General features: G+C 42.7%; 7 protein-coding genes across 14 annotated transcripts in view; 4 read left to right on the plus strand and 3 right to left on the minus strand.

The window, feature by feature from the left end:
• Positions 1-22407: 22407 nt before the first annotated feature.
• Positions 22408-32538, plus strand: LOC129826284 (early growth response protein 3-like). Of its 2 annotated transcripts, none has more exons than XM_055886836.1 (2): positions 22408-22902; positions 26463-32538. In XM_055886836.1, the coding sequence occupies exons 1-2, from the start codon at positions 22749-22751 to the stop codon at positions 27569-27571; spliced, it is 1263 nt and encodes a 420-aa protein (XP_055742811.1). In that variant the 5' UTR covers positions 22408-22748; the 3' UTR covers positions 27572-32538. The 2 variants fall into 2 exon arrangements, with proteins under 2 accessions (XP_055742811.1, XP_055742812.1); XM_055886837.1 differs by lacking the exon at positions 22408-22902 and adding an exon at positions 25928-26129.
• Positions 32539-33068: 530 nt separating this feature from the next.
• On the plus strand, positions 33069-66876 carry bin3 (bridging integrator 3). Its single transcript, XM_055886841.1, has 9 exons — positions 33069-33217; positions 37820-37868; positions 40440-40480; positions 45840-45901; positions 48480-48616; positions 52383-52423; positions 58189-58330; positions 62085-62219; positions 65368-66876. The coding sequence occupies exons 1-9, from the start codon at positions 33210-33212 to the stop codon at positions 65512-65514; spliced, it is 762 nt and encodes a 253-aa protein (XP_055742816.1). The 5' UTR covers positions 33069-33209; the 3' UTR covers positions 65515-66876.
• LOC129826285 (long-chain-fatty-acid--CoA ligase 1-like) lies at positions 66871-103173 on the minus strand. Of its 3 annotated transcripts, none has more exons than XM_055886840.1 (21): positions 103046-103173; positions 76756-77009; positions 75962-76076; positions 75793-75857; positions 75556-75657; positions 75259-75358; positions 74958-75136; positions 74738-74770; positions 74586-74637; positions 74288-74361; positions 73930-74007; positions 73694-73828; positions 73462-73596; positions 73265-73360; positions 73079-73151; positions 72878-72966; positions 69002-69118; positions 68763-68906; positions 68565-68666; positions 68378-68449; positions 66871-67838 (listed from the first exon to the last, which is right to left on the minus strand). In XM_055886840.1, exons 2-21 carry the CDS (start codon positions 77005-77007, stop codon positions 67698-67700), a joined length of 2154 nt encoding a protein of 717 aa, XP_055742815.1. In that variant the 5' UTR covers positions 77008-77009; positions 103046-103173; the 3' UTR covers positions 66871-67697. The 3 variants fall into 3 exon arrangements, with proteins under 3 accessions (XP_055742815.1, XP_055742813.1, XP_055742814.1); XM_055886838.1 differs by having other exon boundaries at positions 75962-76088; XM_055886839.1 differs by lacking the exon at positions 103046-103173 and adding an exon at positions 85073-85232 and having other exon boundaries at positions 75962-76088.
• A 568-nt stretch (positions 103174-103741) lies between these two features.
• Positions 103742-121193, minus strand: LOC129825903 (cGMP-dependent protein kinase 1-like). The gene is made up of 9 exons (XM_055886014.1): positions 121013-121193; positions 119296-119385; positions 116311-116324; positions 105872-106011; positions 105523-105612; positions 105219-105360; positions 104151-104293; positions 103954-104039; positions 103742-103806 (listed from the first exon to the last, which is right to left on the minus strand). The coding sequence occupies exons 1-9, from the start codon at positions 121191-121193 to the stop codon at positions 103742-103744; spliced, it is 951 nt and encodes a 316-aa protein (XP_055741989.1).
• A 5583-nt stretch (positions 121194-126776) lies between these two features.
• On the plus strand, positions 126777-130086 carry LOC129826290 (ubiquitin-like protein 4A-B). Of its 4 annotated transcripts, none has more exons than XR_008755011.1 (5): positions 126777-126955; positions 127427-127532; positions 127723-127916; positions 128248-128406; positions 129900-130086. XR_008755011.1 is itself a non-coding variant. In XM_055886849.1 (5 exons), exons 1-4 carry the CDS (start codon positions 126908-126910, stop codon positions 128353-128355), a joined length of 456 nt encoding a protein of 151 aa, XP_055742824.1. In that variant the 5' UTR covers positions 126777-126907; the 3' UTR covers positions 128356-128402; positions 129900-130086. The 4 variants fall into 4 exon arrangements, 3 of the variants coding, with proteins under 3 accessions (XP_055742824.1, XP_055742822.1, XP_055742825.1); XM_055886849.1 differs by having other exon boundaries at positions 128248-128402; XM_055886847.1 differs by having other exon boundaries at positions 128248-130086.
• Positions 128923-132283, minus strand: LOC129826289 (ras-related protein Rab-7a-like). Of its 2 annotated transcripts, none has more exons than XM_055886845.1 (6): positions 132091-132283; positions 131248-131305; positions 130941-131067; positions 130513-130731; positions 130136-130264; positions 128923-129985 (listed from the first exon to the last, which is right to left on the minus strand). In XM_055886845.1, exons 2-6 carry the CDS (start codon positions 131298-131300, stop codon positions 129896-129898), a joined length of 618 nt encoding a protein of 205 aa, XP_055742820.1. In that variant the 5' UTR covers positions 131301-131305; positions 132091-132283; the 3' UTR covers positions 128923-129895. The 2 variants fall into 2 exon arrangements, with proteins under 2 accessions (XP_055742820.1, XP_055742821.1); XM_055886846.1 differs by having other exon boundaries at positions 132198-132273.
• The window catches only part of si:dkey-32e23.4 (dynamin-1-like protein), an 18072-nt gene continuing 17524 nt past the window's right edge, over positions 131831-132378 (plus strand). The window contains exon 1 of the mRNA XM_055886843.1: positions 131831-131986. The gene's annotated coding sequence lies outside the window, so the exon portion shown is untranslated. The remainder of the gene's footprint in view (positions 131987-132378) is intronic.

The raw sequence follows: 132378 nt of genomic DNA on the forward strand, positions 1-132378 counted from the left end.
ATGGTGGTCACACCCTATACTGACTGGTTTTCTGATCCACACCCCTACCTTTTTTTTAAGGTATCTGTGACCAATAATTTTGTCATGTGAAATCCAAAGATTAGGGCCTAATGAATTTATTTCAATTGACTGATGTCCTTATATGAACTGTAACTCAGTAAAATCATTGAAATTGTTCCATGTTGCGTTCCAGTTTTTGTTCATTATACAAAATATTCGGATCGAAAATTAGCAAATTATCTGTATAGCAGACGCAGTAGCCATCTGACATAAAGAAATGGAAATGCATTTCGGTGTCGTATTATGCCACAGCATATCTCTATCTCTCTCGATCTCTCTGGAGATAGGCATAAGCTACAAGCTACATATACAGTTGAAGTCGGAAGTTTACATACACCTTAGCCAAATACATTTAAACTCAGTTTTTCACAATTCCTGACATTTAATCCTAGTAAAAATTCCGTCTTAGGTCAGTTTGGATCACCACTTTATTTTAAGAATGTGAAATGTCAGAATAATAGTAGAGAGAATGATTGATTTCAGCTTTTATTTCTTTCATCACATTCCCAGTGGGTCAGAAGTTTACATACACTCAATTAGTATTTGGTAGCATTGCCTTTAAATGGTTTAACTTGGGTCAAATGTTTCAGGTAGCCTTCCACAAGCTTCCCACAATAAATTGGGTGCATTTTTGGCCCATTCCTCCTGACAGAGCTGGTGTAACTGAGTCAGTTTTTCTAGGCCTCCTTGCCCGCACACACTTTTCAGTTATGCCCACACATTTTCTATGGGATTGAGGTCAGGACTTTGTGATGGCCACTCCAATACCTTGACTTTGTTGTCCTTGAGCCATTTTCCACAACTTTGGAAGTATGCTTGGGTTCATTGTCCATTTGGAAGACCCATTTGCGACCAAGCTTTAACTTCCTGACTGATGTCTTGAGATGTTGCTTCAATATATCCACATCATTTTCCTTCCAAATGATGCCATCTATTTTGTGAAGTGCACCAGTCCCTCCAGCAGCAAAGCACCCCCACAACATAATGCTGCCACCCCCGTGCTTCACGGTTGGGATGGTGTTCTTCGGCTTGCAAGCCTCCCCCTTTCTCCTCCAAACATAACGATGGTCATTATGGCCAAACAGTTCTATTTTTGTTTTATCAGACCAGAGGACATTTCTCCAAACAGTATGATCTTTGTCCCCATGTGCAGTTGCAAACCATAGTCTGGCTTTTTTATGGAGGGTTTGGAGCAGTGGCTTCTTCCTTGCTGAGCAACCTTTCAGGTTATGTCATTATAGGATTTGTTTTACTGTGGATATAGATACTTTTGTACCTGTTTCCTCCAGCATCTTCACAAGGTCCTTTGCTGTTGTTCTGGGATTGATTTGCACTTTTTGCACCAAAGTACGTTTATCTCTAGGAGACAGAACGTATCTCCTTCCTGAGCAGTATGATGGCTGCGTGGTCCCATGGTGTTTATACTTGCATACTATTGTTTGTACAGATTAACGTGGTACCTTCACGCGTTTGGAAAAGGATGAACCAGACTTGTGGAGGTCTATAATTTTTTTTCTGAGGTCTTGGCTGATTTCTTTTGATTTTCCCATGATGTCAAGCAAAGAGGCATTGAGTTTGAAGGTAGGCCTTCAAATACATCCACAGGTACACCTCAAATTGACTCAAATTATGTCAATTAACCTATCAGAAGCTTCTAAAGCCATGACATAATTTTCTGCAATTTTCCAAGCTGTTTAAAGGCACAGTCAACTTAGTGTATGTAAACTTCTGACCCACTGGAATTGTGATACAGTGAATTATAAGTGAAATAATCTGTCTGTAAACAATTGTTGGAAAAATGACTTGTGTCATGCACAAAGTAGATGTCCTAACCGACTTGCCAAAACTATAGTTTGATAACAATACATTTGTGGAGTGATTGAAAAACAAGTTTTAATGACGCCAACCTAAGTGTATGTAAACATCCGACTTCAACTGTATACAGTACCAGTCAAAGGTTTTGACACACCTACTCATTCCAGTTTTTTAAAACTCTTTTCTACATTGTAGAATAATAGTGATGACATCAAAACTATGAAATAACACATATGTCACGCCCTGGCCATAGAGAGGCTTTTATTCTCTATTTTGGTTAGGCCAGGGTGTGACTAGGGTGGGCTTTCTAGTTTCTTCATTTCTATGTTTTCTGTTTCTTGTTTTGGCCGGGTATGGTTCTCAATCAGGGACAGCTGTCTATCGTTGTCTCTGATTGGGAATCATACTTAGGCAGCCTGTTTTTCCACCTTAGTTGTGGGTAGTTGTCCGTCTTAGTGTCCTGTATAGCCCTAGTCAGCTTCACGGTCGTTTTTGGTTGTTTTTTTGTGACTTTCATAATAAAAAGAAAGGTACGCTTACCACGCTGCACCTTGGTCCAGTCATTTCCACCCTGAAAGTGGCTACTTTGAAGAATCTAAAATCTAAAATATATTTTGATTTGTTTAACACTTATTTGGTTACTACGTGATTCCATATGTATTATTTCATAGTTTTGATGTCTTCACTATTATTCTACTGTCACGGCTGTCGTAAGAACGGGACCAAGGCGCAGCGGATGTTTATTTACACATATTTCATTCAAAGAGAAACTTAAACAAAACAAAATATATCAATAAACAAACAACTAAACGTGACTACGTGGTGCACATGCACAAACACAAAACAATATCCCACAAATGCAGGTGGGGAAAAAGCCTAACTAAATATGATCCCCAATTAGAGGCAACGATTAGCAGCTGCCTCTAATTGGGAACCACACAAACCACCAACCTAGAAATATATAAACTAGATAACCCCCCCAGTCACGCTCTGACCTAAACACCATAGAGAACCGAGGGCTCTCTATGATCAGGGCATGACATCTACAATGTAGAAAATAGTCTAAATAAATAAAAACCCTTGAATGAGTAGGTGTCCAAACTTTTGACTGGTACTGTATATATACACTACCGTTCAAAAGTTTTGGTGGTCACTTAGAATGTCCTTGTTTTTGAAAGAAAAGCAATTTTTTTGTCCATTAAAATAACATCAAATTGATCAGAAATACAGTGTAGACATTGATAATGTTGTAAATGACTATTGTAGCTTGAAACGGCTGATTTCTAAGGGTATGTCTACAAAGGCGTACAGAGGCCCGTTATCAGCAACCATCACTCCTGTGTTCCAATGGCACATTGTGTTGATCATTAGAAAACCCTTTTTTAATTATGTTAGCACAGCTGAAAACTGTTGTTCTGATTAAAGAATCAATAAAACTGGCCTTCTTTAGACTAGTTGAGTATCTGGAGCATCAGCATTTGTGGGTTCTATTACAGGCTCAAAATGTCTGGAAACAAATAACTTTCTTCTGAAACTCGTCAGTCTATTCTTGTTCTGAGAAATGAAGGCTATTCCATGCGAGAAATTGCCAAGAAATTGAAGATCTTGTACAATGCTGTGTACTACTCCCTTCACAGAACAGCGCTAACTGGCTCTAACCAGAATAGAAAGAGGAGTGGGAGGCCCCGGTGCACAACTGAGCAAGAGGACAAGTACATTAGAGTGTCTAGTTTGAGAAACAGACACCTCACAAGTCCTCAACTGGCAGCTTCATTAAATAGTACCCACAAAACACCAGTCTCAAAGTCAACAGTGAAGAGGCGACTCCAGGATGCTGGCCTTCTAGGCAGAGTTCTCCTGTCCTAAAGGTTGTGAGTTCAAATCCCAGGTGAGGACATGTTGAATAAGAATTACTGTTTAAATACACATGCACAATGTATGTGAAATATCTCATTTAAAAACTTTGTATGTCAAAGCACTGTTTGTGTGTGTAACTAGTTCCACAGCCTTTTTTTGTGAAGATGCAGAAATAATCATTTCTAGTTCAATGAACATATGAGACAAGATGAGCATTGAATTGTTGCATAAGTTTTCTCAAGTTGGAGCTAAGTTTGGGCCAACTAAAAATGTTAAGTTAGGTAGCACTGACTGAAAATTTGAGTGAACTAAAAAAGGCTGTACTTAATAATAATTAGTTGAAACAACTAGAATGTGGCTAGCTCTCTGAAACCTTCTACCACCCGACACAGCCCTGCACTTCCTGCATCACACAAACAAGATGGCCAGAAAGAGATTGGAGAGGGAGGGGGAAAACAGAGTAGCGTCGCCCACAGGTTCTATCTGTCCTTTCCATGAGCAGGCAGATTGGGGAGGTGGAAAGATGTCGCTGCCCTGAAATGAGCAGAAACAGACACCAAACTATTTAAAGGTCATGTGTAAATTTGGGTGGTTAGCAGGAAGCCAACCCTGCCTGCATGACAACACAAGCTATTGTCATTTGTGTTTCATATCTGTGCCCAATGAAAGAATGAGGCACAGCTGTAGACGGTTCTGGCCATATAAAAAGGTAGGCTTCACAAGCCCTGATGTGATGTTCATTCTGACTTAAAGTGTTTCTCAAGTCTCACTTCAATATGCTCTTAAAACAAGAAAACACTGCCTCACCACATGGGAACATCCTCTGTTTGACTTAGCAGAAGCGAGTGTGCTTTGTGCACAAATAAAGGCTATACTATACTACTATAATTTCCTGTTAAAGTTATTTTATTCACCCATCACTTCCATCATAGTTTATAAAACCAACAGTTTATTTCTATTGCATATTCACTTTAAGTGTGTGGTTCCATGGGGTGTGGGTCTGTGCGACTGGGTACAGGTCAGCTAGACCAGGGTCGGGATCTGCAGAGGCGGCACATTATCTCCAGTGGTGCTCAGGCCGTAGGGGCCGCTCGTGCCATGTCACATCATAACTGCAGGTCACTTAACTCCTATTACCCTCACTCAATTACAGAGGCCCTGTTCCCATGCACAGAGTGGACCTGGAAAGACTCAGGGACTAATCTGCCTCCAGTTATTATTCACCGTCTCCACCAGCTGAGCTCAGAACCTGCCATCATCCGACAGGGCCTCAGACACAGTGTCAGGCTTCCCTCCCTCAATGCCCGGAGACAGAAGGAACCACATCACAATACAGTAGGTGGATCAGATTTATTCACATCATTCTGTACTTTTACTTGTAGACTTGATAATTGATAATAACAGTTACACTCTATACTGGAGGTGTGTGGTGGCCTGACGCAGGAACCAGTCAACAGAGAGAAAGTACAGCTCCAGTGTGAGAGGTCAGCAGGACTGATGTTTGTATCTCAGCCTGGTTGTGTTGATCCATCCAGGTACATACAGTAAGACCCCTCAATGGGTAACACTCTAAAAGCTTTCTCTCAACCGATTGGGAGAATTTGAATATTTGGCTCTAATTTCAAAAAATAGTTATTTCCCTATTTCTGTTATAGCAGCTGTTTAAGTCGCTATACTGTATAGTGAAATACCAGAGCATGGGAGGAAATGATTCAGCTTAACGATGAGCTTAACTACCTTTCATAGAATGAAGAGGTTGTGGTTGTTCTCAAGCTCTGTCTTTCAAACACACAAAGAAACGTGAGTACACATACAAATAGACACATACAATACACACAACGATGCAAGCATGCATACACATACACGCACATGCACGCACACACACTCTCACACACATACACACACAGCGGCTCTTTCCAGGATGTGGTGAGCTTTGCAACTTCGAAGCTGACAGGGTTTCCCTCCAATTGAAAATGCAGAGCTAGCTATCTCTATCTATTTACTTAGGCCTTATTTCTTCAAGATTATTTTCCTTTGTATCAAATATGTCAGGCCTACACAGATGATAGAAATAGAAATGATACAATTATAGAGTGTGTACTTTACCAGTGAATGTAAAGGCTTCAATTACAATACACTGTCCATGAAAACTATCTTATTCAGTTATTATTATAAATTTAGTACCCAGAGCTCTTATTAAAATACAGTTGAAGTCGGAAGTTTACATACACTTAGGTGTATGTAAACTTGTTAACAAACTATAGTTTTGGCAAGTCGGTTAGGACATCTACTTTGTGCATGACACAAGTCATTTTTCCAAAGATTGTTTACAGACAGATTATTTCACTTATAATTCACTGTATCACGATTCCAGTGGGTGAGAAGTTTACATACACTAAGTTGACTGTGCCTTTAAACAGCTTGGAAAATTCCAGAAAATGATGCCATGGCTTTAGAAGATTCTGATAGGTTAATTGACATCATTTGAGTGAACTGGAGGTGTACCTGTGGACGTATTTGAAGGCCTACCTTCAAACGCAATGCCTCTTTGCTTGACATCATGGGAAAATCAAAAGAAATCAGCCAAGACCTCAGAAAAAAATGTGTAGACCTCCACAAGTCTGGTTCATCCTTGGGAGCAATTTCCAAACGCGTGAAGGTACCACGTTAATCTGTACAAACAATAGTATGCAAGTATATACATCATGGGACCATGCAGCCGTCATAATGCTCAGGAAGGAGACACATTCTGTCTCCTAGAGATTAATGTACTTTGGTGCAAAAAGTGCAAATTAATCGCAGAAATAAGGCAAAGGACCTTATGAAGATGCTGGAGGAAACGGGTACAAAAGAATCTATACCACAGTAAAAAGAGTCCTATATCGACATAATCTGAACGGCAGCTCAGCCAGGAAGAAGCCACTGCTCCAAACTGTCATAAAAAAAGCCAGACTACGGTTTGCAACTGCACATGGGGACAACGATCATACTGTTTGGAGAAATGTCCTCTGGTCTGATGAAACAAAAATAGAACTGTTTGGCCATAATGACCATCGTTATGTTTGGAAGAGAAAGGGGGAGGCTTGCAAGCCGAAGAACACCATCCCAACCGTGAAGCACAGTGGTGGCAGCAACATGTTGTGGAGATACTTTGCTGCTGGAGGGACTGGTGCACTAGACAAAATAGAAAATTATGTGGATATATTGAAGCAACATCTCAAGACATCAGTCAGGAAGTTAAAGCTTGGTTGCAAATGGGTCTTCCAAATGGACAATGACCCCAAGCATACTTCCAAAGTTGTGGCAAAATAGCTTAAGGACAACAAAGTCAAGGTATTGGAGTGGCCATCACACAGCCCTGACCTCAATCCTATAGAAAATGTGTGGGCAGAACTGAAAAAGCATGTGTGAGCAAGGAGGCCTACAAACCTGACTCAGTTACACCAGCTCTGCCAGGAGGAATGGGCCAAAATTCACCCAACTTATTGCGGGAAGCTTGTGGAAGGCTACCCAAAACGTTTGACCCAAGTTAAACCATTTAAAGGCAATGCTACCAATTACTAACTGAGTGTATGTAAATTTCCCACTGGGAATGTGATGAATCTATTACTCTGACATTTCACATTCTTAAAATAAAGTGGTGATCCTAACTGACCTAAGACAGGGAATTTTTACTTGGATTAAATGTCAGGAATTGTGAAACTGAGTTTAAATGTATTTGGCTAAGGTGTGTGTAAACTTCCGACTGTAGCTGTCAATACAAGCCAACAATCCCATCCCTTCATCAGACCCCAAAGCTTTGTTTGTAAAGAAAAGGGTCACCCAAGACTAAGGCCTAGATTCAGTCAGATCAAGTGTTAACCTGCCATCGCCGACACCCGCATTGTTGCTTTTTTGGCGCTGTCGGAGATGCAACTGCATTAGAGATGTCAAATCGGTGAGCAGCTGCTTGTGTGGTCCTTGTGACGAAACTACAGCCATCCCTGAGTTCTGAAAGGATTTCTATCAGCCTAATCGAGGTGTAGATTGGGCTAGCCTACATCTCACATTCATTCCAGTGTTCGAACTTGTAAACAAGGCTGCGTGGGATTTCTCTTAACGCAACGGAAATGTTCGCTTTAGGTATAATACTGGGTGCCGCTTGTGGATTTGACAGCTTTAACGCAGTTCCGCCCAAGTAAATGTGTATTATTAATATCATGATTTTGGCATCCTATTCATAGGGCTAATGGTAAATACAGTACTTCTAAACTTCCAAATATCCAATCAAACATGGAAGAATGATAGAATACCTTGCTACACTTTGAAATTATGGTGTCTTTTGTTGGGCAAATCAGATGTCAATGTAGCCTACATAAACCCAACCTAACTTGAATTTACTTTCACATACAGCTTGTGTAAGAAAAGTTAGAGGAGTTACTTTCAACTATTCAATGTTATTTAGGTAGTCTACACAAATGAGTATGGAAGCTAATCAATGTCTAAATGTGTTGGCATGATAGCTCAGCTGAAATTAACACAGGGTACATAGAGATAGTTATCTGGATTGTAGACTTTATCTCACTGAAGTGCATTACCCCTCATATACCAGTAGGAGTCACTGTTCAGGCAGAAATCATTGGACTGTGTTTTCACATTTTATTTAATTATACTCTTTATTTAGGTTGATAGCATGACGTTGAAACACTGATGCTGTTCAAACAAACCATTTTACCATCAACACTGAAAAAAGGTCATATACACTACAGGGCCAAAAGTATGTCAAAACCTGCTCGTCGAACATCTCGTTCCACAATCATGGGCATTAATATGGAGTTGGTTCCCCTTTTGCTGCTATAACAGCCATCACTTTTCTGGGAAGGCTTTCCACTAGATGTTGGAACATTGCTGGGGGGACTTGCTTCAATTCAGCAACAAGAGCAGTTGGCGTTCCAATTAATCCGAAAGGTGTTCGATGGAGTTGAGGTCAAGGCTCTGTGCAGGCCAGTCAAGTTCTTCCACACCGATCACGACAAACTATTTCTGTATAGACCTCACTTTGCGCTTGGGGTTAATGTCATGCTGAAACAGGAAAGGGCCTTCCCCAAACTGTTGCCACAACGTTGGAATCACAGAATCATCTAGAATGTCATTGTATGCCTTAGCGTTAAGATTTTCAATCACTGGAGCTAAGGGGCATAGCCCGAACCATGAAAAACAGCCACAGACCATTATTCCGTCTCCACCCAACTTTACAGTTGGCACTATGCATTCGGGCAGAAAGCGTTCTCCTGGCATCCGCCAAACCCAGATTCGTCAGTGGGACTGCCAGATAGTGAAGCGTGATTCATCACTCCAGAGAACGCGTTTCCACTGCTCCAGACTCCAATGGCAAGCTTTACACCAACTCAGCTGATGCTTGGCATTGCGCATGGTGATCTTAGGCTTGTGTGTGGCTGCTCGGCCATGGAAACCCATTTCATGAAGCTCTCAATGAACAGTTCTTGTGCTGACGTTGCGTCCAGAGGCAGTTTGGAACTCAGTAGTGAGTGTTGCAACCGAGGACAGACGATTTTAACTCGCTACGCACTTCATCACTCACTCTGTGAGCTTGTGTGGCCTTCACTTCGCGGCTGAGCCATTGTTGCTCCTATAAGTTTCCATTTCACAATTACAGCGCTTACAGTTGCCCGGGACAGCTCTAGCAGGGCAGACATTTGACATTTGACAAACTGACTTGTTGGAAAAGTGGCATCCTATGACGGTGCCACATTAAAAGTCACTGAGCTCTTCAGTACAGGCCATTCTAAAGCCAATGTTTGTCTATGGAGATTGCGTGACTGTGCGCTCGATTTTATACACCTGTCAGCAACGGGTATGACTGAAATAGTTGAATCCACTAATTTGAAGGGTTGTCCACATACTTTTGGCCATGTAGTGTAAATTATGTCTAATCAAATCTACAATTCAGCATAATTTCAACCACCCAACTGAATTTTGGATGAAAAATCTTTTTAACATTTCTATGTTGAATTTTCAATTTTAACGTTTTCATAGTTCTGATGATTATGTTAAAATTAGATTGATGTAACTTGTTAGTCAGGTTAAGTCAATGTGTTTAAGTTTTCCCCTAATTCTAATGAAATGACATAAATAGGTCCTGGTTGATTACTTTTTTCAAACCCAGCATATTTTACGTCCCAATACGACGACAAATGACATACAAACAACGTTGATTTAACCAGTGTGTGCCCAGTGGGTTGCCCTTAAAGTAGAAACTGAGAGCAGTTTGTTGTCTTGGAATCCTGCTTTGTGTAGGGAGGCGGAGCTGGTGGGAATGAGGTGGTTGTCAAAATCCATGAAGTGATATTGTCATACCAGCCGGACTGCCGTCTGGTGTTTGTTTTAAAGGGGAGGGGAAAAACGTATCAATCATATCTTCTTGCCAAAAAGTCCTTGCGTTCCCACCTCCAGCATTACAGCAACATGTTTTATTTTCAGCTGTGTTGTTCTCAGTGACTCACATCCCAGAGACAAGTGCTGCACTGTTAGAAAGTGTCCATTAAGGATGCACATTCTTGGAAACTACTCAAGTCAAGCTTTTGCTCTCACTCAGTGTACTAAACAAAGCAGTATTTGGTTGAAAGTACAGTATGTGATAGGTAGGCCATCTAATCAGTAATTAACATATAATTACTATACTTTGACAACGTTTACAGTTAATGCCATGAAGATTTTTTTTTCTATGATTTGATCTTTTGTTGTGGAACATATCTGATATTAAAGTGTTTTTTCTCCTATCATCTCTTGACCCAGGCAAATGGAACCATCCGGCTTTCATCAAACGATCTGGTCTGAGAAAGGGAAAGGGGGATACCTAGTCAGTTGTACAACTGAATGGCTTCAACTGAAATGTGTCTTCCGCATTTAACCCAACCCCTCTGAATCAGAGAGGCGTGGGGGGCTGCCTTAGTCGACATCCACGGCGCCCGGGAAACAGTCGGTCAACTGCCTTGCTCAGGGGCAGAAAGACAGATTTTTACCTTGTCAGCTCGGGGATTTGATCCAACGCTCTAGGCTACACGCTCTAACCACCACTAGGCTACCTGCCGCCCCAAGGCCTATGGCTACAGTTCCTCACCCAAAACCACATGAACTAGAGTTAGACACAACCTGACTTTCCTCACCTTGCATCTTCTTGATCCATAAGGTGCATGTCACATGAAGAGTAGACTGTTTTACTAAAATGATTGATCATGAATTATCTGCTTATGCATTTAAGTACCTTCAAATTGCAATTTGAACGTACTTTATCCACTAACAAAATGCCCTTTTATAATGTCAAAATGGCATACTGAATAACCATAGGTATAAATGAACAGTTAATATTGCTTTAAATAGAAATATGTTAAAATTCTTGGAATGTAATAGGTTGCATCATTGATTTCTAGGTACAGTAAATCTAATATCAAATTCCCCTTTGTGTGTGTTGCACTATATAAGCAGATTTTGATGCAGTCAGAGTTTTCTGTCACCCGATTTGGGGTTGAAAGAAGTTGGAAATTGAAGGAAATTGACTATCTGATGGGGGGGTTTCATGTTAGTTTCCAAACCCTGTTGAAAAGAGAGGGAAGACAACCTGATATCAGGACTGAGTGTGAAAACAGTGGAAAGAAAGATTCTAATTCAGGGGAGGAAATACGTCAGGGCCAAATAAGGAAGTGGGAGGTGAAACCGAGACCGCAACACAGCCGGAAGCCACAGTGGAACTTGAACCAAAATACTCTTCAGCACTATTTAGCCATGTAGCAGACATTGACAGAGTGACAGGACAGGGGAGGGGCTGCTGTTTTTTTCTGTTGTTTTGTGGTGAATGGAACATTCTGTTTGTGAATGTGTTTATCATATTTCCATTAACCACTTATCACTCGTGTGAAAGATGCTGAGATAATATGCAGCAATTACCATCAGCTGGAAGACTATATAAAGGCCATGGTGTATTGATGTGTTCTTGAATTTAACTTTCAAATTGTGAACCCATTTTGAACTTTGGACAGGCCCACCTGGCATGTCTTTAGAGGACGGTGTGGATAAACTTTTCAACCCTTTGACTACTGAGGTACACTTTTCAGACTTCCACAGGTCTTTGTAGAGGGTGGGTCAGAGTACCCCCCCCCCCCCCCCCCGTACGGAATATTGGCATCTGACCAGCACCTCTCCTCCAGAGATAGGGTTGTATTAATACCCCAGATGTCTGAAAAAGGGTGGATTTACATGAGGGACTTTGATGTTCTGATGATCAATGTTTTGTTGGTGGTTTCATTGACCCTATTTTGGTGTCTCATCAGTGGGCTAGGCTGAAGTAGGTAATAGAGGTTTTTGTTCCTTTGGTGGTTAAGCCAGCCTTGGTAAACCTCTATGTGCCCTCTCAATGAACTCTGGGAGATCATTGATCAATTGTCCTGTATTTGCTTTGTTTATCTCTCAGACTTAGTATTCAGAGCAGTCCAGTCCACATACAACACAACCAAAACAATGCAAAATGCACAAAGCACAGCACAATTCATTCTATATGATCTCAGTATACCTTGATCAATTGCAACCTTTTTTGTGTGTTATTCATGTTCATAGATATATTCACTGACTGTACCAAACATTAGGAACAACTTCTTAATATTGAGTTGCACCCCCCCTCCCCCTTTTGCCCTCAGAACAGCCTCAATTTGTCGGGGCATGGACTCTACAAGGTGTCAAAAGCAGTGGCGGTCAGTGCCGTTTAAGATGGGGGGGGGGGGGGGGGGGGGGCACATTTTTTTTATGAGCATGGCTTTATTTCTATTACAGCATATTGGATGACTCATTCATATTCCATTCACCCAGTTCAATGTAACAGCGAAAGGTTTAGGCTACTACATGATACTACAATTTCCCCTATACACATCATGAGGTTGCTACAACCTAGCCTATGAATGAAGGTTTACAATGTAGGTGCACACAGGTCGAGAGACAAATTTGTAATCAAGGTGACCGCCTTGCACACTCTTGCCTGCATCTAGCTGATATAGGGTGTAATCATTAGTCCAACAGTTGCAAACAAGAGTTTCTATTGGACAAATTAATGTACTGTACGTTTATCCCCGTTTGCTTCTGTTTAAGAAACGTTTTTCAACAGAATTGGCGGGATGAAAACACCCCTGATCACGCGTAAACAGAGTTCTCTTTCATAGCGGCAACATTGTATTCCTTGTCTTCCTTTTGCTTGTGGACTTCAATGCACAACACATCAGCTGTATGTGACCAGGCGGAAAACCATTCCAAGCCAAACCATATCATAACCGCTACACACAGCCTGCATCGTTGTCAACATATTAGATAAAGTAACATCATAGTCAGCATAGCTAATTGAACTAACGCGTTAGGAAACCCGCTACAATCATGCAGTAACGTTAGTGTACAGTCAGTAAGCAGTAACACCGGCGGGCCCCAGTGTCAATAAATTAGTAATACCAAAAGCTTCCCTTGACTTGGAAGAGTTCCAGTGCTGTGTTGCAGTCATAGCCAGCTAGTTAACATAACATCCTTCTGTTTGAGCAGGGTGTTTTAGTAGGCTAAACTAGCTAGCTGCATTTGATAGCTAAGTAAGTGAAACTGAAAGTGAAAAAAAATGACAATCTTCTTCATTTTGGAAGAAAATAATTCGTTCAACTATTGTCTTTCTCTCTCTTTGAGTCAACTACTCACCACATGTTATACACTGCAGTGCTAGCTAGCTGTAGCTTATACTTTCAGTACTAGATAAATTCTCTGATCCTTTGATTGGGTGGAAAACATATCAATTCATGCTGCAAGAGCTCTGATAGGCTGGAGGATGTCCTCTGGAAGTTGTCATAATTACTGTGTAAGTCTATGGAAGGGGGTGAGAATCATGAGCCTAGTAGGTTTTGCATTGAAGTCAATGTACCCAGAAGAGGATGGAAGCTAGCTGTCCTCTGGCTACGCCATGGTGCTACCCTACAGAGTGCTGTTGAGGCCACTATAGACCTTATTTGCAAAATAGTGTGTTTTAATCAGTTATGTTGGTAACTGATTAAAACATGCTTGGCATTGTTGGTGACATGATTATATTTAGTATAGTTTTATCTAAAAAATATAACTTTTAAATGTTTTACAATTTACATTTTTATGAAATTCACTGAGTAGGATGGTCCTCCCCTTCCTCCTCTGGGGAGCCTCCACTGGTCGAAAACGTTCCACCAGGATGCTTGCCCATGTTGTCTCAAATGCTTCCCACAGTTGTGTCAAGTTGGCTGGATGTCCTTTGGGTGGTGGACCATTCTTGATACACACGGGAAACTGTTGAGCGTGGAAAATCCCAGCAGCATCGCAGTTCTTGACACAAACCTTTGCGCCTGGCACCTATTACCATACCCTGTTCAAAGGCACTTAAATCTTTTGTCTTGCCCATTCACCCTCTGAATGGCACACATACACAATCCAAGTCTCAATTGTCTCAAGGCTTAAAAATCCTTCTTTAACCTGTCGCTCCCCTTCATCTACACTGATTGAAGTGGATTTAACAAGTGACATCAATAATGGATCATAGCTTTCATCTGGTGTTCTTAATGTACTCAGTGTATGTGATTAAGCAATACAATATAATTCGCACAGCTCACAGGTTAAATATTCCACATACAGAGTTCTAACTTCTAATCATTATACATCTAGTCTAGTCCAGTGTAAGGTGCAGTCTGATTACATGAAACAGACATTTCTTCCACCATCAGTTTACAACTAAAAGCTGTATTCTGACACTCAGCTACACTGTATGCCAACAAATATGTTTATTCAGCTCCAATTATCAGGAGGGTTAACATATTATGATTAAGAACAAGTGACAGCTCTAGTTCAGTATCAGGATGTGCAATATATTGCATTTTCAGAAAAAAAAGCTCTCACATCCCTTGATAATATGGGAAAATAATTTAATAACTGCTTAATATATTCAAACTTACATTAATTAAAAGGAATTTGCATAATCAATTCAATTGCCTAACCGTAGCAAGTGATCTAATATGCATAATGATTTGAATGAGTCTCCATTTCTCTCTTCTTTTGGTAAACTTTGTGACCTGCAAAAGATTTCTCACTTGGGATTCTACTCCAGCTCATTACTTTATTGCTAAGGAGGAGTGGTAAGAATGTGAGATGTTGTACCATCTGTTTCACGTATGTCAAGAGTCAAGTCTTCTCAACTCTACACATTGACATCTCACCTTAGCAGGCTGGCCCAGTCCTCTAGCCCCATTGGACTATGAGAGGAGCAGCAGAGGAGGCTTCTGTCTGTCTGTCTCTCCTCAGACAGATGGTTTGTGCTATTAACCTGGACATCTTCCAACTCATGTTAATTTAGAAGAGGGATTTACAGTGACACATACTGTAGCCTACATGCTGTCACTGGCCATCTCTGGGATAAGTCAATAATATTATTATTCTGTAGTCAAAAAAACGCACTTAACATGTGACACTCACACATACTTTCTTGCTATGTGGGAAGAATATTATTTTTGACTCATCACAGAAACCCTGGGGCTGTAGGTGTGTGTATTTCAAGGCAAGGCATTTTAAAACGCTCTCAGACTGCTTGCTGTGGTTACTGGTCATAACTATAAGTGACGAAAGTTTACAATAGATGTCAAACCTCTATCCTCTGATATCATATAGGGTTTCTTGTGTCAAATCTAGCCATCCATCCTCACCATGGACTGTGAAATTAGATTAGGCCCAAAGTGGACATTGTTATACAACTTTTTAGGAACCTTGCTGTTTTGTTTTTACAGGGCTGTAGCCTTTTCCCTATGATTTATGATACCAATGTATGCAAATCGTATTATTTTAGCAATATGAGCTATCATACCCAGCAACACAATGTATACATGTCAGTATTAGAACCCATATAATAAAATAAAGATATGGTATTTGGCAACTTTCATTGTTGTTTCATAACTTGTATAAATCATCTTCTTCTTGTAAGGGATAAGTAAGCTAGACTGTTCATTGGATACAACAAGGAACAGACATTTGAATTGGCCCCCATGAAGATGGAAAAAAGTGAACTAATTTGATTATATATCCATAGTGGCACTGTATTCAAATGAGCTAGATAACCATCTTGGACAAGCCGGTGCTTCCATGGAATCCCCATATGCAAACCAGACAGGGAGCTTTGATCCGGTGATGTAACGAATCACTTCCACCATGCATACTGCTTCCCTTACTGTGACACCTCATGTACCTGGACGTCTAGGAAATACAACAGGCGGCTATTTCCGGCCCAGTTTCTTCTCTCCACCCCAAACAAAGGGTTCCCCAGAGGAAAGGCGTTGGAGGCGCAAGGAGTCAGGACCTCTTGGTGTTCTAGTTCAAAGGGAATACCCTCACCGGTTTTTATCCATAAAATAACTGTCAAGGGTTAGTCATTAACTAGAGGGAGGTGCAATGACACTGCTTTCCACCTGCGTTATTACTAGACACTCCCACCTTGACTACTAGACGCATACATCTTTGTGGGCCTCTGCTGAAGGCCTATGAACTATCAGCTGGGAGAGTGCCTTTGGTAAATACGGTATTCAATCATATATTCCCATTCACATCTGGATTATAAAACACCTTTTGCCCGATTCATCTCCTTTCACATGAATTTTCAGACTCAGACTTTTTTCTCTAAGTTGAAAGAAAAGGAAATCCAAACACAGATAATAACCATAATATCCCTGATCTTACTGTATTTCCAGTACAGTGAGGACACTCTAAAAAATAATGCACACAGGGCTGGTTCCAGGTATAAGCGAAAGGAATTTGGAAATCAGTCAGGGTCTCAACTTACTGTTGCAATTTAGAATAGTAGAATATAGAAGGTGCAATTTCAAAATTTGGTTGTGCATCAGCAGTTGTTCGCTTATGTCAGTCATTGTCAGTCACTCTGTCACGCCCTGGCCTTAGTATTCTTTGTTTTCTTTATTATTTTAGTTAGGTCAGGGTGTGACATGGGGAATGTTTGTGTTTTGTTGGTATTGGGTGATTCTATGGTAAAGGGGTTGTTGGTGTAGTATATGGGTTTGGTGTTGAGTGTATGTGTCTAGCTGTGTCTATGTTGGGTGTAGTTCTAGGAAAGTCTATGGTGGTCGGAATGGGTTCTCAATTAGAGACAGCTGATTTCGGTTGTCTCTAATTGGGAGCCATATTTAAGGCTGCCATGGGCTTTAGCTGTTGGTGGGTCATTGTTTGTGTATATGTATATGTCGACGTAAGTAGTTTGTGTGTGCACTTACGTTTGAAGTTTTCACGATCGTTTGTTGTTTTCGTTAGTGTTGTATAAGTGTGTCGTGTTCATCTTCGTCGTTGTTATTAAAAAGAAGATGTATTCAAATCATGTTGCGCCTTGGTCCTCTCGTTCATGTCAACACGATCGTGACAGAATGACCCACCTGTATACGACCAAGCAACATGACCAGCGGCAACAGGAGCAATACAAGGATTCATGGACATGGGAGGAAATTTTAGACCGGGAGGTACCAGGAGAATATAACCGCCCCAAAGCTGAGCTGGAGGCAGCGAAAGCAGAGAGGCGGCGATATGAGGAGCTAGCTCGGAGGCAGGAAAAGGAACCTACAAAGGATCTGGGCTACACTACGTGGGAGGAGATCGACAGGTGGGCGATCAACCCAGGGAGAGTGCCGGAGCCCGCCTGGGATTCTCTGGCGCAGTGCGAGGAGGGATACCGGCGAATGGAGGCAGCACGACGAAGCGGTAGGAAGCCTGTGGGAAAACCCCAAAAATTTCTTTGGGGGGGGCTTAAAGGGAGAGTGGCGAAGTCAGGTAGGAAACCTGCGCCCACTCCCTGTAATTACCGTGGAGAGCGAGAGTACGGGCAGACACCGTGTTACGCAGTAGAGCGCACTGTGTCTCCTGTACGTGTGCATAGCCCGGTGCGGGTTATTCCACCTCCCCGCACTGGCAGGGCTAGATTGAGTATTGAGCCGGATGTCATGAAGCCAGCCCTACATATCTGGCCACCAGTGCGTCTCCTCGGGCCGGTTTACATGGCACCAGCCTTACGCATGGTGTCCCCGGTTCGCCTACATAGCCCGGTGCGGGTTATTCCACCTCCCCGCACTGGTCGGGCAACGGGGAGCATTCAACCAGGTAAGGTTGGTCAGGCTCAATGCTCAAGGGAGCCAATACGCCTGCACGGTCCGGTATTTCCGGCGCCACCTCCCCGCCCCAGTTCAGTGCCACCAGTACATACACCACGTAACAGGCTTCCAGTGTGTCTCCAGAGCCCTGTTCCTCCTCCACGCACTCGTCCTATGGTGCGTGTCTCCAGCCCGGTACCACCAATTCCGGCACCACGCACTAAGCCTCTTGTGCGTTTCCAGAGTCCTGTGCATCCTGTTGCTGCTCCCCGCATTAGCCCTGAGATGCGTGTCCCCAGTCCGGTACCACCAGTTCCGGCCCCACGCACTAGGCCTAATGTGCGTCCCCAGGGTCCAGTATGCCCTGTTCCTTCTCCCCACACTAGCCCTGAGATGCGTGTCCCCAGCCCGGTGCCACCAGTCCCGGCACCACGCACCAGGCCTACAGTGCGCCTCAGCCGGCAGGAGTCTGCCGTCTGCACAGCGATGACTGAACTGCCCGTCTGCCAAGCGCCATCTGAGCCATCCGTCTCCCCAGCGCCATCTGAGCCATCCGTCTCCCCAGCGCCATCTGAGCCATCCGTCTCCCCAGCGCCATCTGAGCCATCCGTCTCCCCAGCGCCATCTGAGCCATCCGTCTCCCCAGCGCCATCTGAGCCATCCGTCTGCAATGAGCCTGCAAAGCCGCCCGTCTGCCATGAGCCTGCAAAGCCGCCCGTCTGCCATGAGCCTACTGAGCCGTCCGCCAGACAGGAGCCGCTAGAGCCGCCAGCCAGACAGGAGCCGCTAGAGCCGTCCGTCAGACAGGATCTGCCAGAGCCGCCAACCAGACAGGATCTGCCAGAGCCGCCAACCAGACAGGATCTGCCAGAGCCGCCAACCAGACAGGATCTGCCAGAGCCGCCAACCAGACAGGATCTGCCAGAGCCGCCAACCAGACAGGATCTGCCAGAGCCGCCAATCAGACAGGAGCAGCCAGATCCGTCAGCTAGCCATGAGCAGCCAGATCCGTCAGCTAGCCATGAGCAGCCAGATCCGTCAGCCAGCCATGAGCAGCCAGATCCGTCAGCCAGCCATGAGCAGCCAGATCCGTCAGCCAGCCATGAGCGGCCAGATCCGTCAGCCAGCCATGAGCGGCCAGATCCGTCAGCCAGCCATGAGCGGCCAGATCAGTCAGCCAGCCATGGGCCGTCCCTCAGTCCGGAGCTGCAGTCCCTCAGTCCGGAGCTGCAGTCCCTCAGTCCGGAGCTGCAGTCCCTCAGTCCGGAGCTGCAGTCCCTCAGTCCGGTGCTGCAGTCCCTCAGCCTGGTGCTGCCCCTTACCCTGGTACTGTCCCTTACCCTGGTACTGCCCCTTACCCTGGTACTGCCCCTTACCCTGGTACTGCCCCTTACCCTGGTACTGCCCCTTACCCTGGTACTGCCCCTTAGTCCGGAACTGCCCCTTAATGCAGTGTGGTTAATGTGGAGGGGGGTCATTTGGAGGAAGTTAAGGAGGCGGTTAGGGACTGTGGTGACGTGGGGACTACGGCCAGAGCCGGAGCCGCCACCATGGATGGAAGCCCACCCAGACCCTCCCCTAGACTGTGTAATGGTGCGCCCGGAGTTCGCACCTTAAGGGGGGGGTTATGTCACGCCCTGGCCTTAGTATTCTTTGTTTTCTTTATTATTTTAGTTAGGTCAGGGTGTGACATGGGGAATGTTTGTGTTTTGTTGGTATTGGGTGATTCTATGGTAAAGGGGTTGTTGGTGTAGTATATGGGTTTGGTGTTGAGTGTATGTGTCTAGCTGTGTCTATGTTGGGTGTAGTTCTAGGAAAGTCTATGGTGGTCGGAATGGGTTCTCAATTAGAGACAGCTGATTTCGGTTGTCTCTAATTGGGAGCCATATTTAAGGCTGCCATGGGCTTTAGCTGTTGGTGGGTCATTGTTTGTGTATATGTATATGTCGACGTAAGTAGTTTGTGTGTGCACTTACGTTTGAAGTTTTCACGATCGTTTGTTGTTTTCGTTAGTGTTGTATAAGTGTGTCGTGTTCATCTTCGTCGTTGTTATTAAAAAGAAGATGTATTCAAATCATGTTGCGCCTTGGTCCTCTCGTTCATGTCAACACGATCGTGACAGACTCAATTAACCCATGTCAGCAAAAATAATTATGTATATTGGTGAGTTATCACAACTATCTAAACTTAGTAGTAATCATGGTCGAATTAGTGACCGGGCACACAGGGCACATGCCCAGGCGCCCTGACATTCAGGGGACCCACATTGACTTTGTTAGTCACTCTCACTCAGATGTCATATTACAATGACTTAAGTCGTGGCAAATTTAGTAGAATTGCATGAAATGAGTCATAAAACTACAACATTTTCTCTACAACACATGGCAAAATGTGTAGACTTGCATGAAATGAACTCTAAAACGTCAAATGTATCTCTCTGCCATCTAGAGGGTGGGCACTAAAATGTTTTGCCCTTAGGGTGGGGGGGTCCCCCAACTAAATTTAACTTAGGACCCCCAAAAGGCTTGAGTCGGCCCTGAATCCACAGATGGCAATTTGAACTTATCACCCCCATGGCTCACCTACACACTGACTGTTCCACATAGCCCTTAGAGGGAGCAGACACAGGACTTCCTTGTGCGTTCTGTTAGTAAAAGCCCCCCAAACACTGAGTATGATTCAGACTTTCTCCCACACATCCTATTTTCCGTTTATTAAGGGAGTCTGTGAGCTAATACTAGACTGTTAAATCTCTCATTCTTAAATATTCAAGGCCAGAAATGTCATACTACATTACATTTTTTCAAACAAATGTGATTATTTCTACCACTCAGAATTGTTTGAAAGTTTAGAATTATTTTAATATGAGCCCCATGTTGCCACATATGGCCAGTTATGTTTGTGTGACCATATTGTTATTATCATTAGTGAATAGTGAGTGATAGTATAGCGGTAATAGCTTGTAGTAGCTTAGTAATAACCTAGCAGTCAGTGTCTTATAGTGGTGAGTTCACAAGCCTGCTAAGCCCACACTGCCATATGGACACTTCCTAAGAATCTGGACAGTTCTTTACAGTAGGCCATACACAACACGTCGTCAAAGGAAGCACCTCACAAACAAGGGAGGGTCTATTAATTGGGTAAGAAACACTTAACATTTTGTCTCTCAGGTTCCTCATATTGTTGAATTATGACCCATGACGTTGTGTCATCTGTGGTTCAGATCTCTTTTCCACTTACCAGTGGCTTCACCGGAACTTTACTAACCAAATACAGACTTCGAGGGGCGGTGCCGGATCAATGCCTTATTTGGAATTTCCACTTCAGTCAAAGCAAGCCTGTGGCTTCACAGAGCGCTTGCAATATTTACAAGCGATTAACTCTGACAATTACTGTCTTTGTAAACCAATGTTGGTGCATGAAAAGGGTTTTAGAGTGTAGAAGGACAATTAAACCCCATGCGTTATGTTGTGCAAGTTAGTTGTTTCATGATGCACTGTGTGGGGATGATTATTTATTTTTTGCACATAAAGTGAGAACGAGTTCAAGCAGGACTACTCTACTGTATAGGCTACAGCTCAACGTCATGAAGCCAGTGTGGTGCAACATTATGACAAGAGACACACAAGTTGGGGTCATTGAGCCCACTGTAATCAAAAGTCTTAATTGGAGTACGCATCCATAAAACTGTATTTGCCTCGTATGGATTTTGTAGGCTATAAAGCCATTATTTAACTATAATGTGTAATGATGCAATACATGTGTATAATACTGTACATGTACATACATTTAAGATGTGAATATAGTATTCATGACTTAAATCACGCTAAAACATTTTCAAGAGAGGAGTTGACATGCCCTCTTCAGAATTTTACGCACAGTTGTCTCCGGCGGGCATATTGTGTATGGATTCAACTGGTTCAGTAGGTAGGCTATAGCATAGCTTACCTTTACAATGTTCACTAGCCTATATGTTGAAAGCTGAAAACTGTCACCCATGCAAATGTTCAATAACCCGTTGTCTAGCCAAATTTGTATATTTTCATTTTTATATCACAACGAATAATTGCGATGATTTTGCAAAAGCAGCTTTACACATTAATGGATATGATGATTCTAATGGCATTTTGACCAGAAGGATTATGATTTGTGGTTCAGTTGTCAGTGTTCCAATATGACAAAGGATAAAAGTGTAATGTGTTCTCAAGGACAACACGAATAGCTCATATCAAACAACATGCTTCATTACAAAGCTATGCCAATTGGTTGAAAACTTTATAAAATGTGAGTTCGTCTACAGGTAGCACAGTAGACCAACACAGGCTTCGCTCCACGGAACTCATCCGCCGCTTGAGACTGTCTTACTGCAACAGACTCTAATGTTTCCACTATGAGGTGCTTCCATTGGTGACGTGTTATGTACGGTCTGGCTTTGTGTATCCATAAATGGTCATCTACGTCACATAAATGTTCCGTCCCCCTATTTAATACCAGCAAGCGCTGGAGTTCCCTATACGAGCAATACAGATCAGCGCTACACTTGTGCAACCACCACGGTTTCATTGATTCACAGACTTTAAACTCCCAACAAGCAAAAAAAGGAATCATTGTAGATTAGATTAATAACAATTGCCTGTGACAATTCAGTTCGACTGTATCTCAACGGAGAGATATCAACGCTGTCTCTGAAGGGAACTTGGATAGCCTACAACATCTAGGATTTTTTCCCCCTCCACTCTCTAACCCTTATAGATCATCATCTACTGTGTTTTCGATTTGAAAACACTGTTCGTGATCTATTCGGACACCTGCACGTTGCCATTTATGTCAGACTAAATAACTGCTATGACAGGGAAACTAGCGGACAAGCTCCCTCTTACCATGAGCAGTTTAATTAACACGATTCCTGACAGTCTTTACCCAGAAGAGGACATTCCGACGTCTATGAACATTTTCACCAATACGGATTCTATAAACCACTACTCGCAAATGAATACAGGTAAGAATAGTTTACTTTGTTTGTGATGTGATTGGGTCTGTTCTATCAAGGCTCTGTTTTATCTACAGCGCGTCTCAGCTGTGGAGCGCATGCAGGCACCGCAACAGTTGTCTTGGAGCTCGCGCGCCGCGAACATCTTCTAGGCACCTGTTTGCGCTTCTGGCTGTTACGCACTGACTCGATCTCATTTGAATCGAGTCTGATCTTGTTTTTGATAACATATTTCACAAAGGTTAGATACTACTATTTTGATGACATGTAAAACAAGTGCTGTTAATGTTAACCATATGAGAGGCAAGCATTTATGCCAGAAATATGATGCGTAGTTTAACGATGTCCAAGCCTATGAGATAACGTCACGATTTTACAACCTGCAATTTAAATGCAAGGTCAAACAGTAATTAATAGTATCATGAACTTATCTGCTCTGGTAAAAACTTACACAAAATGATTGGCATGCCTTTAAAGTGAAAGTAAGTATACAAACGTACGAATTGGCGTAAGATTCATAGATAAAAAATCATACATCTAGGCCTATTCACCAAAACAAAAACATAAATTGACCTGGTATGAAAGGCCTATATATTTTTTGTTAAATTAAACTGAAGCATGATAAAGCCCTCGTTTTGTTGATTGATCGTCCATAAATACATGTGCCACTGTAACCAAAACGACAGTTGCATACATTCATTATGTCTAGTCAACATTTAATTAATCAATTCATTAATATTTTTTTGTATATTTGTCGACAATTTAGATATTGTTTTTGGATTGGGCTAAGGTGGCATGGCCATCCCCTATATAGTGGGCGTTCGACCGGCGCTGCATTTCAAGCTTTCCCATGCCAAGTCTCACGAGTATGCTAGGCTATAAGCCTTATAGCATTCTGTACGACCATAATGATTAGGCTACATATACAAATGTATGTCTTGGTTCTCACTGGAATGCAAGTCTCCAGAGGACAGCAACTTTCATTTTCAGAGATGTGTGAAATAAAATGATAATGTCTTCTGTTAAAATTGAAAGCAAGTGTTTGTCAATTCTAAAGTGAAGTTTAGATGAACATGTTGGCCAACTTTAATATGATAATTGAAACGAACCTTGATAGCAGCACATACATGTTTTCAGATCAAATATGCTTCAGCCACACCAACATATTTTATTCAAATTTAGATCCAACAGTACCATATTATACACATTTCAATTGGACCTCGGAACTGTATATGAACACACGAGGAATTACAATTTTATGGTACCCTATTGAAAGTGTGTCACTCAAAAATGAATGCATTTGACAATAAATAGGCCTACTTGTTGTTAGAGTTGTGGTTAGCCGCAAGCTAAAGATATAGGCCTATACAGTTTTTAATAACTTAATTAAATATAATGCGTAATTATATAGCCATCTGTAGTGTCAGTATTGTTTATAAGTTCATCAATGTATACTTACAATTGTCCAAATATAATCGATATTGATGATCAAATATCTATGGATAGTTGTTATTTGTCAATATGTTAGACCTATTACTTTGCAAAGTAAATGTAGGCTAAATTGGGGACACTGCCCTGTGTAGGGTGCCGTCTTTCGGATGGGACGTTAAACGGGTGTCCTGACTCTCTGAGGTCATTAAAGATCCCATGGCACTTATCGTAAGAGTAGGGGGTTAACCCCGGTGTCCTGGCTAAATTCCCAATCTGGCCCTCAAACCATCATGGTCACCTAATAATCCCCAGTTTACAATTGGCTCATTCATCCCCCTCCTCTCCCCTGTAACTATTCCCCAGGTCGTTGCTGCAAATGAGAACGTGTTCTCAGTCAACTTACCTGGTAAAATAACGGTAAAATAAATAAAAAAAATTGTAGATAACCTTTACAAATATATGACTGAAGACACAGCACCAACCACGTCTAATTCTAATATTGATATATGTTCTATCATTACCCGTCCCGGTGCCCTAGTACAGTAGCAAAATGACATTTGCTCTGATATAAGTAGGCCTATCACCTCTCGATACTCAGAGAAACAGCATTGTTCTTACAACTAATCGGAAATAAATAGGATTTTTGAAAAACGTCATGGAGATGAAAACCCTTTGACATGCCTCACACCTTAGATTAGCCAAGTGTTTGCCAGGTAGCCATCAATGTATGATAATCTAACATGTTCATGTCATATCATATCCGACTGGATATTTTCATTCATATCACACACATTGTGACAGCTATTCCCTATGATGAGCAACCTTTTGAAATACCTAGAGCCAGGTGTTAAGTCCATTGTGCAATTGGTGTTCTCTCACAATGTTTACCCCAAAGTTAGAACACCAGCTCAATTTAGAGCAACAACTGTGACACTGCATACATTTTATTTGAACTCAAACAAATCAAAATATTGAGGAAGATTACAGCAAGATAGTGTCTGCCTTGTATTTCAATAGCCTACACGATGAAACACACTCCTAAGCATTGCCAATTTTTTTAGGCTTGTTTTCTTCAACTTCACCTCCACAAGAATTCAAATATAACCTCATGTGTTGAATAGTTGTGCGAAATGTATGTCATTTTGGTTTTGTTTGCTTCATCATGCTTTGCCCTTAGCCAAATTCTGGTAAACAGACAGTAATTACTGGGACTGAATATATAAGTACCCCTGTGTATAATTTATTGCGACGTGAATGATTGGCTGATTTATCTTTGTTGATGTATGAATTCTGTAACATTTTCTGCACAAAACTGTGCCAAAACTGCATTCATTTGGATGTTTTCATTGCAGGTGTCTGATATGATATTATATAATACCTAAGATAGACTACTACAGTACTAGTGAAAAACACTGACAAAAGAGCAAGAAAGTTAGTGTGGACATAACATTTAGCTAGATGGCCAAATGTGCATTGCTATGACCAGATGTGCATAGCTGACCCAATGATCTGAGTAGGATGTATACTTTACAGTTGAATTTCCTCATTTTGAGTAGATATCTCGTTCTGCTGAAACCCACGCAGCTACATTGGACATGCATGTATCTGTGAAAATGCTAGCAGTGGTGTCTGGCTTGCACCCTATTGTGTGGAAATCAGATCTTGCCATTCAGTGTGGCTGTCCTCCTGTGAGACATATAATGACTGGATCAAAGGGGGTGTTTAGGTCTTGATTTATGAGAGCTTGTGGAATCTGAGAGAGAGAACACTGTCTCAGATGCACAAGTCAGTGGATAAACTTGCAGGTCTGACAGCACCGCTCACTTTTTCCTATGAACTGTATTGTGCTGCTTTGTTTTATGATTTTTTTCTTGGCAGACTATATACAGAGATATGCAGAGAAGCTGAATTTCGGACTAATCGAGGACTCTGACTGAAATCAAGCAAGTTCATATTTAGCGTAGTCTAGCGTAGTAGCTTCTAGACTTTATAAAAACTTTTCTGCACTAGTTGTACTGCACCCTTTCATGTGTGTTTTTTCAAACAGGTTCTGCTTTTAGTTGTATTTCATTTTCGTGTTATAACAGCTGGGTGAACTATTCATTAAAATGTATTTCATTTGTTTCCCTGTCATCCAGATAATATCATGGATCTGGGGATGGGAAGTGATAAGGGAACCGCAGAGATCCAGTACGGCTCCAGCTTCCAGTCAAACCGCAGTGGGCAGACCGTCACCTATCTGGGGAAGTTTGCCTTCGACACTCCTCCGTCGGGTGGAATCGGGGGCTCCGGCTGGTGTTCAGACAACAATATCATTAGTTTAGTAAGTGCTGGCATCCTGGGTGTTTCCCCGTCGCCTGGCAATATCACCACACAGACGTCGTCCTCTGGGGCCAGCATGGGCGGCCAGTCCTCAGACATGGAGCAAGTGTACGGTCCACCACTGCCCGCCTATTCCACCTGCAGCGAGCTGTACCAGGACCAGGTCTCCTTCCACCACAGCCCTGCCACCAGCACTGCCCTCGGCTACCCCGGCAATGACTATCACACCACCTCCAAGCCCTCCATGGACGGGAGCCTTTTCTCCATGATCCCAGATTACAACCTCTTCCATCATCAGGGTGAGGTTGGCGTGATGGAGCACAAGCCCTTCCAGTCCATGGACCCAATTAGAGTCAACCCCCCACCTATCACACCACTTGAGACCATTCGAGCATTCAAAGACAAGCAGCAGATTCATCCAGGTTTCATTGGCGGGCAGCAGCTTGCTCCTCAACACCACCAGCCACCTCAGACGCTAACACTCAAACCCATCCGACCACGGAAGTACCCAAACCGACCCAGCAAAACCCCTGTGCATGAGCGGCCACATGCCTGCCCAGCAGAAAACTGTGACAGACGCTTCTCCCGTTCAGATGAACTGACACGCCACCTCCGCATCCACACGGGTCACAAACCCTTCCAGTGCCGCATATGCATGCGCTCCTTCAGCCGAAGTGACCACCTGACCACCCACATCCGCACGCACACGGGCGAGAAGCCCTTCTCCTGTGAGTTCTGTGGACGCAAGTTTGCCCGGAGTGACGAGCGCAAGAGACATGCCAAAGTTCACCTCAAGCAGAAGGACAAGAAGCCGGCTGACAAGGGGAGTGGGGCAGCTGGCAGCCACAGCTCACCCCCCAGTTCCTGTGGTGGCAGTGGAGGGCCCAGCGGTGGCAACATCATGACTGTCACTACCTGTGCTTAGGATGGATCATCACCATGCTCTAACATAAGACTGAGGAAAGGTCCTATCCACAATGAGACAAATAGATGACTTTTTCTCTCACTTTTTCTCTTACATTCTCCTCATTTTTAATTCCAGGTAATATTTCCCTCCTCTATTTGGAGATGGGCTTGTTTTGTTGTAAGAGTAGGGTAAGGAGAGGACATAGACGGGAGGGCCAACAACTGTGTGAATGCCAGCAAGCAGATGGGCATCATGGCACCGGCTGTCCAAGAGGACATGGCATATCATTGAGAATTCAATTCAAGTTTCTGAAGTCATTTCATGTCTTGTGTTTTCTGAGAAATTCACCAAGAATCTTGACTGAGGAGGGATTCAAACATTTTTGTACAATTGGGTTGAGACTGAATTACAACTAGGCGTAGAATAAGGTGAGCTATGTTTGGGATGTATGCATTTATTTCATCTGGTTGTTAAAAGTGCAATTGGTTGTATTTGTGTACTGTTGTTGATACCTTATTTACTGCACTTTCGATTGCCTGTCTTTTGTTGAAAAAGTATTTAATTATATTGTTTTTTTATTGTTTCTCAACATAATGTGCCAAACATATGGGGATAATAATGACTATGTTTGTTTTCTTAATTGTGCCTGTGATTAACCAAACATTACAAAGACATAAACTATGTTTCCGACATTGATTTTAGGCAGATTGGTAGCCACAAAATACTCGAAAATAGTTTGATTTTAGTAGCATTTTTGCAATTATTTGCATCACAGTTACAGTTCAATGGTTCAAAAGTATTTTGCTATAAGCTCAAAACATGAGCATTAAAAAGCCCAGGGATCATTGGCTTTGTCCATCCAAACATGATCCTGTGGTCAATGGACCAGTATTTGGTGGTAAACTATTGTGGTCTGATGCACACTCAGTGAAATGGATTGCAACATTAATGGTAAATAATCATGAACCAATGACACATTTTCAACATGTTCACTACAAATTACACACATCCATGAAAGATAGCCTACTAAGATGTCCAAGATAAATAAATATATATATATATTAGTTTTTTTAAGTTAATATATATATTTTAAGTAAGAATGTTTTATGTAGCTTTCATCTATCTTCCGAAGACTCCTCTTGGTCATATTTATAAGTGCATTTAAGACACATTCGACCAATCTTGAAATGAAATGTTGAGAACGTAGAGAAAAAGACTGAAACATTGAAATGCCTGCCTCTGTAAGCTATTGCAAGCCGACAACAAATCTGGATAAAAGCAGAGATTAATTAGAGGGCCTTTTATCTGCGCTTTCACTGACAGAGACCTGCCAGCTACATGCATGTAATTAGAGATATTGTCAAATGAAAGGGACGCAAATATTTTGCATATTGTTATGATGAGCAACACCTGTAAGAACTACCATAGAATCTACATGATATTTCCATTTTTACACCTCCTACTGTTTTGAGAGATTCTGAATTTAGAAATTAGGGATTATTATTTTTTCTACAGTGAGAGATGTATACAGGTATATTACTTAAACTTGTGTACTCAGATTGTGGAAACTTCAGTATTAAATTGTGCATTTGTGTGCAAGTGTATTTAGATGTACACTATATAAAAATGCACACATTTCTAACTGACTGAATGCTTGTGCAGAAGGTGTCTTAAAATGCTTACTCTAAAGTAATGATACTGCAGGATGTTCTGTGAAAACAAGTCATTGCAAAAGACTGGAGCATTGAGACAGTGCCAAATTGGGTGCCTTATCTTCCATTTCAAAATGATCTAATATTATTTGTACCTACTGTAGGGTTGTAAGTGGGAAGTGGTTTGAGGAAACACTAATGTGTTCTTAATAAGAAAAATAAACAAAAAACATTTTTGAACAAAAATCGTGTGTATTTCAATTGCAAACAAACCTGTAATGTATTGGATTCCAAAGTTCAGTCAAATATATGAAAAAAGATAAGCCTAGTACACAGTATGCAAAACAAATCATCATTTTTATTTGATCAGTAAAGCAATATACAATTGTACAAATGCCAGGTCTGGCATTGACTGAAGGCTATACACTACTTGATTGGCTCTAGATTCAGAAAATTAATTTCTTAGGTCATACTGATTAAAAAATGCACTCAAATGCGTCAAATCTATAAAACCATTAAACAAGTAGTTTCACTAATTATAACACTGTATAGGTATAGCTAATAATAGATAATACCAGTCATTGCAGGGATGTGAATCCAAACTGTTTGGTAATTGATCCACTACATTAGATTGTTGTCTTCACTGTGCTCAATGCTCTTGTCAGCTGTGGTCTTTATGTTTTTCTAGGATGTCTTTCCCCTGAAAGGACAGTTATTTTCCCCTCCTGTCCCATCAGGCCCTGTGTGAAATAATTTCTGCACCACAGTCGAATGTGTTCTCTGTGTGTTTGATATGGATTACTTATTGTCATAGCAGATGTGCCTGATAGTAAAAACTTTCAGAAATCTTGAATGAAAATGTCAACAATCAGAATTTACAAATGCATTGCTCTCTGAGAACACAGAAATCTCCAATGTGCTTCCAAGGCCATATTCCCTCTTTCCTGTACAAACCGGTTTTCATTCCTGGGCTTCCTGGCGAGTGTCCACTTATTTTCCAATTAATTTGGCCCCAGAGAGTCTTTCTCCAGTTCATCTACTGTAAATGGGTAAATTAGCAGACCCCTTGCATTGTCTGAAAGTGTTGGCGAATTCACACAAACAGTATCATATCACTTATTATGTAAATCAATGGCTTTATTGAAGTGCATTTTAGGACACTTGTATTCTTGGTGAGAATTATTATTATTTCCTGGACTTTGCTTGAGCTAGTTCGATGTATGGAAGGAATTTTAAAATAATTGATAACTGTTCATGAATAAAGTGGAAAAATAAAGGATATAGAAGTGGAATGTAGATTATTACAGTCTATCTATAATGACACTCAAATAACACTGGTCTCTATTGAATCAAAACTGTATCAATTAAAGTGTGATTTGCCATAAGCTAAGTGAAGTCTAAAAAAACGTATGGATTGGAACCCTTGAATTTCTTCATTCAGTTCTGGCCTTTAATGTTGAAAGTGTGTACACAAGCAAGTGAACCCATCTTAACTTTTCTGGGTGATTGAGGGGATATAATTCTCAACAGCTGAGACAGGGTTGGCTCTCAGGTGGAAAGGGTAAACATAATCTATATCAGTGAACACCGAACGTCTCCAAGGATTTGATGTAGACATAATTTGCTGGTTTGGAATGTTGTTTAAGCATCTTGTGCATTAGAATGATGTCTTCATTCTTTTAAGGGTACATGCTATGTAAAACCATAGAGAATGAGCAAAATACCTTCTGAATTATTCTGTACTTTTTCATTCAGCCAGCATGGTTCAGCAAGAAAAGCCTTTCAGTAAGAGTAGAATAACAAAGACAGTTTTCAGAGATCATATAGCAGCCCTGTGGACTTGATGCTCGTATCTGAAAGTTCAAATGTTGAGTTTCTGGTATTGGATGAGATTTGGTTTTAAAGAATACTGTGTTTATCTAGATCTCGGTGAGAAGAGTGGAAGTTGTGCTCGGAAGAGAGGAAAATACGCCAACATATTTCTATCTGTCACCCAAAGACATGTAATTACAACATTGTAAACTGGATGTCATCTGTCACATTTCTGATTAATGCAAATTGCACAGTGTAAAAGCATGGTCTATATTACATATAACAATTTAATTTTTTTATTTCACATTACTGTTAAATATCAAACCACTGTCAAAAGATCTGAAAGTAAAAACTGTCCTCATGAATCATGATTCAATACTGCTTTGTTTGTCCCACATGATCTGAACACAGTACTTTCAGTAGTCGACATTACCATGTCAATTAGAGCTGAACTATTTCTAGACTGATTTCCATTTTGTTTTTGTCTTGCTCTGGTATGATTTGAGAGGATACGTTAAGTGTGTAAGAGATTAAAATAAGAGCGCTCCCTTCATATCTTCTCCTCATCATCCTGATGGTTCTGGGCTCAGTCTTGGACCCAAGCCAACCTTAACAGTCATGTTTGTGCCAAATTAGGTTGCATGGTTGGGTGATTAGGAACAATATGCAATGAGAACTCCACAGAAGCAACAAACGTAAATGTGACCTCAGTCAGCTTACGGCTCAAGACAGCCCTGTGCTGATGTCTGCGTTTACTCTTTTAATTTACTGCAAAGCTGCCTTTGTGCAAGAATATTAAAGACTGAAAGTAAACATTCCAAACAAAACCTCCATGGCCACTCTTGTACTAGGATAAAATCCTGCAGCTCTTCTCATCTTAATCACCCAAAAATGCTGCAACTGTTGAAATTGATGATAGATTGCTATCCTAAACGCTTATTTTGAGGATGGTTCCACAAATTGTCAATGTGGTCCATATTAAGTAGAGTAAGTTAACCTTTGGCAGATGGCACTCAAATGTTTTGGGGAAAATTGTATGTGTTATCTCCTGTTTCCTTTTCATTATATCTTCATGTTTGCATGTGCACGAAAAGGTTCCAAACATGTTTAGAGCGACCCTAAGGTTCTAAAGGTGGTGCTCAATTATTTTAATTTTATTATGCATGGAAATAATTATTACAATAAAAACATTAAACGTTAGTAAAATGGGGCAAACTGCGGAAATACAAATATGGACATTTTGGAAAATCACACTAGGATTTGAGAACTGTTTTTTGTTGGCTTCTTTTCAAAGAAAACAAGAGGTCTTGTTGAAAAAGTTGTGGATGTTTTTACTTCATGTTTTTCTATTACCTTATAATAAGGTCTTAATATAAATTCTGAATATTGTAATGACATGTATTATCCTTTTGTGGTGGGGAGATGTACTCCCCTCATTGTTAACTTGGCACTTCAGTTTGTTGTAACGCAATTGTTTTTGTTATTTCTATGTAAAGTACTTGAATAAAGAAAATGAAACTGTGTGCGTACCATTTTCAGTATTATATATATACATTTTTAAAGATAACATTCTTATTTAAAACATTTCAGAATGTACACAGACTCAAATTATCTTTGATTTGGTGGAGGAATAGGCCTGAAACATTCTGTTGTATGCCTATCAACAGATGTAGACTAGTATGGAATTACCATTTTGTTAGGCACACAGGTTTTAAAGAACTTAGAAAAATGGGATCTGCCTAGACCCACTGGTATGGCATCATACTTCCATCCATATAGATATACTATCTCCATGCTTCCACATTTGGGCTGAAATCAACAGAGACCAGGACGAAATCCTCAAGGTCTAGGATCTCTTTTATTTCTGATCTTTCCTTGATTTGAGCTAATCTATCAGAAGCATAATTTCGTCAAATGTATTTTCTAAACTATAATATAACATTTAAAACTGAAAAAATGACATTCTGAAGAGAGAATCCCACAGAAATAGTTTTATCTCGATCGATCTCTTATATCCATGTTACCCAGTGCAGGCCTTTCTGCTTTCCGTAGTTAAAATCCCTTGACCCCCACGTGAACACAAACTACCGTAGCCACTTCCTGATTACTTAATCTATTATTTTGTGTGAAAGGGGATGAGGTTTGCTGAGAGAAAAGCTGCCCATTGAAACTGGATTAGAAATTCAGACAAAATGAGCTGGTATGTATTTTGATAAAACAGCTAGCTTAACGAAAGACGAATTCACCTTCAAGCTAACAGTTTGCCTAGACAAGTGACGTTGTGGGGGTTAGCGACAGCTCAATTGTTAACTAGCGAATTTAGGCTGTGTGGCTTAGCTTTCAGTAAAGTAATCTAGAACTGATCAATTTTTTACAAATATATTATACAAATTAGCTATGTGGCTAATGTCGTAATAGATATAGCGAATTGTATGGATCCAGTTGCCTTGCACAATCGTCAACTCATTTTCAAACGCTAGCATAAGCGCACCTAGCTAGCGACCTAACGTTAGCTATCTATTTACATTAGCAATCTAGCTACCTTAGCAAGCTATCTGTTGGCTTGCTTACTTCAGCTTGTTAGAGTAAGTAAGCAGCTAACTAACTATTAACTAATTTAGCTAACCTACCATCTAGTTAGCAGATATCGTTTCGTGCCAGTACTAAGAAACGTTAACTAGTTTTAAGGAATTTAAATCCGATGTTTACATGGTCAACTTTGGAGTTACATTCTTAGCTAACGTTCGCTAGCTAGCTAGGTAAGAAACGTTACCAGCTAGGCAGGAGGAACTTGCTTGACACCCACCATTTTACCGTAGCCTAAATGTGTAGATACCCTTACAGGCTATACAGAACAGTACATTTTCCATACACATTAGCTAGCCCCCACCCCTTCAGACCTGTCTTTGATATATGTAGGGGACTTATTGGGTGGAGATCTTTGGTCGTTTCTTGTGCTTCTGTGACTGCCCCCCATTTGCATGGCTATAATGTGCCAGTGATGAAATAATCAAGATAGCGTCACACAGCTGAGGCTGAGGATCAATAGCTGGCAGGCCACTCTTCCATCAGAAGGCACAGCTGAGCATAAGGTCCAGTCCAGTGAAAGAGCCCTTTATGGACTTTACTGACCGATGCATTCCAGTCAGGCCCTCACTCTAGCTTCTATGACGTGAGTGATTTGACTCAGGGGTCATCAGAACAATCACACTCCTAATGTCCTCAACCAGCCGTCTGTACTCCATGCAATAGCCCCAGTTAATTGTATCCCCTTGCCGATGGCGTACACATTTGTAGTTCCAACGTATTAATTTGTTCTTGCTGTAGCAGCATAATTTCTGTATTTGAATCATGCAGAGCCAATAGCTGTGATGGTAAATAAGACTGTTGTTTCTCTGGGCATGCATACGTCTAGACTAGACTAGAGTGACGTCTGTAAGGAAACAGCTTAGTCCTTGATTCTTGAAGAATATAATTTATAAATGCCTCATAGCTGAGTTCAACTGTCCTACCACATCAGAATCCAAAATATAAGCTTGCTTTAATCCAATGTTTGTAAACACTGTATAGAAACACAGTCATTTTTGACCTGATATTTATTCTATAGAATAATCCCCCGAAACATGCCATCTTATTTCTCAGTTGTTGAACCTGAAATCTAGACCTAACCTATTGTAGTTTGAGCACAATGTTGTGCTGTTGTTGTGATTGGCGTGCTGTAATCACTCTGCATTGTTCACTTAGACTAATAAGCTGCAAGTCTGTCCATAGGAGAGAAGGTTGTGCTCTCTAGTTAGCCTACCTAATGTAGCTCTGTGCAAGCCGTGTCTTTCCTGCCCTTCTTTGAGTAAGTCATGGGATCAGGGCTTATTGCTAACCAAAGTTTCTAAATGTACAGGCCTCTACTAAAATGGCACAGTGTGTGAAGAAACATAACAAACGATTCCCACAGCATACACCATCCTCCTTCCTCTACCCCTCTATATAGCCTACCATTCTCTGGATCGCTTTGGGAATTTGAGCAAATAAGGCAGTGTCCACATAGGCTAAGTATACTTATTAACAACAGCAGTCTATGACCTATTGTCTTACAGTGGGCTAGATTGCATGTTCTACTTGGCCAAGATCTTTTGTATTGAAGGGTTAAAGATACAACCTAGGCTAGTCAGGGTGTTTTGCAAGAGCTCTAGCAGGCCTTGTTGCCTTAATGATCTTCCCTTCTTTATTGGAAAGTTACTGCATGTTTAACAAACAGTTGACATATCATAATAGTCCTTGCGAAGTCTCCAGATTGTTGCTCAGATAGTTAGGCCTAGTTACTGCCATAGTGGTCTGGTGATGCGTTGCATGTAGTAAGATGAGTCACCCTGTGGACCACAGGAATTTCAGTGGGTGACAAAATGTAGTTTTCCATGATGGTGTTGGCTCATCAGAAGTATGACATAGATGAAAGTATGTTTTCCTCCTGAAATCAGCCATTTCAACCTTAGAACTTGGACTTGATCTGATATGACACAGTGGTTTATGAATGGGATACATTCTTTTTTTCTTAACATTGCTTTACTCTAGGAGTCAGAAAGGGAATCAAAAATCATATTTCTCCTAGAGCTTTACGAAGGTTAGTTTGACAGGGACTTAATACTCCCTCCTGTCAGTGAAAACAGCCTTTCTGTTGTAATTTGGATTAAGGTAATTTTACTGTTGCCTCCCTTGGCTGTATTGGGATTTCTGATTGAGCCGTCATCTAAGGGAACTTCCGCACACACATCAGTGGTGTTTCCTGGTTGCACAACGCTGCCCTACCTCACACCCTCTCCTTTCTATCTCATTAGTCTACACACCTTTCTTTTGACGCAGCTGCTGCCTCACTGAGCCTGTCAACGGCAACCGTCCATCATGTGCCTTGGATGTTGTTAGTTTCACATCAATGACATCCTACAGCCATGTGCAGTGGCTATATAAAGACAAAGTTTTCTTCCTCATGGATTCTCCATCATTCTGGTGATTTAACTAACAACTTATGTAGCGAGACATGGTTTAGTAAGTTGGTTTCAGGTGGATAAAAAACTGATGACATTAAGAAAAGATGCCATTACCTATCAAAACTAGCATCAGATGCCACAGTGTAGGTCTATTTTACGTATCAGCGTTTCCCCTTGGATTTTTTTCAGCAGTGGTGGCAAGGGTAGGGGGATGCATTAGAGGTTAACACGGGGGAGTGAAAATCCATTACTGTCTCTTATCCTGTCAAAATCTTTCCCTTACTTTGTTCAAAGTTATATAACCCCAGAACTTTCGGGTCCCATCCTCATAAAAATCATTTGTGCTCATTTTTACGCACAGAAATCAGAAATAACTTCCTCTGTTAGCCGCTCGTCTGTCTGTCCTGTGCTCTGTGTGTGAGTAGCCATAGCAACTGCTCCATTTGGCAGCTGCTCAACGCTCACGAGACAGTGCCTGCCCTACACACAGAGCTGATAACAACCACATTACGAGATTTTGGCAATGAAGGCAGACCTTTAACTTACCCAGAATCGGATGAACGCAATTCCTCTCTTGCAAGCTTCGTCATTCACTGACCTATGTTGGCATCTGAGGTAAAGTAGTGACTGTGCAGTGATGCGTGAGAGTGAGCTGATGATAGGGGGGATGGGGGAAATGACCATTTTATAGATTTTTATTAAGTAAACTATATTAGGACTACATTATTTTTTTCATCAAATTGTATTGGTCACAGACACATATTAAGCAGATGTTATTGCGGGTGTAGTGAAATGCTTGTAAGAATAAGAACTATTTATGTGCTGTTCGTTCCTGTGGACTGTCGATCCTGTCCCGAACTTGACTCTAGAACTTCACTCCCATTCCTGCCGGTATCCCGTGGGATCTGCTGGAATCCTGTTCCCGTGTCAACCTCTAGTGTGCATTGCTACTAGTGTTAGCGCAATGACATGCTAGCTGTTCCCATAGACGTCCAGTCATTTGAGCCAATGACTCCATATAAAAGCTGGTCTCGGACTTAAATATATATCCTTTTTTTTTTTTATTATATAATTTTTGGCAGCAGTGGCATGAATTTTATTAATATAGAGGAAAATTGCATATGGATGTAGCCTAATGCTTAATCTAACCACAACCATTACACCATTAATACAATTTGGGAATCTTGAAATCTTCTATCAAACGATGAGTAGGCTAACCTTGGATCTTGTCATCATACTGGCGTTGAAGTTTTTAATAAACCATAGGCTTAGGCTGTAGACTGACTGGGGGCTGTAAGGAGTGCAGAGTGATGCATTGTGAGCTGCCTCTCTGCAGTCTCAATTCACAGCAATCTGTCAGGCTATGGCCATTATCTCAAATCAAATCAAATCAAATGTGGGCCTGTGTTTGATGTGGGCCTGTGTTTGATTGGTGGGGGGGATGCAGGAAAGCCACTAGGAGCAGAGGGAACTGCAACTTCTAATTAGTGATATCCGCTAGCAATGGAAGCCAGATGTGGTGACAGGAAGTCAAGGCACAGGGCTCCTGAAACGCACTCCACAAGGCCAGGGGTTAACAGCATTGCATTTGGGTGGCTGTGACTTAGCCATAGGATAAACTTGTTCACTTGGTCCCACTTCACAACACATTATTACCTACCAGTCAAAGTACCTGTTGTGGTCTACCAGCCCTTTAAAAATGCCTCTCATTTTAGTTAAATGTCTGTGTTTGGATGTGTTAGATTGTCTTTGTGATGTGCAGAATGTGGTTGTACATGTATGTGTCTGTCCCACCAATTGATCATTTTGTCTGCTTCTAGGATGCCCTTCAAGATTGGACAACCAAAAAAGCAGATTGTTTCCAAAACAGTAAGTGTACAGTATTCTCTCCTCTCCCTGTCCCTAATTTACAAAAACGACCTAACATACCAACATAAGAGCTTCCATTAGTGTTGCACCTTCAAAACCAATGAAACCAGACAATAGATAATGAAATCATGTATAATTTCGCTAGACACTCTCTACCAGGCTTTATTTAGCTTGTTGTTGTATAGAGGCAAACTGGGATCTTACAACAACTCACTGTTTTACTGATGCGTGATAGACTTTCAGACTGCAACAATCCAAGCTTGATATTTGTACCTCAATGGGCTAAGGCTAGGCACTCTGGCCCAACCAATTAAAAATAGTCATTTGCATTTTGTTGTTAGAATTGTATGCTATGTGTTTTAAATATGAGTGTCCTTCTGACGAAGACTGAAATGCCGTGGTGGCTCTGGAAGAGGATCGACATTTTCTTCTGGAAGACAAATTCAGGTTTAGCTTTTAAATGGATTTAGCTTTGAGGGAGAGCACCCCTATCCACACACTATACTGGGCAGTGAAGGAGTTGGGCTTAATTCGTGTCTTTGTGGCCTGTGGAGTGACTCCATAAACCTCACACAATGTTTCAGGTCCCACAGAATTTAATGGATAGCAGTTACCCAGCTTCTACTTACAATTATTGATTCTCCAAAGGAGCCTATAATCAGCACATTCAGAAATGTTTTTTAAAAATGTGGAGGAAAGCCAAAGGTAGACCCTCATCCTGACCAACTACATTTTTAACTTGTTACCCTTGGATTTTCAGAAATATCTTGATATTGTATAAGGCTTATGAGTCTAGGTTCACAAAATGAGCATAGTGTACTAGAGGTAACCATCAGCAAATTGTCCGAGAAGTTACTGTACCCTCATCAATGAACCTGGGCAAGTGAGTCTGTGGGGTGTCAATTTGTCCAAACCATATGAGGGGGCAGAGGTTGCTGCCAGTGAGTGGGCACCCTCCTTAGGAAAAACCACTTCCACAGTAATTTGTCTGATTGTGGCCCAGCAGCGGCAGACAGTAAGAACAGGCTCCTGGGCAGCTTCCTGTGACATCCCAGGCCAGACCCAGGGAGTGGGCTAGAGTACAGGGAGCCCTGTGGACAGCCCTCCCTCCGGTGACAGACTGGCAGCTGCCTGTTTATCCAGAAGCCCACAGAACCACAAAAAAGGAACCCCTGCTACCTCCATAATCAGCGCTGGCCTGTTCAATCAGTCTAGTCTGATGTGAGGCAGAGGACGGTGTGGGCTTTCAACCAGACCTCTAGAACTAAAAACATGAAACAAATTAGAGGAACTGGAGTGACTTCTAATTGTCCAAGGACCAGGGGGAGCCAGTCTGTGCTCAGATTATGGGTTTATTGTTGGACATTTCCATCAAAGGACCCATGAGCACAAGTTCCATATCAAATTGGGTGTCAAATGAAAGCCAAGATTAGGGTTGCAAAGGGAGGGTATATTACTGGAAACTTTTGAAGTTTACCAGTAAACCACCACAAATTTGGTATCTTTCAAGGATTTTAAGTAATCTATCACAAGACATCTAGTGGCCCTTTTGGGTACTTCAGATTATCACAGGTGTCTAATTATCTCTGGCCCTCTGTGTGGCCTTATCACATGTAAAACGTCTGAAATAATTCAAAAAAATTGAATGACAAAGCTGTAAAATATTTTCCTAAATATAAACCATCAACTTAATGAATACCGTTGGTGTTTAAATTAGGATTTCAGCAAATATCAAATATCCTTAATATTTTTTTATAATAAATACAAACGTATTTATTTTACTATGTCTATGTATTTGTTGTCAATGTTTTGGCGTCAATCTGGTGGCAGTTGTGAAAAAAGTAAATATTTGGAAGAGTTGCAGAGTAAATAGAAAATAATGCCATTGTTGATTTGGTGCTTTTTTCATTAATATGGCTATTTTCTCTTGAACCATATTGTTTATCTACTAGAAACTCATAGACAATATGAACACAGATATAAAAAATGAATAATACTGTATATATTAATAATTTAAAAAAAGTTATTCAAGTATAAATTACCAAAGTTACAGTAGATTGCCTTTCTGTTATTTACCAAAATTACTGAAGATTCCGGTAACTTTAGTAAATTACCAGTAGCTTTGCAACCATAGCTAAGAGCCTATATTTTGGGGGAAATTAAGGCATAGTATGCTCTGTGATTTCCAAACTTGTGGAACATGAGAAGAATGACTTTCATATACATTACCAGTCAAACGTTTGACACACCTACTCATTCAAGGGTTTCTCTTTATTTTGACTGTTTTCTACATTGTAGAATAATAGTGAAGACATGAAACTATGAAATAACACACATGGAATCATGTAGTAACCAAAAAAGTGTTAAACAAATCAAAATATATTTTATATTTGAGATTCTGAGTCAGTGTAATTCTGTTACTGTGTAATTGACCTGTCTCTCCAATAGCAGGGATATTTAGTATTTGGTAAGCGCGTGTTAGGACTATAATGGAACAACGTTGACTGAACAGACTTGAACAGAAAGAGGATAATGTTGTATTTAACAATGAGTTTCAATGTGTTTTTACAGGTTGAAAGAGACTTTGAACGAGAATATGACAAGCTCCAAAAGTAAGTTTGTTAAAGATTTAATTTGTGCTCTGTTTCCCATATTTGACTGTGCATCAATATTACAGCAAAAAAAAAAACATTGCAGACGAACACTAAACTGACACAGACTACAAAGCATTATGACTGCTATTTTAAGTGCAAATATTCCATTGATTTGTGGAGGTGAACACACATGCGTGTTATCTAAGGGCTTTTAGGCTTCCACATCAACATTTAAATAATTGTTTTCAATGGGAAAGACAATGTTAGACCCAATCTTTCACATCTCTCTTTTCAGACCCATGCAGAACTGAGTTGGGTTACACAATATAGATTGTTTGTGTGAAACCAAGTAGAGAAGTGTTCAAAGCATTCTGTTGCCCAAGACCTTCCATGAGCTAGCACATAGGAGGCCCTCCCCTGCTGTGTGTCTTAGGTTAAAGAGACTCCCCGATGGGCCTGCAGACTGAGTGGGAGCACTTCAAGGTTTCGTTGAGTAGGAGACATGGCACCACAATATACCTTACACATGATGAGTAAGAGGAGCAGGCATATACAGACGTCTTAGCACTCCCTTCAGATCCATATCAGGAACTCTTAGTGAACGTAGTCTGTCATCTAGCTCTTTGAACTGTTGTTGAATTCAATATTTCTATTCATTTGATTGGAAATATAACCAGTGCCGTTTTAAAGACCTCTTGGGCTCCAATTTGGCAAATTATTTTATCATCCAATGCCTTCCACGTTAAGTCTTGCATCTCTAATCCCAAAGCAGTATTTTTCATTTTTTTATACCTGAGATCAGCTGCTAATTCCATACTTCTATGGCATTATACCATAGCAGCAGGGAGTGTAGAGAGGCTGGCTGTTGGCGGCAGTAGAGGGCAAACTGTTGGGGCACCCAGCAGTGAGTAGCAGCAGCTGCTTCAGCAGGCATCCATTAACACCTTGTAGGAACAGACCTCTGGCACACCTGGCCGACATCCAGAAGAGCCCTCCTCAGCCTTCACACTCTCCTGCCCCCTGTCAGATAACACAGATTGGACAAGGAAATGGGAAAAGCGTTGTTGTTTTTTCAGTCCCCCTCCCTTAATGAATCCCTGAAAACTAATGTGACAGCAGTCTCCTGGGAGTTGCTAAACAGTCCCTCGTTTCCCTTAATTGATATAATGAACGACACACGATACAGCCTCCGTACTCTCATAATTGCTATTTTAACACCCATCATTTGAATGAATGTGGAGGGATGATTGAAGACATAAATGCTTATATGCCAGAATTTAGTTGACCGAAACATGAAGCAATCCTAGTATTTTTAATTAGCTAAAGGGATGTCATAATAATGTGTTTTATATAAAATCAATGCAATTTGTAATCCTATTGAATGTCCCAGTTCATACAGTGCCTTCTAAAAGTATTCAGACCACTTTACTTTTTCTGAATTTTGTTACGTTACAGCTAGTGATGCACCGATATGACATTTTTGGCCGATACCGATATCCGATATTTTCCTTGCCAAAAAAACCAAAACGGTAAAGATAATCGATATTAAAAATTTTAGTGCCCATTTAAGCATTCTAATACAGTTAAATAGTTAACACACACACATGGACGCAGCGGTCTAAGGCTCAGTGCAAGAGGCATCACTACAGTCCCTGGTTCGAATCCAGGCTGTATCACATCCGACCGTGATTGTGAGTCCCGTAGGGCGGGGCACAATTGGCCCAGCGTCGTCCGGGTTTGGCCAGGACAGTCCATCATTGTAAACAAGAATTTGTTCTTAACTGACTTGCCTACTTAAATAAAGGTTACACACACCACACTGACCAAAAAGTTATTTTGTTGACAGTTACATACGTCACCATTACCAGTAAAACATCATCAAACCTATTTTTTTCACTTACTTGCTGTGTGGTTTCATTGTTCAGTCGTTTCAATCTCAACCAGGATTTCTATGGAACGCTGTTTGGGTCTTTGCGTGTCAAAAAAGAAAACAATGACCAGTAGATAACACTCTTTGACGTGTCAAATAAGCTTGTTGACCAATCAGGACCTGAATATGACTGCACGTCACATAATAATTTGACGTGTTCATACATTTTTTAAATAGTTATTACACATTGATTACACTATCACTTGTATTTCATGCCACAACGATTCATCAATACGTATGCTACGATACTGGTAAAGTTGTCTCGCGCACCTACAGTGCTGGTCATTAAAAAAAAAAAGCTAGTTAGCTCATGGATGCAAATGTAACGGATGTGAAATGGCTAGCTAGTTAGCGGGTACGCGCTAGTAGCATTTCAATCAGTTACGTCACTTGCTCTGAGACTTTAAGTAGGGTTGCCTCTTGCTCTGCAAGAGCCGTGGCCTTTGTGGAGCGATGGGTAACGATGCTTCGTGGGCGACCGTTGTTGATGTGTGCAGAGGGTCCCTGGTTCGCGCCCGTGTCGGGGCGAGGGGAAGGTTTAAAGTTAAACTGTTACACAAACAATGTTCTTCCCCAAAAACATAGCAAAGCAACAATCTGTTTCAGTAGCTATAATTAGCTAACTATATAGCTAGTTGTCATCATCTAAAATAACCCTAATTTATAAGACCAGTTTTTATTTGATTTATGGTGGTCGGACCCATCTATGTGAAGCTAGCCACAATAAGGATCAGCCGCAATAGTGGACTTTGCGGTTAGCCTTCAAAATAAAAGTATGGCATAACATAACTTTGTATTCATTTGCATCACTGTCAATGATTTTGAAGGCTAACCTCAAAGTCCACTATTGTGCCTAATCCTTATTGTGGCTAGTTTCATAACTGATAACCAAGTCCGGTCGAGACTCACTCAGATGAAGATAGCTGGCTGCTTATGGGCCACACTTAGCTTTGTGCAACATGGTTAAGTAGCTGGCTAGCTATTTATTTTCATGAACTGAAGTTCAATTTCAATAGGTGAACAACAAGTGGCAACCTAGCTAATACTTGCTCACAAGGATTCCTAAATCATTGCTAAGAATAATGAAAATGACTGCAGTTTCTACTGGTCATTGTTTTCAGGCTGGTTGTATTGGTGCTAGCTAGGTACCAAGCTAAAGCTAGCTACCCCAGAAGTTGCGGTCGAACAAATGATGCTTTATTACCAACGTGGTATTGGAAACACATCGTTCGTGGCCGGTGTTTGCTTGTTTGCAGACTTTTTCTATACAGCTTTGACAGTGCTACTGTATCTTTTTTGACACGCAAAGACCCAAACGGCGTTCCATAGTATGTATGTCTTGAAGCTAACAGCTGTGACGCTATTACTGTGTAACTCCGCTAGGGCAACTTCTAACAAATAGCGCACTTGGTAGTGTGTACCGGTGCTCGACCAGTTGGCAAAGGCCAACATCACTCACGACAGAGAACGGTTGATTGTCAAGGGCAATGAATTCCATTATCTTGGCTTTAATGGATTTCGCCTTTTGAGTTCTCTCGCTGAAATTTTCTTACTCTTTCAAATGACTGTTCGATCCACACAGCAGATATTGTGAGCTAGGTTATGAATGCTGTGTTGCACGTGTAGCGCAAACTACACTATATAGGTATGCACGTCAGCTTCAACATTGGCGTTAAACTAGACATCTAGTTCACCGATATATCATGCATCCCTAGTTACAGCCTTATTCTAAAATTTATGAAATACAATTTTTTCCTAATCAATCTACACACACTACCCCATAATGACAAAGTGAAAACACGTTTTTAGAAATACCTTATTTGAGCTCATGTGCATCCTGTTTTCATTGATCATCCTTGAGATGTTTTTTCAACTTGATTGAAGATAAATTCAATTGTTGGACATGATTTGGAAAGGCACACACCTGTCTATATAAGGTCCCATAGTTGACAGTTCATGTCAGAGCAAAAACCAAGCCATGAGGTCGAAGGAATTGAGCTCAGAGACAGGATTGTGTTGAGGCACAGATTTGGGGAAGGATACCAAAACATTTCTGCAGTATTGAAGGTCCCCAAGAACTCAGTGGCCTTCATCATTCTTAAATGGAAGAAGTTTGAAACCACCAAGACTCTTCCTAGAGCTGGCCGCCCGGCCAAACTGAGCAATCGGGGAGAAGGGCCTTGGTCAGGGAGGTGACCAAGAACCCGATGGTCACTCTGACAGAGCTCCAGAGTTCCTCTGTGGAGATGGGATAACCACCTCTGCAGCACTCCACCAATCAGGCCTTTATGGTAGAGTGGCCAGATGGAAGCCACTCCTCAGTAAAAAGGGGCATGACAGCCCGCTTGGAGTTTGCCAAAAGCCACCTAAGGGACAATGAGAAACAAGATTCTCTGGTCTGATGAAACCAAGATTGAAATCTTTGGCCTGAATGCCAAGCGTCACGTCTGGAGAACACCGTAGGGCTGATATCAGGTTAAGTAAGGTGGTGGCAGCATCAGGCTGTGGGGATGTTTTTCAGCGGCAGGGACTGGGAGACTGGTCAGGATCGAGGGAAAGATGCCGGAGCAAAGTACATAGAGATCCTTGATGAAAAACTGCTCAAGACATCAGACTGGTGCGAAGGGTCACCTTCCAATAGAACAATGACCCCTAAGCAACAGCTAAGACAACTCAGCAGTGGCTTCGGGACAAGACTCTGATTGTCCTTGAGTGGCCCAACCAGAGCCCGGACTTGAACCCAATCGACATCTCTGGAGTGACCTGAAAATACCTGTGCAGCGACGCTCCCCATCCAACCCAACAGAGCTTGAGAGGATCTGCAGAGAAAAATTGGAGAAACTCCCCAAAACAGGTGTGCTGAGCTTGTAGCTTCATACCCAAGTAGACTCAAGGCTATAATCGCTTCCAAAGGCGCTTCAATAAACTATTGAATAAAGGGTCTGAATCCTTGTGTAAATGTGATATTTCAGTTTTTTTTATTTTTAATACATTTGCAAAAGATTCTAAAAACCTGTTTTTGCTTTCTCATTATGGGGTATTCTGTGTAGATTGATGAGAGAAAAAAGCAATTCAATCAGTTTTAGAATAAGGCTATAACGTAACATAATTTGTAAGAAGTCAAGGGGTCTAAATAATTTCCGAATGTACTGTAGGTTATTTTGTAGATGTTATTTGTAGCATTCTTGTTGGACTGAGATCCCAGTAAGACTGTCAGTGAGCTCTGTATAGGCATTAGTGATTTGTTCAGGGTGCACACAGTGGACCCTTTTTCTGTACTGCCCTCTGCCTACCCTAGCTGCTGAATGCAAACACATGATCCCACTGTCAGTTTGCTCTGTAGATGCTTAACTATACTTGGACCGATACTTACCAAATGTTAAATGCTGTATTATTGTGATATCCAAGAACCTGAACTGAAAAAACTACGTTTCCCTTATTTTATAGGTTGGAAGATCAGACAAAGAAGCTCCACAAAGACATGAAGAAAAGCACAGAGGCTGATATAGGTGTGTTGTTGACACAGTGTTTCATAATTTGATCAGTCTCTGGAAAAAACATTCCCACTGATCATCTTTTCTATCATGTACAAATCTTCTTTAAATCATTAGCTTTCTCTCATTCAATTCATCTCTTTCACACGCTCGGCATACATTCACTGACACCTTAATTGTTGTTGCCTGTCAGGTTTTTCAGGGACAATGTCTCTTGTGCAGTTTTGGAAAATGAGGTTAGCCTAATTTCAGTAGCCCTTCAAAATAAGCAATAAGCAAACATACTCACACTCTTCCTACTCATAGCTTTTAGCTTACATTCTGTTTTACATTTCTGCTGCTAAGAAAGATATTTATTTTTTGTTGGAGCTTTTGGAAATGGAAATGGGTATCTTTGGGAGGAGCAGTAGCAGAAATTGCCCCTGGTAGCGATCTACTCTGAGGGTGGAGAGGGGAAGGATGGGGGAGTGAGGGGCTTCTTCATTTCCTCTGCTTTGTGCTCTGGAATATGGGATGATGCCTCATCAAAGTATCAGAGCTGTCAACATCTTGTTAGAATTAATGGATTCCATCTGTTGCACAGGTCCTTTCTCCACCAACTGCCACCAAACAACAAAGAGTGGACCTGCCTGCACAGCACAGTGTGCTCCACACAGCGTTTCATAATGGCAATCATTTGTCTAGTCTATTTAAAGTAAGACGATGAAATTGTGGGCTCTTCTGGGGCAAGTCCACAAGTCATTAGAGATTAATCTTTATAGAGTCAGGATATCACTGACCACAAGCCATTTATACCATTGGCAACACAAATCTTTATTACCTAACTAAAAATAGAACACACTATGGAATTAAAATTGAACTGTCCAGTGAAAATCACACTTTTAAAAGTTCATATTCTCATACCTAAATAATGTTGTTGACTCATTCTGTACTCGTATTTGTGGCCAAAGTATACATTGGAGAAAAAACACTTTTAAAAAAAACACCTCAAACTTGTATCTCAAACAGACAATAAAAAAAATGCTTGCTATTTAAGCAATAAGGCACATGGGGGGGGTTGTAAATGGCCAATATCCCACGGCTAAGGGCTGTTCTTAAGCGCGACGCAACGCAGAGTGCCTGGATACAGCACTTAGCCGTGGTATATTGGCCATATACCACAAACCCCCGAGATGCCATATTGCTATTATAAACTGGTTACCAAAGTAATTAGAGCAGTAAAAATAAATGTTTTGTCATACCCGTGGTAAACGGTCTGATACACCACAGATGTCAGCCGAACCACCCAGTTTATAATTCCTTATTGAACATGATGTCATGTTGGCTCATTGGCTGAGTTTGCCAATCAGCAGTCTACTCGCATTAATATTTGTAATGATTGGTATGCGGCCACACCATTTTGTTGTTGAGGTACGCCTACATTATTCCAACACAGAAAAGCTACTTTTTTAAACATACTTAATTTTAAAAAATTGTAATGTGTTTTTACCCGATCCTCAGAGCTCAGAGGCCTCAGTTGAGTTTGATGTGTTTTTTTTTATTTTACTTTACGTCTTATCAACTTCTCTGTATGTCCCCAGTGCAGCTAATTTATTTTGACAGTGATGCAGTGATCCGGTATGTGCTCTGTGTCTAAGATAAAGTGGCAGGAGTGCAGATTAACTGTAATTGGCGTTGGCACTATAGAAACATTTGCACACATTCCCAGTGCTTTTGTGAATATTCATCACAGCAGCCGAGCCCACCACCCCCTCGACTCTCCAACTGATGCTGCTGCTTCTCTATCCTACTTTTCCTTTTCGCTTATTTAACTTTTGTGTCTATCAAATGCACACAGTGTCAGTCCTGGCATGGGTGCCCCCCTCTGCTGCTAGCCATGCCCATCAAGCATGTCTGGGCCAAATAGTCAAACCAGGTCAAACATTAATAATACCGATTGTACATGTAACTGCCAAAATAATGGAACCACTTGAGTAAGTTATATATTTACAAAGTATATTGAAAGCAGGTGCTTTCACACAGGTGTGGTTCCATCCCATCATGCTCAGGGGAATGCTCATGTATAAAAATTCTGGGCAGGCCATTATTTTGGCTACCATGGCTATAGGATTACAATGCCCCCATCCACAGGGCATGAGTGGTCTCTGAATGGTTTGATGAGCATGAACATTTTGTAAACCAAATAACATGGCCATATCAGTCACTAGATCTCAACCCAATGGAACACTTATGGGAGATTCTGGAGCGACGCACGAGACCGCTTCTACCACCACCATCAACAAAACACCAAATTATGGAATTTCTCATAGAAGAATGGTGTTGCATCCCTTTAATAGTTTCAGAAACTTGTAGAATCTATGTCAAGGTGCATTGAAACTGTTCCGGCTTGTGGTGACCCAACACCCTATTAAGACACTTTATTTAGGTGTTTCCTTTATTTTGGCAGTTACCTGTATGTTTCTCCATTCCTCCGTTCTCTATTCGGTTATCGCTTTTTTTCTTTCTCTCTATATCTCTCCTTCCCATTTCCCTCTTTTCAGGACCAGTTTACCATTTGAATACTAATATTCCCTGCCTGTTTTATGTCTTCCAGCGATGTCCAAGGCAGCAGTGAAGATCTCAGGTGACCTGCTCAGTAATCCGCTGTGTGAACAGGACCAGGCCTTCCTGGAGTCGATGACGGCTCTGGACACAGCCATGAAGAGGATGGACTCCTTTAACCAGGAGAAGGTCAGTGTCAGGACCTGTCCGTGCTTCTCTCCCTCTGCCTCACACCACAGCCGAGTCATTCTTCTAGATTGTATTCCAAGTGGGGTGCATCGAAATTGTCTATTGAAACCAAAATAAACTATATACTCTTTTAGGCAGGGAGGCCTATACAGTGGTAGAAGAAACCCTGCTCCAGCCTAGCTTTCACAGCTCTACCTATGGGCATTGTATTCAGTATCTTGACAGGTATGCCTCAATACGCTCCCCTCTCTTCAAACACTCAAAGGGCAGAAACCAAAAGGGTTTGATTGGCCTAAGTGTATTTTCATCATTGTCAATATTGCATAACTGTGTGAACGAGAAAAAAATTATCTCACTCAAGATCTCTTCTCGTCTGTTGAAAGTGTCTCCAGCAACACACTGGTCTATTAGCTGCTCATTTTTGTCGAATATCAGAGAGCTGTAGATCGGATGCATTTGTGACTCACTAGTGTTTTTAAAATAACTCATACTATGGAATAGCTTCACTTGGGAATGTCACAGGCTGTTTTAATGGGATCTGTTCTCTGCATGATCTTCCCCAGTCCCTCTCTGTGAGCAATTCTACTTCTGCTCTTAGCTCCTTTATGTTATTTGCCATGTGTGCTTCACATATTTGATTAAAATCATCGCTGCAGGTAATTGCTAAGGAAATCATAGGGTTGGCATTGCATGTGTGTTTTAACAGGGCATTGCACTGTGAGAGGCAACTCTGTTAAGGTAGAGAAGTCAGTCACACAGGGAATCACACTGATCATCAAGAATGCAGAAGAAAAAAAATTGTACAAGACCTGATTCTACTATAACTTCAGAGTGCTTTTTCCATTAGTGTGCCTTTGACTAGTTTTCCCAGCATCGTTTTATTTGCTGATGGCTTTACCTTGAGTGACCAATGTCCATCTCTGTACATATTCTGAAGATCGCTGTGAATTCCTTTCAAGCGCTCAACAACAAGGCATTCTTCAAGCAAAGACTAGACATACACCACGTAAACTGTGCTCAGATGTAATCAAGATATACAGTAGTCATTTGAAATGACTGGACAAAGTTAAGTGTGGTGACTGCTTGTGGTTCACAGCTGATGATCTATGGTGGGTTGGTTCTTAGTGGTCTGCCAAGAAGATCAGTCCTTCAATTTTGACTGTCTTTAATATGGAATGTCTTCTGAAGATTGGAAATGAGTAACATTTTCATACATTTTAACATCAAAATCCTTTCAGCTCAAATTCTGGAATCTTTACAAAAGCAGAAGCATTGCCAATATTTTCTACCCAACTGTTATGAAATGTAGGCAATTAAGAGTATCCATTTTCAGTCTGCTTTTCTCTTTCCTTCTCCACTTCCCTCTTAGTTAAACAGTGTCAAGACCCTAAAGGGTAGTTAACATCTCTTACTGTTTTCCTCTGAGCCCTCTTCCCTTTGACTACGCTAATAACCTTCATCGCCTTCACCTTTGCACAACCTGGGAGGCCAGCTTTGCACTACACAGCATTCATCTTGTTGGACTACTTGAGCTTTCCAAATCATCTCCAATTGGTTTTGAGCTGCTTTGTGTCATACGGTCAGGAACAGCTAGATGTCAATGCGGTATTGTATTTTTATTTTTTTACATCCCTGGCGTTTTGCAGGTCAATAACAAAAGGTGCAGGTTTGCTCTACAGTGTGTAGGAGTGGAGGCGTTGGCTGGCTCCATAGGGTGTAATTTCCTTGCTTGGCTTCATGGCCATGGTCTGCTGGACAGGGCTCCAGCCAGGCAGCATGGAGCCAAATACACCTTCTCACTTCTGGAGGCGAAGCAGTTAGAAAATAATACAAAATACATTATTCTCAATCATATCCAGCCTGCTTGTTTTTTTTTTTCTTCATGATTTTTAAGTGGCCTTCAGAGACAGTTTTGACATGCAACCCTTCTGTTATCACAAAATGGTACTTGAGTTTAGAGGCCTCCTTTTTCAGCCAGTCTCAGTCAACAAGATGTTTAACATGACTGTGTTCTGCTACAGTATGTCTCTCTGTGCTGCTTAGCTTGGCATTCGTTAAACTGGTTGAAACCTGAAACCTTTTCTAGGCCTTTGGTTGGTCAGTTGGTTCAATATTTGGAATATCACCTCAGGAGTCCAGAGATGTTAAAGCCCAGCGCAGCTCACCAGAATCATACTCCACCAGCTCTTCCTCCAAGCTGGCTGTTCTTCCTTCTGACGGCACCACCAACGACTCAACTGCTTAAGCAAAACAGACACAGAAGCAAACATTCTTTGCTCGCCTTGGTGTTGAGATGATTTGCCGCGGGGGCTGCGATTGAGCGAGCGGATAAAACGTGCATGGATAATGAAGGCAGCAGTGGCCCAGGCCTGTGTGTTTATTTCTAGGGCTGAGGAGGGCGCGGAGCCCCCCCGGCACACTGCTGCTGAAGTCAAGCCCTAGTGAAAATGGCGACTGAGCAGTAGCGGATGCTCCGTTTGGAGGGGTATTGATTTCCTCCGCGATCTGCGTGTATTTTTGGGAGGCCTGTGTGCCGGGATGGCCTCTGCCCCGTGACTCACTCACAGAGACTGCTGCTAGAGCTCCGGCCTCAGGCACTGCTGGGCCTCAGCTGAATAGTCCTGCCCCCCTCTCTGTGGGAAAGGGCAGAGGGTAGAGGGCACCAGCATGCTTAAGCAAATGTGCTGGTGTTGTTCTGTCTGCTTACTGCATGCACTCACCTCGGCAGCAGCGCAGCTCCAGCCTTTTCACTCTCCCAGGGAGGGGGGGATGGTGTGAATATGTAAAACGGAGGAAAATGTGAATTCCCATGTACTTATTTGTTATTGGTTCTCTCAAACTACATTCATTCGCGTTATGTATTTGGAAAGATGCCTTGCGAGTGTGTGTGGGTGTATATTCTCAGAGACTGTCAGGGCATTCACAATGCTTTGCTGTTGTACAGTATTTGCTTCTTATGTTCTGTGATTGACTATCCTTCCAATAACTAGTGAATGATTGATTAGGTGTACTAAGCTCATTGTTCTCATGGAGTTGTCTTGACACTTTTATTCCTCATTGAAATGTTTTGAACGATGCTCTTCACTAGAGTTGTTTGCTGGGTTAACGTAGCGTTCTGTCAGAGACGTAGATCTACGAGTCATATTGAATCTGCAATGTAAATGACTTTGTAAACTTTATTAAATGTGTGCCAACTTCTGTCGATGAGACTTTGGCACCCAGGCTGGAGGCCTCTAGATGAGATGTTCATTTACTTCCACTTAACAAAGCCCCCCCCCCCCCCCCCTTCCCCTGTCGGCTCCGAGAAGGAGAATGCAGGAAAATATAAACTGTTATTGTTAAAATGTTTGTTTGCAAAGAACTTTCATCTTGTAAGGCAGCCCACCCTCCGCAGGATTTGAAATCAGTGGGGCTTAGCTTTCATGTCCGTCCCCTGACAGTTGCATCCTTTTGTATTGTTCAGCTCTATGAATATTCAGGTGTTTCTCCTCGGGGCTTGTGTACAATAAAGAGTCAACGTCACAAAAGTTTCTTGCAACCCGCCTCACCTCCCTCCCCTCTATTGTCTTGAGTGCTCTGTTTGAAAATACACAATTGTTGATTTTTTTTATCATGCTGTTAATGAGTGGGACTTGGAGCTATTTTGTTCAACTTAAAATAATTCACTTTGACAACAAATTTCAAGTAATAAAGACATTCCCTTTCAGTTTAAGAGATGTACTGCACTTTTTAAATGAACGTTTGACCCGTCTTTGTTCGTCCATAGGTGAACCAGATCTCAAAGACGGTGATCGATCCTCTGAAAAAGTAAGTGTCTATCTGGACCTGCACCTCTCCTATTGTCTGCATATTTTTAATACATCACAAGCAGCAGCTGCTGTGTCTTAAAAGCTGCTCTGTCTGTAGAGTGGGAAGGAGCACACACTTAAGGGGAGCTTAGCACTAGGTCCAGAAGGCTCTGTAATAAAGCATAGTCGATAGTAAAACTGGACTGGACTGGGGAGAGAATGGGGCTGCTGTGGTGGTGTGTCTGGAAGAAAGTTTACTTGGTTCCCCTTCCCTACTCTCGCCCCCGTCCGTCCAAGCACCACACTATACACACACACACACACACACACACACACACACAGTGTAGAGGCGGTAGAGGGAGTGGCCAGGCCGGGAGCAAGGATCCCACCCGTCTTCAGTAGTGCTTGTTAAGGTCCTACTTCCTCCTGCTGACCCCTCCCCGGAGGCTGTTTTTTGGAGTGGGGTGTGTGTGTGTGTGTGTGTGTGTGTGTGTGTGTGTGTGTGTTTGAAAAAGAGAGACTTAATGCGCTTGCCAGTGTCTGTCTGGTGAATTTGTGTGTGTAACTTTTGTTTATAACCACAAATCGGTCTGAAATCCCTGATCTTTTCATATCAAACCCTTCACAAAGTGACCTTTGATGGAACATAAGAATGCTATGAGTTAGTGTATGTGTGCGTATGCTATTGGCCTCTTCATCTTGTGTTCTGGTGCCGGAGCTGTGACAGGATGGAATGGTTCTAATTTCCTCTTCCTGGTGGGCGGCAGGCGGACGTGTGGGCAGGCCCTGAATATGGCAGAGGGCCCAGCTTCCTGGGCCAAGGGCAGGAGATTGGCTGGAGAGCAGGACTTGTCTCAGGACAGTACACACATACCGCATTGGACAAACACATTGTGGGGAGTCACTGAACTAACAGGATGGGCTCTGAGGCCAGATGAAGTTAGCCTCTCACTTATATGAGATTGAAATAGGTCAGGAAGTAGTAGGTTTAGTCCTGCATGCATAAACAATGTTTTAAGATGGGGAATACAAGCCGTCAGCCCTTTTGCTGTATATGGCGTTGAAGCATAGCGTAATGTAATTAATCATCGAAGTATAGAGGACTGATCTATTAAGCCACCATACATTAAGCTTCCATTAGTCCACCAGTAACTGAATGTTGACCATTGTTTCTGAAGTCTCAGTACTCTTTTGTTGTTTTTGTGTCGATCTGTAAGAACGTGTGGAATCTTAAATGGAGCAGAGAATGGTCCGAGCCTGGAAAGTCTCTTAATGGAGGGGTTTATTTGTCCCCTCAATGGGCTGTGTGTGTACGTGCCGGCCGGTGTGTATTCACATTTAGGCCACACTTAGTTGGGTCATTAACACTCACTGTATTAACAGTGAGTGAGGAAATGATGAGCTCAAAAAGGTCAGTCTTTCTTCTCACCTCTCTCTCTCTCTCTGTCTCTCTGTCTCGCTCTCCATCCATTCAGCGGAATCAGTGAATGACATCAGTCTGTTTATGTGGAGGGAGGGGGAGTGTGTGGGCATGAGTCGGTGCTGTTATCTGGGCCTCCTAGCCGAACCCTTTCTGCTCCATTGCTCTTTTGGGTAAGACTGAAGGCAGCTCTGTCGTAAAGGCTTGCTCTGGTCCAAGCAGTGGAAGGGCAAACCAGCACTGCTCCTTTAAGCTAGCAAGGCTGGAAAATGGACTTCCCCAACACTCTGGTTAATTTAGCCTGCTTTGGGAGTTACTCAAGGTGCTGTTGGATTTCTGTTGTTGTGAAATAGTAGCAATTAGATGTGTTTAAGGGGGTGACTCAAAATGACGTAGCCTATAAACTAGCCTACGTTTTAATCACAAATGTTTTTTTATTTGTATGTTTTTATGTTCAGTCTAGACTCATGCCAACCCCCCCCCGCCTTATCTGGGGGGGGTTTCTGCGCTTGCCTCTTTATATCTGGTGGATCAGTTATCTAGCTTGCGTTAGTCCTCGCACTTTCCATTAACAGAGTCAAAGCATAAGGCATGTTGTGGTAGAGAAAACCTACCCTATAAAAACAGAGGTTCTGCTGGCACATATTTAACATACTCTGTCTTTACCCTTTTTACACTTAGCCTAGCCTACACAAGACCCAACAAACAGCAAAAACATAAACGCAACATGCAACAATTTCAAAGATTTTACTGAGTTACAGTTCATATAAGGACATCAGTCAATTGAAAGAAATTCATTAGGCCCTAATCTATGGATTTCACACGACTGGGAATACAGATATGCATCTGTTGGTCACAGATACCTTACATAAATAGGTAGGGGCTAGGATCAGAAAACCAGTCAGTATCTGGTGTGAAAACTGGAAAATATTGTTCCTTACAAAAGACGTAAAACTGAAGCAATTTCGAATTCCAGTAACTTCCAGTAACTTCTCTTGGGTAGCAGCCTCATGCAGCGCGACTGGAACAAGAACTGGAATACGCTGTCATAAACGTTAATACAGAGCATCCCAAACGTGCTCAATGGGTGACATGTCTGGTGAGTGCAGGCCATGGAAGAGCTTGGACATTTTCAGCTTCCAGAAATTGTGTACAGATCCTTGCAACATTGTGAGCATTTGTCCACTGAAGTCGGTTACATCGCCGAACTGCAGTCAAGTCAAGACCCTGGTGAGGATGACGAGCATGCAGATGAGTTTCCCTGAGACGGTTTCTGGCAGTTTGTGCAGAAATTCTTCAGTTGTGCAAACCTACAGTTTCATCAGCAGTCCAGGTGACTGGTCTCAGACGATCCTGCAGGGGAATAAGCTGGATGTGGAGGTCCTGGGCATGCGTGGTTATACGTTTTCTACGGCTGTGAGGCTGGTTGGACGTACTGCCAAAGTCCCTAAAATAACGTTGGAGGCGGCTTATGTTAGAGAAATTAACATTCAATTCTCTGGCAACAACTCTGGTGGACATTCCTGGAGTCAGCATGCCTCTTGCATGCCACCCTCAGAACTTGAGACATTTGTTGTATTGTCTTTTATTATCCCCAGCACAAGGTGCGCCTGTGTAATGATCATGCTGTTTAATCAGCTTCTTGATATGCCACACCAGTCAGGTGGATGTATTATCTTGGCAAAGGAGAAATGCTCACTAACAGGAATATAAACAAATTTGTGCACAACACTTTAGAGAAATAAGCTATTATTTCAGCTCAGGAAACATGGAGCCAACACTTTACATGTTGCGTTGATATTTTTGTTCCGTATACTTTATATTTTCATTACTCAATCACAAAATATGCATCATTTATGAGTAATCTTGGCTTTCACTGTTAGTCCCTCATTTCATAGTGAGATATGGGAGGTCAACATATTCTTAGAGATACCTTTTTGTTATTTTAGTAATGTGAAATTGACGGTGTTAAGTGGAGCGGTCAGTGAGCCTGCCAGACTAAGGTTCCTCCCAGGTCTCTGGTCAGCTCCAGCTGGGCTGGTTGGTCCAGACTGGGGCTTGGCTGACTGTCGGGTTGTGTCGGTCCAGCTATGGATCAGCTTGTCATAAACAAGCTCTCTCGACCAGTTGCTATTTTCGTCCACCTGCTATTTTCAGCCAGCCACCACACCCTAAATGACCAGTCACACAGACGGTGGTAGTGCGCCCTTGGTCCAGCAGAGCCTGGGCTAGACAAGGCTGGAGTAAATATAGGCTGGTCTGGAGCTGACCGGTCAGTATGTTGACGTCAGTCCAGAGACATCTAGGGAAATGTCCAACCCAGCCAGCGATCCAGCCCAAACTATCATTACGCAGCGTGTACAGTGACCTTCAAACACAGCCACTATCACGCCACTACATGTCTGAGTTACAGTTGAGTCAGACAGGCTCCCACAGAGCTCCTCTTGAGACGGTCTGAGCACAACACGGACACATTGGCATCCTCTTGGAGCTCTACCTCTAGGTATACAAGCATTGGGACAGTGAGGAGATCATTAGTGTGGAAGGATGGGATCAACTCCTTGTATCGGCTCACACAGGTGTTCTCTCAGTCACATCATTATGAGGAAGGACTGACTGTCGCCACTACCAGATACCGCCTACCTACAATGTGATCATGTGTGAGGGTGACTAAGTGACCTAAATGCTGTCATTACTACTCCATTGCTTTGCTGTAGTCATCAGACATCATGGCACCTCATGACACCGTGCAGAGGTGGTGTGCTCTGGTGGAGGAGAATGCGGTCAGCCTTTGTGCCTTTTTAGTGAGCCAGTGTGGTGTGTAATGTCATGGACCAATGGAATTGTTTCAGAGTGCACTCGTGCCTAGAGGGTGGTTGCATAATCCCCTGGCACTCGAAGTATGTGAACACTACACTGGAGCAAGAGGCCGATAGTAAACTACTAGAGGAAGGCATCCACTCTGCGCTGCCTGCCTGCCGTAAACTGAGCCAAAGTGATGTTTTATAAATGGAGGGAGAGCGTGGGCTGTGGGGCTGGGCTCTGTGACGTCGCCAAAATGATACAGGGCCGCTCCCTTCTCAACTTCCTGTGGGGAAACAATCCACACCTTGTCTGAGGCCCAGTTCACGTCACACTGCCCTCCTCCCACCGGCCCACCCCTTCACAGGGCTTACTCTACTCTGTGTTGAGGAAGACTGGATTTCACAACCTCTTGTCAGGTCCATTGTCAATTCCCTTCACGTGTTGCATAGTAAGTAGAGGGAAAGGAAGATTTGCTCATTGTTTGAGTAAAAAGTGAATCACTGGCACACTTTACGCTAGTGAGAGTAGCAAACCAAGGAACTACGCTATAGCTATCTGCAGCCTGTATGAAATCATCTCAGATGATTAATAGAAAAACAAAGCAATGTCATCAGGTTATGAAACTTGCATTAGACCTGTGTAATTAAACATGCATGGTGAATATGACACCTGTCTTACTGTGCCTATATATAATCACACAAAATATATTAAAGTGCTCTCAAATGTGACACTTGGTTAGATTTTCTGACTAAACAGGTTGGCAACCATTTGTTTTGTAGTTTGGAAAATGTTAATCTCTTGCAAATGAAGTGGCGTAGCTGCTTTTCTGCACTGTATTTCCCAATAAAAGCAGAACGCACAGAACCAGTGTGTTGGAGCAAAGTAAGTCCCAGGATGAGGCATGGACTCCTGTTGCTAAGTTACAGATGAGTGTTTCCTATTTTTAGTACCTAAGACAAGGATTCTCTCTGAAAGAATGTATTTTCATTTTGAATAACATAATTGAAACCGAATGAATTGTTTCATACCATTTGCACTAGAGTAATTCAATATTAACAACCAAGGACAGTGTATCTAGTCTACACTGAGGTCTCCTACTTGAGGGCGCTTTTCTGTGTTACATGCGTATCGATCCAGGTGACCTCACACAAGCACCTCTGAAAGATATTTGTAAACCCCAATTCAAAAAGTTCTCAATGGTTCAGAAAAAGCATAGATTTAAAAAAATATTTTTTCTTAAAGTGCAGTTTTCTATGCACATTTTTATTATTTCAAGACAACATCTAGGGTTCAGTTGGCATGATTGGTTTAGATGTATTGGTCTGAATTGAGAGCACATTGCATTAAGTAGGAAGAATCATTCAGATTGTCTGTTAATAGGCATTTGTTCCTCTGACAGGGCTCTTGCCTGTCTATGTTCACACAGCAGTATCGTTTCTTGTTAGGCCTATGTCCACGTATATCTCCGGTACAAAGCAGTGTCACTTTGTGTCCATGATGTGGTCCAGCAGTATCTCTGTCAGTCTCTGCGCCTAGATCTTATTCTCTGTGTGTCTCAGGTACAGCAGTGTGTTCCCCAGCCTCAACATGGCCGTGAAACGAAGGGAGCAAGCTCTACAGGACTACAAGAGGTTACAGTCCAAGGTAGAGAAGTATGAAGAGAAGGAGAAGACAGGTCCCATCATGGTCAAACTACACCAGGTACTATATATGTAACAGAACTGTGCTAAAAGCGGCTGCTGGCACGTGTGTTGTCCACTTGAAATCTGTCTGTTGAGCAACAGAAGTCAGGCTTTAAGCTCTTGCCTTGCATGGTGTCGGTGTTTTGAATACAATCAATAAATGAACAAGGTACAAATGCTGACTGGATATGAACAAACTGTACATGTGCACTCCTTTCACCCACACAAGCGACCAGGCTGTCAAGTATTGCCTTTTGAAAAGGCACTGCTGCACATAAACAGGCACGTCATTTAGTATTGTAGACACATTCGCTGAGACCTCTAGGGCAGCATTCACAGATATCAATGCAGCGCTGCCTGGGCTCACACACCCTCACATGGGTGGCCACCCACACATATCGAGAAAAGCATTGTCAGTGGCACAAAGAGTCAAGAGGCCCCCTATGTCCCTGGCCTTTGAATCTCACAGCTCTTAGAGAAATTATTCTGACCAAACACTAACATGCCATTTAAAGACAAACAAAGGACAGACACACAGGGGAGTTACTTAAGATAAATATTACTTCACACAGGTGATTCTGTTCTACATATGTTATATCCCCTCTCGAGCACACACAATATCATTGCCTATTCATTGAGATATCATCTCTTAATGCCCACCAGACTACCCACTAATACATCACACACGTTCCTGATCAGCGGTGGCGTGGTCTGCACACAGCCAACTCTTCCCACATAACCCACTCCTCCTCACTTGTGATCGTGATTAGGCTTTTTCTTTTTTCTCTATTCTTCTGTGGGAAGACATTTTCATTCTCCTGTTGTTTTTCACTGTTGTTGACGGATGACATTTCTGAGAACGTAGCTGATATGTTATGGTTGAGCCCCAGTAGTGATTATGAGGTATGCATAGGGCTGTTACGGTGACCGTATTACCTCCACACCGGCGGTCACGAGTCATGACGGCAGTTAAAGTCATGTTTAGTCATGTTAATTAGACTTCTACAAACTCTGATGCTGCTGATGGTCATTAGTAGCCTACTAAACGTGCTAACTGCCTGGGACTCAGCACTCTATTGTCCCTCTAATCATTCTGACATCAATGCAAATGTGATCGAATATCTAATCAAACACTTCATGATAGTCCATGAGCTCATGTTGCGCAACATTTCTATATGCTCTGTGCTTTTGCTGTTTGTTAGGCCTACTCATCTTGTTGGCTGATGAAAAAGTAAATGTGAACAGTTCTCCCAATACCTTAAACATGCACCTCGGATAAGGACGTGCACAGTTGCGTCCCCGATGTGTCTGTCTTCACTTGTAGCCTGTGAGAGAGACTCAATCATGTGACGGCCATTGGCTAATAAGAATTTCGCTATCTGACAGAACCGTGGAGGTGAGAGGTGCTTTGGAGCACACAGCCAGGAGAAGGGAATTATAATTATTATTTTCAGCCCAAGGGCACAACGGTCACTGGCCGCAAAAGGCATGTATTTTTTTCGGGTGCATTATGGCCACGCAAAGGGGATGGCACCGGGAAATTCAAGGCATTATCAAGTGCTTGTCAAACTGTGAATGAAAGACTGATGAAGTGTGTACAGCCTGTGCAAGAAACAAAGGAGAGCTAATGCAACTTCTTTCAAATCATCATTAGAGTCTCATCATATAGCCTTAGAATGTCCCAATCGCAACTAAAGATGCATAAATAACTCTAAATTAAGCATATAGGAGTACCTGTTTCTTTGTTAACCGCCAAAAACAGAATAGCCGCCCGCATGTGCGCACTACCTCAAATCATTTGGAGAAAATATCCTTTCTATTTTTTTTATCCTCTTTATTCTTCAGTTCAGTATTCTTCATACAACAAAATAATATAAAATAATGCCACGGAATTCTAAGCAAATCTTGTCTGCTAAATGAACTAGTGTAGCCAACAGCCATATGGCATAACCAGATCAGGGCCTAACATAAGGACTACTCAAGAGTATGCTATTCTGTTCTTCTGAAATAAACAATTTTCTATATATCATATTTCTTTAGACCAGTCTAAAACAAATAATGGATTTATTGTGATGGTGTAGGCTATATAACATGGATAGATTTATTAGACTTTCTAAAATAAATTTAAAAAAGAAACGTCCTCACTGTCAACAGCGTTTATTTTCAGCAAACTTAACATATATAAATATTTGTATGAACATAAGACTCAACAACTGAGAGACAAACTGAAAAATTTCCACAGACATGTGACTAACAGAAATGGAATAATGTGTCCCTGAACAAAGGGGGGGTCAAAATCAAAATTAACAGTCAGTATCTGGTGTGGCCACCAGCTGCATTAAGTACTGCAGTGCATCTCCTCCTCGTGGACTGCACCAGATTTGCCAGTTCTTGCTGTGAGATGTTACCCAAGGCACCTGCAAGTTCCCAGACATTTCTGGGGGGAATGGCCCTAGCCCTCACCCTCCGATCCAACAAGTCCCAGACGTGCTCAATGGGATTGAGATCCGGGCTCTTCGCTGGCCATGGCAGAACACTGACATTTCTGTCTTGCAGGAAATCACGCACAGAACAAGCAGTATGGCTGGTGGCATTGTCATGCTGGAGGGTCATGTCAGGATGAGCCTGCAGGAAGGGTACCACATGAGGGAGGAGGATGTCTTCCCTGTAACGCACAGTGTTGAGATTGCCTGCAATGACAACAAGCTCAGTCCAATGATGCTGTGACACACCGCCCCAGACCAGGACGGACCCTCCACCTCCAAGTCGGTCCCGCTCCAGAGTACAGGCCTCAGTGTAACCCTCATTCTTTCGACGATAAACGCGAATCCGACCATCACCCCTGGTGAGACACAACTGCAACTCGTCAGTGAAGAGCACTTTTTGCCAGTCCTGTCTGGTCCAGCGACAGTGGGTTTGTGCCCATAGGCGACATTGTTGTCGGTGATGTCTGGTGAGGACCTGCCTTACAACAGGCCTACAAGCCCTCAGTCCAGCCTCTGTCCGCAATAGGCTGAGAGTCTGAGCACTGATGGAGGAATTGTGCATTCCTGGTGTAACTCGGGCAGTTGTTGTTGCCATCCTGTACCTGTCCCATAGGTGTGATGTTCAGATGTACCGATCCTGTGCAGGTGTTGTTACATGTGGTCTGCCACTGCGAGGACGATAAGCTGTCCGTCCTGTCTCCCTGTAGCGCTGTCTTAGGCGTCTCACAGTACAGACATTGCAATTTATTGCCCTGGCCACATCTGCAGTCCTCATGCCTTCTTGCAGCATGCCTAAGGCACGTTCACGCTGATGAGCAGGGACCCTGGGCATCTTTCTTTTGTTGTTTTTCAGAGTCAGTAGAAAGGCCTTTATAGTGTCCTAAGTTTTCATAACTGTGACCTTAATTGCCTACCGTCTTTAAGCTGTTAGTGTCTTAACGACCGTTCCACAGGTGCATGTTCATTAATTGTTCATGGTTCATTGAACAAGCATGGGAAACAGTGTTTAAACCCTTTACAATGAATATCTGGGAAGTTATTTGGATTTTTACAAATTATTTTTGAAAGACAGGGTTCTGAAAAAAGGGTATTTCTTTTTTTTGCTGAGTTTAGATGTTCCAAAGATCTACATCAGTGGCTTGTAGGCCATGTGTGCTAAATATGTTTGTCAATTACTGTGAGACCGGCAGTTATTTGCTTGACAATCACCGGCTGACCTGACCACCACAGCCCTAGGTATGTATGCTAAAGTGTCAACCGTTCTTCTGTTTGCCCTAATCTGTCCAGGCCAAGGAGGAGCTGAGACCAGTCAGGGAGGACTTTGAATCCAAGAACAAGCAGCTGTTGGATGAGATGCCCAAGTTCTACCACAGCCGCATCGACTACTTTCAGCCCAGTTTTGAGGCACTCATCCGGGCACAGGTGAGCTATGGATAGTGTATGATTGGGTGCACACTCGTGACCGACCCAGTTTAACTCTGGTGAGCCATCTTTATAATGCATGCATGCACAGTTATGAATTATAAGGCCTAGGTATAAGCATTCAGTTGACACACAAAACCTGTTCACAACTTGCCAATCCCAGTTCAAATAGTTTCCAATGGGTTTTATTTGAGTCGTTTTAATAGATTGTTTATTTGGGTGTAGTGTTGCCCCTAGCCGTCTGTTGACCAGCATCAGAGCAAGAGAGAGTGCGTGTAATCCTCCCTGTCTCCCTCCACCCAGTCTTAATGTGATTAACCCCAGTGACGGCCCCACGCCTTCCTAATTAGCCCAGGAAGCCCAGGTCTGTCTGTCTGTCTGTCCGTCTTGCTCCAGCCTCTTTCTAACCTAGGAGCCCGGTCAGCCCGCCTCGCTATAACCAGCCCAGCAGCTGAGCCGAGTGCCCGCCACTGTCGCCCACGCTCCGTACCCAACCCCCACCCCCCCACCGTGTCATTTCCTCTTATGGTTAAAGACTGACACACGCCTAATCAGATTGAAAAGTGGCCACGTCACTAGGCCAGGCTGGCGCCCCGCCCCCAAAAACACTGGCAGACAGGCGGCTGCCTATCAGACTCAGCCCACATGTCAATGATACTGCCAGGCAAGCCCAGAGGGGGTTCAAAGGATGTGTGTGCCCTTTGATCAATCCAAAGTGATGTCTTCTGTGACACGGAGTTCTGTACGTTCCTCTGCGTTCCTATGATAGCAGAGCAGGTGGGTAGGCTTGTATGTGATGACTGTTACTAGTAGACTAAGTGAATGGAGCCCTCCTGGGTGTAACAGCAGCGGAGCCTAATCTTCACTGCTCAGGAGATGGTGTCACTGGAAGTAGTCTCTATGGACTTGATAGCTGCCATTAGGTCTCTGGTAATCTTGTTAGCTGATCAGGATTATCTCCTTCATAGTAGCCCTATGTCATTATCTCTTCCTAGAATGATGATTATACAAGCATAATCATTCCCTATAAGATTTGGATTTAATAGAGACTGGTTGTGGATGAAAATTAATGGGTACAGATTTTGGGCCTTCCCACTGTTACATTGTCCCTGTTTCAGTGTACTGTCCTCTATGGACACTGGAGCAAGCCTGTACTACTCAGTCATTTGCAAACAGACTGACTCACTGCTGAAGCAGCTTCAAACAGTAATGAGGGCCCTCTGATGGAGGCAGAGCGCTGATGACTCAAACTTGCTCAGATAGCTCATCTCTAACCCTAGCAGTGTGAATTAGGGGGGTTGTGTGGAGTTGGGTCAGAGGGACAGACTCCAGAGCTGGGCTGGCGTACACAGCCACTCCTCCAGTACAGCCGCTACTGGGTGGTCAGTCAGCACAGCAGCCCAGTGGACCTCGGGTCCGGGCCAGACCCCTCAGCTGGCCCTGCAAGCGCAGTCTGGACTCCCACTCCCCCTCTCTCTCCCCCGGACATGCTGCATGGCTCCCAGAGCACCCTCACAATGCCTCTCTTTGTTCTGAGGCTCAAACACCACTAGTTCCATGAAACGGCTGTGAATGGGAAGCAACTCTCTGCTCGGCTCTGCTGTGATCGGATGTGCCTGTCCACCTGTACAGATGCTGGATAATTGAGCCATTGTCTGAGTGTGGATTCCCGGTGGTTGTTCTTGGTTACGGTGTTCTGTACTACTTGTACAAACTGAAAGAAATTATGTTCTTTTGACACACGCTACTGTCATAATGATTGCGTTATTTTGCACTTGAGCCCATTGATAGACTAGATTGATAGAGATGGGATCATATTGGATGCCAAATTTCTATTACTTTTTCTCCAACGTACTGTATCTTATTGAAATATTGTTAGTGAAATAATCAGAGTTGAGGTCTGATGAGCCGGCGTAGCTCTCTGTCTAAATCAATATTTAGTCAATCAGGGCTAGGGTGAGGACAAGGGTGTGTATTTGGACGTTTGTTCAAAAATACGTCACGGAGGTCTTACAAATAATAGTCTGAATTTGGCTTCTTTTCATATGTGGTCCATGTAGACTTACTGGGATAATTGTAGAGACTGGATGACAAGAAGGATGTTCACGCCGAAACGGACACTGTGATTGTGTGTGCATTATTACTGACATGTATTCCATAGCTTTTTCACAAAGCCACTTTTCAAATGGAAAAATATCCACTTTACCCCCACATACACCGGTAACTTAATACTCATGGCCCACTGATGTGGTCTAGGTGGCAGAGTTCGCTATAAACACACAGAGGCCTTTCAAACCGGGTTCCTCTTCCGGTTAGCCAACTAAAGAGCTTCTGTTAATATAACTTTTGCTGCCACTGGCACACACATCATGTGGATAAGACATTTGGACTGAATTAAATGTCCTTTGATCACAGTTCAGATGTAATTAGTTGAAAATGGCTACATATTGTCATTTCTCTAGCAGCATGCATCCTGTGACAAAGCTCTTATAGTAGCATGTGGTTAACAGTCTTCTCCCTAGTCTACCCAGGAAAGATCTTCATTTTCCTATCTGAAATGGCCTCTATTTATTTTCTGTTATGGCCTACAGCCCATCAATGCCCATAATCGGCCAGCAGCAGCTATTATTTTATTCCAACCTCTATATAGAACAGAACAAACGTGCACATTTGCAAATAAATCAGAAATGCCCCCTTAAGTGTACTGTAGCATATGCATCGCTGCATGAATAAATATCGAAATGTGTGTGGGTTTCAAGGGGTTGTATTTCCCAGTACTTTCATTCTCAGCCCACTCTTATGGAGTATTGTAATGTGATTAAAGTCTATTAATCATCAAAGTATCTCTCCTGGGATTCTGACTCATGAACTGGGGGAAGAAGCAGGGGTGGGATGTGTCAGGAAAGCTTTCAGCGAACACTCTATCTCATGTTCAGATTGGAAGAGAAAAGGCAGGGTCACTACCCACTGATGTTCTGGGGTTTGTTTTAGTTCTCCGGGCTCACTCCTTTACTTCTGAATGGCTTTTCATTAGTGGAGGTGAAGGGCTGTAGGACCAGGACCAGCCTCTGCATGTTGTAAGTAAACTGTAAACAGTTAACGTAAGACCCTTTCCCTAACCATTCCACTCTTTCCTTATCTCTTTCAGGTGGTGTACTTCACAGAGATGCACAATATCTTCAGTGAGTTGACGGATCAGATCGACCAGGCAGGGCTGACTGATGAGCAGAGGGAGAGGGAGAACGAGGCCAAGCTGAATGAGCTGCGTGCTCTGTCCATTGTCGCTGATGACTGAGAGAGTGAGAGAACACCAAGAAGGGGAAGGGCTCCCTCTAAACCTCTGGCCTTGCCTCCTTTCACACCTCAGTGAATGGATTTATCTTTTTCAGGATCCTTCTCACTGTGAAAATGGACCGCTTTGGTCATAGCCTAATCATTAATAGCTTTCTTGCACTAATCTCCTCTCTCTCTCCTTCACTCTTCTCTCAATTCACTCACCTGACCCTTTCCTAACATCTAAAGAAACACTGAGAGCAACTCAAAGCATTTTAACTGCCACATTTACCAAGCCATCAGCTAAATGCTATTATCATCAGCCAATATGTATATATTTTTTAAATCGTGTAATGAAACCGTTCTTCTAAGAACTAATTTGTGGTTCACACCATAGAATTACAAATAGTACTATAGATTTATAAGATCTCTGTGGGTCACACCTTTCTTCTCAAAGCTGCATACTCAGTTTGAATCTGTTTTCTAGTCATTTCCAAATCAAGGTATGTACCAAAACATGCATTTCATCAAGTCTATGTATACCAGGAAATCAATTTATTGAAGCAAATTGGATAGTACTGTAGGGACTAGAGGATGAAATGTGACTCGGGGTGGTAGGTCAAAAAGCTACATTAATTTGAATCGCTCCATTTCTGTGTTATTCACTATATTTCCCCTCAGGGTTTATGCACACTGATCTAGCCTGTGTATTGTGGACCAGGAACTTATTTGTTGAGGTAAAAATGATATTGAAAGTTACCTGTAGTATTTAACACTAGCCACTCCAGCTTCCTGACTATGGCTATCATAAGTCAATGTCATTATTTTTGCAGATCTGTGATGGTGCCTGTATAAAGGAGTGTCAACATTTTTCTTTGGCTTTTGCCTAATCGTCCACAGCTTCTGAAAGGCTAAGGAATAATCTGACATTGTCTTAGACTGAGATGGTCCTTTTACCCTTCTTGTTCTTCTTCGCATAGGTTTGGAGGACTTGTTTTCCAAAACCAATGCTGTTGCTCCCTCTAGTGGCACTTACAGTTCATTTGACCATATCTACGTTCTTTGTCAATTTCTCATGTTAAGGGAAACCTCTTGCCTTTTCTTTGTGGACAGCTATGCACAAAATGCATTTGACTAAATTAGCGTAGATTTTTTTAACTTTTCTGACAGGCCTGGTTCTAGTTAATTTAACATTATTATTATTGAGTGAGAAACTTGACATGTAATCTGTTAAGAGTGGGATTTATTATCATTTTTGTTGAGCTATGTTACCATCTGTTTAGATGTTGTTTTCAACTTTTTCTATGAACAATCATGCAATACATGGATTGGAAGAAGGGTTTCCTTCATTGTTCTTCAACTAAATAAAACTGAATAATGACAATCATCATTTCTTTATTCAGGGAAACGTACAAGAATATTTCTACATGGTTGGGAATTGTTAGTTAAAATAGTGGCCAGTGAGCCTATTTCATCAGCATTATTAATGTTTACCGCTAAAAATATACTTACCATTAAATAGTCAATTTGTAACTACATAAATGATATCAAGGGTAACATTTCACTTTAATCCCTCATATAACCTTGGATAAATGACGGTGGTCTGATTTGGAATGAGCTACTGTAACTCATTCACTGTTTCACTGAGAACACTAGACTGTCATATCTAGAATCAGAGTAAGTAATGTACACTTCAAAAGCAGCCTCCCAGAGGTTTAGATTCTCTATATTAATCAGAAGGACGGAAGTGTGATCCAGGAGGCCATTAACAGGCCCAGGTAGTGTCTACTTGCCCACTGCTCTCTACAGTGGAGCTGTAGCTATTTCTATGGCTAGGTTTTCTGCGTGGACAACATTGGAGCAAAAATGGTTTGGTCCCATTCAATGTTGTTCCTGTCTATGATATGTAAACAATGAAAATACATTTAACATACTGATGTACAAGAAGCAGCATGGTGTCGAACTGAAAGTGGAGTCAAATTGAAATTCCCCGAAACCGTACCAAATGTGTTTGATAGTATTTGAGCTAAGTACTGTAGGAATGTCTGTTGTCTTGGCTACATGCTCAGTTTTTAGTACTATAGACCGTGAGATCCAGCAAACTGCATATCTTTGTCTAGTGACAGGAAACATACAGTTCAGGTAAATGTCAGTGGAGTGAGTGTATTACAGTGGAGTGAGTGTATTACATTGGTTTGAGGTCTACTAGATGGCTGTTGTGCTGTACATGTTTGTGATCTGTTCCTGGAAGACCCTGCGGATGTCCACTCGTCTGCTCTTCAGAGTGGGGGTGAGAAGGCCGTTGCTAACACTGAACATCTCTGGATGCAGGTGCAGGTCCTTCAGCTGACAGTGAGGAAAGAGATGGCAAAACTATCAGTGTTGTCTTTGTTGTATTCAGTTTCCTGTTACACCATGTTTTATGTCTTCGTATACCATGGCACCATTTGTTACAAGTACGAAGTCAATGTATGAAAGTATTCAGCTTCAAGGTTCAGCTTCTACCCCCAAGCCATAAGACTGCTGAACAATTAACCAAACGGCCACTGGGTTATTTTCATAGACAGCGCCCCCCCCCCCCCCCCCCCCCCCCATTTGTTTTTTTACACTGCAGCTACTCACTGTTTATTGCCTATGCATAGTCACTTCACCCCTACCTACATGTACAAATTACTTATACTAACCTGTACCCCCGCACATTGACTCGGTACTATACCCCCTGTATATAGCCTCGTTATTTTATAGTGTTACTTTTTACTTAAGTTTATTTGGTAAATATTTTATTAACTCTTTCTTGAACTGTACTTTTGGTTAAGGGCTTGTAATTAACCATATACATGTTGTATTCGGGTGCATGTGACAAATAGTTTGATTTGATTCCTCACCTGCTCAAAAGACTTCAGCCCAGCTTCCTTCCCCACGGCTGTCATGTCTTCTAACACTGCTTTCTTCACATCCTGTAGTGAGACAAGATTTCAATTTGGACCTGTTGAGTTGATACAATCCAACAACGGCACACATTGTAAAAAGTTGCAGATGACCTATTGTGTGAGCTACGGTGACATCACATACTGGATGCTGGCAGAGCTCCTTGTAGGATCCAATGATTCCCCTCTCCTTAACCCAATCAATAAACACTTCTGGGTCTGGCACAACAATACCAATCAGGTGAGACTGGAAACAAAACATAAAACAGTGTGAGAATGCTGGTATGTCCCCAAAAAAGGACTATCCTCGTATAGTGAATATAAGAGTACCGGTATCTCATACCTTTAAGCTGTCACCGTGCACAAAGACCTGTAGCACAGGGACACAACGCATGTAGATGTTCTCAATCCTTTCAGGGGCAATGTACTCTCCCTGGGACAGCTTGAAGATGTGCTTCTTCCTGTCGATGATGCGAAGTGTCCCGTTCTAACAGGAAAACACACATTCACATGCAAATGTATATGACTTGACTGACTGGAGTATCTAGTGATCATATTTTGTCCTATATTGTAACAGCTCACCAGTAACCACTGGCCCACATCTCCACTGTGCAGCCAGCCATCACTATCCAGGGCCTCTGCTGTTTTCTCCTCATCCTTCAGGTAACCCCGGAACACACTGTGGCCACGGATACAGATCTAACAAAGCATAAAGGTAGGAACAGTGTTAACCAATTTGTTCCCAAATGTCACTATGCAAGTCTTATGCCATTAGTAACAATAACATGTAAACAATATTTTATTATACACAGTTGAAGTTGGTAGTTTACATACACCTTAACCAAATACATTTAAACTCAGTTTCACAATTCCTGACATTTAATCCTCGTAAAAATTCCCTGTCTTAGGTCAGTTAGGATCACCACTTTATTTTAAGAATTTGAAATGTCAGAATAATAGAGAATTATTTATTTCAGCTTTTATTTCTTTCATCACATTCCCAGTGGGTCAGAAGTTTACATACACTCAATTAGTATTTGGTAGCATTGCCTTTCATTTGTTTAACTTGAGTCAAACGTTTCGGGTAGCCTTCCACAAGCTTCCCACAATAAGTTGGGTGAATTTTGGCCCATTCCTCCTGACAGAGCTGGTGTAACTGAGTCACGTTTGTAGGCCTCCTTGCTCGCACACGCTTTTTCAGTTCTGCCTACAAACTTTCCATAGGTTTGAGGTCAGGGCTTTGTGATGGCCACTCCAATACCTTGACTTTGTTGTCCTTAAGTCATTTTGCAACAACTTTGGAAGTATGCTTGGCATCATTGTCCATTTGGAAGATCCATTTGCGACCATGCTTTAACTTCCTGACTGATGTTGCTTCAATGTATCCACATAATTGTCCTCCCTCATGATGCCATCTATTTTGTCTAGTGCACCAGTCCCTCCTGCAGCAAAGCACCCCCACAACATGATGCTGCCACCACCGTGCTTCACGGTTGGGATGGTGTTCTTTGCTTGCAAGCCTCCCCCTTTTTCCTCCAAACATAACAATGGACATTATGGCCAAACAGTTATATTTTTGTTTCATCAGACCAGAGGACATTTCTCCAAAAAGTATGATCTTTGTCCCCATGTGCAGTTGCAAAGCGTAGTCTGGCTTTTTTTATGGCGGTTTTGGAGCAGTGGCTTCTTCCTTGCTGAGCGGCCTTTCAGGTTATGTCAATATAGGACTTGTTTTACTGTGGATATAGATACTTTTGTACCCGTTTCCTCCAGCATCTTCACAAGGTCCTTTGCTGTTGTTCTGGGATTGATTTGCACTTTTCGAACCAAAGTACGTTCATCTCTAGGAGACAGAACGTGTTTGGTATGACGGCTGCGTGGTCCCATGGTGTTTATACTTGTGTACTATTGTTTGTACAGATGAACGTGGTACTTTCAGGCATTTGGAAATTGCTTCCAAGGATGAACCAGAATTGTGGAGGTCTACAAAAAAAAAATCTGAGGTCTTGGCTGATTTAATTTGATTTACCCATGATGTCATGGGAAAGGCACTGAGTTTGAAGGTAGGCCTTCAATTGACTCAAATTATGTCAATTAGCCTATCAGAAGCTTCTAAAGCCATGACATATTTTCTGGAATTTTCCAAGCTGTTTAAAGGCACAGTGAACTTAGTGTATGTAAACTTCTGACCCACTGGATTTGTGACACAGTGAGTTATGAGTGAAATAATCTGTCTGTAAACAATTGTTGAAAAATTACTTGTCATGCACAAAGTAGATGTCCTAACCGACTTGCCAAAACTATAGTTTGTTAACAAGAGTGGTTGGAAAATGAGTTTGAATGACTCCAGCCTAAGTGCATGTAAACTTCCGACTTCAACTGTACATACATACACACATATATACATATAGTAACAGTCAAAAGTTTGGACACACCTACTCATTCAAGTGTTACTTTAAAAAAAATGTACACTAGATTCTTCAAAGTAGCCACCCTTTGCCTTGATGACAGCTTTGCACACTCTTGGCATTATCTCAACCTGCTTCACGAGGACTACCACAGGAAAGGAAGACCCAAAGTTACCTCTGCCGCAGGGGATACGTTTATTAGAGTTACCTGCACCTCAGATTGCAGCCCAAATAAATGCTTCACAAAGTTCAACATCACAACATCAACTGTTCAGAGGAGATTGTTTGAGTCAGACCTTCATGGTCGAATTGCTGAAAAGAAACCACTACTAAAGGACACCAATAAGAAGAAGAGACTTTCTTGGGCCAAGAAACACGAGCAATGGACATTAGACCTGTGGAAGTCTGTCCTTTGGTCTGATGAGTCCAAATTTGCGATTTTTGGTTCCAACTGACGTGTCTTTGTGAGACGCTGAATAGGTGAAAGAATGATCTACGCATGTGTGGTTCCCATCATGGAGGAGGTGGTGTGATGGTGCTTTGTTGGTGACACTGTGATTTATTTATAATTAAAGGCCCACTTAACCAGCATGGCTACCACAGCATTCTGCTGTGATACACCATCCCATCTGGTTTGCGCTTAGTTGGACTATCATTTTGTTTTTCAACAGGACAATGACCCAACACACCTCCAGGCTGTGTAAGGGCAATTTGACCAAGAAGGAGAGTGATGGAGTGCTGCATCAGATGACCTGTCCTCCACAATTACCAAACCTCAACCCAATTTTGTATTTTGTATTTTTTTTTTTTTTTTTTTGGGGGGGTGGATCAGCTTAATATTGCGGAAAGAATGTTGCTTCCAATGTAATTGTCTGCATCATTTCCAATCCCCCATATTTTTTGGGGTAAATATATATATCCATTCACGTATGCATACATATACACATATATACATACACATACCTACATAGACATACATACTTTTTTTAAAGAGTATACCTTTATTATTATTCCCCGCAAACCCTACCACCGATCCCCCAATTGGAGTAAACTGATAAACATTTCTGTTTTTACCTTCAATTTATACATCTTATACACATTTTACAGACACAGTCTACTTTATAATAGTTCTCTCTTGTTTTGAAATGGTTTGGGATGAGTTGGACCGCAGAGTGAAGGAAAGCAGCCAACAAGTGCTCAGCATATGTGGGAACTCCTTGAAGACTTGGAAAAGCATTCCAGGTGAAGCTGGTTGACAGAATTCCAAGAGTGTGCAAAGCTGTCATCAAGGCAACGGGTGGCTAATTTAAAGAATCTAAAATATACTCAAAAGAAATTGGTCACTACATGATTCCATATGTGTTATTTCATAGTTTTGATGTCTTCACTATTATTCTACAATGTAGAAAACCCTTTTTTGCTTTGTCATTATGGGGTATTGTGTGTAGATTGATAAAGGGGATTCATTTTATTTATTTTTTACATTTAGAAGGCTGTAACGTAACAATGTGGAAAAAATGCATTTGCGAATGCACTGTATATAAAGTTAGAGCCACTGTATTTTCCCATTGGGCTAAGATATTTTCATATGCCATGAGCATCATGGATTCACTCTATTGAAAATGAAGGCATAAATGTAAACTCAACCCTTTAAACATTACATTTACAAAGACCATATTAAAACATTTCACCAATTTGTTTTTTCAAACTGTTGAATACAGAATGCTGGTGTCAAATTCATCTGTAAAAGTACGCCTTCTAGATGCTTGTGGTCTTGTGACCATTTTGATAAATCATCCGAAACTTCTCTGAATCATACTAGACACCTTTATAATGCATAATATGACTTATTTGTTGTTAAATACAATTTTAACTTCTCTAGAGCCTGTAAATTACCCCCCCCCCCCAAAAAATCTCACTATTGTGACTAAATGGGTTTTAATATAACATACCAACAGCCAGGGGGATAAACTTTTTCTGGGTAACTATCTCTGACTCACTATGTTGTAGAATAGCACCGTAATACCATTATGCTTTTTAACCACCTCACCTCTCCTTCTCCATTCTTGGCATAATAGTTCATATCAGGGATGTCAACCAACTTCACCATTGCACAGGGCAGGGGAGCGCCAACATGGCCTGAGACACAGAGTTTCAGAGTATAACCAACACGCAGACATGGGTATCACGGACTAGTCGTCTCCAGATATACTTGGATAGTTTCCCCATTGTCAGAGAGTCAACCCCTTACCTGCACTCCAGTCTCCTGGCATGGAGAAGGTGCAGCCTGCTGTGCATTCAGTCTGCCCGTAACCCTCGAAGATCTGCACAGAGCAGCAGGAACATTCCACATCATCAAACCTCACATACCCACACTCCCATCAGAAATAAACACAAACACACACACTTAGTCTGAGCTCCAGGCAGGCATTCTCACCAGACAGCCGAGGGTGGCCCTGAGGAAGGAGAGCACGGTGGGGGAGATGGGGGCCGAGGCAGTCAGGATGAACCTCAGATTACCTCCTAAATTATCCTGAAACGCATGGAAAACAAATAGAATCCCATTACGTCTAACAAATAGAGTTTTCTAAAAGGGGAGACGTTGGGCCACGTTCAATGTGTTCAGTGACTGACCTGAATCCTGTTGAATACCAGCCTGTCCCACAGACTGTTGTTACGTACAACCCCACTGCTGAGCTCAGCCTGCTTCCTTCTCACTGCATAGTGCAGCACTGCCCGGCGCAATGGGGACGTCACAGAGCCTAAGATCTACACACAGACACGCATTCACACACAAGAGAGCATAGAAAATAAAATACTATATAAAAAAAAAAAGTATGTTTGGTATCATAGGATTTGGACTGACCTTGTCGTAGATGCGGTTGAGTAGGCGAGGCACCACTGGGAAGAAAGTAGGTTTCAGAGTCTTAATATCGTCCATGAGCAGGGAGATATCCCCCTGGTAGAATCCTACCCTGGCCCCATGACAGAACATGGACACCTGAGACAGACGTAGGAGCATTTAAAGAACTGTCTGACATGCCCTGAGTCCCCAAGACAGACACATACATTTATTATTGTAATCAAAAGAGGGTGAGCTACCTGAATCATCCTCTCAAACATGTGGGCAAGAGGCAAGTAAGAGATTGACACGTCTTCTTGCCGAATAAAAAATGACCCCTGTGAAATGGAGAGAAAGAATTGATACATAAAACGGTTACACAGTGGATAATAGAGGTGGCATACCAATTGAATATGCAATCTAGATTTTACAACAGCAATTAGATGTGGAGTGTATCTTTTAGAAGGAAAATAATGGGTCAACTATTTCTATTAAACATCCCATTTATCACAGGAACAGATTGAGATGGAACGAGAGATGTAGTGAGATAAAGAGAGAGAAAATGGAGCTAGCCATGAAACTCCTTCTGAATTTCAGACAGAGGGAGCCAGAACAGACCTCCAGGATCTTAATAACAGAGGAGGAGTTGGAGGCGATGTTGCCGTGGGTGATCATGGCTCCCTTCGGCTTTCCTGGCCAAATAAACAGAACACAGTTTAGTTTGGAGGAGGGCATTACTGCACGGCTCTGTGCAGCACAAGAATTCATCTCATAACATAATGAGAGGTTGTCAGTGGGCCCCCATGGGCACATCTCTAGTAGCGTGGGTAAATGCTTTAGTATATGATTAACATGCAGAGTAGTGGGGGTAGGCTACATGAGGACTCACACAGAGATCTATAAAAACAAATGGTACCTGTGGTTCCACTGGTGAAGCACACGACTGCTAGGTCCTGGGGTTTCGGTGGCTGCAACAAAAAGACAGATGAATGACAACAGGATCAAAAACAGCAGTGAAGCAACAAAAACTGTCAATGAGACCTTATCAACATTCAGAGGAAAACTCACCATAGGATCTTTGAGGTTCTGTCGTCCAAGTACCTGCAATATGCAGGGTCATGTCACACTGTGATAGTCTGTGGTAATCAAGATGTCTTCTAATCTAACCCCATAGAAAGGGACTTCTCTCTTGTGTTTGTCATGTTGATCCAATGTCACAACTAAAGAAGCCGGCATCTATTCTAGCAATTCATCATCTTTACATTGTCTGCAGCTACCCTCTTCTCACCATGAGCTGTGTGAGTTCTAGGATCTCCACTCCACAGTTCTTTCCCCTCTCCACTATGGCATCACTGCAGTCATTAAAGAGCACCAGACAGGAGAGAGTGGGTGTTGCACCTTTCTCCTTATTCCCCAGAAGGGACTCTGCCTTCTCCTCCTTGTCACAGATCACCAGTGAGATCTCCGCTAGGAGGTGAAACAGCGACAATCAACATGAATAGTTATAGGCCAGTGGTATGGGAGTGTACTGATTTATATATACATTTCCCCATACATCAGTCTTTTGTAGCAGAGTATTCCAGCCTTACCCAGGTTGAGGATATGCACCATGGCCTCCTCTCCAAGTGTGTCATACAGGGGCACCACTGCCATAGAGAAAGTGTAGCAGGCCAGCTCTGAAATTATCCACTGCCACCAACAGAGGGAGACAGAGCAACACTATTAGAACGACAAATCCCAGACTACTTCCTAACTGATGCTTGGTCACTACATTGCTGGAGTCTCTACAAGGACAGTGCTCTAACAGACAGGGAAGCCTTAGGATTAAACATCATGGCATTTCACTACATAAAAATAATAGGGAAGGAATGTGTAGCCTTCTGTACCTCTGGTCTGTTCTGGGCAAATATTCCAACAAACTGCTCAGGGTTTGGTTGGCAGCCTTTGCCCAAAAGCCCAGAGCCCAGCACCTGTGCCTGTTCAGCCACCTAAAACAGAGAACAATCAGACAGAAACAATAATACAATCATTGAATAGAGCTTGAGCATATTTGTATGCTTGTATACTTATTGTATACTTGTATTCTCCTTGTAAATAGTAATAATGACCAAAGATCCACAGACCTCAGTGTAGGAGATCCACTGGTAAGGCTCCCCAGGTTTCCTGAAGCCAAGGCATGGGCCGTCCCCTGTGCATCAACACAGTCTCATCAGGTACACTCTGGCATGTCTGGTAAATAGTCCATGTCTGCTCCTAACGAGCCTGTTAGTCCACTGTGTCCGGCTAGCTCACCTGCCACCCTCAGTCCTCTCTGGAACATGTCATAGGCTGTCCTGGTGTCATCATAGTAGAACTCCAACAGGGCATCGTCCTTGAGCAAAGCTGAACGCCTCCAATTGGGCTCTCCCTGCAACACAGACTGCATAAAAACTCTCCCTATTCAGCTCTTTAGCCTTGTTTATACCGAGGGCTAACGTGTCCTTTGTCCTGATCTTATTTATATTCTGATTGTGCCAACATTGTAGCCGTGGGACCTACACATGGCAGTAAAATGTGTCTCTTATCCATCCACTGTGTCCGCAATGTGACCGCGTATCCTGGTCCCTCCCTGTATGCAAATTAATTGACAATATGCTTTCTAAATAATATTTTAACACATATTGATGCCATAAGTCATTGGCGTCACTTGTCAATGATTTTAGAGGGCGGGATAAAGATGATTTAAATGATTTCACTGTCCAGATCCGTCTACACTTGCAAGGTATCCAGACACAATGGTGTAGGACAACCTCCGAGGGTGGTCAGGAAGATTTGATCACAATCCGATCAATGCGTCTTAATCATCTACACCTGTTTAAAAATGTTGGCACAATCAGAATGTGGACAAAGGACACATGTTAGAACCAGGTATAAATAGGGTTCGGGATGTAATCAATGTTAATTAGTTATAACTGAAATCCAAAACACTATGATGAATACAACTACTATCCATAACACAAACGAGCACTTGACTGTTCTGAATAAATATAACCCGTACTAATCTCACTCAGCTGCTACTTAAAGCTTACAGAACATAATGCTCTCACCTGTACAGCGATAGACTGGGCATTGAGATCACAGGGGGGCTGCATGGGCCGACGGCGGGTCACCAGCCAGTATGCAGTGAGGGAGGCCAGAGCCCCTATACCCAGCAGAGAGGAGGGGGACCGAGAGAGGGAGGAGAGGGAGAAAGATGATGACGAAGGGAGAGAGGGGAGAAGGCTCCAGAAGTCCTCCCTCACAGGTCCCCGAACCCCCCCACTGGAGTGAAGGGACTGTAACCACTCCTGAAAATGCATAGCTGTGAGAGAAAAAGAGAGAAAGACAAATGAGAGAGAAGGAATGAGTGTATTTGCCTGAATGAATGAGAGAAATGTAACACTGAAAGGGTGTCACATTTTTATTTATTTTTTTATTTTTAATTTCACCTTTATTTAACCAGGTAGGCTAGTTGAGAACAAGTTCTCATTTGCAACTGCGACCTGGCCAAGATAAAGCATAGCAGTGTGAACAGACAACAACACAGAGTTACACATGGAGTAAACAATAAACAAGTCAATAACATGGTAGAAAAAAAAGAGAATCTATATACAATGTGTGCAAAAGGCATGAGGTAGGAAATAAATCGAGTAATTACAATTTAGCAGATTAACACTGGAGTGATAAATCATCAGATGATCATGTGCAAGAAGAGATATGGTGTGCAAAAGAGCAGAAAAGTAAATAAATAAAAGCAGTATGGGGGGTGAGGTAGGTAAATTGGGTGGGTAGTTTACAGATGGACTATGTACAGCTGCAGCGATCGGTTAGCTGCTCGGATAGCAGATTTTTAAAGTTGTTGAGGGAGATAAAAGTCTCCAACTTCAGAGATTTTTGCAATTCGTTGTCTAATGATTGGAGACAGGAGCAGGAAGACGTAATAGGGGGTTTAATTTCTCCACCCAAACAAGAGAGCGATGTGTAAACCTCCAAATAATACACGAGACGAGACCTGTAAAACAAGTGCACAAATACACGTAGCATGGAAACCGATACAACAGCACAGGTACTCCAGGACCAACGGACATTGTACCAGAGGGCACATATATAACATACTAATCAGCGGGAATGGGAACCAGGTGTGGGTAATGAGACAAGACAGTCCGGGGTTGATGGTGATGAATCCAGTTCCGTGACGCCTAGAAGACCGGTGGCGTAGACCTCCGGAGCTGGTGAATGAAATGAGCAACAGTACCGGGGGGATCCGTGACAGTACCCCCCCCCCCCTGGCGCGCCGGCCTCAACCACAGAGACGCGGTGCGGGTCGGTCAGGGCGCCGACAGTGAAAATCCCTGGTCAGCGAAGCGTCCAGGATGTCCACTGCAGGAACACAGCATCGCTCCTCTGGGCCATACCCTTCCCAGTCGATGAGGTACTGGAGACACCCCGCCCGACGCCTCGAGTCCAGGACTTCACGGACCTAGTACGCCGGACCTCCCTCGATGTCCAGAGGAGGAGGCGGGGTGTCACTGGGTCCAGCCTCAGTGAGGGGACCAGGCACCACTGGCCTGAGAGACATGAAAAGTTGGGTAAATGCTGTAATCAGCTGGGAGTTGCAAACAGTACGTTACCTCATTAACCCTCCACAGGACTTTAAACGGCCTGTCTCGGGTTTAGCCTCTTCGCTGCCCTGATGTACTCCAGGTTGTAGTGGTGGTCCGTCCACACCAGGAAAGGGTGTTTGGACCTCTCCAGCCAGTGCCTCCATGCCTTCAGAGCCTTCTTGACCGCCAAGAGTTGCCGGTCCACGACGTCGTAGTTCCTCTGGGCGGGGCTCAGCTGCTTGGAGTAGAAGGCGCAGGGAGGGGTTCCGGTGCACTGGGACAGCACTGCCCCGACTCCTACTTCAGAGGCATCCACCTTGATGATGAAGGGAAGTGAGGGGTAGGGATGTGCCAGCACGGGAGCAGTGGTGAGGCGTGCCTTCAGTGTCTCGAACGCCCTCTCTGCCTCCGCCGTCCAACGAAGCCACTGGTGACCGAACTCTCAGCAGGGAGATAAGAGGCGCGACCACCGTGCTGAAGCCCTGGATGAACCTCCGGAAATAGTTGGCGAACCCCAGGCATCACTGGACTGCTTTCACATTGTTGGGGATGGGCCATGACCTGACTTCGCTGACGCGTTGCTCCTCCATCTCCACTCCCTCTGTGGATATGAGGTAGCCCAAAAAGGACACGGACCGCTGGAAAAACAAATACTTATCTTGTTTAACATAAAGATTATGCTCCAACAGTCTTCCCAGCACAGACCTGACTAGCGAGACATGCTGGACGCGGTCAGCAGAATAGACCAAAATGTAATCTATATAAACCACTACGCCCCGTCCCAGCATGTCCCAAAACACTTCGTTAATAAAGGCCTGGAAGACTGAAGGAGCATTAGGCAGGCCAAAGGGCATTACGAGATACTTGTAATGGCCCGTGGTCGTGGAAAAGGCCGTTTTCCATTCGTTGCCTGCACGAATGCGCACCAGATTGTAGGCGCTCCTCAAGCCCAGTTTTGTGCAGTACTGTACCCCGTGCATTTGTTTGATGATGGTTGGGATGATGGGTAAAGGATAGCTGAACTTTACCGTGGCTTTATTCAGAGTTCAATAATCAATGCAGGGGCGTAGTCCCGCATCTTTCTTTTTAACAAAAAAGAAGCTTGAGGAGGCTGGTGACATAGAGGGGTGGTTAAACCATGCTGGAGGCTCTCCTGTACATAGGTCTCCATGGCCTCGGTCTCCGCATAGGAGAGGGGATAGACGTGTCCTCTCAGGAGGGCTGCGTCAGACAGCAGGTCAATGGCACAGTCCCAGGGGCGATGAGGAGGCAGGCGTGTAGCCTGGGTCTTAGAGAAACACCGGTGCAGATCCTGTTATTCCTCTGGTAACTCCACTTGAGGGGCGTGGTCCGGACTTTCCACCGTAGTGGTGTTGACAGACACCACGAGACACCTCCCCTGACACTCCTGCGACCAACCCAGCAGTCTCCTCTCAGACCAGGAAATAACAGTTATACCAATTTCAACCAAGGGAGACCTAAAACAACTGGGTGCGTGGGGTGTATATAATCAAAAAGGTGATCTGTTCTAAATGAGTGTCATGCGTCAGCAGATAAACGGGAACAGTGATGTACGAGCCCTGTCCCTATTGGATAATTATCCAGGGCTCGAACGGGAATAGGTGACTGTAGGGGAACCAAATGCAGTGGCCAGTGGGCTATCTAAAAGATTCCTGGCAGCTCTGGAATCAATCAGAGCTAACGGGAGTGAGGGGCTAGGGTATTCAGGGAATGTAATGGGAAAACACACTGGTTGAGTTGACAGAAAAGGTGGGGAGATCTTGCATCCTACCTGGGTTGGAGCAGGAGAATTCCCTGGCTTGTCACCTCCTCGCCTATTTATGGATAGAAGGCAGGTCTAGGAGAAATGACCCCTTTCCCCACAATAGGAGCAGAGGCCCAGATTCCTCCTCCTCCTACGCTCTGCCTCGGACAAACGTGCGGAGTCCACCTCCATCAGCTCTGGCCACGGAGCAGGTGTAGCCATGGGCTCCGGATTCCGTGCAGGTCTTTGTCAGAACCGCAGGAGGTTGTCCAAATGAATCGTCATGCTGATGAGCTGGTCGAGTGACAGGTTGTCATCACGGCAGGCTAACTCCATCTATACCTCCTCCATCTATACCAACCCCCTCTTGGCCCTCCACAGGATGATCAAACACAGAGTGGAAGAGGAGGGTGAAGCGCTCGTAGGACTCGACCTCGGATCCACCCATTTCCCAGACAGTGCCCCCCCCCCCCCATCCGGGGCCCGGCCGGTCAGTGCTGAGATGACGGTGGCAACCCTGTCTCTCCCAGAGACAGCTTCGGCGTAGCGAGCGAGGTACAGGTCGCATTGCAGAAAGAATCCCTTGCATCTCGCTGGCATGCTGTCAAAGCGCCCCGGGAGGGACAGGGGTATTTTGCGGCCCGGGTCAGATGGGACCGAGTCAGGTCGTGGTGTGGGGGCTGGTGCCGGAACTGGTGCTAGAGACTGGAGGGACTGCACATTCCCCTCCAAGCACAGGATGGTTGCCAGCACGTCTCTGGAGAGACAGTCTTCGTGATGCTGGACTGTCTCTACGATGGTCGATAGCTCGGTCTTCCCTGCTGTCTCCATTTATTTGGTTGGTTATTCTGTCACGTTGTCTAATGATTGGAGACAGGCGCAGGAATACGTAATAGTTTTTTTTTCTCCACCCAAACAAAAGAGCGACGTGTAGTAAACCTCCAAATAATACACGGGACGAGACCCGTAAAACAAGTGTACAAATACACGTAGCATGGAAGCCGATACAACAGTTACAGGTACTCCAGGACCAACGGACAATGTAACAGAGGGCACATATATAACATACTAATCAGGGAGAATGGGAACCAGATGTGCGTAATAAGACAAGACAGTCCGGGGCTGGTAGTAATGAATCCAGTTCAGTGACGCCTAGAAGGCCGGTGACGTAGACCTCCGGAGCTGGTGAACGGAATGAGCAGCAGTACCGGGGGGATCCGTGAAGGGAAATTACATCCAGGAATTCTCAACAAACTTGTAAAAAGATGTCCACATAGGTGCTATTGTACTTTAGAAACAGAACATAAAGCATTTGCTGTATGCAGGAAAGAGTAGCTAAACTCTCCTATACAATAGCATTCAACATGTCAGTTTCTGGGACAAGAGGGGCTGAGAGAGGTCAATCTTTATGGTACAAATAAGAATTAAAGTGACTGAAATCCTATACAATACAAAATGAATACAACAAAATTACAACAAACAAACTTGGCCACTAAAACTAAATACTACAACATCCCGTTTTGATCATTTAAAAAGCCCAGCTGAAGCACACTGGCCCTCAGGCTCAGCAGACAGACAGGGGGACTGAGGAGAGAATGAATGACTGGGGTGTATAGGGGAGAGGGACTCAGATGTAATCATGATTGGCTAAACAGAAAGAGGCACTATTGAGGTTACTCTGTCATGCTGTGTCCACTGACAGAAATGGAGCTAGAGAGAGGAGAAAAGAGAGAGAGAGAGAGTGAGCGAGAGAATAGATGCATACAGTAACAGAGTTTGGTGGCGAGATGGGGTGAGGGGGAGGGACAGTGTGGTGGCCAGTAGGTCCACCCTCATGTTTCCCTGCCAGTCTGTAATTGCTCACAACCAAACCAATGTGAGAGAAAAAATCCTGGCCACAATACGTTAACCCAAAGAAATGTGAAACCAACTTACATCTACTAAAACATTTCATTTTCACACCCTCCTGTCTTCTAAAATTTCTTATGTCCCTCCAAAATATGAGTTTGCCCACCGTTCCACTTCCTCTCCATCTGCACATGGAATTCACTTCACCAAATAAAACCCCCTCCTCCATACCCCTCAACCTCTCACCTACTTCCTCCCTCTTCTTCCAAAAGTAAAGGGGATAAAGAGTGATGTCACCCCCTCTCCTTCAGTCTTTAAACCAAGCCGACCATGTCCCAGCACACGCCCCTGGAGAATAAAATGACCATCATTCTTTTTCTCATTACTTTTTCATAAAGTTCTTAAAGGTTCTAGGACCTCTCCAAATGCACAATATCAAGCCAGAACATATAAAATACTCAAATAAAATGCTTAGATTGCTCTGTCGATATTATCGCATAATTCATACTGTGCCCAGCATCCACAATAATAAATCATTTGAATGCTGTTAGCTGATCAAATAAAAAATATGACAACAATTGGCCCAAGTGTTGCACTACAATAGAAGCCAATACCTGCTGAAAAGTTGCAGATGGAGTTTGGAAGGTCCCTTGTCTCTTTTGATGTATACAAAGAGAAAATAAATGGGCTTTCATATGACACATGAAGAAAAATAGTTTGTTGAGAAGAGTATACCCCCCATGTTCCCATCTTTCTCTCTTTATCTAGACTTTAGTATTCTCTCCTTTCCTCCTGCAGTCCCATTTATAATGGCTATTGTCAGAGCCAGACAGAGACTATTGTGCTTCCCTGGCACTTACTCCCAAACAGAAATGAGAGAAAGGGAATAATGGAGACATGTCAAACAGTTACTAAGCAAATTATATATCTAAGAGGGATTAAAGGCCTCTAACATGTATATTTGCTCTGTTGTAACATATAGATATAACACTACAATCTGGAATGAATCACCTATACTGCTCAGTAAGGTACGCATTAAAAGCTGCCGTAAGGCACCAGCTTAGAGTTTCAAAAGGAAGTAACAAATACTTAACAGACACCCAAGGGCAGTTTGCATGTCTGTGCATATTCACTCTTGCTGGCAGGCAGAGATAGATAAAAAATTGAGCAACACTAAGACAAAAACAGAAACCACACAATTTGTAAATAAGAATATTTGATGATGCAATACTTGTCTGTGGAAAGTATTGCATCCACTATCAGTATCCTCATTGTCTTTGCACTAAAATAACATAGGGGCTTATTTATCTACACACCTGGGGCTCCGTTTCACAGGAGAGAGGTGCACGGGGGAATGTGGTTGGTAAGGGACTTCCTCATTAAGCAGTGTTTTCCAGATTTCCAGTGATCAAAAGCCACCACAAAACAATACTAACGTGAGATTAGTGAATGAGAGAGTAAGGGGAGAGAGAGAGTGAAATGCACTGGTGTTTTCTGGCTGTGATTCCCAAATTAAGCGTGAAAAACACAGTCACAATGAAGGTTTTGGGAAGGGGAAGGCAATGGAGAGGAAGAAAGGAGGCAAGCTATGCATCACGATTTAGGGCTGCTGGGATGATGAACTGTCCAGGAGCAGACAGAGCAGAGCAGAGACCCCCCTTCTAGTCAACACACACTCAAAGAACACATGAGGCCTTTGCAGCATTCCTACCACCATCATTAGACATCCATGGTGTATTGATTAAAAGGACCTATCTGAAATAAGGTTAAACATATATAATAGAGCTGGGCAATATGGACATAAAATCCAAAAGGGGGCGCAATGATGTCTGCAGTTTATTGTTGTAGATCATCAGGGCCAGGGGATTTTTTTGACATTAATTGCTTTCAGAGCTCTACGCACCTCAGACAAGAGAAGGCCGAGAAGGAGTGCTTGGGAGTGTTAGGTAATTACACAGGGTACTCATGTTTACCTTTAACCCTATCAAATAATCTACCTGCATCAAGAACATTTTGATTTAAAAGAGTTCAGAATAAAGGTCAACCAGCAGTTGTTAAGTGAGCTGTATATATTTTTTGCATTCTAAACCTTTCACTACTTGCCAAAATTTGGAAGGATTATTCATATTATCAGCAGTAGATTTGAGGTAGAGGTCTGCTTTCAGTTTTTGTCATAGCCACACCCTAATTCCGAAGGCATTTAAAAACCATCCAATCATCAGCTGAATCAGACCATCTTGCTTTAGCCCAAATAGCATTCCGTTTCCTTATGATTTCAGATAGTTCATCTGAGAACCAAGGGTTATCTCTGCCCTTAATTCTGTATCGTTTCAAAGGGCCATGCTTGCTGTATATATCCTGGAATGCTTTATGGAAGTAAGAAAAGGCTAATTCATCAGGGCTGAATTCAACTCTATTCCAGGCTATGTTGAAAACCCTGAGTATCAAACTTCTTCCAGTTCATTTTCATGATACGTGGAGGTAGTTTAGGAATTTACCATCCCTTACAAAGGCAACTGCCCAGTGATCACTTATACAATTTGTAAAAACACCAGAATCATTCAAACGATGTGGAGTGTTGGTTAAAATATGATCAGAGTTGGATGTCAACCAGTGTAGGTTCAGGACACCCATGCTTAAACATCAGACTGTTATCATGTTACACCACAGCTCTGACACACACACTTATTCCACCAGACATGCCACAAAAGACATTGTGGTCTTTTCCCCAAATCCAGAACAAATTTAAGAAAATGTACAGTATTATATAGAGCCCTTATTGCATGGAACTTCCTTCCATCTCATATTGCTCAAATAAACAGCAAACCTGGTTTCAAAAAACAGATAAAGCAACACCTCGTGGCACAACGCCTCTCCCCTATTTGACCTAGATAGTTTGTGTTTATGCATTGATATGTAGGCTATGTGTGCCTTTTTAAACATGTATGTTGTTCTGTCTTTGAGCTGTTCTTGTCTAATGATGTTCTGTATTATGTCATTCTGTATTATGTTTCATGTTTCGTGTGGACCCACTGCTTTTGCAACAGCTAATGGCGATCTTAATAAAATACCAAATACCATGACTATCAGTCAGAAACAAGTCGCTGTAAAAAATATGCAATAGTCTCTACAAGGCAGAATGTTGAATAAAATTATATTTACACTTACTTTACCGGTTGTACATGTTGGTACTTTTGGCGGTAGGAGGTGGAGATAATGTATCCACAGGAAAGTGTTGTTTACCCGACATTTTGCAGCTGCCAGTAAGTTCTGTCTGTTGTATTTTTTATCTGTTGACGCATTGCACGTGATGCGCAATATGTAAACTGTAACCGAATGTAGTCGACTGAAGCACGTTTCCTCGCAATCAGCTGGAAGTGTTTGGTTAGGCTCGGCCACATTGTAAAAGTGTTTGTCACGTGCGAATTGCATCAGTATTGAAAATAAAAACTGGAAATACAAACGATATGCAGACCAGCGTACTGAAGGTCGGGTGGATAACACTTCCCTGTGGATATTTTGTATCAGATTACCTCCGACATCGGGACGAAATCGGAGGACAACAGGTAAAGTAATTTGAAATTACATTTGTTCAAAATTCTGAATTCTGACTTGTAATTCAAAAATACAATCCAGAGAGCCAGCAATAGCAGATGGGAGTTTATAACAACAGGAGCCAAAAAGAATCAAGAATGTGCAAAGATTTTTTATTAAAGACAGATGTTCAAATTGTTTGGGTTTGGTAAGTCAGAATGGTTGCCAAAAACATGTATTTTATGTATACAGCAACACCACCACCCTTAGATTTGCAATCTGACCCAAAAATATTGTAGCGATCAATGCCAAAGTCTTTGTCATTGATAGTGGGGCAAGTGCATGATTTCTCCCAGAACGCAACATGGAATAAACACTTAAAGTTCTCTGCATTTAAGGGGCATCGGGTAGAGCTGTTGCGGTGACTGTATAAGCTCTGATGCTGCTGATGGTCATTAGTAGCCTACCAAACTTGCTAACTGCCTGGTACTCAGCACTCTATTGTCCCTCTAATCATTCTGACATCAATGCAAATATAATCGAAAATCTAATCAAACACTTCATGAGAGCCCATGAGCTCATGTTGCGCTACATTTCTATAGGCTATGAAATTGCGTGAGAAAACAGAGGGATGGCCTCTATTAAAAAGAGGAGGATGCCATCCGTTTTCTATAGGCTAGGCCTACTATATTTACTTATCAACTTTCCTAGTACTAAGCACATTGCTTGTCTTTACAACAAGAGTATAGCCTACCTGGCTGGCATGAAAATGAACAACAGGAAAAGTGTCCTCCATTCGCTATTTAAGTGCAGAGATGATATGTCTTTTTTCCGTGCCCCTGATTTCGAGACAGGTGCATGGTAATGGTCCATTCTAAATCAAAACGAATTTCACACATATATTATTTAGTATATGTAAAGACAAGATTAAATCAAGAATAGTCTGATGGGTGACAATAAGCTTATCACTTGTGAATTACATACAGTTGAAGTCGGAAGTCTACATACACTTAGGTTGGAGTCATTAAAACTCATTTTTCAACCACTCCACACATTTCTTGTTAACAAACTATAGTTTTGGCAAGTCGGTTAGGACATCTACTTTGTGCATGACACAAGTCATTTTTCCAACAATTGTTTACAGACAGATTATTTCACTTATAATTCACTGTATCACAATTCCAGTGGGTCAGAAGTTTACATACACTTAGTTGGCTGTACCTTCAAACAGCTTGGAAAATTCCAGAAAATGATGTCATGGCTTTAAAAGCTTCTGATAGGCTAATTGACATAATTTGAGTCAATTGGAGGTGTACCTGTGGATGTATTTCAAGGCCTACCTTCAAACTCAGTGCCTCTTTGCTTGACATCATTGGAAAATCAAAATAAATCAGCCAAGACATCAGAAGAAAATGTGTAGACCTCCACAATTCTGGCTCATCCTTGGGAGCAAGTTCCAAATGTCTGAAGGTACCACGTTCAACTCTACAAACAATAGTACGCAAGTATAAACTCCATGGGACCACGCAGCCGTCATAACGCTCAGAAAGGAGACGCATTCTGTCTCCTAGAGACGAACATACTTTGGTGCGAAAAGTACAAATCAATCCCAGAACAACAGCAAAGGACCTTGTGAAGATGCTGGAGGTAACATGTACAAAAGTATCTATATCCACAGTAAAACGGGTCCTATATCGACATAACCTGAAAGGCCGCTCAGCAAGGAAGAAGCCACTGCTCCAAAACCGCCATAAAAAAGCCAGACTACGCTTTGCAACTGCACATGGAGACAAAGATTGTACTTTTTGGAGAAATGTCCTCTGGTCTGATGAAACAAAAATAGAACTTTGGCCATAATGACCATTGTTATGTTTGGAGGAAAAAGGGGGAGGCTTGCAAGCCGAAGAACACCATCCCAACCGTGAAGCACGAGGGTGGCAGCATCATGTTGTGGAGGTGCTTTGCTGCAGGATGGACTGGTGCACTTCACAAAATACATGGCATAATGAGGAAGGGAAATGATGTGGATATATCAAAGTAACATCTCAAGACATCAGTCAGGAAGTTAAAGCTTGGTCGCAAATGGGTCTTCCATATGGACAATGACCCCAAAGCATACTTCCAAAGTTGTGGCAAAATAAATAAAAGCCGAAATAAATAATTCTCTCTACTTTTATTCTGACATTTCACATTCTTAAAATAAAGTGCTGATCCTAACTGACCTAAAACAGTGGATTTTTACTAGGATTAAATGTCAAGAATTGTGAAACTGAGTTTAAATGTAGTTGGCTAAGGTGTATGTAAACTTCCGACTTCAACTGTATTATCACTTGTGAATGATACCCGCTTAAGGCAAGAAACAATGCCATATTTAAAAATATATATATATAATAGCCTCATGTAGCCCAGCCCATAGGCCTATATGTTTTGAAAAGGTTTGTATGACAACTACAGTGTCCAAATAACTTCTTAAAATTAAGCTCATTAATCCACTTTACAAGGGGTGTGGAGCCTAACTGCAATAAATAAGCAGCGAGTGAGTTTCAAGTTTGGGGAAGATAATTTTCACCATAAAAATGCACCTTTATAATTAAAGCATTACATGCATAATCACATTTGTGGGCACTTTTGATAATTGTGTTTTCCCACTAGTGGAACATTCGCACATATAGCCTACTGCCGTGTGCGCATTGCTGCGCTTATATGTGAAGAAATAGCCTAATATTTTATCATCATTTTAAGGTAAACGTTCTCATCTGTTGCTTCAGACTCATTACGTAAAAACATTGTTTTGATGCTAGTGGTCGTATTCATTTGGGAACAATCGCATCCCACAACTGTCCCAGACTATGTTTGGAATATTTATTTCTCACACAGAATATAATAGGTCAACTTTTGTTCTATGGGGGATAGTAGATTGACATAGGCTAGAGCTTTTGCTATTCGTTAGGCCTACTAAGTAAATGTGCAAATTTATTTCAATATCTTCAATATGCACCTTGGAATTGGATAAGGACGTGCGCAGTTTCATCCTGCATGTGTCTGTCTTCACTTGTAGCCTGTGAGAAAGACCAGATCACGTGGTGCTTCGAAGCAGGCAGCATTCAGGGAGAAGGGCAGCAAAAGGCATGGATTTTTTTAGGGTGCATTATGGCCACACAAAGGGGATGCCAAATTCGAGGCATTATCAAGTTGTCACGTTCCTGACCTGTTTTCTGTTGTTTTGTATGTGTTAGTTGGTCAGGGCGTGAGTTGGGGTGGGCATTCTATGTGTTGTGTTTCTATGTTGGGTTTAATGTGTTGCCTGATATGGTTCTCAATTAGAGGCAGGTGTTTGACATTTCCTCTGATTGAGAACCATATTAAGGTAGGCTGTTCTCACTGTTTGTTTGTGGGTGATTGTCTTCCGTGTCTGTATGTATGTTCGTACCACACGAGACTGTAGCGTTTGTTTGTAGTCTGTACCTGTTCGTGCGTTTTCGTGTATTTGTAAGTTCTCATGTTTAAGGTCAGTCTACGTCATTTATTTGTTTTGTAGTGTGTTAAAGAGTTTTCGTGTTTCGTCGTTCTGTTAATAAATATTCATTATGTCTTCACAACCCGCTGCATTTTGGTCTGATCCCTACTCCTCCTCTTCAGACGAAGAGGAGGAGAGAAACCGTAACAGAATCACCCACCAACGAAGGATCAAGCAGCGGGTTAAGCGGCAGCAGGAACATACACAGGATTCATGGACTTGGGAGCAGATACTGGACGGTAAAGGTCCATGGGCTCAACCTGGAGAATATCGCCGCCCTCGTGAAGAGCTGGAGGCAGCTAAAGCCGAGAGGCGGCGGTATGAGGAGGCAGCACGGAAACAGGAGAAGGATCTGGGCTACACTACGTGGGAAGAGATCGACAGATGGGCGATCGACCCTAAGAGAGTGCCGGAGCCCGCCTGGGATTCTCTGGCACAGTGTGAGGAGGGATACCAGCGAATGGAGGCAGCACGACGACGCGGTAGGAAGCCTGTTAGGCAAGCCCAAACATTTATTGAGGGGGGGGGCTACAAGGGAGTGTGGCGAAGTCAGGTAGGAGACCTGCGCCAACTCCCCGAGCTTACCGTGGAGAGCGAGAGTACGGGCAGACACCGTGTTATGCGGTAGAGCGCACGGTGTCTCCTGTTCGTGTGCATAGCCCGGTGCGGGTTATTCCACCTCCCCGCACTGGCAGGGCTAGATTGAGTATTGAGCTGGATGTCATGAAGCCGGCCCTACGCATCTGGCCACCAGTGCGTCTCCTCGGGCCGGCATACATGGCACAAGCCTTACGCATGGTGTCCCCGGTTCGCCTACATAGCCCAGTGCGGGTTATTCCACCTCCCCGCACTGGTCGGGCTACGGGGAGCATACAACCAGGTAAGGTTGGGCAGGCTCAGTGCTCAAGGGAGCCAGTACGCCTGCATGGTCCGGTATATCCGGCGCCACCTCCCTGCCCCAGCCCAGTACCACCAGTGCCGACACCACGCAACAGGCTTCCTGTTCGTCTCCAGAGCCCTGTTCCTCCTCCACGCACTAGCCCTATGGTGCGTGTCTCCAGCCCATTACCACCAGTACCGGCACCACGCACCAAGCCTCCTGTGCGTCTCCAGAGTCCTGTGCGTCCTGTTGCTGCTCCCCGCACTAGCCTGAAGGTGCGTGTCTTTAGCCCGGTACCTCCAGTTCCGGCACCACGCACCAGGCCTACAGTGCGCCTCAGCCGGCCAGAGTCTGCCGTCTGCCCAGCGGCGCCTGAACTGCCTGTCTGCCCAACGGCGCCTGAACTGCCCGTCTGCCAAACGGCGCCTGAACTGCCCGTCTGCCAAACGGCGCCTGAACTGCCCGTCTGCCCAACGGCGCCTGAACTGCCCGTCTGCCCAACGGCGCCTGAACTGCCCATCTGCCCAACGCCGCATGAACTGCCCGTCTGTACTGAGCCTGCAAAGCCGCCCGTCTGTACTGAGCCTTCAAAGCCGCCCGTCTGTCATGAGCCTTCAGAGCCATCCGCCAGACAGGAGCCGCTAGAGCCGTCCGCCAGACAGGAGCCGCCAGAGCATTTCCGCCAGACAGGAGCCGCCAGAGCCTTCCGCCAGACAGGAGCAGCCAGAGCCTTCCGCCAGACAGGAGCAGCCAGAGCCAGCCAGCCAGGATCCGCCAGCCAGGATCCGCCAGAGCCAGCCAGCCAGGATCCGCCAGAGCCAGCCAGCCAGGATCCGCCAAAGCCAGCCAGCCAGGATCCACCAGAGCCGCCAGCCAGTCAGGAGCCGCCAGAGCTGGTCTCCAGTCATGAGCTGGTCTCCAGTCATGAGCTGCCCCTCAGCCCGGAGCTGCCCCTCAGGCCGGAGCTGCCAGTAGTCCAGAGTTGCCCCTCTGTCCTAAGCTACCTCTCTGTTCTGAGCTACCTCTCTGTCCTGAGCTACCTCTCTGTCCTGAGTTATCTAGGGGGGACCGGTGTTAAGGTTCCTAGACCAGGGTCGGGGGCGAGGATCGCCACTCGGAGGACGCTAAGGAGGGGGACAAAGACAATGGTGGGAGTGGTGTCCTCGTCCTGCGCCGGAGCCGCCACCGCGGACAGATGCCCACCCAGACCCTCCCCTTGAGTTTTAGGGGTGCGCCCGGAGTTCGCACCTTGAGGGGGGGGTTCTGTCACGTTCCTGACCTGTTTTCTGTTGTTTTGTATGTGTTAGTTGGTCAGGGTGTGAGTTGGGGTGGGCATTCTATGTGTTGTGTTTCTATGTTGGGTTTAATGTGTTGCCTGATATGGTTCTCAATTAGAGGCAGGTGTTTGACGTTTCCTCTGATTGAGAACCATATTAAGGTAGGCTGTTCTCACTGTTTGTTTGTGGGTGATTGTCTTCCGTGTCTGTATGTATGTTCGTACCACACGGGACTGTAGCGTTTGTTTGTAGTCTGTACCTGTTCGTGCGTTCTTCGTGTATTTGTAAGTTCTCATGTTTTAGGTCAGTCTACGTCGTTTATTTGTTTTGTAGTGTGTTAAAGAGTTTTCGTGTTTCGTTGTTCTGTTAAAACCTGTTATGGCTGCACGCTGAATATTGAAAAAACTGGAAAATGTGTGCACATTTTCAAACGGCCTCCTAAGAAACTTTTTATTTTCCAATATGCATATATTTACTACTGTTGGATAGATAACAGTCTGTAGTTTCTAAAAAGGTTTGAATTGTTTCTCTAAGTCGAACAGAAATATTTTTACAGCCATTTTCCCAGCCGAATTGAGTTTCCCAAAATGCGATGTGTCTCTTTAAGACCTTCTCTATAAAAGGCCATTTGACTTAGGACCATAGGGACACGTCAGAGGCGTACCTCAGACTGTAATGCGGAAGTGAGAATTGAAAGGGGTCGAATATCTCGTCCCTGGACTGAATAACAGAACTTCTTGTGAGACATGCGCAGTTAAAATAAAAATCCGGGCGCGAAGGATAATTTGATCTCGGCTTCTGGAACAAGGTAGGTAACTTTGAATATGATGCCTGACTACGATATTATTTGCTACATGTCACAAAATCATCCTAAAGGTTGTTTTTTCAATATACTTTAATTATATTATTGCAATTTATTCTGGACTTTAGATGTGAAACGACGGAAGAATTTTTTGAAGAAACGCTTTCTGGCGCAGCAATGCTACCGTGCTAGCTAACCAAAGAGGGGAATCCTTCGTTCTGGAACCCAACTAAAGACTCTACTGGACATTGGACCCCGTTACAACATTCTGATGGAGTACCAAGAAAGATAAGACCCAATTTGGGATGCTTTTTCATATATATGTCGAACTGTTGAATGCTAACGCTGCTAACTATGCTAGGCTAGCGCTTGACTAGAATCAATGCTGCCTTATGCTAGCTTATGATGTTAGCTAATATAACGATATATTGTGTTTTCGCTGTAAAACACTTCAAAAATCGGAAATGTTGTCTGTATTCACAAGATATCTGTCTTTCATTAGTTATCCACCATATGTTTTTCTGAAATGTTTTATGAGGTGTAATTAGTAGCCGACGTTGGTGTATGTATTTTCTCTGGCTACTCCCGGCTGGATTCAGACTCTAGCTATGTGTTAGCATTTTTGGGTAGCATCAATGTAAAACAGATTTATAGCTAAAATATGCACTTTTTATGAACAAAACATAGATTTATTGTGTAACATGTTATATGACTGTCATCTGAGGTCGTTTTTTCTGGGCTCTTTAGGTTGGTTTTAGTTTATTTCGGTTGGTTGTGCATGCTACTTCAATCATAATTCATACTTCATAATCATAATTCATACGTGTCTGTCCACTTTTGTATTTGGTGGTGAGCTAACATAAATATATGTGGTGTTTTCTCTGTAAAACATTTAAAAAATCGGACATGTTGGCTGGATTGACAAGATGTTTATCTTTCAAATGCTGTATTGGACTTGTTAATGTGTAAAAGTTAAATATTTTTAAAAAATAGATTTTGAATTTCGCGCTCTGCAGCTGTTGTCATTTTCGGTCCGAGGTCGGGCTTGCACCCCAAACAGGTTAATAAATATTCATTATGTCTTCACAACCCGCTGCATTTTGGTCTGATCCCTACTCCTCCTCTTCAGACGAAGAGGAGGAGAGAAACCGTTACACAAGTGCTTGTCAAATTGTGAATGAGAGACTATTGGAGTGTGTACAGCCTGCGCAAAAAAAAACAAAGCAGAGCTCATGCCTTTCAAGCAACTTTTTTCAAACCATCATTTAGAGTTGCATCATGCAGCCTTGCATGATGTATTAAAAATCAAAACATATAGCCCAACGTTTGTGAAACAATTAAAGTTACAGTAATAACTCTAAATTAAGCGTATAGGAGACACCTATTTCTTTGTTAACCGCTCAACACAGAATAGCCGGATGTGCGCACTCCCTCATCGTTTGGAGAAAATATATAATATATTTTTATTTTATTCAGCTTTGTTCATATGTATTATTCATACTATAAAATAATATAAAATCATTACACAGAATTCTAAGTGAATCTTGCCTGCTAAATTAACTAGTGTAGCCCACAACCATATGGCATAGCCAGATCAGGACCTAACATAAGGACAACTCAGAGTATGCTATTCTGTTCTTCTGAAATAGACTCCATTGTCTTCACATCATGTTTCTTTAGACCTGTCTAAAATAAATAATGGAATGGATTTATTGTGAAGGTGTAGGCTATATTACATGAAATGATTAGACTTTAAAAAATGTAAATGTTCCAAGAGCGAGGAGATGCTAAATGTGTTTGTTAATTTGCAGTCAATTACCGTGAGACCGACAGTTATTTGCTGATTTTGACAATCACCGGCTGACAACATTTTGTGACCGCCACAGGCCTAGTATCGGGCCCTAAATGCATCATCCTCAGTGTAAGAGTCAAGGGTAGACAACAGAAACAGCAACATGTTTGTTTGTAGCCTATTGATCAACGTGAGAAATAACCATAGGTTTTCTAAGACTCCGGTCTATAGGACTAGGAAGTTGCAAACTAATCACAAATAGGCCTAAGCTACAAGAAATAAGCTACAATAAAATAACAATATAATATAAAATAAAAATCTAAATGCATACAATTTCCAGAGTAAAAGTCCACACAAGTCCACAGGCTAAGAATACAATTTGAATGAGAGACCACAGTGTGTGCATGTAAGTGGGTGCTGGAGTGGTGAGCGAAGCTCGGGGGAGAGGGGGCAAGTGGCAGGGGTACCTGTACCAGACAGGGGGAGCAGGCCTGGGTAGTCGGGAGCAGACTGAAAGGTGGGGTCCAGGCAGTTGGGAGAGGCTTGTGTCGGGAGGCAGGGTGGGAGAGGAGGCTTTCAACCAGACAAGTGCGTGGTGGAGGAGCTTTCAGCAATGGAGCTTTTCAGTGATTAATATATTTTTGCTTTCCCCAATTAGGATATTTTATATAGCCAAGTAACTTGTTGACTATATCAAAACATTACTGCAGTATTTGGAATGATATTAACAAGAAACACTTGCAAACAAACAATCAGAAGCACACAAGACTCACAGGTTCAGCTGTGGCTGTCTGACATGATTGACAGGCACATTTTTGGTTTATCGTCACAGCTCTAATCTTTAATTAGATTTGACTCCTGTTGACTTTATGTTTTCCTCTGGTCAGTAAATAAAACAAACATAACATGACAAGTCAGTGACCATTTCAAATCACCTGTGTTTTCATCTGACAAGTGTCCAAGAGTCTTCCTACAAAGTAACCTGTTCTCTGAAACAAACAAGCACTCTGACAGCCCCTGTGTACTAAAGCAGCACAGCCCACTCTGCATGAATGGAAACTAGACTTCAGCTGTCCAGTGTTACCTTACAGATGTAGGATCTTCATTTGGAAATTTAAAAATGTTTGTATATTTGAGGTTTAAAAAGGCTTCTGAAGTTTGTAATTAGACATTTCTGACTATATTGTCCCTTGTGAAAAATGTAGCAACCTCAACAAAAATGTTATAATAATGAATTATAATCAACATAATACTTCACATGTCCTGCATTGCTTATTATCCTGCTGTAGCAAACTGACTCAAATTAAGATCCTACAGCTGTAGCTCCCCTGTCTAACTGTACTGCTACTCTCTCTCCTCTTCCATCCTATCATCTCTTCCCTCTGCTCAAACCTTCTCCAACCTATCTCCTGATTCTGCCTCCTCAACCCTCCTCTCCTCCCTTTCTGCATCCTTTGACTCTCTATGTCCCCTATCCTCCAGGCCGGCTCGGTCCTCCCCTCCCGCTCCGTGGCTCGACAACTCATTGCGAGCTCACAGAACAGGGCTCCGGGCAGCCGAGCGGAAATGGAGGAAAACTCGCCTCCCTGCGGACCTGGAATCCTTTCACTCCCTCCTCTCTACATTTTCCTCTTCTGTCTCTGCTGCTAAAGCCACTTTCTACCACTCTAAATTCCAAGCATCTGCCTCTAACCCTAGGAAGCTCTTTGCCACCTTCTCCTCCCTCCTGAATCCTCCTCCCCCTCCCCCCCCCTCCTCCCTCTCTGCAGACGACTTCGTCAACCATTTCGAAAAGAAGGTCGACGACATCCGATCCTCGTTTGCTAAGTCAAACGACACCGCTGGTTCTGCTCACACTGCCCTACCCTGTGCTCTGACCTCTTTCTCCCCTCTCTCTCCAGATGAAATCTTGTGACGGCCGGCCGCCCAACAACCTGCCCGCTTGACCCTATCCCCTCCTCTCTTCTCCAGACCATTTCCGGAGACCTTCTCCCTTACCTCACCTCGCTCATCAACTCATCCTTGACCGCTGGCTACGTCCCTTCCGTCTTCAAGAGAGCGAGAGTTGCACCCCTTCTGAAAAAACCTACACTCGATCCCTCCGATGTCAACAACTACAGACCAGTATCCCTTCTTTCTTTTCTCTCCAAAACTCTTGAACGTGCCGTCCTTGGACAGCTCTCCTGCTATCTCTCTCAGAATGACCTTCTTGATCCAAATCAGTCAGGTTTCAAGACTAGTCATTCAACTGAGACTGCTCTTCTCTGTATCACGGAGGCGCTCCGCACTGCTAAAGCTAACTCTCTCTCCTCTGCTCTCATCCTTCTAGACCTATCGGCTGCCTTCGATACTGTGAACCATCAGATCCTCCTCTCCACCCTCTCCGAGTTGGGCATCTCCGGCGCGGCCCACGCTTGGATTGCGTCCTACCTGACAGGTCGCTCCTACCAGGTGGCGTGGCGAGAATCTGTCTCCTCACCACGCGCTCTCACCACTGGTGTCCCCCAGGGCTCTGTTCTAGGCCCTCTCCTATTCTCGCTATACACCAAGTCACTTGGCTCTGTCATAACCTCACATGGTCTCTCCTATCATTGCTATGCAGACGACACACAATTAATCTTCTCCTTTCCCCCTTCTGATGACCAGGTGGCGAATCGCATCTCTGCATGTCTGGCAGACATATCAGTGTGGATGACGGATCACCACGTCAAGCTGAACCTCGGCAAGACGGAGCTGCTCTTCCTCCCGGGGAAGGACTGCCCGTTCCATGATCTCGCCATCACGGTTGACAACTCCATTGTGTCCTCCTCCCAGAGCGCTAAGAACCTTGGCGTGATCCTGGACAACACCCTGTCGTTCTCAACTAACATCAAGGCGGTGGCCCGTTCCTGTAGGTTCATGCTCTACAACATCCACAGAGTACGACCCTGCCTCACACAGGAAGCGGCGCAGGTCCTAATCCAGGCACTTGTCATCTCCCGTCTGGATTACTGCAACTCGCTGTTGGCTGGGCTCCCTGCCTGTGCCATTAAACCCCTACAACTCATCCAGAACGCCGCAGCCCGTCTGGTGTTCAACCTTCCCAAGTTCTCTCACGTCACCCCGCTCCTCCGCTCTCTCCACTGGCTTCCAGTTGAAGCTCGCATCCGCTACAAGACCATGGTGCTCGCCTACGGAGCTGTGAGGGGAACGGCACCTCAGTACCTTCAGGCTCTGATCAGGCCCTACACCCAAACAAGGGCACTGCGTTCATCCACCTCTGGCCTGCTCGCCTCCCTACCACTGAGGAGGTACAGTTCCCGCTCAGCCCAGTCAAAACTGTTCGCTGCTCTGGCACCCCAATGGTGGAACAAACTCCCTCACGACGCCAGGACAGCGGAGTCAATCACCACCTTCCGGAGACACCTGAAACCCCACCTCTTTAAGGAATACCTATGATAGGATAAAGCAATCATTCTGACACCCCCCCCTTAGAAAGATTTAGATGCACTATTGTAAAGTGGCTGTTCCACTGGAGGTCATAAGGTGAATGCACCAATTTGTAAGTCGCTCTGGATAAGAGCGTCTGCTAAATGACTTAAATGTAATGTAATGTTAAATGTACTGTACCAGAGAGAGAGACAGGACAGTATGTGATGGGCATTTCGAGTGTTATCGTGAGCCAGATATTTTGGCTCCATTCACCTAAAAGAGCCATTCATTTCCCTTGCAAACGGCTCTTTGTTTAGTAGTGCTTAATTTAAAAACATTATGAAAAAACATGAAAAATAGAACATATCTAATGTAAAGGCTAAAAAGTTGGCTACTATTATGCCAGACCGTGAAATGTGAGTTCGAATACATTTTTTACATGAAATTAAACCACTTCCAAAAAAAGGGAAGTATTTTTAACACACTGAAAAAATTTGCGTAGACCAGAATGAGGATTTCTCCTCTAGCAACCTGGTCTCAGAGCATTTTGGATTATTCTATACGTAAAATCAAAACACTATATTTAGTATGATATGTTATTTTTCATATGGTTTGTATTAATTTGTGGATGTTCATCACCCATTTTGAATGATGTGTAACGGATTACAATTCATATTGTTTGGGACAAATTTGCAAAACGTACAATATGTTACGAATGTTCAAAAAGTACAATATGGTACGAATTTGCTAAATGTACCATATGGTACGAATTTGCAATACGTATGATATCTTATGAATTCTAGCTAGGTGGCTAACGTTAGCTAGCTCACTAATGTTAGCTAAACTAGGGGTTAGGGTTAAGGTTAGGAGTTAGGTTAAAGGGTGGTTAGGGTTAGGGTTAGCTCTTGGCATTCTCTCAACCAGCTTCACCTAGAATGCTTTTCCAACAGTCTTCAAGGAGTTCCCACATATGCTGAGCACTTTCTGGCTGCTTTTCCTTCACTCTGCGGTCCAACTCATCCCAAGCCATCTCAATTGGGTTGAGGTCGGGTGATTGTGGAGACCAGGTCATCTGATGCAACACTCCATCACTCTCCTTCTTGGTCAAATAGCACTTACACAGCCTGGAGGTGGTTTGAGTCATTGTCCCTTTTCAAAAAGAAATGATAGTCCCACTAAGCGCAAACCACATGGGATGGTGTATGGCTGCAGAATGCAGTGGTAGCCATGCTGGTTAAGTGTGCCTTGAATTCTAAATAAATCACAGAAGATGTCACCAGCAAAGCACCCCCGCACCATCACACCTCCTCCTCCATGCTTCCCGGTAGGAACCACACATGCGGAGATCATCCGTTCAACTACTCTGCGTCTTACAAAGACACGGTGGATGGAAGCAAAAATCTCAAATTTGGACTCATCAGACTGAAGGACAGATTTCCACCGGTCTAATGTCTCTTCTTCCAAACAAGTCTCTTCTTCTTATTGATGTCCTTTAGTAGCGGCTTCTTTGCAGCAATTCGACCATGAAGGCCTGATTCACGCAGTCTCTGAACAGTTGATGTTGAGATGTATCTGTTACTTGAACTCTGTGAAGCATTTATTTGGGCTGCAATCTGAGGTGTAGTTAACTCTAACTAAACGTATCCTCTGAAGCAGAGGTAACTCTGGGTCTTCCTTTCCTGTGGTGGTCCTCATGAGAGCCAGTTTCATCATAGCCCTTGATGGTTTTTGCAACTGCACTTGAAGAAACTTTCAAAGTTCTTACAATTTTCCGCATTGACTGACCTTCATGTCTTAAAGTAATGATAGACTGTTGTTTCTCTTTGCTTATTTGAGCTGTTCTTGCCATACTATGGACTTTGGCGTTTACCAAATAGGGCTATCTTCTGTATATTCCCCTACCGTGTCACAACACTGATTGGCTCAAATACATTAAGAAGGAAAGAAATTCCACAAATTAACTTTAACAAGGCATATATGTTAATTGAAATGCATTCCAGGTGACTACCTCATGAAGCTTGTTGATAGAATGCCAAGAGTGTGCAAAGCTGTCATCAAGGCAAAGGGTGGCTACTTTGAAGAATCTCAAATATACACTGCTCAAAAAAATAAAGGGAACACTTAATAAACACATTTGCACATTTGTGGCCTGCTGGAGGTCATTTTGCAGGGCTCTGGCAGTGCTCCTCCTTGCACAAAGGCGGAGGTAGCGGTCCTGCTGCTGGGTTGTTGCCCTCCTACGGCCTCCTCCACGTCTCCTGATGTACTGGCCTGTCTCCTGGTAGCGCCTCCATGCTCTGGACACTACGCTGGCAGACACAGCAAACCTTCTTGCCACAGCTCGCATTGATGTGCCATCCTGGATGAACTGCACTACCTGAGCCACTTGTGTGGGTTGTAGACTCCGTCTCATGCTACCACTAGAGTGAAAGCACTGCCAGCATTCAAAAGTGACCAAAACATCAGCCAGGAAGCATAGGAACTGAGAAGTGGTCTGTGGTCCCCACCTGCAGAACCACTCCTTTATTGGGGGTGTCTTGCTAATTGCCTATAATTTCCACCTTTTGTCTATTCCATTTGCACAACAGCATGTGAAATTTATTGTCAATCAGTGTTAGTTCCTAAGTGGACAGTTTGATTTCACAGAAGTGTGATTGACTTGGAGTTACATTGTGTTGTTTAAGTGTTCCCTTTATTTTTTTGAGCAGTGTATAATATAATTTGATTTGTTTAACACTTCTTTGGTTACTGAATGATTCCATATGTATTATTTCATGGTTTTGATGTTTTCACTATTATTCTACAATGTAGAAAATAGTTAAAATAAAGAAAAACCCTGGAATGAGTAGGTGTGTCCAAACTCTTCACTGGTACTGTGTATATATATATATATAAAGTGCATTCAGAAAGTTTTCAGACCTTTTTGTTCACATTTTGTTACTTTACAACCTTATTCTAAAATGGAAAACTGAAATATCACATTTACATAAGCATTCAGATCCTTTACTCAGTACTTTGTTGAAGCACCTTTGGCAGCGACTACAGCCTCAAGTCTGCTTGGGTATGACGCTACAAGCTTGGCACCCCTGTATTTTGGGAGTTTCTCCCATTCTTCTCTGCAGATCCTCTCAAACTCTGTCAGGTTGGATGGGGAGCATCGCTGCACAGCTATTTCCAGGTCTCTCCAGAGATGTTCGACTGGGTTCAAGTCCGGCCTTTGGCTGGGTCACTCAAGGACATTCAGAGACTTATCCTGAAGCCACTCCTGCGTTGTCTTGGCTGTGTGCTTAGGGTCGTTTCCCTGTTGGAAGGTGAACCTTGGCCCCAGTCTGAGGTCCTGAGCGCTCTGGAACATGTTTTCATCAAGGAACTCTCTGTACATTGCTCCGTTCATCTTGCCCTCGACACTAACTAGTCTCCCAGTCCCTGCCGCGGAAAAACATCCCCACAGCATGATGCTACCACCACCATGCTTCACCGTAGGGATGGTGCCAGGTTTCCTCCAGACGTGACACTTGTCATTCAGGCCAAAGAGTTCAATCTTGATTTCATCAGACCAGAGAATCTTGTTTCTCATTGTCTCAGAGTCCTTTAGGTGCCTTTTGGCAAACTCCAAGCGGGCTGTCATGTGCCTTTTACTGAGGAGTGGCTTCTGTCTGGCCACTCTACCATAAAGGCCCGATTGGTGGAGTGCTGCAGAGATGGTTGTCCTTCTGGAAGGTTCTCCCATCTCCACAGAGGAACTCTGGAACTCTGTCAGAGTGACCATCGGGTTCTTGGTCACCTCCCTAACCAAGGCCCTTCTCCTCCGATTTCTCAGTTTGGCTGGGAAGCCAGCTCTAGGAAGAGTCTTGGTGGTTCCAAACTTCTTCCATTTAAGAATGATGGTGGCCACTGTGTTCTTGGAGACTTTCAGTGCTGCAGAATTCTTTCAGTGCCCTAAAATAATTATTTTAGTGCCTCGACACAATCCTGTCTCGGAGCTCTACGGACATTTCCTTCGACCTCATGGCTTGGTTTTTGCTCTGACATGCACTGTCAACTGTGGGACCTTATATAGACAGGTGGGTGCCTTTCCAAATCTTGTCCAATCAATTGAATTTACCACAGGTGGACTACAATCAAGTTGTAGAAACATCTCAAGGATGATCAATGGAAACAGGATGTACCTGAGTTCAATTTCGAGTCTCATAGCAAAGGGTCTGAATAATTATGTAAATAAGGTAATTGTATTTATTTTTTGCAAACATTTCTAAAAACCAGTTTCGCTTTGTCGTTATGGGGTATTGTGTGTAGATTGATGAGGATTTTTTATTTTTATGCATTTTAGAATAAGGCTGTAATGTAACAAAATGTGGAAAAAGGGAAGGGCTCCAAATACATTCCGATTGCACTGTATATATCAGGCCATGTATAGTGAACTCGTACACATTGTAAATAGGAAAATAGAATACTGTAGTGCATGTCATGATCAGACTGCAAACATGGCCAATGGCATAACATCTAATAGATATGTAAATTCAACCAAGCAATAGGAATACATAAACATCGAATGCACATTTATGCATTGGCAAATGGAACCATAACCAACCCTGTTGCATAGTAATGACAATAACTGATGGTAATAAGGGAAGCAGTCATGGACAGTCACTACCATCATGGGACTTTAATTAATTGTTTTATTCTGTGTTGCTACAGCATTCATCCCACATAATGCATAGTGCATTTAATGTAAAAAAAATAATAATCGAAAACGAAAATCTTTATTTATTAATAATTGAACCGAAATCGAACCGACCTCAAAAAGCACTAATCGCTCAGCACTACTCTCCTCACTACGTGTTCCTGCAGTGAGGAATTGCCATCTTCAGATAATGTTTTTTGTAACTTATCTAAAAATAATAGCTGTCTGGAGCACAGAAAGCAGCAGTAGCAGTTTGCAAATTAGGGAGCTAAATGAACGGCTCTGTCACAGATACAATTCCGTTCCCGACGTTCACCAAAAAGATCCGTTCGAAAACAGCAGTTCGTTCGCGAACGACCCATCACTACCAGTGTGCCAACTCAGCCCTACCCAGGCTGTGCATTCCAACAACATGGAACAACTTTCAACACGTTGCCCGTGGTTTCCATAGACAGACATAGCCTTCAAGATTACGGCAAAGGCACAAAGCCCTTGCAAACTCAAAGCAGACACATGGGGACATGCAGCCAGACATTATTTATAGTGACTGTACAGCATGAACTGCAAAATTAGGAATTCCAAAGAACTCAAGCTATACATGGGTTTGGTCCAGCTGGCCAAATGCCATGGGTCTTAAGCCGTATAGAAATTACGTTTGTTTTGGGGAAAAGAACGACCACATAATTGTGCAGTTTTTTTCACACCATAAACTACAGTTAAAAGTACAGAGACGTGCTGAAGTACATATATATCCTTCCTTGAAACGGACTTTTTTTGACCATGCATTGCAAAGTTTAGAATAGTGTGTTTTTTAGTTACTGTGCAGATATTGGAGTTTTGGCCAATGCTGTAGCTTACAAAACAAAAGGCCACAATGTTAAAACTAAAACCATTTTGGTGAGGTCGGTGAGGTGAGGTCGAAAATCGTATTTCTGTCCCATCCATGCCAAATATATAAATCAACATGCATCATCTTCAGAACCGACACCTCTATCTCCATTGACATAAAATGCAGCAGGACAATTCAAAATCGTCAAAACGTTTCAAAGCTTGTATCGAATGGAAATGATGAACAGGTTATAACAGTGTATTGCACTTAAGCCACGATGGATACTTTGTATCCAATAATAGTGTCACTACTAGTGCGTTACTATTACATAATGTAGCTGATTTGTAGCGAGTACAGAACTTTCCCAATACCTTTAAAGAAATAGTTTTACAAGTCTCGAGTTACCGCCTCTTACCTGAGTAAAATGTATATCACCCAATGTTCTTCAAATTGTCTTCCCCTACTTCAGCATGAGAAGCGAAATACTCACCCGCCACCACATGCCAAAGTGTTACCCCATGCTACACCCTAACCACCCCTCTTCTTTGACTGACGTCAGCTTGAAAAAAAGTATCGTGAGAGAAAAAGCTATTGAACGAGTAAATCGCGTCACACTGTATCTCAACTAAAAACATGCTGGAGGTGATTACATTGTTCTATTAATTAAACTGCTCTAAAACATCCTATGATTTAACAATCAAATGTTGAATGTATTCACATGATGAAGCTCAAATTATGTATTGGACTATTTACATATAATCAGATATTGTGCCTTTGTGAAGTCCTTCCCAGTTGAAACCTTCAAATCACCTGAAAGAAAGAACAAGATAACAAACCTGCTGCTATATAGATGACAGTGCCACAGTCTGATGTTTCCATCTTTTTTATTTAACTAGGCAAGTCAGTCGAGAACAAACTCATATTTACAATGATGACCTACCACAGCCAAACCCAGACGACGCTGGGCCAATTGTGCTCCGCCCTATGGGACTCCCAATCACAGCCAGATGTGATGCAGCCTCGATTTGAACCAGGGACTGCAGTGACGTCTCTTGCACTGAGATGTAGTGCCTTAGACCGCTGCACCACTCAGGAACCCATTTCAGCCATCTTACTTGTGCTTCTTGATGTCCTTGGAGTCATTTCTATGATTCCCAAGTCTCTGCGGGGTTGTTCCTGAGAGACCAGGACAGAGAGACATCATGACACACAACTAATTGCTGAGGTAGTATGATACAATGAATGTCTGTATGCAGTCATTGTTGTATGGCTTAGCTGTGTCACACCTGCAGAGCTTCTTGATCAGATTTGAGGCACTCTTACTGATGGTTTTAGGGAATTCAACCAGATCAATCCCACGGATGGTAGCTGTGAACGTATTCATAGGATCAGGGCAACAGAATGGGAGACTGGAAAGGTAAAGATTGAGAAGGGACATCAAGTAGAATGTCTTAGAGATGACAGAGAACAAAAATGGGACAAAACACTCTGGAGAGAAATAGACTATTTAATAATATTACCTTCCACTCAGCAGCTCAAACACGAAGACGCCCAGAGACCAGAGATCTACAGATACACTGTGGCCCTTGTTTAGGATTATCTCAGGGGCAACATAGCCAGGCGTGCCATAGAACGTCCACATTTTCTTTCCCAAGCCCACTTTCTTAGCAGAACCATACCCCACTTAGGAAAGGCAAAGCACAGTCAAGTTATGAATATTGTCACACCCTGATCTGTTTCACCTGTCTTTGTGATTGTCTCCACCCCCCTCCAGGTGTCATCCATCTTCCCCATTATCCCCTGTGTATTTATACCTGTATTCTGTTTGTCTGTTGCCAGTTCGTTTTGTTTTGTCAAACCTACCAGCGTTTTTCCCTCTGTTCCTGTCTCTTGATTGTTTCTGTTTTCTAGTTTTTCCGGTTTTGACTTTTTCTGCCTACCCTGACCCTGAGCCTGCCTGCTGTCCTGTACCTTTGCCCCACCTATCTGGATTACTGACCTCTGCCAACCCTGAGCCTGCCTGCCGTCCTGTACCTTTGCCCCACCTTTCTGAATTACTGACCTCTGCCAACCCTTACCCCGAGCCTGCCTGCCGTCCTGTACCTTTGCCCCACCTTTCTGAATTACTGACCTCTGCCAACCCTGACCCTGAGCCTGCCTGCCGTCCTGTACCTTTGCCCCACCTTTCTGAATTACTGACCTCTGCCAACCCTGACCCTGAGCCTGCCTGCCGTCCTGTACCTTTGCCCCACCTTTCTGGATTACTGACCCCTGCCTGCCCTTGACCTGTCTTTTTCCTGCTCTTGTTGGATTAATAAACTGTTATTCATTCAAAGTTGTCTGCATCTGGGACTTACCTGAAACGTGATAAATATGCATTTTCGGTATCTCAATGGATCTATAACATAGATTTTCCAAAGTGAAACAGTTCTATGTATGATAATATAACTGTAACCTTTGGACGTACTGTATTTGTTTGTGTAACTATGTACGAAATTGACAATTACTATATTATTATAAGGATGCCCCCTTTCTTCATCTTGGGTGGATTAAAAATGCATCAAATGGAAATGTAGTCTCTAAGTTACCACTTTGGCATATCCGCACTGGTCCAGAACTACATTTTCAGGCTTCAAGTCCCTGTAGATGATATCGTTGTGGTGCAAGAAGATGAGGGCCTCAACAACACAGGCAGTGTAAAAACATGTGCTGCTGTCATCAAACGAGCCTCTGAAATGTAGAAGCAAGAGCACAATAGTGATCAGAAAGTTTCATGGAATATTCCGATGTTGTTCCCTAGGAGAAGTATTCAAATCCTATCAATTCAGTTATAAAATCCATACTGTAAAATATACAAACATAAAATGTAGACAGTACTGCCGTTAGCAGTACCTGTTATTCAGTAGACTCCAAAGCTCACCACCTAGACAAGCTTCGGCCAGCATGTACAAGCACTTCGCATCTCCGAAGGTACGGTGTAGCCTAGCGGTGGCAAAGAAGACACAGGTATTGTCCAGTTGATAACCATATAGTGAGTTCACCAGTCTAAAATAAGGGCAGGGATTCAATCCAATCGTAGGTTAAAGGCATTGCGGTTTTTAAAGTCAATTTCCGATTGATCTGATATATGCAGCATTTCCCTTAAATGGGATCTCTGCGAAAGCGGGAACATTGCCTAAGGTACAATGCCTATAACCCGCGATCATATTGAGGTATGTTAGGCTGGTGGGTGGGAGCATACCTCACGATGAATGGACTATGAGCTGCCATGAGGATGTGTCTTTCCCTGAGGATGCGCTCCTGTTGACCAACCATAAGAATCTGATGCTTCCTCAACACCCTCATGGTGAAAAGGCAGTTGATGTTGGTCTTAAGCTGTACCTGAGAAAAGTATAAAAACATCAACTACAACGTCAACATGTGGGCCTAGCCATTCAAATAAATGTTGGAAACTAGACAATAACAATGCAATGGGATTTACTGACACATTTTCAAGCCTGGCCCACTACTTCCTACCAACTCATCAACTCAGAATGACCGATTTCCCCCTCTACTAGATTGCATATGACCTGAAAATCCCGAAGAAACACGTTGAAGAGGAGAGCTGCATCTTCCTCTGACCAGCTCACACGGAAAAGAAGAGTTACCCATGTTGCTTTACTGGTTCTAAATAAAGGTTAAATACATCGTAATGATTCATTTGGATCATGGCTCATTAAAATACAAAACAGAGAGATAGAGAAACAAAACATATTATAAGCCTTATGATAAGACATAATAAAGGTTCATACATGCTTATAACAAGCACTAACACAATATACAGTGGATTCGGCTAGTATTCAGACCCTTTCACCTTTTCCACATTATGTTATGTTACAGCCTTATTCTAAAAATGATTAAACTAATTGTTTTCCTCATCAATCTACACACAATACCCCATAATGACAAAATGAAAACAGGTTATTTAGCCAATTTTGCACCTTAAAAATAAAATGAAATTAAATACCTTATTTACATAAGTATACAGACCCTTTGCTATGAAACTCGACTCGAAATTGAGCTCAGGTGCATCCTGTTTCCAATGATCATCCTTGAGATGTCCTACAACTTGGAGTCCACCTGTGGGTAAATTGATTGGACATGATTTGGAAAAGACACACACCTGTCTATATAAGGTCCCACAGTTGACAGTGCATGTCAGAGCAAAAACTAAGCCATGAGATCGAAGGAATTGTCCGCAGAGCACCGAGACAGGATTGTGTCTAGGCACAGATCTGGGGAAGGGTACCATTTGGGGAAAGGTAAACATTTCTGCAGCAATGAAGGTCCCCAAGAACACAGCAATCTCCATCAATCTTAAATGGAAGAAGTTTGGAACCACCAAGACTCTTCCTAGAGCTGGCCGCCTGGCCAAACTGAGCAATCGGGGGAGAAAGGCATTGGTCAGGGAGGTGACCAAGAACCCGATGGAGACTCTGACAAGCTTCATAGTTCCTCTGTGGAGAAGGGAGACAGACGGAAGCCACTCCTTAGTAAAAGGCACATCACATCCCATTTGGAGTTTGCCAAAGGACACCTAAAGATTCTCAGACCATAATAAACAAGATTCTCTGGTCTGATGAAACCAAGATTGCACTCTTTGGCTTACCTATAAGCCAAGCATCACGCCTGGAGGAAACCTGGCACCACCCCTACAGTGAAGCATGGTGGTTGCAGCATCATGCTTTGGCGATGTTTTTCAGAGTCAGGGACAGGGAGACTAGTCAGGATCGAAAGAAAGATACAGAGAGATCCTTGATGACAACCTCCTCAGACTGGGGCGAAGGTTCACCTTCCAACACTACAATGACCCTAAGTACACAGTAGAGGCAACGCAGGAGTGGCTTCAGGACACGTCTCTGAATGTCCTTGAGTGACCCAGCCAGAGCCCGGACTTGAACCCAATCTAACATCTCTGGAGAGACCTGAAAATAGCTATGCAGTGACCCTCCCCATCCAACCTGACAAAGCTTGAGAGGATCTGCAGAGAATGGGAGTGTCATACCTGTAATCGCTGCCAAAGATGCTTCAACAAAGTACTGAGTAAAGGGTCTGAGTAAACGCCCCGTAGCACTCACGTCAGTAGCCATGATATGCTTTGAAAGGCTGGTCATCGCTCATATCAACACCATCATGCCAGAAACCCTAGACCCACTCCAATTTACATACCGCCCCAACAGATCCACAGATTACGTAATCTCAATCGCACTCCATACTGCCCTTTCCCACCTGGACAAAAGGAACACCTATGTGAGAATGCTGTTCATTGACTACAGCTCAGCGTTCAACACCATAGTGCCCACAAAGCTCATCACTAAGCTAAGGACCCTGGGACTAAACACCTTCCTCTGCAACTGGATCCTGGACTTCCTGACGGGCCGCCCCCAGGTGTTAAGGGTAGGCAACAACACGTCTGCCATGCTAATCCTCAACACTGGGGCCCCTCAGGGGTGCATGCTTAGTCCCCTCCTGTACTCCCTGGTCACCCATGAGTGCGTGTCCAAACACGACTCCAACACCACAGTGGTAGGCCTGATCACTGACAACGATGAGACAGCCTGTATGGAGGAGGTCAGAGAATTGGCAGTGTGGTGCCAGGACAACAACCTATCCCTCAATGTGAGCAAGACAAAGGTGCTGATCGTGGACTACAGGAATAGGCGGGCCGAACAGGCCCCCATTAACATGACGGGGCTGTAGTGGAGTGGGTCGAGAGTTTCAAGTTCCTTGGTGTCCACATCGCTAACGAACTATCATGATCCAAATACACCAAGACAGTCATGAAGAGGGCACGAAAACTCCTTTTTCCTCTCGAGAGGCTGAAAATATTTGGCTTGGGCCCTCAGATCCTCAAAAAGTTATACAGATGCACCATCAAGAGCATCCTGACCGGTTACATCACCGCCTGGTATGGCAACTGCTCGGCATCTGACCGTAAGGCACTACAGAGGGTAGTGCGTACGGCCCATTACATCACTGGGGCCAAGCTTCCTGCCATCCAGGACCTACTGTATATACTGGGCGGTGTCAAAGGAAAGTCCAAAAAATTGTCAGACTCCAGTCGTCCAAGTCAGACTGTTCTCTCTGCTACCGCACGACAAGCGGTACCAGAGTGCAAAGTCTAGGACCAAAAGGTTCCTTAAAACCTCTTAAGGATCAGCCCCTTTTTTTAAATTTTTGCCTAGAGGGACATACCCAAATCTAACTGCCTGTAGCTCAGGCATTGATTCAAGGATATGCATATTTTTGATAGCATTTGAAAGGGAACACTTTGAAGTTTGTGGAAATGTGAAATGAATGTAGGCGAATATAACACATTAGATCTGGTAAAAGAAAATACTAAGAAAGAAACCACAGGGTTTTTGTATTTTTTTTTGTACCATCATCTTTGAAATGCAAGAGAAAGGTCACACAGGTCATTTAGATGGTGTCCACGAGAGGGCAACAGCGTATGTGCAAAGTTTCAGACTGATAAATTCAGAAATGAGCAAGCTACATGACATTTAGAATGAAGTCACCTAGGTGTCCTTCACGATTTGCCCAAATGTACCCAAGTGGCCTCCAAGTGGGCGAATTGGTTAATTGATCCATTTCAAGAATATAACTATAGAAAACATACAAAATGCTATGCTAATAAAAAAACTAGTTTACACACTCCCAGGAATGTCATATATTATGGATCATTAGCTTGCCTCCATAAAATGTACTAACAAGAAATGCAATAAGAATGCTGATCCAATGTCTCCAAACACAGAATTGAAATATTTAAGAAAAGGGCCAAGTTAGCAGCCAACACTGATCTAATGGCATAAGAAAACACATCACAAGCCACCCAAAGTAAAAAATAAAATAAAAACAGTATTTACAATTACAGAATTTAGAACACCCTCTACACATCATTGTGCTGCTGGTCCCAAGTCCCAAGTCTCTTTCTGCTGTAAAGCACTTAGCACTTAAAGCACATCCTCTACTTGTAGGCTGGCTGGGTATTCACACCTCTAGATGGCCGGGCGGGGGTTTGTTGTGGAGCCAGAGACAGCAGCAATCAGACTAAGTGGGGGATGGAGGACTTGAATGTGGTGTCTTTGTAGTCAGTCTTTGCCACCAGTAAGAACTCAAGTGTATTACTTATTTTATTGAACCTTTATTTTGGCAATACATAAAATAAACAACAACACATCTATAATCATATATTATATAGACTGGAAAACACTGTGGTGAAGTGTGTGAACCAATATTTTTTTTAAATTAACCTTTATTTAAGCTACATATGTTAACATGGGCTATTTTTAGCACTTTTCTGGGATGCTTGACTGTTTTCATTGCTTTGCTGGGAAGCTTAGCAGAAGTAGACATGCTCAAGTTATTTATCTTAGAGCAGGGTGAGCTGCACAAAGTAGACTTCCTACTAAGGCACACAGCCTCAATGCTAACAATATAACTCTGGTTCATAGGCACATGATTACAACATACAATAGCTGTAGGATCAGCGGAGGCATTCAGGGCAGTTAGAAGGACATTAATTAGGTTACTTACATTGTGTCTACCAATGCCCCTGGGATAATGTACATTTTCTGAAGCATCATGACAACTCAGCGACACAATGGTAAGGATTAACTGAGCTGGGCTTGGGTCAATGATAAGTCATTGTCTCAACGGTGGCAGGTAGCCTAGTGGTAAGAGTGTTGGACTAGCAACCGAAAGGTTGCAAGATCAAGGCAGTTAACCCACTGTTCCTAAGCCATCATTGAAAATTAAAATGTGTTTTTAACTGACTTGCCTAGTTAAATAAAGGTAAAATACAAATATATATTTTTAAACGCAGTCTTATAATGCTGTGAAAGGATCCAGGGGACTTAGCAAATGTCTTCTGTTTCACATGTTTAACTCTGTAAATAGATGCAGCACCTGTCAAGGCTGTGTTTGCAAATGATGCTCTCCAACCATTTCCCTCTTAGAAACACAGTCCGATAACAGTACTAGAAATGTTCCCTCTACTATTAAGGAATATCTGAGTGTTTGTGTTTCTTTCTCGGAAGGTGTTGTGGATAAGGGAATAAGGAGGACAGATTCTAGATCATATTACTCCATGCAGCCTTCCTCTCTTCCTTTGTTGGTTATTTGGCCAGACAGGAATGGAACTCTGACAGAGATGTTCTAAATTATAATGAAACAGAAGAATTGATTCAGCAGGGCTTCATCAAACAGGAGCCTCTGTCTTGTACTAACCGTACAACTCCAATCCTTTTAGTCCTTCCTCTCTACTGTACAATAGACACTACACGCTTAGATTACATTGCAAACATCACACTAATGAATTTAATAGTGACAATGAAATAACAGTAAGGAATAGGACATATACAGGAAAGAGGTGTAAATAGGTGCATACTGTGTCAACTATGAAGATTCCATTCCAAAATGGGGCTAATTAACCTTGAGAAATGCTCCTCTGAATTCTTACCAATCATGTCATTATTTAAGTTCCTAAATTAACTTGCTGTGTGAAATCAATGGCATTGTTATCTTTATATGGTACGTAATTGTAGCGAACAGCAGGGCAGAGAAGTGAACCAGGGTTGCTGGCTTGAAAGGCAAACACCCTATGTATCACGCAAATAGGATTAACCCTCTTGGTGGGTGTTGTAACGTGGCTCATATAGTGAGGATCGCTACAGTATAATTGAGTTTAAAACCTGAATGTCAACTGACACCTAATAGAGCATTCTAAGATATTTGTCTAACCCTTTTATGTCATACTCTCTGCCATTTTCTGGGAAGAACATCCTGTGCAACCATGAACTCCTTTTTTCACTAGAACCTCTTGCAGTCACAGTGAGTCAGACCACAGGAGAGGAAGCTTTATTGATGTTCTCTGATGGCAACAAAGGGAAAGTCATTTCAAGTCAGCCAGGAGAACAAGGTCAGTGCCAAGCCAGGGAAAGGAATGGGTGGAGTGGATATGGAAGAAAGAACTGCTGAACTGTTGCTGTGAGAACGGATATACAGAGAGAGGGAATTGGAGAGGGATTGACTGAAAGATAAAGGTGCTATACAATTAATCAGGAAAGCATCATTGCACTGAAAGAGAAAATGCACAGAGGAAAAGTGTATAGGAAACACTGTGAAGGGAAAAAAATATTTAAAAATTTGCACTGATTCTTTCCATTTCGTCAACCTATTTCTTTGTGAAAGCAAGTCAGATGTGAGCAGCAGAGGCTGAGCACAGACAGTGTAGCTATAGCACACATTTCATTTTCCATTGAGAAAATCAAGTTAAAGCCACTGAGAAATAATAGCTCTCATTGAGGGGATATTTGGTTGGTCATGAGGAGAATTGTTGTGAAATTGATCAAATAATGTATAATCAAATAAAATGTGTTGATATACCATTTTACATATTAGCATACAGTAATTTCCATTTCCAAGGACCGGGTATAAATAGTGGGAGCCCTGAGACAGGAGATTAGTTTTTATGAGCCAAAGCAAGACGTGTTTTGTATTCCCCACATCTCAGAGAGGAGCATGTAAAGCTGTGATGTTGTTTTGAATAAATATATTTTGATGAGAAATTCTAGAGTACTTCCCTCTGCACCAGATCTACTCAGCTGTGAATATGCTGGTCTGTGATTGTTCTGCTCTCTTGAACAATAATTATTATGAAAAATCCATCCAAACACAGCAAAAGAAAGGATTTCTGGATGACATTTTGTATTCACTTCAGCTGTTATTACAATAGAATAGAACAACCACGCTACACAGCACTCCATGCACAACGCTCCAGTACTTGTTATAGTGTAGGTGTGTGTGCAGTTGAACAGGAGTGCCAATTCCCCAAACACTTTTCCTGGTTCAATTGTGAGTAGCTTCTTGGCATCCTTCGTCACCTCCATCTTCCCTTCTGTTAAACACACATTTAAACATACATACACAATGCAGCAAATACTGAATATATCATTGTCAACTGAATACTAATCATAGTGTGGCAGAAGGCAGGGATGTTGCAGCATTATGTGGCGTGTGTGTACACATGTGTGTCTTTGTGCATGTTTACATTTTGAATGTGCGTGTTACAGTTCTTTTTTTCAATCACGCTGGTGCAATTTTCACAAGTACAGTTCCAGTCAAATGTTTGGACACACCTACTCATTCAAGTGTTTTTCTTAATTTTTACTATGTTCTACATTGTATAATAATAGTGAAGACATCAAAACTATGAAATAACACATATGGAATCATGTAGTAACAAAAAAGGTGTTAAACAAATCAAAATATGTTTCATATGTTAGACTCTTCAAAGTAGCCAGCCTTTACCTTGATGACAGATTTGAACACTCTTGGCATTCTCTCAACCAGTTTCATGAGGTATGCTTTTCCAACAGTCTTGAAGGAGTTCCCACATATGCTGAGCACTTGTTGGCTGCTTCTCCTTCATTCTGCGATCCAACTCATCCCAAACCATCTCAATTGGGTTGAGGTCAGGTGATTGTGAAGGCCAAGTCATCTGATGCAGCACTCCATCACTCTCCTTGATCAAGTAGCCTTACACAGCCTGGAGGTATGTTTTGGGTCATTGTCCTGTTGAAAACAAATGATAGTCCCACTAAGCGCAAACCAGATGGGATGACGTATCACTGCAGAATGCAGTGGTAGCCGTGCTGGTTAAGTGGGCCTTCAATTATAAATAAATCACAGAAAGTGTCCACGGCAAAGCACCCCCACACCATCACCTCCTCCTCCATGCTTCACTATGGGAACCACACATGCAGAGATCATCCGTTCACCTACTCTACATCTCACAAAGACACAGCAGTTGGAACCAAAAATCTCACATTTGGACTCATCAGACCAAAGGACAGATTTCCACTGGTCTAATGTCCATTGCTCTTGTTTCTTGGCCCAAGCAAGTCTCTTGTTCTTATTCGTGTCCTTTAGTAGTGGTTTCTTTGCAGCAATTCGACCACGAAGGCCTGACTAATGCAGTCTCCTCTGAACAGTTGATGTTGAGATGTATCTGTTACTTGAACTCTGTGAAGCATTTATTTGGGCTGCACTTTCTGAGGCTGGTAACTTTAATGAACTTATCCTCTGCAGCAGAGGTAACTCTGGGTCTTCCTTTCCTGTGGTGGTCCTCATGACAGCTAGTTTCACCATAGCGCTTGATGGTTTTTGGAACTGCACTGAAACTTTCAAAGTTCTTGAAAAGTTCTGGATTGACTGACCTTCATGTCTTAAAGTAATGATGGACTGTTGTTTCTCTTTGCTTATTTTAGCTGTTCTTGCCATAATATGGACTTGGTCTTTTACGAAATAGGTACCTTGTCACAACACAACTGATTGGCTCAAATACATTAAGAAGGAAAGAAATTACACAAATTAACTTGTAACCAGGCACACCTGTTAATTGAAATGCATTCCAGGTGACTACCTAATGCAGATGGTTGAGAGAATACCAAGAGTGCGCAAACCTGTCATCAAGGCAAAGGGTGGCTACTTTGAAGAATATCAAATATAAAATATAATTTGATTTGTTTAACACTTTTTTGGTTGCTACATGATTCCATGTGTGTTATTTCATAGTTGCGATGTCTTCACTATTATTCTATAATGTAGAAAAAAGTGTGTGGGGGGGGGGGAGTGCTGTGGGATTATTTGTGCCAGAACAGAGAAGAGGGGACCAGAGGTGGAAGAACAGAGTGCAGAACAGAGAACAGAGGGTTTGAGCACATCGTGATGGTAGGGAGGGGCATTTCCTTTTGCTGCTCCTTAGACAAATACGATGGTCTTGTAATGGATGGGAGCTTCGACTGGAAGCCAGTGGAGTGTGCAGAGGAGCGGGGTGACATGGGAGACCTTGGGAAGGTTGAACACCAGGCGGTTGCACTGCATGGGTTTGATGGCACAAATAGGGAGCCCAGCCAACAGAAACTTGCAGTTGTCCAGACGGGAGGTGACAAGTGCCTGGATTAAGACCTGTGCCGCTTCTTGTGTGAGGTAGGATCGTACTCTATGGACGTAGTAGAGCATGAACCTGCAGGAGCGAGTTACTGCTTTGATGTTTTCAGAGAATGACAGGGTATTGTCCAGGGTCACGGCAAGGTTCTTTGCACTCTGGGAGGGGGACACCAGGCTACATCACATCCGGCAGGGATTGGGTGTCCCATAGGGCGGCGCACAATTGGCCCAGCGTCGTCCGGGTTTGGCCAGGGTAGGCCGTCATTGTAAATAACATTTTGTTCTTAACTGACTTGCCGAGTTAAAACTTCTTAATATCCGGTGAAATTGCAGAGCGCAAAATTCTAAAATACCAAATTCAAATATTTAACATTATTGAAGATATACAGTATGTGTTATACATCAAAATAAAGCTTAACTTCTTGTTAATCCAACCGCTGTGTCAGATTTCAAAAGGGCTTTACGGCAAAAGCAAACCATGCGATTATCTGAGGACAGCGCCCTGCATACAAACACATGAAAATCATATTTCAACCAGTCAGGTGCGCCACAAAAGTCAGAAATAGCTATATAATTAATGCCTTACTTTTGAAGATCTTCTTCTGTTGGCACTCCGAAATGTCCCAGAAACATCACAAATGGTCCTTTTGTTCGATAATGTCCTTCTTTATGTCCCAAAAATGTCAATTTATTTGGCGCGTTTGATTCAGAAATACACCGGTTTCAACTCGCCCAACATGCCTACAAAGTATCTAATAAGTTACCTGTAAACTTGGTCCAAATATTTCAAACAACGTTCCTAATCCAACCTCAGGTACCCTAAAATGTAGATAATCTATCAAATTTAAGACGGAATAAACTGTTTCTAATACCGGATAAAAACAACGTGAAGCGCGCTCCAGTTCACGCGCACCAAAACAGTAGAGTCCACCTGGAGTGACACTTACAATGAATAGGACTACTTCTTTATTTCTCAAAAGAAAAACATCGAACAATTTCTAAAAACTGTTGACATCTAGTGGAAGCCATAGGAACTGCAACCAGGTTCCTATTAATAAGGGTATCCCATAGAAAACCATTGAAAATTCCTATGACCTCAAAACAAATTCCCCTGGATGGTTTGTCCTTGTGGTTTTGCCTGCCATATTAGTTCTGTTATACTCACAGACATTATTTTAACAGTTTTAGAAACTTTAGAGTGTTTTCTATCAAAATCTACCAATTCTATGCATATCCTAGCTTTTGGGCCTGAGTAACAGGCAGTTTACTTTGGGCACGCTTTTCATCCGGAGGTGAAAATACTGCCCCCTACCCAAGAGAGGTTAAATAAAGGTTAAATATCAGTTGTCAACTGTGATGGAGAGGTCATAGAGCAGGCAGCCCTTCCACAGGAAAAAGAGCAGCTCCATCTTTTCGAGGTTGAGCTTGAGGTAGTGGGCCGACATCCAAGCTGAGATATCTGCCAGGCACGCAGAGATTCGTGTCGCCACCTGGGTGTCAGAAGAAGGAAGGAGAAAAGTAATTGAGTGTCATCTGCATAGCAATGATAGGAGAGAGGATATGATGTGAGGATATGATGGAGCCGAGTGACTTGGTGTATAGAGAGAAGAGGAGAGAGCCTAGAAACGAGCCCTGGGGGACACCAGTAGTGAGAGTACGTGGTGCAGACAGAGATCCTCTCCACTTCACCTGGTAGGAGCGGCCTGCCAGGTAAGATGCAATCCAAGAGTGTGCAGAGCCTGATACGCCCAGCCCTGAGAGGGTGGAGAGGAGGATCTGATGGTTCTCAGTGTTGAAGGCAGCAGATAGATCTAGGAGGATGAGAACAGAGGAGAAAGCGTCAGCTTTGGCAGTGTGGAGAGTCGCAGTGACAACAATCTTGAAGCCTGATTGGTTAAGGTCAAGAATATCAATCTGAGCGAGTTGGTCAGAGACAGCACGCTTAAAACCTCTTGGCGCACGGATCCCTTTAGCAGGATCATTTTCATCAACAACCGCGTCAAGAAGTTAAGGAGGTTTTTGACAAGGGAGGAGTTTAGTGTTGGTTTCTTGAGGAGGGGAGGGTCTCTGGACATTTTTGGGATGCAGCCAGTGGTCAGGGATGAGTTGATGAGGGAAGTGAGGAATGGGGGAAGGTCTCCAGAGATGGTCTGGAGAAGGGAGGTGTGGATGGGGTCGAGTGGGCAGGTTGTTCGGCAGCTGGACCTCACTAGTAGCAGGATTTCATCTGGTGGTCAAAGTGGTTCACAAAGTCATCCGCAGAGACGGAGGGAGAGGGGGTGGAGAGTTAGGGGGAGGAGAAGGTGGAAAATTGTTTCCTAGGGTTGGAAGCAGAAACTTGACATTTTGAGTGATAGAAAGTGGCTTTAGCAGTGGATACAGAGGAAGAGAAGGTAGAGAGGAGGTAGTGAAAGGATGATAGGTCCTCCAGAAGTTTAGTTTCCCTCCATTTTCGATCAGCTGCCCGCAGCCCTGTTCTGTAAGGTCGCAATTTCACTCAGACATGGAGCAGGAGGGGAGGGCTGAGACGGCCCCGGAGGAAAGGGGACAAATCGAGTCATAGGATGTGGAAAGTGTGGAGAGTAGGGTCGAAGAGGCAGAATTAGAAGACAGGTTGGAGAAGGATTTAGCAGAAGGGAGAGATTATAGGATAGAAGATGAGAGAGTAGTGGGGGGGGGGGGGGGGGATTGCAATGGTGCATGACCATCTGGGTACGGGCTGAGTGACTAGGGTTGGAGGAAAGGGAAACAGAAAAGGAAACAAAGTAGTGATCAGAGACCTGGAGGGGGTTTGCAGTAAGAGATTAGTATGCGAACATCCTCTAGTAAAGATGCCTGCCTTGTGAGTGTAAGGGGACTGGAAAAGGGTGAGGTCAAAAGAGGCAAGGAGGAGAAAGAGCGCATTGGAAATAAATGAATCGAAGGCAGATGTCGGGGGTTGAAGTAGCTAAGTACAAAGAGCGGTGAGCCATCGTCAGGAAATTAGCTTATCAAGGTGTCAAGCCCATTGAGGAACGCTCTAAGGGCACCTGGTGGGTGAAAGATGACAACAATGTTAAGCTTGAGTGGACAAGTGACAGTGACAGTATGGAATTCAAATGAGGAGATGGACAGGTGAGAGAGAGAGAGAGAGAGAGAGAGAGAGAGAGAGAGAGAGAGAGAGAGACAGAGAGACAGAGAGAGAGACAGAGAGAAAAGAGAAAAGAGAATAGAGAAAAGAGAAAATCTGCACTGAGGAGAAATGAGTATCCCTGTGCCACCACCGCGACAACCAGATGCTCTCGAACAATGAGAAAAAACTTAATCAGATGAAGAGAGAGCAGCTGGAGAAGCATTGTTCTCTGGGGTGATTTATGTCTCCGTCAGGGCCAAAAAGTCAAGGGACTGAAGGGCAGTATGGGCTTAGCTGAACTCGCCGTTATTCATCTGAAAATAACTAGGTAAGATACTCAAATGAGAGAGGGGTGTGGAGCCTTCCTCACGTTCCTTCCAGAAAGACTCACAGATGTAATCGCTGCCAAAGGTGATTCTAAATGTATTGACTTAGGGGGTTGAATACTTATCTAATAAAGATATATTAGTGTTTTTTCAGCAATAAATGTTTTCCAAATGTTCTAATTTTTCTTCCACTTTGACATTAGAGTATTTTGTGTGGATCGTTGACACAAAATGACAATTAAATCAATTTCAATCCCACTTTGTAACACAACAAAATGTGGAAAAATGAATACTTTCTAAAGGCACCGTACATCATCATTCTACATCAGCCAGTGTGCTTCAATAGGAAAAAGTGGAAAGAGTCACTATGTGCTCCCATTTGGAATTATAGAGTAGTGTACAATGCACTACTGAAATACCTGAGTTGTATTTAACAATATATTCCACTCATTATCTGAATTTCATTGATACACTGTAAACTGATGGATTTGAAGCAGAGAGATAGGCGATACTGTCACATAAAAAAAGAAGGTGATCTTGTACAGGGTTGCATTGGGCAGAATTGGCATACTGTGCTACATTTTTACATTGTCCAACTACTTTACAATACCTCCATTTCTGATGATTTATCCTACGCATGTACTGTATAACGATAATGAAACTGTAAGACTGACATGTTTCTCAACATGTTCACAACCTGCCATTGGATACTAATTATTATTTTGAAATGGTGCATGTCAAGTTATAGTCAAATACTGGATGGAAAATGTACCATCTACTATTATTTTTATTTAGCACTTCAAAAATAGCTGTTTTGAAAGGTGTATCTTGTGTTTTTTTGCTGGATTAAATGGTGAGCCTATCATTATCTGATGTATTGGTGACTAAACACAATGTTATCATGGTATTTCACGGAAACCTTTGATTGATCATGAATGACTCAGGGGTGAAAAATGTGAAACCCCAATTAATGCACAATCAAAGGTTCTGAACACAAGATAGGGGGCATTGTTATCAGCTTAGAGTTTATACCACTTACATATGAAACATTTGCGAAAGTGATTGAAAAAACACTGTATGATGTTGGCATGGGCATAGACTGTGTGTGTGTGTGTGTGTGTGTGTGTGTGTGTGTGTGTGTGTGTGTGTGTGTGTGTGTGTGTGTGTGTGTGTGTGTGTGTGTGTGTGTGTGTGTGTGTGTGTGTGTGTGTGTGTGTGTGTGTGTGTGTGTGTGACAGTGCAGCTTCTGTTTGAGCTCCTTCAGAGGAGGATGATGAAGGATGATGATGGCAGTCTGTGGCGTCCCCCACGACAGCAGGGTGGCAGCTGAAGAGGTGTGACCACACATTAGCTCAGCCCTCCTTACTCAGCTCCCAGCTGCAGGTGATTGACAGGGAGTGTGTCTGACACACCATCAGATAAACTCAGCTGTCTGAGATATGCCATGTGACAGGTAGAGACACTCTAATCTACAACACCACAGCAGAAACAGACAAAGTCTAGGCCTCAGGTAACAAGAAAAGCAAATTGGACAGCCGTGGCCCATTACCTGTCACATCAGATATGAGGGTAGTCTGAGAAATGTCTGAGCGCCATTATCAATGAGCATTGCAGACCAGGGCTGAGTTGGACCTCTTGCCCTGTCCCTGCCTGACATTTCATCACAAAACATTATGTATGCCACTTATTGTCATGCATACCACCACCATCTCTCACTCTCTCCTTCCAGAAACAGATCATTCTAACATGTCCCCTCAATGCGCTATAAAGCAGTGCTGGCAATAACAGAGGAGAATACCAACTCAACTTTTTTTTTTAAACCTTTGTTTAACTAGGCAGGTCAGTTAAAAACACATTCTTATTTTCAATGATGGCCTAGGAACAGTAGGTTAAGTGCCTTGTTCAGGGGCAGATTTTTACCTTGTCAGCTTGGGGATTTGAGCTTGCAACCATTTCAGTTACTAGTCCAATGCTCTAACCACTAGGCCACCTGACGCCCCGAATTGCAATTCGTACAAATTGCAATTCGTACATGAGCCAGAGGGAGGAGGAAATGAGGGGCAACTGTTGAGTAACATTCACTGGGCCATCTCTGAGCAAACATAAAAGACAAATAAGCAGCATTCATTAAAGACCATGAGCTGACTGCGCTTCGATTGTGGAGACCAAGTGCTTGATGAATAATTCACCAAAATGTCTCAAGCAATTACTCTACATTGGGGACTTTGGTTTTTGAGAGTAGGGCTATGCATGAAAATTCAAGAAAACAGTGGTTGGGACCTTGAAGGACCTTGAAGTGGCTGTATTCCCAATCCCCACTTTACTCACCACCTATAAACAACTGTTGATTTAACTTCTTACCTTTTAGAATATAGGCAAGAGTTCCACTGTCTCCCTCTTAAATGACGCAGCAGCCTTGGTTGACCGTGGTGGGGTACACACAGTCCATTATAGCCAGGATTTGCCCACTTTCCAGGTTCTTTAGAAAGTAATTCTCTAAAAAGGAGGTCTTAATCAGCTCATGTGACCTGAAGTAGTAAACCGTGTGGGAGGCAATCAATAAGTAATCAAATCAAATCAAGTTTCAAATCAAGTTTGTAGCCCTTCGTACATCAGCTAATATCTCAAAGTGCTGTACAGAAACCCAGCCTAAAACCCCAAACAGCAAGCAATGCAGGTGTAGAAGCACGGTGGCTAGGAAAAACTCCCTAGAAAGGCCAAAACCTAGGAAGAAACCTAGAGAGGAACCAGGCTATGAGGGGTGGCCAGTCCTCTTCTGGCTGTGCCGGGTGGAGATTATAACAGAACATGGCCAAGATGTTCAAAATGTTCATAAATGACCAGCATGGTCAAATAATAATAATCACAGTGGTTGTCGAGGGTGCAACAGGTCAGCACCACAGGAGTAAATGTCAGTTGGCTTTTCATAGCCAATCATTGAGAGTATCTCTACCGCTCCTGCTGTCCCCAGAAGACCCTGGGGATGTGATGATGGCCATGTAGGGGTCCAGTTCATGAATCAAGTGATCCTTGGCATCCAACTCCAGCTCTAGCTCATCAATGAGTGTTTCCCTCTGGTGACGCTCCTCAATCTTCAGCTGTAGGGCAAACTGCAGGTCTCGAAGTGTACCCATTGCCCTTGGGGAGCAGAAGTGATAAGCCAGGGAATTATGAGAGCGAGGGAGAATGAGAATGAGAGACTGTGTGTGTGTGTGTGTGTGTGTGTGTGTGTGTGTGTGTGTGTGTGTGTGTGTGTGTGTGTGTGTGTGTGTGTGTGTGTGTGTGTGTGTGTGTGTGTGTGTGTGTGTGTGTGTGTGTGTGTGTGTGTGTTAATTACATTGTTACGTATTGCATTCTGAACATTCTAATTAAATTATCTTTGATTGAAAAGACAGTTTAGAAACTCCATTCCCACCGAGGCTGCGGTTGATTAAATAATAGGCATAGCATGCAACAAAATATGGCAATTTGTTAGATTATGCATGCATTCCGGTATACAACTTTAATTGCACATTGCACAAAATTATAAATCACAAAGTAAAATCACTTACAGTAGCCTACCTGTCTAAGCCTAAGAACATCAGCAAGAAAGTTCAGAGAATTGAAATGCCTGACTGTTTAGAACTGAAATGCTTTTATTTTTAAACAGTTGTATCACATCTGTCTCTGACTGATATTTGAATTTGTGTGAGACGACTTCTCTGTTTTTGCTCGGTGTAAAAGCATGGACAGGTGCAGCACAGGTACGCCTCGCAATACTGTCAGTAAATGAATGAATGAGTGAATGGTTTGTCGCTACAGAAAGACTCAGGTGGATGATTCATGAAGCCTCTTACCAATAAGCTTTGCTCTCAGATCTATGGAAAGCCAAAAGATTCAAATAGTTTCACCCTGACAACTCGTTTTACTATAATGCTGTCCTAAGCAAGTGTATTGGTGTACAAACGGTGTGGTCGCCTGATATCTCACTATACACGCGTTGAAAATGTCTTAGAACATTCTAATTAAATTATCTTTGATTGAAAAGACAGCTCAGAAACTCCATTCCCACTGAGGATGCAGTTGATTAAATAATTGCATAGCATGCAACAAAATATGTAAAATTGATAGATTATGCATGCATTCAGCTATGCAACTTTAATTGCACATTGCACAAAATTATAAATCACAAAGCAATCGCGATTAAACACTGTTAAAAATGTTGAAAATGGGATAATGTTCGCTAACTTCACTAGGTAGGCCTACATTGGAGAAAAAGTACATTACGTTTACTTACCACTATGTTTAGCCAACTGTACAAAGTTTCTACTGGTAGCTTGCAAAGTAAACATTAGCTAACAGTAGCCTACATCACCAAATGCATGGTTCTGCTGCTTTACCCTGCTGCCTGGTCTGAGAACATTTTGTATTATTCTGTAGATAAATCTGAGACACTCCATTTAGTATGACATGTAATGTATTGTATGGTATATATTCATTTGTGAATGTCCATCACCCATTTCGTAAAATATGTTACGAATTTGCAAAATGTACTATATGTTACGTATTTGCTAAACAGACTATATATTATGAATTTGCAAAACATATGATATGTTATGAATTCTTGCTATGCTAGGGGTTAGTGTTTAGGAGTTATGGTTAAGTTTAGGAGTTAGGTTAAAGGGTTAAGGTTAGGGTTAGAGGACGGTTTAGCTAAAAGGGTTAAGGTTAGGGTTAGGGGAAGGGGAAGCTAACATGCTAAGTAGTTGCAAAGTAGCTAAAAAGTAGTAAGTAGTTGAAAAGTTGCTAATTAGCTAAAATACTAAAGTTGTCCGTGATGAGATTTGGACTCGCAAGATGTTCCTAGACATTCACGTTACTCGCTCGCTCGCCCGACCAAACACTCTACTTTCATTTTTGCCTAAGTAACCATCTGTCTTATGTAACCATACCAATCGTAACATATACTAATTTGGGGATCCCAGATTTAATTTTGCTATGTTAAGTCTAGTCTATCAGACCAGGCTGGATAGGTAGAGCCCACAAAGGATGGGAAATTAACCTAAACCACTCATTCTTGTCAGTTATAGTTCACTTTTATTTTATATCACTTAAATATCCAATTAATGGAGGCCAATATTGAGAGATATCATGAGGCTACCCTCACGTATCTGAAATTATATGATTAAATTATGTTTTCTAATCATTAGCATGCAGTTAATTACTTGCGGAATAACTCTGATGATAGAGCTAAATATACACAATTGTTTCACATGGAATAGTCGGAAATGTTTAGTTCTGACTATGCTCTTCAAGAGGTGGACAACAGTATATCACAACCAGATAGTTCACACGTATTTAACAATCCCTTGAAAACGCCAAGCAGTTGTCAATGGCTTTAACAGAGCTCGGGGTCTCCTTACCCACCAGAAAGCAAATCGAATGCTCTGCTCCTTATTGTGATGTTTAACGACCTGTAGGGTGCAATTTACAGTGTGCTTTGTAAACAACAAAGCCCACTGTAATTGTTGTAAACAACAATGCAGAGTTAAAGGTAAAAAAATATATACAGTACCTAGGGCTGTGGTGGTCACGAAATTTCATCAGCCGGTGATTGTCAAGCAATTAACTGTCGGTCTCATGATAATTCACTGTTAATTAACATAAACACATTCAGCATCTCCTGACTTCCACACGTAGCCTACTAGCCATTTTAAAAAGTCTAATAAATCCATGTAATGTAGCATACACCTTCACAATAAATCTGTTATTTATTTTCGACAGGTTTAAAGAAACATAATATGAATAAAATTTCAGAAGAAAATAATACCATTCTCTGAGCTGTCCTTATGTTAGGCTTTGTTTTGGTGTGTCAGTGTAAGTATGTGTGATTGTGTGGAGTCCAGTGTGTGTGCATAGAGTTAGTGCAAAAAAGTGTCAATGCAGGTAGTCCAGGTAGCCATTTGATTAGCTATTTAACAGTCTTGTTTAGCAGTCTTATGGCTTGGGGGTAGAAGCTGTTCAGGATCCTGTTGGTTCCAGACTTGGTGCACTGGTACCGTTTGCCGTGTGGTAGCAGAGAGAATAGTCTATGGCTTGGGTGGCTGGAGTCTTTGACAATTATGGGGGACTTCCTCTGACACTGCCTGATATAGAGGTCCTGGATGGCAGGGTGCTCGGCCCCAGTGATGTACTAGGCCATACTCACCACCCTGTAGTGCCAAGCAGTTGCCGTACCAAGCGGTGATGCAGCCATTCAAAAGGCTCTCAATGGTGCAGCTGTAGAACTGTTTGAGGCTCTGAGGGCCCAGCCTCCTGAGGGGGTAGAGGCGCTGTTGTGTCATCTTCACAACTGTGTGGGTGTGTGGACCATGTAATTCCTTTGTGATGTCGACACCGAGGAACTTGAAGGACTCGACCCGCTCCAATACAGCCCCATCGATGTGGATGAGAGCATGCTCGCAACCTCCGTTTAGTTCATGATCAGCTCCTATGTCTTGCTAACGTTGAAGGAGAGGTTGTTGTCCTGGCACCATACTGCCAAGTCTCTGACCTCCTCCCTATAGGCTGCCTCACTGTCGTCGGTGATCAGTCCTACCACTGTCATGTCAGCAAACTTGATAATGGTGTTGGAGTCGTGTGCGGCTACACAGTCGTGAGTGAACAGGAAGTACAGGAGGGGACTAAGCACACAGCCCTGAGGGGCATCCGTGTTGATGATCAGATGTTGTTGCTTGGGGGAATTGACAATCTTCCGGCCCCTTTCCACAAATGTACTTTTGGGGGGAGGGGTGGGAACCTACTACTCACATGGTGCCATCTCCTGGTCGTTGTGCCCATGTGCCACCAGCTGTAATACACTGTGTTAAAGAAGTGTTATAAATGAATGTGAGCGTATTCCCAAAAACACATGGGTCCCGTAATGTCTGCAAAAACGAAACACTGCATTCCACAGTAGGAACCTCATACCAACGGTCAAGCATTGTGGTAGTAGTGTCATGGTTTATGGATGCATTGCTGCCTCAGGACCTAGACGACTTGCCGTCATCGAAGGAACCATGAATTCTGCTCTGTATCAGAGAATTCTAAAGGAGAATGTCAGGCCATCCATCTATGAGCTTAAGTTGAAGCACAGCTGGGTCATGCAGCAAGGCCATGATCCAGAGCACACAAGCCAGTCTACCTCAGAATGACCAGTTTATGCTCTAAAACCCACAAATGTTGCTGAGTTAAAGCTGTTATGCATGGAAGAGTAGGACAAAATTCCTCCACAGTGATGTGAGAGACTGATCAACAACTACAGAAAGCATTTGGTTGCAGTCATTGCAGCTAAAGGTGGCACAACCAGTTATCAAGTGTAAGGGGGCAATTACTTTTTCACACAGGGACATTGGATGTTGCATAACTTGATGTATTAACTCAATTAAATAGGTATCACTTTTTTGTTTTATTTGTTCACTCTGGTTCCCTTTATCTAATATCTAATCCAGACTGTATCACAACCAGCCGTGATAAACCAAATAAAATTTTATTGGTCACATACACATGATTAGCAGATGTTTTTGTGAGTGTAGCGAAATGCTTGTGCTTCTAGTTCCGACAGTGCAATAATACCTAACAAGTAATCTAACAATTACACAACAACTACCTAATACACACAAATCTAAAGGGATTGAATAAGAATATGTACATATAAATACATAGATGAGCGCTGACCGAGCGCAGCATAGGTGTCGTCGTCGTCGTCGTCCCCCCCAAACACACACACACTGGGTCGTTCCAGCCCTCTCCCCCCATCCAGCCCTCTCCCCCCACCTCTCCCCCTGGATGTATTTGCGCCCCCTTAGGCTGTGGGCGAGGGTTGGACCCCTCTCTGGGTCGGCACCAGCCCCTTACGGATAGCCGCAGGAAGTAGTTTGGGGGTGAGAGTACTGCGATTATTGTCTTCAACTGGGGGGGGGGGGGGCTTCTTTTTAATTTGAAAAAATATAAATTTTAAGGGGGTGGTTCTGCAGCACCCTCAGCATTCCTACTTCCTACGGCTATGCCCTTTCGGCGCTCTCTGGATTTAGTGGCATCACATGGTGTCCCCGGCCGCGGGTCGGGTCCCCCTCTCTGGGCATCGGCCCCTCTCTCCGAAACGCATGTAAACGCTCCCCAAAATAAACAAGTACAAGCTGGGAGTAGCTATGATTCTCTTAAAGTAGCAGAACTATGTCATTAGAGATCTTTTCCCATTAACTTGTTTGGGCGGATTACTATGTGTCCGTGGTTAAACTGCTCTAAAACGTCCAGTGTAATTAGATATACTCTATCATGACAGCTTAATATTAAGGGTTGTTCTCCAAAAGTTTCTGAAATAGACAGGTGACCACAGAAATTAGCACTTGTAGGTAAAATCGTGGATGTCATGTCATCATATTACAATAAGCTATTGTGGAACTTCCTCTCTAAGGAATGTTTCTGAAGAATTTGATGAGCAAGTTCAAACATTTCTAATGTTGATACCTAATGTTATAAACAAATAATATGTTAATTTGTGTAATATGCTCCCATATCAAAACAGCGTGATAAAAACGTTTAAAACAATTGTAATATAATCATGCACAATTCTTGCAACTATAACTGCATCCACGAATTTGAGATAGTTTAGCTACATTTATCCAGGCCATAAATAGCGGAGATGCAGATTCCCGCATTGACTGACCAATCCATATTCCACACAGCAGGGGGCAGCACGCGCATATTGAGTATTTAAAGCAGTGGGGAAGTAACTAGAACATGATTGCTGATAAGGTTTGGGCTGTTTGGAGAAACAACAAACCTGTTATCATAACGTTGAATTGTTTTCAATTACAAAGTCAATACAATGATTTTAACTATAAAACCACTTCAAGGAAAGGAGTGCAATGTACAGGTAAGCATTTATGAGCAAAAGGCAGACTGGAGCCGGTAGCTAGCTAACCTAGTTAGCTATGTCAGCTAGCTGCTACTGCTGTTTCCAGCATCACGGGCTAACATTTTAAAGGAAATGTCTATTTGTTGTAGCTAGTTATTGAGTATCTTGATGCAGAGGGTGTTCACAGCAGGTCTGTAACTTGATGATTTAGCTACAGGAAATGAAGCTGGCAACAAAAGCAGAGTTGTAGCTCTGCTTTTTTTCTTCTAGTTTTCATGTTCGTAGCTTGAAGATAAAGCTCTGCGGTTCAGGGCGTTAGTCCTCTCAGTAGACCAGACCTAGGCCAGGGAAGATAATGTGCCTGCTGTAGATATGGTCATCTTGGCAAGAGGAATAGTTCAGCAATATCAATGTGATTGTGCTGTCGCTATCTATTTCATCAATACTGTCAAGAATATTAAATGTCAGTTTAATCTGTCACAATTTCAGGTCACAGAAGATGAAAAAGTCTCCATGGTGAAAGAACTAGTGTCGAAACGTCTGAATATACCTTCAAATCAGCAGCGATTGCTTTACAAGGGGAAAGCCCTTGCAGGTACCTACACAGGCCAACTACTGTAGCTAATCATACACAGCCTGACATTGTCGAAGTACCCCAGCTGTGTATGAGGATGTCACATCACCGAATCTACCAAGTTACACATTGCCCTGCTGCATTCTTGAATATTCTTTATAACATTCATACCTGTACATCTATCACAAAGCCATACACATCTTTGTTACAGATGAACACAGATTGAGCGATTATTCCATTGGGCCAGAGGCCAAGTTAAACTTGGTGGTTCGTCCAGCAGGGGAGAGGAGTGGGATGGCTAGCAGTAGCAGTGCGATCAACGGAGTGTGGCAGACACTGTCCACTGTACTGGCGAAACACTTCAGCCCTGCAGATGCAGCTAAGGTCCAAGAACAGTTAATCAAGGTACATTATTTCCATTAACAAGAGTAGGCAGCTGTTGGTACATATCCATAGATCTTATCATACTCGCCAACAAAACACATTCAGGTCATGTACATTATTCTGATTTCGGAGTATAAGCTGCTTTGCATGCACACCCATTGAATCCCTTCAGTTTCTACACTACATCAATAATTACCAATTAAGTGTTTAAGAATATCCCTCCACATACTTTTGCTGAAGTACAGAATTCACTGAATGTTCTCACCTTTAGACTGCAGGTACTACTTTTGTACTGTATGAATGATTTTATCATTCTCAGGCTAGCTATTAACACTGCTTTCTCTTCCAAAAGGATTATGAACGTTCACTTCGGCAACTCAGTCTGGATGACATTGAGCGCCTGGCCGGGCGACTGCTTCACCCAGACAGTGAGGGCATGGACACATCGTACATGGATTGAAAACCTGCCTGTCTGACTTGACGGTATTCTGGCGATTCAGAGAAGCAGTGGGTAAATTTTAAAAGAGCATGGCAGGGAAGATTGTGTTAATTGACTTTCATGCTAAGAATCCTTTGTCAGCCTGATAAAGGTTTAATTGTACAGGGATAACATGAAAGGTTGACTATAGTGTAGCTGCAAAGCATTCAGATCACAGCCTGTCTTAATGATACTTTTCTTTGTTTTCTCCAGACATTCCTGTACAATTAATAGGATATTTTCACTTGATCAAATCAGACTGAAACAAGAGCCAATACCTTTTGACTTTTGGTCTAAAATGATCACTGAGTAATTATGGAAGTTATTTATAAGCAATGTGTTGTAAATGAATGATAGTTTACAGAAAACACACACAGTAAGGTTAATTCTAGTTAATGTTGATCAGTGCAGTCATTGTATGATGTGTATATATTGTTTATACAAGCATTTTTTTTTTAAATGGACTGTTTTCCCTAAATTTCAAGTACTCACTTGGTCTAGGCCTAGCATAATTTTTTAAAAACTGAATAAAGCACAATCTACCTCAAATAGTATTTAGTCATAATTGTACCTTTTTATTCAACTGTCAGGAAATTATATTTAACAATTTATATTAAGATATAGGGACTCTGTTAAACTTCTACTTAAATCAACCTTAACAATTTTTATATAAAATTGATGAGGACGTTCATATAGTTGTATTTATATTATACAAAGGTAAAAAATAAGAGGTCAGATTGTGTGTGAGAGAGATGCTGCCTTATCTATGATAGCAGGATGTGCTTTGGCCTGCAAATGTAACACCTTAAACTGGGAAAAGCTATTTCAACTCCCATCTGACAAGATGTCCAGTTTGGAACAAGACTTGATAACAGGAATTTGCCTCCGACTGCATTATCCATATTAGAAAGCACACTGCTGATCATATTGGATTTTCTAGTGACAGCTTTGTTTCCTCTCTCCCCACAAACACACAGTCAAACTTGAGTCCCATTTGTACAATTTACATTTCAGATCAGCAGCTTAAAACTGTACCATTTCTTCATTGTTCATGCAAATATGCTGTACTTAGGTCTTCACCTTGAAGAGGAAATGTAATATTAGTGCAGAAAAATGTGACACCAAGTTCTTTAAAGAGGAACCATTATAGTTGTGACTGCTATGACAAACACAGAGCTAGCACAGAGACCACAAGGAAATGGAAGGCACGTTGATAAGGGAGAACGCATCGGATGTCTCCCGGACATAACATACATTATTGCAGGACTGATGAGAGTATCAAAAACAAAATGTTTGACAAATACAAAGCCAGTTGTCTTGGTGAAAATACCGATATTGATGTAACTGATGTTTCAGTTCCTGCCACATGAACTTCAAAGAGGAAAAACAGGGGGGGGATTTAGCATTTTTTGTCTGTGATCTTGCATATGTGAAGACATAAAATGGTAGGAATGTACATTATTGTAATCCCCCCCCTTCAATCAAACATCAATGTGTATATCTGTCATGTTTCCTCCCTTCCTCAGCAGCTGCAGCCATCACTAGAGGAGGCTGGTCTGTCATCCCTCAGTTTGATCTGATCTGGGAAGTCATAAGTCTCCACTTCTGACTCCTAACAATAAGGACAGGAAAACATGGCAGGTTAATGCCTTAAAGTTCCAAAGTGAATACATTCTTGTATCTGCATCAATAAATTGTTCTTAAAGAGTGAAAGCTATGTCATGAGTTTAACATTATCCAAATTCAATCAGCATAGGCCTACCTGTTTGAGAGCATTTCGGCAAATAGTTTGAAAGGCTTGATCAACATTGATGGCCTCCTTCGCACTTGTCTCGAAATATGGGATACTGCCCTTACTCGTACACCACGCCTGGGCTCGCTTGGTCGTCACCTGGTCAGTAATATAATATTCATATAAACAAATTACATCTCAAACAAACATTGGGGCTACACATGTATATAGTCTGGTTATTCATATTTTATTGTTAATTTATTTTTTGCACATTTTTCTTCCTTTTTAACTCTACATTTTGGGTAAAGGGCTCTTAAGCATTTCATGGTCAAATCTACACTGGTTGTATTCGGCACATGTGACAAATAACATTTGATTTGATGGCACAACTTCGCATATGTACAGACCTGCCTGTTCTCCAAGTCAATCTTGTTGCCGAGCACAACAAATGAGAAGTTCTCTGGGTCACGGGGGCTGGCTTGAATCAGGAACTCGTCTCGCCAGCTGTCAAGAGTCTTGAAGGTGTTTGGAGCAGTAACATCGTACACAAGGACACAACAGTCTGCACCTCGATAGAAAGCAACGCCCAATGACTGGAATCTCTCCTGCCCTGCAGTGTCCCAGATCTAGTAGAATGGATGACATTCATAACTGAACTCACCACTACATGCACTTCAATACATATCCAAAGGGACCTAGTTACATAGAGAAAGGCTTGACTAAAATGTTTAGTTGAATACATTTCTATCAGGTTTAGACTTATGGTATTGGGACACAATACCGAGGAGAGGTTATGGAAGATGTGCATGGTCAAGGAAAGAGAAAAGTCTATTACCTGCATTGTCACAAGCCTGTCATCCACCATCACCTCTTTGGTAAGAAAGTCAGCACCAATTGTGGCCTTATACTGATTGCTGAACTTCTTATTCACATATTGGTTCATGAGAGAGGTCTTCCCAACTCTGTCAGTGTGGAGATAGAGGAGAGTGAGGAACAAACATAGGCAGGGACAAAATTAGATAAAATAATCTTTAGGCACCTTTACCCAAAACATGAGTGGAACCCAATGTACATGAAGCATGTGATCTATGGGAAGGACAATTTGGAATGAACAGGTTTCACACTGCAAGTATTCTACTCACCCTGAGTCTCCAAGAATTATCACCTTGAGTAGGATCTTCTTCCGAGACGTCATATTTGCTGATGCGAGAATAGGTAAGCAATTTCAGTGCATCAATTAGGACTAGGACACTGTTACCACAGATGAACAATGTGCCAGATGTTATACCAGATGTATACATCTGAAGTATCTGGTTGGCGGTTCCACTCACTACCAAATATGGTGACGAGGGGAAGTCCAGTGGCCAGCAATGGCAGAAGATGGAGGGACATGCATTTTGTCAGACAAACTGCTAATTTTCTCATTGATGAAACAATTGATCTCAATAGAGTTTTCTGTTCCCAAAACTAGAATCTGTTATTAACATAGAGGACTACGTTTTGTAGACTTTAACAAATTTTCGAAAAATTGCTTTCTTTAGGAGTGCAAGGTCGAATTTAGTTATTGCACACCCGCAATTCGTAAAGTAGGCGTTCCCTAACTGAAATATATGTTAGAAACCGCCAATAGGATCTCGCTAGCTCGTGCTTGGCGCTCCCACCTTGCTAGTCCACCCACTATGATACATTTGCTTCCATTGGAAATGACAGGCTGTGGACCATCTTGGGTTAGTTAGAAAAATCTTTGCTGTTATCAGTTATCAAAGCGGCATCAATAAGTCAATGCAGGATGCTTGGGATCCGATGTGTGACGGGCTTTGACCATGAATCATGAATCATGATTTGACCATGAATCATGATTTACAGAAGAGACCAATCGTGGTAACCCAGATGTTTGCTAACTATTCCATTTCCACATGACCTGACATTTTAGTTAGCTAACGTTGGCTAGTTGGCTAGCTTTTAGGGAAAATCAAATCGTTTACCTTTTACTCTGGCGTCAGACAGATGCAGAGAGAAAACTGTTGTTCTCTTGAATAATTCTCATTAACTAACTACTTTGATTAAAACTGGTAATGTCTAGACATACAACCTTCTGCTGTTTTTTATCTGAAGGTATGCAGCTTGTTCACGAGTCGGTCGGGGCAGGGTGCTGTGATTATCTGATCTGTAACTGACCTGGATTGGACTTTCCACTTAGCAAATTTGCGCAAGTCTTTTGCCCTGCTGACTCTCGTGAACACGCATTTACATATATATATATATATATATAT

This window comes from Salvelinus fontinalis, chromosome 28, assembly GCF_029448725.1.
Source record: "Salvelinus fontinalis isolate EN_2023a chromosome 28, ASM2944872v1, whole genome shotgun sequence".
Taxonomy (NCBI): Eukaryota; Metazoa; Chordata; class Actinopteri; order Salmoniformes; family Salmonidae; genus Salvelinus; species Salvelinus fontinalis.

Bases quoted from the DNA above. Each gene is read 5' to 3' on its own strand.
- LOC129826285 (XM_055886838.1), bottom strand. From the start codon at position 77,007: ATGCATTTTCAGGAGTGGTTACAGTCCCTTCACTCCAGTGGGGGGGTT. The intron at 75,137-75,258 runs GTAAGGCTGGAA...TTCACCTCCTAG, and splicing joins GGTGCATATCCTCAACCTGG to CGGAGATCTCACTGGTGATC. The intron at 67,839-68,377 runs GTGAGGAATCAA...CCTCACTGTCAG, and splicing joins GGCTGAAGTCTTTTGAGCAG to CTGAAGGACCTGCACCTGCA.
- LOC129826284 (XM_055886836.1), top strand. From the start codon at position 22,749: ATGACAGGGAAACTAGCGGACAAGCTCCCTCTTACCATGAGCAGTTTA. The intron at 22,903-26,462 runs GTAAGAATAGTT...CCTGTCATCCAG, and splicing joins CTACTCGCAAATGAATACAG to ATAATATCATGGATCTGGGG.
- LOC129826289 (XM_055886845.1), bottom strand. From the start codon at position 131,300: ATGACGTCTCGGAAGAAGATCCTACTCAAGGTGATAATTCTTGGAGAC. The intron at 130,732-130,940 runs GTAATAGACTTT...CCATTCTACTAG, and splicing joins ACAGGCTTGTGACAATGCAG to ATCTGGGACACTGCAGGGCA. The intron at 130,265-130,512 runs GTCTGTACATAT...ATTACTGACCAG, and splicing joins TTGACTTGGAGAACAGGCAG to GTGACGACCAAGCGAGCCCA.
- LOC129826290 (XM_055886847.1), top strand. From the start codon at position 126,908: ATGATTTTAACTATAAAACCACTTCAAGGAAAGGAGTGCAATGTACAG. The intron at 126,956-127,426 runs GTAAGCATTTAT...TCACAATTTCAG, and splicing joins GAAAGGAGTGCAATGTACAG to GTCACAGAAGATGAAAAAGT. The intron at 127,533-127,722 runs GTACCTACACAG...TCTTTGTTACAG, and splicing joins CAAGGGGAAAGCCCTTGCAG to ATGAACACAGATTGAGCGAT.
- LOC129825903 (XM_055886014.1), bottom strand. From the start codon at position 121,193: ATGGGTACACTTCGAGACCTGCAGTTTGCCCTACAGCTGAAGATTGAG. The intron at 119,386-121,012 runs GTAGAGATACTC...ACACCTCTTCAG, and splicing joins TTCTGGGGACAGCAGGAGCG to CTGCCACCCTGCTGTCGTGG. The intron at 105,613-105,871 runs GTATGCTCCCAC...TGCCACCGCTAG, and splicing joins CATAGTCCATTCATCGTGAG to GCTACACCGTACCTTCGGAG.
- bin3 (XM_055886841.1), top strand. The intron at 48,617-52,382 runs GTCAGTGTCAGG...GTTCGTCCATAG, and splicing joins ACTCCTTTAACCAGGAGAAG to GTGAACCAGATCTCAAAGAC. The intron at 58,331-62,084 runs GTACTATATATG...TAATCTGTCCAG, and splicing joins TCATGGTCAAACTACACCAG to GCCAAGGAGGAGCTGAGACC.